General features: G+C 40.5%; 2 protein-coding genes across 2 annotated transcripts; one reads left to right on the forward strand and one right to left on the reverse strand.

The window, feature by feature from the left end:
• The first annotated feature begins 14,561 nt into the window (after positions 1-14,561).
• Positions 14,562-43,021, forward strand: SLC1A2 (solute carrier family 1 member 2). The gene is made up of 10 exons (XM_009957699.2): positions 14,562-14,694; positions 16,418-16,570; positions 17,207-17,457; positions 20,944-21,112; positions 23,426-23,552; positions 26,375-26,608; positions 30,150-30,344; positions 33,176-33,310; positions 39,231-39,462; positions 42,947-43,021. The coding sequence occupies exons 1-10, from the start codon at positions 14,565-14,567 to the stop codon at positions 43,019-43,021; spliced, it is 1,701 nt and encodes a 566-aa protein (XP_009956001.1). The 5' UTR covers positions 14,562-14,564.
• Positions 43,022-59,296: 16,275 nt separating this feature from the next.
• Positions 59,297-117,045, reverse strand: CD44 (CD44 molecule (IN blood group)). The gene is made up of 15 exons (XM_086462216.1): positions 116,915-117,045; positions 94,112-94,277; positions 90,809-90,945; positions 89,685-89,756; positions 88,772-89,011; positions 87,694-87,789; positions 79,180-79,284; positions 77,329-77,502; positions 75,380-75,541; positions 73,703-73,888; positions 70,059-70,319; positions 69,075-69,254; positions 65,677-65,799; positions 64,182-64,260; positions 59,297-60,679 (listed from the first exon to the last, which is right to left on the reverse strand). The coding sequence occupies exons 1-15, from the start codon at positions 116,979-116,981 to the stop codon at positions 60,463-60,465; spliced, it is 2,265 nt and encodes a 754-aa protein (XP_086318342.1). The 5' UTR covers positions 116,982-117,045; the 3' UTR covers positions 59,297-60,462.
• Between the last annotated feature and the right edge of the window lie 27,134 nt (positions 117,046-144,179).

A 144,179-nucleotide genomic window follows, 5' to 3' on the forward strand; every position in this document is an offset into this window, starting at 1 on the left:
AGATGTTTCTCTTTGTAGGTGGTGTCATGATTGCTGGGCAAAACCCTTCTGAAGACTGCTAGATATAAAACTCTATACCATGCCAGGAAAGCTGAAGACAGTATTGTTTCCAGTGGACTTTATCCGTACTGCAGCTGGTGGGTGAGCTTGCTGCAGCCAGCTGAAACAAACTGTACTTCTGCTCCTTGAAAGGGCAAGTGATCCTGTCAAGAAATATAATAAATATAATAATTATTGTAAGAGGAGCAATGCATTGGTTCTGGCTTGGAATTTCCCAAATGTTGCTCTCCTGCACTCCTAGAAAGTGACCTTTACCCAAGTGCTGGGCCCACCTGTGCGTGCAGCACAGCATGGCTGGAGTTTCTCTGCAGCGAGGGATGACAAGGAGTGGGGTATGGCCACCGGCTGCTGCAGAGGAGAGGAATGGGGACAGATGAAGGGGACGAGACAGAAAGATAAATCGGTCTGAGAAAATGCCGAGGGGACCTTTTCAAGAAATTGGTCCTTTGGTGTTTTCTGTGAGGCAAACGTTACAATTTTGATGACTCTGCTGCTTTCCCCCAGATGAAGGAGCTTGCTCATCACATTTGGAGATGGCCACAGTGCTTGTGTAAATGTTCTCAAGGACACTTGTGTATTTTGAAATACACTATGACCAGTGCCATATGAAGGGTGCAGTGACTGAAAGGCGTCTTGGGACGGGAGACGTTTTCTTGGGTAATGACCCCTGGCCACTCACAGAGCAGTGGGGTGGTACTTGGGCTGCACCAACAGCCTAAAGAAGCATTAAGAGCAGAAGAAACTTAGTTAAGTATTTCAAGAATGGCAAGACTGGCCTGTAATTGTGTGACAATAAATAAAACTGTGAAAAACATCTCTCCTTAAGTAATCTGGATTACAAGTCTCACAAGGAAGAATGGGGGAAATTGCTTGTGATGCGTGCTTGTAATTTCTTTTTCCGACTTAGTATTGAAGCAGTGTTAGAGTTTATGTCTGGACAACACTTGAAATCCACAACCCACAGGCTGATGAATGCCAGGACAAGTACTTTGGGAAAATAATGTACTACATGCTTGTTGTAGTCGTGTCCTGGGTATCCAGGGCTGGTTACTGTCAGAGATTTCAAACTGGGTTAAATGAGCCCTCTAGTTTGACCTGCTTCAGTCTTCGTATTAGAAGCCATTAGGGTGAGGAGCACAGAATAATTTGGAAAATTAACCTTTTTAGATTTCCGTTAACTTTGAAAAATTCAAGTTTCCGTGGTTGAATCTGGCCAAGGTTAGAAAATCTGTCCTAGTTTTCACAGAAGCTGTTGTGTCCTCATGCAGTGATAGTAGTTGTGTCATGCAGAAAACCAACTGCTGCAGCTCAGAGTAATGCATCCTGCTGTTGAGCCTCACGACTTTTGGATATAAAGATTTCTCTTCAACACATATGTGGTAACTGTGCTGCTCTGTCTTGAAGTGCAGCATCCCCCAAAGAAGACACTACCAGGCTGAATTAAAGAGGTTCAGCTGAGGCTACCTGAAGTGTTACACTACAGTCAAGTGGACAATACTAAATAAGCAGCAAAAATAAAACGTTCAAGAAAATGTCTTGCTAGGATAGAGACTTACTGAATGACAAAAATAATCTTGTTCCTGCCAGCACTGAAATTCTCTTGACTCTTTTGCACCTGCAAAACTATTGTAAACAGACCTGGGGGAGACAAAGGCAGATCCTTTGATGGGGTGGTGCGTGCCCTGGAAGCATCACGTATATTATATGTAAGGTAGAAAACAAGCCAGTCATCCATCTTCAGGCCCATAATCCTAAATATACACTTCTTTGTGAAAGCTATTTTGTATTTGTGAGCTCCCATCTTAATACTGTTGGTTTTTTGGGTGCAGTTTCCTAGCAGACATCTCTGATATGTTAGTAAGGAGGGAACAATATAAACCTAACCAGTCTGTTTATCTGAATGTTCATTCCACTGCATACAGCTACTAGAATAAATTCCTAGTCCGTGTGAATAGGAAGCTTTTCCCTCCTTTCCCAAGAATGTGGTTGCAGTGTGCTTGCTACTGTTTTTCATTTGTTTTAAAGGTACAGTATGAAAAAAAGGCTCCAAACCGTAATTACGGAGGCACATGAGACAATGAAGAATATGCTTTACACTGAGTGAAAATTTTTGCTGCCTTTTAGGATTTCCTCTGTAAGAAGCTTTTTTTGCTTCCAGCAGATGGCATACACTCATCAAAGCTTGCTGAAGGTGATCACAAGTACTGCTCCAAGGAGCATGCTGAGCTGTACAACTAAAATAGCATATCACGAGTGATTCTGTTACACTACACTTGATTTCTATAAACTCTTCAACATACTACACAAAGTTAGTATGTCTTCAAAACTGTTCCTTTGCTTTTTCAGGGCCCAGCCCAAGTAATTTGTGTTGAGGCTATTTTCAAGGAACATGAGCAGAGTTTGGCAAAGCAATTTTGTCAGAGCAATAGTTGTGATTAAAGCAACCTGAATGCCTGGCTATAATAAAAGCATATTGGCATAAAAAGAGAAGCACGGACTCTGGAAATAAAACAAGCAAGAGAAAAGAATGACTAGAAGTTTTTTGAACAGGATGCATTTTAAGATAGATATGTCATATGGTGAGAGAAAAAGCTTAAAATGTGTTTTTGTTTTTCAGCTTGTAAGATAACATTGTACTGGTGAACAAACATAGTCTGTTCAGGATGTTATGCTACAAGACCTCTGCGCTTTCTTATGGGTTTCTGGCACTCAGAGACTGCAGTGGTAAATGAGCTTTGTAGTTGTTTAAAATTTCATTGTAAGTCAGATTTTGGAGAACAGTGGAGAAATACCACTATCTACAGTCAAAGCAAAATTAACATCTGTTAGGGTACATAGGAGTGAATTGGGACTGTTAGTTACTGTACACTAATCCAAATTCTGACATTTTCTGCATAGAATTTAAACTGTTTTCTTGTACTCACTTTAGTAGTTGCTCTGTGTGCAAACAGTTTCTGGCTATCCACAATATTTTCTGGAAGAGAGCTTTCCCCCACAGGAAGCACTGAGAAATTTTTTAGAACAGAACTGGTGCTGGGTTCAGTGTTATGTGCTGGCTCATAGACAAACACCACATGGAATCGAGTGCATTTTTTAGTGACTTGGTTGCTTTTTATTAATGTTTTCTGAAGTCTAGTCGCACTTGCATCTAGTTGTGCCATTTGCAGGGTTTAGAGGAAAACGCTGAAAATGTAAAGGGACAGCTGTCTCAGACTTCAGCCACTGGAAGTTGGAGAGGAGCTCTGAGGGTTTTTTTTCCATCTTGATTTTTCTAGTTTTCCTGCTTGAATGTGTATATCAAAACTAGCACTATCCAATCACTGCTCAGAACACAAACTAAAGGGTTTATGTTGGTTGGATATATAGCTTCTAGGGCATGTTGGAAAAGAAGGATGAAACTTTGGTATGAAAGGGAACTTCTGTTTGCAGATTAAAGCAGTATCATCAGTGGTCACTGTTTTCAGTTGAAAGATACTTTGGAGCTGTATTTCTTGAAATTACCTGGAAATTTACAAGAATTGATTATAGCACAACATTAATAGGACTCCTAATGCATCTGATGGGTACTTTCATGCTGCTATCAAAGCTATAGGGAACTTTCAAAGTGGATACCAAGAACAATAGTCATTGTGGGACAGGCAAGCAGGGGTTTCCTCATTTTTTGTATTTTTTCTGCTCACTGACATATATCTTACTTTTGTTAATAAGTCATATACAGATTTGGTGAGAAAACAATTGAGCAATTAAGATTGTGTCTTTTTATCCCTAACAGTGTCTAAATGAATGCTAATCACTATGTTCGGATTTAGTTAAGACTTACTTAATTGTAGAGCTCTGGTACACCACTTCAGCCATGGGGGTTTACAAGGCCACTAGAAACTTGTTCTGTGCGAGTGATGTGGTCCAAAATCACTGGCGTAGCTGCTTTCAGTGACAAACCTGTGAGAATTTACTGCAGAAAAAAGTGTTTCAAGAGCCATCACTCAAGAAATTAATTCGTAGGAGAACTTGCATTTAATTTCCTATTGTCATGACTAAATCAATTCTTTCTATGTCAATCAGAGCTCCTTGTTCAGGCTGCCTGTCTATGAACAACTCTGAATTACACAAACACCTCCCCCCCGCCCCCCCCCCTCCCGCCCCGAGTTCTACTCCTTTACTCCTTTTTATGCCTAGCCAACATGTCTAGGAGCTGCTACGTTTCTGATCTTCTTGCATTCTCACTGGCTTAATCTTTGCTCAGTGCCTTTGAAAACTATGTTAATCCCCAATCATTTCATAGCCTTTTTTTTTGTGGTACCTGGCACACCCCAGGAAGAATGCGAGATCATGATTTTACTTGTCTCTGAGTTTCTGATTAATTCTTAATTCTATTACTTTTCATCTCAGCCTCAAAACAAAATTCTGGGGTAATGAAGCACACAAGTTCTGAGGTTGTAACAGCGCTATAAAGCCCTCTCAGAAATTTGACAGTTAAAAAAGATATTCCACGTGTGCATCATTACATAAATAAATTATCATCTTTATAGTATGTATTATACTGCATGATTTAAAATATACTTTCTCAATTTAGATTATGAATGAGGGATAGAGTACAGAAATGCACCTTTTTTTATTCCAAGCAAGAAATAAACCTGCAGCCCTCCTTCCACAAAGAACTGATGTCCCTTTAAGGTCTGAAATTTAGACTAAATCTGAATCTTTACCATGTCATAGTAGGATTTGCTTTTTTAAGTTGATTAGGCATGCAATTCAGGATCAGAAAAGCAGAGATAGTAAACAGAGAGAGACAGAGCTTTACATAAACATGTCAATGCCAAATTTAAAGACTTGTTAAAAAAGAGGTTCACGTCCAGATCCTCAACTGGTATGAATCAGAGAACCTGGCAAATAGGAAGAATTACGGAAGTTTTTTCTTTGCTAAAATGTTAGCTGTGTTGCAAATTCTGTCTTCAGCTGATCTCTACCCAGGCAGTGTTATTTTACCCTGGAGATGCTCAGGAGGAGAGGAGCATAATGTAACTCTTTGGTCACTCACCCTGGTTTGTAGACTGGTCAGTGTGTGCAGACGCAAGAAGCACCTTTGAGTCTTTCAGGTATTTCTGCAAGGAGTGGATTTCCAACCACTAAAACTTTTGTCCTAGTAAAGCACTGGGGATCTTCCTTGCCAAGGACCATGGAGGTCCATGGGACACGTGGTTTGCATGAGGTCTGGATAACTACCTTGGCTTTGTTCTTAGGAACTGCAACTTAATCTCTTTCTGTCAGGCTTTGTCATGCCACTAAATTAGAAAGTTAGCTAATTCACTAACGTGCCCACACATAGACACTCTGACACACTGTCTTGGAGGTGTTAAAAGCAGGTTTTCATATGACTAGGTAAGAGATGCTTGAAGGCACTGCTTTGTGGGGTCCTGCAGCCAGCATGTCCTTGGCTGCCTGGTGGGAGGATACCTGAAAAGCTTCCCGTGGCTCCCTACTGCCAGACCCACCACCCGGTGCACAGGGAGTTGGTGTTACACATTTCCTTTTTGCAACTCACAGCAGAAATTTCCATCTCTCTTCCTTTTGAACACCCAGGTGTTATCCTGATTGCTTTCTCCCCTGCCTACCTAACACTCCCAAAGCGTTTCTAGCTATGCAGTTACATACCTGTTGGTGTAAAATTCAATTATCTTCTTTCTAACAAAACCAATGTGATTCAAGGTGATCTCTTGGCATCATGTGGTTTGTGGTGCAAGGTTCCATGAAAGGTGAACTTTAGTTCACAACTTCTCCATAGGGACTCATTTTCTTTACCATATAATATGCCATAAAATGTTATGTAAAATCTAAGTTGCAAGTTAATAGGAAAGGTCTTGCACAAGAGGCGGCTTTATCCATGCACTGCAGCTTAAGGAGAATATTCAAAGCCATGTACGGGGACGTGCACAGGATGTGTAATTGTGAGTAAAAAGAATTCACGCCTGCCTGGCAGTTCCATCAACTTTACTTCTCTTTCCTATTGTTCAGATGTATTGCTGCAGCCCAGTTAGTATACAAGTCAATACATTAGTCAATCAGACATAAAGAACCCTAGGAAAAAAAAAGTTCTCTCTGCTCCACGGTGATAAGTATTCATGGAAAGACCTGGATAGATATGTAAAAAAGGACCATGTACTTGTAAAATAATTGTGTCATGTTATACTTCATTTTCCATTAATCCTGCTTTCAGGTCACCTCTAGACTACCCTTTCTCCACTGTACAATTAAGCTTCCTGAGCCAAATTCAAAAGCTGGAGAAAGGAAGCATTTAGTGAGCAGAAACCTACCAATTCTACTAGGGTTTTAAAAATGCAAACAAATGGAGCCTAAGTTCAAAGATTACAAACTCAGGTAGATCACGAGTAGTTGTTTTCCTAAATGACCTCATGGAACAATATTTTTAAAAAATCAGGAGAGATACATGTTGTAACTGCTAAGTCAGAGACAGGAGCGGGTTCACGCAGACCACTCTTCCCTGCAGGTTCAGCAAGGACGCTGCTGCTGGTCAGCTATTTATATACAGATTTATAGCACCATAGAACCATTTAGGTTGGAAAAGACCCTTAAAATCATTGAGTCCAACCATAAAGCCAACACTGCCAACTCCACCACTAAACCATGTCCTCGAGCACCACGTCTACACGTCTTTTAGACACCTAGGAACGGGGACTCAACCCCTTCCCTGGGCAGCCTGTTCCAGTGTTTGATAATCCTCTTGGTAAAGAGATTTTTCCTAATGTCCAATCTAAACCTCCCCTGGTGCAACTTGAGGTGCTTTCCTCTCATCCTTATCCTTTGTTACTTGGGAGAAGAGACCGACCTCCACCTCACAACAACCTCCTCTCAGGTAGTTGCAGAGAGCAATAAGGTCTCCCCTCAACCTCCTCTTCTCCAGGCTGAACAACCCCAGTTCCCTCAGCCACTCCCTGTAAGACCTGTTCTCCAGGCCCTTCATCAGCTTCGTTGCCCTTCTCTGGACATGCTCCAGCACCTCAATGTCCTCGCAGTGAGGGGCCCAAAACTGCACACACCATTCGAGGTGCAGCCTCACCAATGCCGAGTACAGGGGCACAATCACCTCCCTGCTTCTGCTGGCCACACCATTGCTGATAAAGGCCAGGATGCTGTTGGCCTTCTTGGCCACCTGGGCACACTGCCGGCTCGTGTTCAACTGGCTGTCAGCCAGCACCCCCAGCTCCTTTTCTGCCGGGCACCTTTCCAGCCACTCATCCCCCAACCTGTAGCGCTGCACGGGGTTGCTGTGACCCAAGGGCAGGACCTGGCACTTGGCCTTCTTGAACCTCATACAATCGGCCTTGGCCCATCAATCCAGCCTGGCCAGATCCCTCTGCAGAGCCTGCCCACCCTCAAGCAGAACCAACTTGGTGTCATCTGCAAACTTACTGAGGGAGCACTCGAGCCCCTCGTCCAGATCATTGATACAGATGTTCAACAGAACTGGCCCCAGCACTAAGCCCTGGGGAACGCCACTTGTGACCATGTCACTCCAGTCACTGCCACTCTGGGCCTGGCCATCCAGCCAGCTTTTACCCAGTGAAGAGTGTGCCCATCCAAGCCATCAGCAGCCAGTTTCTCCAGCAGAACGCTGTGGGAAATAGTGTCAAAGGCTTTGCTAAAGTCCAGGGAAACGACACCCACAGCCTTTCCCTCACCCACCAAGCGGGTCACCTTGTCACAGAAGGAAATCGGGTTAGTCAAGCAGGACCTGCCTTTCCTAAACCCACACTGACTGGGCCTAATCACCTGGGTGTCTTAATATGATTAAACTCACTCATATGATTATGTTAAACTCACAGAATATGTACTAAATGCTCACTGAGAGGAAACAACATGGTTGTAAAATTATCCAGCGAGAAAAGTTTTTCTGCCACTGCAAAAAGGCAAGCCATGCTTCAGGGTGTTGCTTGTAATACCATTCCCTAGGCCAAATCAGGCTCCATGGTAAATCTCCATTCAGAATTCATTAATGTCTTACAAATAATAAGAAAAAAACCTACATAATGTTGTTAAAATTCAATAGAAGGGCTTAGTGGCAGCCAGAGGCTTAAAATAAACCCCTTGTTAATGCAGACTAAAGCTTATGTTACTGTTGTTTGTAGTAGCTTTTTGTGTTTGGGGTTTTTTTTTTTTTTTTTTTGTGAAGAGGCTGAGACAGGAAGAGAATATTTCATTGATGTAAGATATAACGTTTAACGACTGGGCATCATATAGCAGCAGCAATGTATACAATAAAAGTATGTTAGCTGTTTCCCCTGCGTGGCCTGTCATATTGAGGCTGTATACAATAAGCTTTATCAGCTCCACTGTGCTTTGAAAAATATGTCTAACCTAAGAAAATAAAACCCCACACTACAGGAGATGCCATGGCACAGTGGAACAATGTAGTCCCAAGACTGTCTCCCAAAAGAAGCTCAGCAACTGTTGTCTTCATATAACTAATTTAAGCAGCAGACAACTGTATTTAAACTCAAACTAGAAGTTTCTTGGTAAGCTGATGTTTAAGCCCTAGTTTCACAAGAGCGGTTGCAGGCAGTCCAGACTCCTCACATCCAGCCAGTGAAAGCCCTCTTGTCCTGGTGATGTTCCCTAAGTTTTTCTGGTCAGTCATCTTTTATCTAGCAACCAGAGCAGACGCTTTCCTACATATGTGATAGGAGCAAGCTCATTGTGTGGGATGGAACAGACCCTCTACCTGTCATGAACACAGCACATGATCCTGAATTATCAGTGCTCTCTGTCTCTCCAGGGAAAGGGGAAGAGATGCAACCCTGATCCAAGCCTTGCTGCTAACAATTATCCTTCAGGGCAGATTAAGCTCTCATTTACTCCCATACAATTCCACCGATTGCTAGGATGAGCTGTCAGTGGGGATTCACCAAGATTACTATGCACCAAACTTCATGATACCATTTTTGCCACTACTTTTCAGATGTGTCTGCATTTATCCACCTGTATTTGGGGGGGGATGGGGGTGGCAAGAAGACATTTGTAGGTTGTTCACTTCTTATTTTGAGGTCAAGAAAGCTAGTTCAACTTTCTACCCCTCCTCCACCTCCCCCCTTTTTTTTTTCTCTCCTTAAGAAGGCCAGTCTTCCTAGGAACAACTGAACAAGCACTGACATTTACGCCTGCTGTTTACTCGTCACTTCAGAAGAGAGTGGTGTTTGGTTTGACAGCAAACATCTAGCTCAAGAGATGTTCTTAGACCCTGAACTGAAAGTTAAGCCAATCTGTTAAGGTTGTTTCCTCAAAAATAACTCTTGCTACCTAAATTGAAGTAATTATTGGTGCTTTATTCCTGGTATTCCAGGAAGAAAATGCCTTTTCCCTAAATCCTTCCTAAATATTTTGCTGAAAGCCTAAGTCTCTACTATATAACCTGTAACAGACTTCCAAGAGCTATTTTGCCAGGTTCCAAACGTAGGATTATCCTCATTCCATTGTCCTACTCTAAAGTAGCCACTTGCTATGCTAACAAGAACCTCTCCACCACACAGCTCACCATCCCCCAAGACCAAAGCCCAAATTAATCTGCAGGCAGTGCTAACCGACACAGATTTGTAGACTGAGAATTACCTGCTTGATTAACTGACACAGCTGTGACATACCTTTTACAGATTAAACATGGTCTCTGCTAATTTACCTTGTCCACAGCATCTGTTTTCACTAGCCTTTTTATGATCTTGGCCTACATTTTTCATTTAAATGCAAGACTATTTTTCGCTCTAGTTTCTAATGCCAAGCTGGGTAAGTGTTTGGGAGATGCAGAGTTCTTTTCCCCATAACTGACTGGAAATAAAAGGGCATTGTCTCTCAAGCACTGTGTAAATTATTAACCCTTAACTTTTGTGAGGAAAGGAGTTACATTTTGTAACCAAGGAAAAGAAGCAAACACTTTTTCCAGCCTTTTAGAAACTTCCGTGAGAATGGGAGAAAGAAGCAGTTGAAAAGAAATAGGACAGCAGACTTTCCCAGAGGGAGGTAAAAATAAAACCTAGGAAAAATGCTTAGAGGAAATAATAATAAAAAATCCCAGGGACCTTAGTGTTTTAATAAATTGTTTTCCTGCATTTTGACACCATTATGTGTAGCAACCAGCAAGAGAAACAGACTACAGCTTAAAAATTGCAGATAAATAGATTATCTCATACAGCACTGTATATCTCACATGCAAAAATAAATGTAAATATCTAGATAATCTAAAGTAAAATACTTACAGACAGATTTTTTTCTTGTACCTTGTCCATACTGTGGAGGTGAGGGACAGTGGAAAGAGCAAGTAGCTAACTTCTTGATTATTCATGCAAGAGGTTGCTTTTTTGCTTAAAAGGCAGTAAAATGGCATTTTAATTCTGCAATTTAATACGCATTTCTATTAATGCACTTACATACTGCCTTGGCAGAGTAGAGCATATTTGAAGTTGGTGACAGATTGTGTTCACTTTGAGACACTCTTGTACTATGCCAAGGCGAATAAAAATCAGATTTCCTGGGCTCAAAGGAGTTCCTCTCCTTTCCTAGGGATAAGTGCTGCCTCAAAAGAGAGAAACATAGTTGACACTGGACTAGGCGGATCGTACTTAATCATTCAAAAACCACCACATATGTCTAGCTCTTGGTATGTGCTGTTTCACGTGATGTGCTGTTTCATGTGACTACACATTTTCCAATATTTGGTTCATTTTTTTATAAGTCCTGTCAATGTTTTCAAGCACCTGCAGCTAGCAGAAAATATTATCTCCTTTGAAGGTCTCAGTTCTTACTGTTCTCTGTGGGCCTACTTGGGAGCTTAGCTGTTTAGCTGCTTGTCACTATGACATACAAAAATAATGAGCAGAATTAATTTATATTATCATGTTCTGGCTTCACTGAAGTTAGATGAAAGAGGTTTTGGTCTGATGGGTTTCAGATGAGCATTCAGAATGCTTCATTTGTTTGAATAGCCATAGAAGCTCAGCACAGTGCAACAGTGATTTATCACTAAGTGATTATCATTTGCATGATAAGTGATAATCATTTGCATAATCAGTGAAGGTAATCATTTGCATGTTTGAAAGATCACAGCTGCTAAAATGCATTCTGCACCATTTTGTGATACGTGTGTACAGAGGTACTTTTAACATAGAGATTCTATGAGCAGGGTTCAGTTGTGTTGGAGGGGCTCATGTTGTTGACACACTTCTGGCTTTGTGTTTGAGTCCCAGCACTGCCTGTGAGTTGGGGTACAGTCAAGCTCCACTGTGTCATGCATTACTTGTTTCCTTCAGCAAGAAAATCTGAAGCACGAGAAAGCCTTATACATATTTAAGCCCCTTCCCTGCTTGCTTTAACATGGCACTGTGGCCATCACGTTATGGAGAAAGCTGTGCATGTGAGCGTGCGCTAATGTCAGTGACAGACAGAGGAGCAAGACTGATCCAGGGGGATCTGGTCCGTAAGGGCCGAGATTCTACCCTCACTTGTGCATCTTCCCTTGACTTCAGTAGGAACTTCTTGCAGTTATGTCATTATGTGACTGCGGGTTTCAGGTGCAAAAGCTTCTGCATGCTTCTGGAGCTAAATATCATTTATAGGATGCAGAGAGAGGCACAAAAACAGCACATGGAGGATGATTCAGTCCGTAAGACAAAAGGTCATTTCCATGGTTCAGAGGTCAAATGGATTTTCATCTTCTAGTAGTTGGATGGAAAATTTCTGGTGCAAAATATTGATTTCTGTGATGTGCTACACAGGAAGCTTCTCTTATCCTTCGCAGAAGTTTTTTATTTCTCTATTGCTTCCTTCCCCCCCCACGACATACTCAAAAGCCTGGGACAATACTTTGTCTCTGGTCTGGTAACAAAAATCTCATTGCTACGAGCAGTGCTAACAGTGCAAATGCTTAGATTATTATCCTTTGTGGTACCATCTTCCATGTGATCATATTCATCTGTCAATGCTTTTTGTAACAGATCTGCATGGTTAGCATATTTTAGTATTGGATCTTTTTCTTTAAAAAAACCCCATACCAATCAGAATTTCAGTCAGTGCTGAAGGCTCACTTACAATTTTGAAGAGCTGGAGAGTGCAAACACCATATTCTGCACTTGAGGAAGCACACAATATGGTGTTAAGTTCCTGGAAGTTTAGCAATGTCCTTAAAAAGCTTTGCACCTTCTCTTCTCAGAGGGCATTTGGATATCTACATTTCATATGGCTGAACTTCTTCAGAAGATGGTTGCTATCATGTAAAAGCTCTGTGTCATTTGACCACCTTGAGCAGGGCTGGCTTTGGTTCACTTGGGGTGTAATCCTAAAGTAGTCACTGCAGCTGCGGGAGCAGGTCCACCATCACCTCCCTGCATGAACCTTTGTACGCTGACCGGACTTGGAGTGGACGGGGTAACTGGCTGGCAAACACCATGCTATCACTTAGAAATGGATGGAAATAGAAATAAGGCTTGAATACAAGAGTGGACCAGAAGGCTGCTTCTGCATGGGAGGACTTATTTCAGCAGTGGTGTCAGGGGAATGATATGCTTCCGTTGTCTGCAAATTAGAGAAAAGGGCCACAGCTGAGAACACAGATATCTGTGAGGTGGCTTTCCTTTGGATGACTTGGAGCCATAGGCATGGCATCAGGTGGGAAAGGGTCCAGGAAACCAGACTAAATGTAGTCCAGAGCAAAATCCTAGAAAGACACATAACTTCGTCAAGTGCTTCTGTTTACCGAACCATTCCAGTTCTGCCTAATTATTTGCTAGTGGAAGAGCCTCTAAGGTTTTCTTTTGAATTACTTTCAGCTGACTGTATTTCAAAGTTTCAGAGAAATATATATTCAACCTGTAGTGAATAATAGATCTGGACAAGTTATACATCCGTGTTCAGAGTGCAAGTGAAACTAGGTGTAATCCCTGGTTGCAAAGTTTGGATCCCAAGTTCCTTGATTCTGTGGCACTTCCACCAGTAATGCCATGGCTTTGTGGCTCTTGTGCATGAAAACTGCAGGCGCTGTCCCATCTTTCTCATGAGTCCTCAAATAACTGCTATACCCATTATCCCCTGGCTAATCCTTATGTAACTCCGATACTTGTATTCATGAGTCTTCAAGAAGTAGGCATGCCTCATAAGCTGTCAGAATGTGTACTGATATTCTTGTTTGTTATTCCACCATCAGCAGTACATCTCGTTCCAACCACTGTTGTAAAATATTTTGAAAGGTATAAAATAAAAATTACAACACTTGTGTCCTCTCATGCATTTTCTGCTGGTGCTACTTTTTAAACAACCAAATGTATTGGGAAAAAATGCACTTTGAAAGGGAAAATCATGGAAATATTTGCATCAAAATGGCTGAATTCTTATTACAAGTCTAATCATAACTTTCTGTTGAGAAACTATGAAGACAACAAGCTATACTATATATATAGCAAAACCCAGTTTTGATTACTTGGAAGATTTGGGTTTCTTTTTCTAAAATCTTGTGTTGATCTGGCATAAGACTAGATCGCAAAATATATATTTTCTTGATAATAAAAAATTTGTTCTTTACCCATTTCTCATATTTAAGTATGAGAACTTTTTTTAAGTATTTAACTTTTAGGGAAGCTGTATGCTTTATTTGTAGTAGTATTTTTTTCAAGAACATTTTAATATTTTGTATTTAGAAAGGGAGTCTATTCCTAATGATTTCTGAGGCACTGAGAAAGTTAGAGGCGTAGCTTTCAAAGTCCTGCACTCATGTGCATATCACTTACTCAAATGTAAACCAGAGTTAGTCAAAAACTTTTTCCTCTAAACACTGACAATTCAATGAAACCAAAGGTTTTCTTGGGGAATGCATAGCTTTCTGACTAATTTTCAGTGGCGGTTGTTCAAGTCTCATTAGAAATAAGTTGAAAAAGATTCTTTTGACCTCAACATTCTGGTTATATTACAATAAAATGTTAATGTTGAAATGAAACATTTGGGGAAGATTAAGCAAAATAGTCTGGAATGCTTTATTTTGCAAATAAATTCTTGTTTTAAAACTCTTTTCCTGAATTGGAATTAAATAAGGTATTAACATCTGCATTTTCCTGCTAATAGAAACTTCGTTCTTCAGCCATCTCTCCTGTTTAAGTAGACACCCATCATCTTTGGGGAAACTGAGTTTTCCAGCTCAAGACCAATAGTTTAGCCCGTGAAACAGTTGGGATAATGTGTCCAGTGAATTAATTCTGTTTACATCTCCACTGTTTGAGAGATAATCACAAAAAATAACCTTAAAGGCTGCAGCTTTAGAAGGAGAAACCATTACCATTTCAGAGGCTTCTTCAGAGCAGTAAATATACAGTGTTTGTGAAACGTGGGAAGCAGTGGAATATGCATCAGATTCCCCAGTTATATATGATAGAAGTAATCCAGACTTTCCTCTCACTCTTGGCATCTTGTGCTATAACTTTTACTTGATTTTCATTTTCTATTCTAGTGCCAACAATATGCCTAAGCAAGTAGAAGTGCGGATGCATGAAAGTCATTTAAGTCCAGTGGAGCAGAGATCCAGGAACACATGTGTACAGTTCTGCCAGTCACTCCACAGGAATCTGCTCCTGACCCTTACTGTGTTCGGTAAGCTACATCTGCGAGTCTGGCTGTCCCGCATGTGTCTCTGTGTGTTCAGACAGCACTGCAGACCTGGCTGTGGTCACCAGCTGAACAGCCAGAAAGTAAATAGGGTGCCCACAGGCATTGTCGCTCTAGTTTAGGTGTGCAGGGTATTACTGACATGACATGTGGCAAATCCACACATTCTGTGTCTGGTCTTGAATGGAGTACAATCTAAGTCCCAAGGCCAGTCAGATCGATGTCATTCAGTAGGACTAAACGCGCTACACATTTTTTCTCTCAGTTATTTGAAAAAAGACAAAAACTCTTCAAAATTTCCTTTCCTTCATCTTTCATCTAGCAGTTCATGCTCAGCTGCTTTTAAAGTTTGTCTACCTCTCTGTAGCTGCAAGCCAGCACTCCGTGATCTCATCCTGAGTCTTGCCTCTGGCTTTAGCAGCTTCCAAATATGGAACAGTTTGACATTTTATTGTGGTTCGCTGGCTTTTTGCCTGTTTCTTTTTCACTGAATGCCTAACAGCCAAATGTAGCAAATTCATAGACATACTCTGTTTTGTTATTGTTTGAAAGACCAGCTGCAGATGGTCTTGAGCTGCAAATTTCACATCCATTTTTTTCAGCCTTCATACCACTGAAGTGTTTAGACGGTATTTGCTTTGAATCATCTTTAGAAGGTGCCTGATGCAGTTCCAGAAAAAGTTTTAAATACACATGTCTCTTCCACTGTATCAAACTGGTATTTCAGAGAGTCATAGTTGCTGCAAATCACAGCTCAGGCTTTGCTGTCACTTGAGGCTTGAGATCAGGAAAATAAAGGCATCCTGGATGTAAACATAAAATAGCCATTTACAAAGACCATGTTATGAAAGTAAGCGTGGCCTTTTTTCCCATGGACTGTGCTTTAACAGCCTCAATCCTGAGAGAAGCATTTAGGTGTTATGACTGTACGAATCTAAATAAGCGAAGAAGGGATTGTCTGTGACTGGATAATGTTAGCACAAAAGAAGAGAAGGATGCAGACCATCAAAGGGAAGGAGTAGTAAATGAGTACTAAGAATCCAGTTTTCTTCAATGATATGGGCAGTATTCCAGATCAGGCACTCCCTTCCAAAACCCCCCAAATGAAACTTGAATCTGTTTTCATCACAAGACTATTCTGGCTTTCCTGCAGGGTTTTTCTTAGGCTGCGAAATAGCTACTCATGTTGACCTTGTTTTCAAGTGGTACCATTCTTATGTTGAGAGCCAGATGTCGTACTCAGAAGAGCTGGGTTCTAACCCTGGCTCTTCTGCAAGTTCTGTGTGGCCTCACCTAAATCACTTCACCTCTTGGGGCCTCAATTTTGCCAGCTGTAGAAAGGTGGTATGAATTATATTTGACTATCCCTCAACGTATTGCAAGGCCTACACAGTATTAGTAAACCTCAATAAGATTGCAGTTTGCAGCAACTTTCTGTATTTGCAGAAGCAGAATAGTGCATTAGGTGTAAGCTCAGCTGACAGAATATTCTACATCAGGACCGCTTCTCTTTAATCATGAGATAAACGGTAAGCGTGTTACAGCCTCATATTACCTACAAGGTTAAGCCTTCCAAAATCTGTCCCTGCACCAAAAATCAGCTGGCTTGTGTGACAGTTTTTCTTCTAGGCTGTTCTTCTGGGTAATCAACACCCATTCAAGTATATTTATGTTACCTGCCTGCTCTCTCTTCTTCTTCATCTTCCAGGTGTCATCCTGGGTGCACTATGTGGGGGTCTTCTTCGTCTAGCAACACCTATTGACCCTGACATCATTATGTTAATAGCCTTCCCAGGAGATATACTAATGAGGATGCTAAAAATGCTGATCCTCCCTTTAATTATCTCCAGTTTAATCACAGGTAAGATCTATTAGCCATAAATACTTTAAGATGCTTGCTACGGGTATCACCTGGTTTGCTTTTTGTGATGTTGGAAGAGTAATAGTGTGATCCTGTCAGGGATTTTGCAGTTGCACTGTGCACTTCAGAGTTCATTTCTGATTGCCTTCATTGGCTTTAAGATATAGATGCTCCAGTGAATTTATTTGCAACTACCTGCACACATGCTGCCTTCCTGAACACCAGCAATTTCTTGATATGCTGTTTCACCTAATTGCTGGCTTGGACCTTGCAAATAAGATGGCATGACGCTAGCAAGCCTAGCCTTCTTAAAGCTGTGGTGTCAGCTTGACCACAACCAGTTTGCAGCAATCAAGGGCGAAAGATGATATTTCTCTATTTTTCAGTGCCTCCTCTGTGATTAGACTGAGTCTTAAATGATTCTCTTCAGATTAGTAGCAGCAGACATTGTTCACATAAGAACTGGAGGGAGAAGCTTCAGTAATCTATCTAGTGGTGAGAATTTCACAGACAAAAGTAGGCACCTGTAGGCAGTCATTAAACTTTGCAAATTATAAAGGATTTTATTTGATGATTATTGAATTGGATATTGAGTCTCAATGTATTCCTATGTTTCTTACAATAAAACATCTGCAGGGCTGTCTGGTTTAGATGCTAAAGCAAGTGGCCGATTGGGTACAAGAGCTATGGTCTACTACATGTCCACCACTATTATCGCTGCTGTGCTGGGCGTGATCTTGGTTTTAGCCATCCATCCAGGGAATCCGAAACTCAAGAAGCAGCTTGGTCAGGGGAAGAAGAATGATGAAGTATCTAGCCTGGATGCTTTCTTGGATCTGATCCGAAACCTGTTCCCTGAAAATCTAGTCCAAGCATGCTTTCAGCAGGTAAATCCTTTTGCTCCTTGGGAGTATTTTTTACATCTTTTACTTACCAGGGATGTCTGTAGAGTTAATGTTATCAAATGACAGAAATGATAATGCAAAGAGAAATACAGGTCTTAATTCTTGAGCAGGTAAATGAAAGAACATTATTTATAGCTGCCTTGTTTTATGTTGCAGTTACTATTTAAATTTGTAGATTATTTTTTAAAAATGATTTTTAGTTTGTTACTAAGTAAACTTAAATTTTTCCCTCACTTTTTATACAATATATAGTCATGAATGCTGGCTTGGGTCTGAACAGCTGATAAGTTGTGAATCTTTCACCCAAGTTGAATTTGATCTTGGTTGTTAGTTACAGAGCTGCTGGTTTTGCAATGCCTTTTTTGTAATGTGTGAATGATCTTCATTCCATTTGGTTGCCAGTGGAAATGTACCCCAAAACCCAACCTGTCATAACTTCTATTGCTGTATTAACAGTCCAGACTAGGTGGGGATAATATGGTCAAGTGGCTGACCCTCCTACAGGTGGCACCATCAGGCCAGGTTTGAAGCATGCTGGGAAAGAAGCATGCTTCCACCACGTGTTGCTTGCTCTGTAGGTAGATAATTTTGTCTAAAAATTTATTCACCAATTGTTCTCCAATTTTGATTAAGCATTCACGAATGCTTAATCAAAACAGCTTCACTTCAAGGGGTAAAATAAATGAAAAATGCATGCTTCCTAATTTCTGCTTAAGCATATTTCCTGTATGTAAGCTGCTTTGTCCTACAACTAAATTGTTTGGCAATAACGCAGACTTTTTTTCTGTGTATGGAACAGGTTTTGTTGCCAGACCTGTTCTTAAGCGTTCCTGTGTGAAATGGCATGATAGCTGGAGCTGTGGTTATGGCCAAAAAATAAATTGAAAAGAAGAGAGAAAAGAGGCCATGGGGGTGTGGGAGACTGGAGGGCAAACTAAGCTGCCAAAACGGCTTGGATTGCTTCACTTCTTCCGTAGACTTCCACATAAAAACATATAGTCCTTGGGGGTTTAAAGAGAGAACATTCTCAATATTTCCAAATCATCATGGGATGAAACTGTGGGTGGCTAAACATCACATGTAATGTGAAGTCTCTTTTTGCAAAATTGAGTGAGGTTAGAGCAGGTTTTTCTTCCTTTCCCTCATTTGAACTGTGGAAGAGAGGAGTATTATATTTCTGATTGGTTGAAAGTGGTCAAATATCTCAACAAAGGGACAACAAGTGGGAGAAAGAAGAATTAAGCTACTCGTGTCAGATAGTTTTCTTGGAACCTTAATATTGCTTTTTCAGAGTGTGTAATATCAATGTTCAGGTCACTTCACTAGTTATGGATCACAAGGTCCATTGGCTGGGGTTTAAACTTAGTCAAAAAAGCTACTGAGCTTTTTGGCTTTCCAGTGTTTAATTTTATCAGATTCCAAACTAATCGCCGGGGAAAGCCTCTGCCACAAAACCATCTTCTATTTGCAAAGTCATGCTCCTTTCCAGATGGAACTTGTGCCTTCTATTAGCCCTTAGCTCCTCCAAGTTAGGCTTTACTTATCTCTCTCTCCTTTTTTAGGAGGAAAATTAACTGCTTTTAGTGGTGTTAACATGTACTTTCTCTTCCTACATTTATACAGATTCTCTGTATGAGCATTCAGTGTTTCCAGGTTGCCTTAGGAGGAAGCAATTTTTTGCAGAAATCCTGCAAATAATGATTTTGAAGGGTGTGCAGCAGTGGTACTGTGTAGCCGTGGTCTGGGGGGGGGGAGTTTTACACACCTTCCCTTGCAATCAGGTGGAAAACAGTGAAGGGATTCACTTGTGATTTTGAGACAGTTCATTTGCAAACTGAACTCTGAACCATCATGGGATTTCAATATCTCTTGAATTTTTGTATGGTCCACAAACAAGTCTTAACTTGTAACAGAAATTGCTATTCCTGCAGAGACTTAAAATCTTAAGTGCCATTGAAAGAGAATGGGACTATCAGCTATAGATATGACTGATGTCTAAATGACTTTCTGACCTCAGACGTTGTTGTCAGAATCTAAACTTGACGTTAGGCTCAGCATTTTTAGTGACTGTGGCCTTGTGCAAAGAAGGACTGAGGACCTTTGACTTAAGTGACTGTAGTGGAATTTATGAGCGTGTAGAGTCTAATGTTTTAAGTTTAATTTCTGTGACTCTGTTCTTGCGTTCTGAATATCTCACATAAAAAAATATTGTGTTGACAACATCCCTCAGATAAAATTTAACTCTGAAAAAAATGTAAACGTGCAGGAATATTGGGCTGTTTCAGGACAAGTGAAGAGTTTCTCATGCAAAGCTATGTAGGTTTTCTGTCTGCATCCCCCTCTCCAGATTTAGACAGCAGGTTTTGGAAGGAGAGACATAAGGTATTTTAAAGCCTTATGGTTTAAAAATATATGGATTGAATCTGGATCATCATCCATAGTACTACAGTGTCCATCTCAACAGGAAAGAGGTGCAAATGTTCTTTGAAAGACTAATGCACTGTTTCTGATGCCTTGCTCAAACACGTTTCTGGGAACAAGGAAGGCAGGGAGCAGATGGGAGACCATGGCAAACTAGTCATAGCTTCCTAACCATTTTGCCTGTCCCAGAGCCATGATGAGGCAAGAAAGTCTCAAAGGTGTGAAGTGGGAGGAAAACATCCCTTCTAAAAGCAGCAAGTCACAGATCTCTCTTTTTCCGCTCCCTCCTCCCTTTTTCCTAGCTGTAAACTCAAGCCTGTTTCTCCCCCTACCATTCCTTTCCAGCTTTCCTTTGAACCTGCCTCTCATGTGCCAGGAGGGGTCCAGATCCATTCAGATGCTGATGTCTTCTGATTTGAGGTGGTCAGGTTTGATTTAATAGCTATCTGGCAGCTTTGATAATTTTTCTCTTTCCTGTCACTCACGATATTTTCATTAGAGAGCTCAGGGGACCGTATGTATTCCATTTTGAGCTCTCATAGTCACCAAGTGTTGGAAATGTCCTAAGTTTTTGATTGAAGTTAACCATCAGACTATGCTAACTTGAGCTGGGCATCCTGAATAACAAGCCTTTACTGCAGAGTTGCTTTTGTGACTGATCTTGGAGTTGCCTGCCTTTTGGTGCTAAATAAATGGTATTGACATGTAGCATACAATCTGTGAAGCACCATTTGTGAACCAACTGGACAGAGGGACTAAGTATCTGTAAAGTGTTGCATCCTAGTGGTAAGGCACAAGTATTTGCCATACTTTTCACACTGGAGTCATGAGGAAGGCTCCCAGGACTTTGTGACACTTGGAACTATTGAAAAACAAACTTATTTTTGGAAGAGAGGGTAAGAGGTTGTGGAATGCATGTCTAATCCTTTAAAAATATAGTTCCCTGGAATTTCAAGTGAAGACTTTTTTTGTTGTTATTTCCCGATCTCCCATATGGATTACATTCAGTCTGTTTCCATTCTCATCCTCCCTTTTTCTTGCCTTCAGATCCAAACTGTCACCAAGAAGGTGCTGGTGCCACCACCCATTGAAGAACCACCTAACGTCACTGACTCTGCTTTTGCTATGATGAATGAGACAGTGCGTGAAGCACCACCAGAAGCCCAGCTGGTCATTAAGAAAGGACTTGAATTTAAGGATGGCATGAATGTCCTGGGTAGGAAAACTTTTTGCCTGTCATATTGTACATGATGTGTATGACAGAGCTTTTGGCTGTGACTGGGTAGCCAGTGTTGTCTGATCTGCTCTTCAGTGCAAGGTTAGTCTCCCCAGATAATCATTGAATGGTTTCACCTACTGGCTGCCCATTGGTCCCTGAGATTAAAATCTAATAGTCTTACTAGAAATATAACTATATAACAGAAACAGTCAAGGGAATTACTCTGGATTGGTAGCTTTGCAGGTATTAATTGGAGTACAGTGGGGAAGCATGTAGGAGGTACCTGAAACATCCTTTCATCCTAGAAGTAGCCTACCTGGACTGCGGCTAACACGTATTGGCAAAACAGTGTGGGGGAGAGCTTCAAGAGCCAGGGCTTTACCCACCCCCTGATGAGTTCGGGCTCAGTTGTTTCCAGTGGGTGTCTCGGGCACGCTGAACTAGAATTTGGCTTGAGGCAGAGCCTGAAGTGAAAGGTGGGGTGTGAACTGCACCACCAAAGAAAAATCCCAGAGAGGCTGGGAATCTCTGAGTCACAACTCCCTCCTTTCATCTTGGCTGCTGACCTTTACCAGCTGCAAATTATGAACAACGGCAGTCATGCCATTCTGTTTGGACAGGCCAGCAAGTGGGGGTGGTATGAAGGCTTTACCTGTCTCCCATCCCTTCCTGAAGCCCCTATTCGGACTGGCTTTTTTCTTTCCTGAAGCTCTGCTTATGCATTAAAATGAAACAGTATTTCTAATGTAAGAGATGCATTGCATTTAGTGCTGGACTTGTTTTCTGCAGGCTCTGTCGTGGGTAAGGAAAGAGCTAGAGGGCTGAATACAATTCCTACAGAAAGGAAATACACAGTTTAGATGGGGGATTTGCTGTGGTATTTTGGTCAATGATTCTCAAATGCTGCAGAGTTTTTTGGTCTGGTGTGGTTTGGTTTTGAATGAAGAAGTGGACATGTTGGGGAGTTGCCATCCAGCTTGCTTAAACTGTACAAGCCAGGCAAATTCTTGCAAATATGAACCAACTTGACTTTTATGACTAATGTAGCAGCTTGTTTGGAATTAACAAATAAAACCACCTACTGACATTTTCTGGTGCAGAGTCTTAATTCCAGGAAGTTACTTGGTCTTTGACCGAAAAGCTTTTCATCATTTCTCTATGCTCTGCAGCGCACAAACATGCACTTCACTTCCCTATTCAAGTGACTCAACAAAGATAGCTTGGTGCTAAAGGATTAATTAACATCCAGGAGACTGGATTAAAAAAAGTCCGGTTGCTAAAGCCAGTGTAAGGATATGGGATAGCCTGTCTTTTCCCAGAGTACTGGTAGCTGAAATTCCCTTCTCTTGAATGCTTTTGTGTCCTGACGGTTATTTCCTTAGGAATTTCCCAGCTGAGTTCACACATTTGTTAAATACTGGACTTGTATCATGACGGAAAGTTCAGCCTCAAAGAATGGCTGAAGGTTCAAACCATCTATCAGTATCAGTTAATAATCCCACTGCGGATACTGAAGATTGCTATATGGTAAAGGTTAGCACTGGAGACACAGCTCCACAGCAATACATGACGGATTCACTCGGTTGGTTTGTCACACTGACAGTCCAGTTCTCCAGACTTTCACACCTTAGCATTTAAATTTAGGAGTCAGGTGTTACTCGTGTTGAATTCTATGATTATGTATCCATGATAGCCCATTTTAGTGAGGTTAATCTGTTTGATGGGAATTCTGTGATTTAGCTTAAAGCCCGATATTCACCTTCTCCTCCCACCCCAAACCTTCATTTAACTGGAATACTCACGGCCTGCGAAAGTTATGTTCTGGGGCTGCTTTTGCCTTTCCCTGTACTCAGGACTGACTAGTCTGTAGGTTGAATCAAAAGTCAAGGGACTTTTGTAAAGCTTGATAAAAATGCTCTTGGTCTCTAGTGACTGTTGTAGCAACAAAGAAGAGTCGTGATACGGCAGCGTGTTGCCTCTCCCATTTGCCTGGGGCTATGGGGTTTCTAACAGTTGCATGGAACTGTTGGAAGATTATAGTATAGGTATTTTTTTGATGATCAGATCAATTCAGGAAAAAATAAAAAAACACAGGCTGTGAAATTGTAATTTAGTAAAATACTGAAGAATAAAAGATGCTCTGAATATGATCATGAAAGTTGAGAGTGGGTCCATATTAAAAAGTTCCAAGAGACATGTAATACCCTATAGTTCTGAAACCTGGATTAGCAGGTAGTATCTAGGTGCAAAAACTTCCTAAAAACCGTGGGTTTACTTGCTTTTTTTTTGTCTTGCATTTTTTCCCAATAGGTTTGATAGGATTCTTTATTGCTTTTGGCATTGCTATGGGGAAAATGGGAGAACAAGCCAAGATGATGGTGGATTTCTTCAACATCCTGAATGAGATTGTAATGAAGTTAGTAACTATGATCATGTGGTAAGTTTGAAGTTCTAACTTCTAGAACAAAAAAAAAAGGTTTTGAAAAACCTCATAAAACCCTAATATAGTGTATAGTGACCACAGTTTGTTAGTAAACAATGTAATTAAATAGTTCCATTTTTAAAGCCTTGACAGGTGTGTTAGAACCACAGCAGCATTATTTCTCTTTGGTGAGGACGGTTTAGGACCCAATTTGAAGTATTTCTGGAGGTATTCTGTTCTTTGTTTATTGAAGTCCAAGACATGCAGGTATCAGCAAAGGCCTTCAAATGCCACATTGATTGTGGAAGTTCATTACATAGGAGGACACCTAAGCAAGCAAGAATGCCTCACGTAAGAACATACAAATCTTCCTGGGAGGTTAGCATAATCCCAGGGTATTAGGTAGGAGGTATAATTACAAAGAAGCCTGGGGACACACTTTAGTAACTGACTTTTGTAGTGGAAATACTTTACCACCAGGTAAAATTCCAATGGCTTTCAGTGATGTGTAGTCCCTCCACCCACAGTCTCTGCAGAATCTATGTCTTACAACCTTACCACAGTGGGGTCACTGGAAAGTATCATCCTGTTTGTGAAGTATAGCCATTCATAATAACGGGGCCTGGCTTGCCTTCGATGGAGTGACTTTACCCAAGTAAGGCTGAGCCCTTATTTACATTTCTCAAGGGGATTCTCTGTTTTTCTCTTGAGATATTTCTTCGGAGGGCCTCTCCAGAGCTGTTTTTATGCAGTGCCAAGGATGGCGATATCACACAAACCAAATTTTTCAGAACGTAAAACTGCATTGCTACATTTGACATTGTGCTGCGGCATTTCCAATCTCCCCTGTGTTTGAGAGCAGAAACAACCACTCCGATACAACACGTGTATCACGGCGCATTGCTCCTGTGATTCCTTGGTGTCCCTGGAAGTGATCTCTGGAGTTCCAGGGCTGCTGTATGCCTCTTCTCTAGACAGACGCAGTTTATAGAAAAGGGAGCAGGGTGCCTGAAGCATGGGTCTGCATTATCATCCGTGTTTCAAAAGGACACTGTTATGCAATAGTGCTGCAGATAGCAACAGCGATGTGGAAATGTGTAGAAGAGAAGAAAGAACTTGAAGCAATGCCTTTGCATTCCTGTTGTGCTTCTGCTTTTCTGTAGATGGTCTTGCTGCATAAAACCAGAGTTGTCTGTATTCACAAAGCCCTACTGCTTTCAGTCATTATTGTAACCTGCTGCTCTCGACTCTATGGAGAGATGGTGACTTTACTCTTATAACACTCCAAGAGCTAGAATTTGCTCTTACTTCACTTAGCACCAGTTGGTACACTCAAGACATAATACCTCACCTACAGTATAAATTTTCTCTAGTAGTCAGTGTTGCAACGGCAGGAAATCATTCAAGTTTCAAGAAATTCACTGTAAATATTGGGGGTTTTTTCCTTATGTGCTTTTTATTTCTCTTTTCATGAAAAAGGAGACTGATGTTGGGAATTCCAGTTGTTCATCTCCATCAAGAATTTTTAAAGAATTGCTGTGGCCAGAAACAGTTTTTTTAATGTGTGTTTATAAAGACAAACGCACTCTGTTATGCAGACTTACATTTATTTTTGTTTGTGGTTTCTCTGCACGGAGATCTGTAACTGCCATGGCAATGCCAGGCTCTCAGGAGCGTGGCATTCCTACGCTGACATAAACCAAATCAGACATCTGGCTCGGACACCATGGAATTCTTTGTAAGAAATAAGTTCATTGAAACATGGCTTTTTATGATAAATGGTGTAAGAGCTGGCCCAGCATTTGAAGTGACTGAGGGCTTTCCAGGTTTGGGGCACATTGCTTGAGAGACTATGAGATGTTTCTTACAGAAAATGTGAAGCACTTTTGAAACTTTTGAAAGTTAGTTTCCTTTGTATTGTCTTTAGTTAAGCACCCAAATCACTGATCACTTTTGAAAATACACATTACCGTTTATTTTCAGAGAAGCATTTTGTTTACTGTTTCTCCACAGATTACACATATTGCTTTCTCCCAGCCAAAGTTTTATAAAACAGATAAAGTGAATGGCACTTAAAATTACATAATATACCAACATTTACCACTGCAGGCATAAATATTGTCTTCTATCCGTGCGCTTTTGGGTATTTTTCACTATAGCTGGTTATTGCATTTAAAAAATAATATCCATTCATTTCAATTTTTTTTTATTACCAAACTGTGCTACCATTATCATCCTATTTAAAAGTTCCATTTATGCCATTGAGGAATCACATGACTGAGGGGACGAACCTCTACCCTAAGTAAGAAAAGCACATAATTAATGAAGACTCCGTTAACTAAAAAGCATTGCCCAAATTGTTGAAAGAATGTAACGGAAACATTTGCAGCCTTCAAGATAAAAGCAATTCATTTCAACAAATAGCTTAACTGAAGCAAATAATGCAACTCCCTGAAAACAGATAAGCAATGGGTTGTAAAAGTTATGTATTAAGAACAAATACTACACCCCTCTTCCTAATGATACAAGCCAGTGTAACATTACAGTATCCTTGTGCGATGTTATTCCGGGATCAAAAACTATTTAGGAAATGTATGTTCCATTCAATGGGATGCAATAAAATGAAGTAGATGGGGAATTTGCTGGAGATGGCCATTATTTTTTAAAAAGATTTGAAAGCTATCCCTTGAATTTCCATCAATTCCTGATCTGCATCTCAGTGCTGAGCCTGAGAGCCCCCTACTCTTTCTCCAGTCTACACTCCATTGAGCCCAACTTTTATGACTACGCTGCAAAGACTAGTTCTAGTTCTGTCTGTGCTTGTTCTCTTTCTCCAGGTATTCCCCTTTGGGTATTGCTTGCCTCATCTGTGGAAAAATCATTGCAATCAAGGACTTAGAAGTAGTTGCTAGACAACTTGGCATGTACATGGTCACTGTGATTGTGGGTCTTCTCATCCATGGAGGGATCTTCCTGCCTCTGCTCTACTTTGTGATAACAAGGAAAAGTCCATTTTCATTCCTTGCTGGGATTTTCCAGGCATGGATCACAGCACTAGGCACAGCTTCCAGGTACACTTGAGAAATAAAAGCTTGCTTTATTTTTTAGCAGATTATTAGCTGCTGTTTAGAGATGATTCATCCTTTGTTCTGACCTTCACTGCAAAATCATTTTATGCCATTGAATAAAATCTATTTTTAATCCAGCCATGTTGAAATAAATAAAAATAATCACACACATTCAGGATTTTTTAGAGGTTGTACAGCCAACTGCAGAGAGTTGGGAGACCCACTTTTTGTTTTCTATTCTGGCATTGACCAAATGACTTGTGCAAATTGTGTTACCTGTGTACTTGTTTTGTCAACGAAGAAACAGTGATAATTCTATTTGTTTTGAATGCATGTTAAGACCAGTCTTGTTGCATTGGGGAAAAAAAATAAACAATGATAGGTTTCAAGAAGAAAGTGAAAAAAGCTCTCATTTTATACTTTCATCCATTTTGGCAGTGAGGGGGCTTCATTGAAGAGCTGAGCATTTTAGACTCATTGATAATGCACAGAACAGCCTCAACAAGCGTGTAGGCAGTTCAACTCTCAGTACTAAATTGGTGCTTTGCACTGGGGAAGTCAGTAGGTCTTGTGTTGAAAATATTTTTCTGTTAAATACTGTATTTTAAAGTGTTTTTCTCCAATAAATATTTCATTTCCAAATAAAATTCAATCTTCCATTTTAATTAAAATTAAAACAAAAAAAGCCTAGTTCAAAGCTGACCATCAGCAAACTGATCAGTCTTGATTTCAGGAATGCCTTGAGAGAACTGTAATTCATCTGCCTCTTTGGGTCAGCCCAAACCATCTGCTAAACTGCTTCTCCCCTGAGGAACAAGAGGCTCTTGGGGGGGGCCTTACTGATGTGCATAAATATCTGATGGGATGGTGCAGAGAGGATGGAGCAGGACTCTTCTCAGTGATGTCCAGTGACAGGATGAGAGACAGTGGGAACAAATTGAAACACAAGAAATTCTGTCTGAACACAAGAAAAATCTTTTTACTGTGATTTACTGTGATGGTGGTTGAATGCTGGCACAGATTGCCCAGAGAGGTTGTGCAGTCTCCATCCCTGGAGATATACAACCCATCTGGGCATGACCCTGGGCAACCTGCCCTAGCTGCCCCTGCTGTGAGCAAGGTGGTTGGAATAGGTGACCTCCAGAGGTGCCTCCCAACCTCAACAGTTCTGTGGCTCTATGCTAAACAATGCAGGATTATAGGAGGTATAGTCTGGCCAGCAGTTTTACTAAACCACAATTTCCCTAAGGCTTTTGTTCATTTAAGTGTTTGAGTTTCCCCTGAAATTTTCCATACAAAATGTAAGTTTTGTGTGCCCATACACAACATTTGTTGGGTTTTTTAGCGTCAAGTAATGTTTTCCTGCTGGAGTACCAAAGCGGAAAAAATGTAGGGGATTCTAGGTGATTCCAGCATATGGATTTACCTGGATTCTGGCTTTACCGCCTGACTGCTATCCAGATCTGAATTATTGGCTAAACAGAAGTGGACCAGTTCATAGCACCGCTGACAAGTGACCACATGGCAACAATCACTATCATACGGTCTACCCTGGTACCTCTGGAAGTTGCAAATTCTTCCTGTTCAGGGACCTATTAAAGCTCTTTGGCCAGGCTGAGGAACCATGGAAGGCATCTACGTATTGTGCTCTTCTAATAAAGACCCCTTGTCCCCATGGCCTGCCCACCTCTCCTTGCTCCTGATGGCAGAACTGGAGGGGGAACGTATTTGCGTAGTCCCTGCCTGCTGACTTGCTGAGGCTCATGGCAGCAATGGCAGGCCATGGCTGGTACACACCTTGTGCTGATGATCTGATTTGTAACAGCAAAGGTAAGGCTGGACTTGTATTTTTGAAGAAAAAGAACCCTATCTGACCAAGTTTCAATGTGTGTCAGTGAAATACATTTTCTATTTTTTTTATTTTTTTTTAATAAGGTTTAGGAATATCTTTGCTGTAGGAGGCAAAGTGATCCTGGAACTGACTTGAAAACTGGCTAGTGGTTATTGGTTAATGACTCACTAGATATTTTGTGTTCTCTGCTGTAAAATAGCTGCTGGAGCAGTTTACAAGAGAATACACTACATTGTTTTCAGAAGTATGAATTCTCTCTGATTTGGCTAAACCCACAGAATATTAAGCATTTGATTTCCTTTGATTAAAAACAGTAAAATAAATCATAAATACAAATGTATTTGGAAAGATGCTAGAACACAGATGATTGGTACCATGTATCTGGCTTATCAACATCTGTTAAAAAAAATAGCCTCTGTGAATAAAGAATGGTCCAGTCATTTGAGCACAAGGTGCGGATCTAGAAGCTCGTCTCTTCTGACTCATTTTTCCATAGATGGACAAGAGGAATCATTTAGGAAGTGACTCAGGTGTCTGCCAGTCCAGAAGGGTTCGGGTTTTCCGTAGATCCCATGACAGATAGGTCAGCCTCATGTGCTTGTTCCAGATAATCTAGGATGTTTATTATGACACTACATTTTTACAGTTAGGTGTCTCAAGCATTCCTTAATCTCTCTTTTCCATGGTTTAATTATCTGTAAAATGGGAAGAGCAAATTAGTATTTTTGTAGGGGCAATGACACCAGAATTAGTGGGATACAATAGTGAAGACCTCTGAGAAATTCTGCTAACTAAAACTGAAGAAAAGCAAATAAACAACAACAGATGTGCTCCAGCTGCTTCTGTATGAACCACCAATTAAAAGGAATTTCCCCAGGTCAGCTTTCTTTATAGAACAGCTTCTTAGGCAACAACCAACTTCATTTAGTGGTGGGCTTGAGCTCAGAGGTAATACAGGAAAATAAGGAATCAAAACATATTCCTGTGGTGGGTTTCATGCTTGTTGCAGCAAGTCCTTTGCCTAAGGCCTGCTAGGGAAAAGAAGATATTTGCATCTACAGGGAAAAAGAGTATGTTCTATTTTCAGCAGTATTCTTCTGATGAAGGTGTTCTGAACTATAGCCTGAACTATTCCCACAAAGGCAAGACACTGTGGACCTGTGTAAGGAGCTGTTCCTCTCTTCCAGCCATCTTTCACATCTTTTCCTATCCTCTAGCTGTGTTTCATACCCTTTCCTGTCCTCCAGTGTCTGGGAACTCTGTGGGTTCTATCTTTTTGCCTGGCTTTTTCATTCCTTAATGCAATGCTGATTTATCCATTCAGAGCAAATTCACAATCAAGGAAATTTATGATTTGCCCCTACACTCATAGTTTGGTCCATCAGAAAACATCTGGAATGTGTCTTTTTGAACAAAATGCAAGAAAGAATTCATAAATGAGTCTGAAAAATTCATCTACACGCTCTCAGGCTCTCATCACAACTTCAAGTCATGTTCATGTCTTGGCCTCAGTCACACCTCCAGCTAAATGTAGACTTAATTTTTACAATGGCTGAAAAAGGCTCGAATCACAGAAGAAAGTGGAAGTAGAAAATATAAACCCTGATAGCAGAATTTCTGACTTTGCTTCTTATGTGTATATATTAGGTTGTAATTATGTCTTCTCTACATTTTTGCTTTCTCTCCTTCAAGTGCTGGAACGTTACCTGTCACATTCCGGTGTCTTGAAGAAAATCTAGGCATTGATAAGCGTGTAACAAGGTTTGTTCTTCCTGTTGGAGCAACTATTAACATGGATGGAACTGCCCTTTATGAAGCTGTGGCTGCCATCTTCATAGCACAGATGAATGGAATTGAGCTGGATGGAGGCCAGATAGTTACTGTGAGGTCAGTTCAAAATACTTGTAGGCTTTGTTTCTACAGACTGTCAAATGTGAAGCTTTGGGTTGGATGTCTTCTCAGTAGCTGTGGGATTCACTGTGAAATCTATGGATTTCTAATAATGATATGCAAAGGAAGGTCATATATGTCCTGGTTCTCTGGTGACGTGCATTCTCTGTTATTTGCAGCCTTAGCACGTGCTGGTGGTGTTTTACACAGTTTTGCAGTTGACAATTCAATGTAAAATACAGCATTCTCTGTCCAATGCAATGTCTTTTTTAGTACAGAGGGATGCTACGAGTGATATATGGGGCATTAACATTCTAGAATGTTATGTTTATACACATGGGAAGAAAAAAGTGTACCTAAAAAAAATGTATCCATGTATTTATGTGTGACTGTGACTTTGTGACTTTGGTGAACAGCAAACAAAATTGACTGAGAATAGCCCAGCCTGAGATGGAGATTGCCTGCAGCATGGTCTTGATACTCCCAGACTTTTTTATCTCTAACCTAGCAAATATTAGCTCTAGTCTTTTCTTATCAAATTGTCATATCTAGGACTAAGCTGGATATCTGGAAGGACAAAGGAAAGTACCCATTAAAAATAGATAAGAGTGATTGAAGACTGTCTACTGTAATGGAGTTTTAAGACCTATTAGGTAGGGTGACTAATAAAAAACAATGGCGAAGTTATGACTGCTGCAGCTGAAGTTCATTTACAATGGAAAACTTGATGAAGACACCAGGCCTGACATTTTGAGTGGTCAAAATGGAAACCACAAATGAAGGCTGCCAAGTTTGCCTTCTTCCTGTAGTTTTCACCCACCCACCATTCTTTTATTAAACCCATTTTTAACACTAAAGATATTCCTGCAAAGGGATGTCTATATTTCTTGCCCAGCTACACTAGTTCCACATTTTCCATTTCTTTACTTCCTCCCCCATCCCCTGAAATAGCAAAGCCAACGTTTGTAAAAGGTTCAGGCCTGCTTCTAATGAAGGCAGTTGCTAGACTTCCATGATGCATATTTGTTGCTAAGACTGCAAAGCAGTCATTTCAGAGATGCCACATATTAAACTCAGTTGGGACCAGGGAAATTCAAGTCAGGAATCAGCTGTTGTCTAAGGAATTTGGTAGGCTTGAACCCATGTTACTCCTATTCTTCTCCTCTGGGGAACTGACCCATTAGCTCTTCCTGATCTCACCATTTCAGGGCTGGTGTAGCCAGCTTTGTGACTCACATTCATTAAGCAGGTGGCAACTTCGGGCTATCTGTTAGAAAACCATTGGTTCTCCTCTTCACGCAGCATAGCATTTTTGCTACAACGATATGACAAGAACCATCTCTTGAGGTGGCAATACAAATGAATGAAAGGTTATTAAGTTGTGTCTGTCAACTTAATCCAGTTTGTGGTACCTAATACTAGGTTTAGATTAAATTTAGCATATTGAAATGACGCAGCCATAAACTCACAAAGACCCAGCCCTAGTTACTTCATACTGGTCATGTAGAGCCTCTGATTTCCTGTCTTTGGGTGAGGGTGATCTTGGAAATGGTAGCAAAACCGGACTCTGTTTAGACCTGAACATTTGTTCCCCTCCAGACCTGTGAGTGCTGCTGTGGGAAGGCTGGCAGGAGTATTTCCTCACAGAATGTGGAAGCAATCCCTTACCAGTCAAGGCTGGAAGTGCCTGAGGAGCTGGCACCATACGCAGAGCCTGATGGTAGAGCAGAGCATCCTGCCTGCATACCTGCTGGACCTATCTGGGTGTTCGGTAGGCCAGGTTGCACTCTAACCCAGACACCTGACAAACACGCTGCGACCTGGATTGTCTGGGTCAGACCCAGCCGTCTGCCAGCTCTAAACATCCTCACAGATTAGCTCTGTGGCTAACAGATGAGAATTTCCCCCACAGAGACCTTTGGTTGTTGGAGGCACTTTCAGATTTGTCGGGTACACCCACAGAAGTACAACCATGTTACTCATCTCTGTGTTTAAAAAGAGATAAGTTTTTCATTCCTTTTTCCTTGTTCCTTTTGCCTTTCCCTCCCTCTCCCTCTCTTTCCCTTCCCTGTTTTTCTCCCCTTGACTTGTTCTCTGACAAATTTATTTTCCGTTCTTCATAGGATTGCCCAAGGATGTTGATGATTGTTATGGTCTGTGTTGTATTTTTACAAACATTTGGAGCACAGACATTCACTGTACTGGTCTTCATCAAAAAATAAGAGAGGCAAAAACAGAGACAGGTTTGGATTTATGAAACAATCAGATGAATTTTACTTTTTTGTCTAGTGTGATTTGTATCTAGGCTTGTTTCACCACTGGCTTGTACTGTGGGAGTTTTGGATACCAAGATTTTTACTCTTCTGTGCTTGATAATAACCACTTTCTTTCAGCCATTATCTCACAATTCAGTCTTTAAATAAACAGAAATGAAACACCCTAAAAATTCAACCTGTAGCCACCAAACTTCAGGAAGTCTGAATGATCAGATCTCAGGATTCAAAACCTGGATGTGTTGGCAGCGCTCAGAAAACAACACCAGGCCAAAGATTTGAATGCCATAACCAACTTACAGAGCTTAGATCTCTCAGACAACTCTCTTACACCTTTCATGGAAAAAAAACTATAGATCTGGCCACCCCTAATAAATATTTTTGGAGAAACACAAGCGTGAAAACTGTGGCCTGTGCTTACCATGTTTTATCATATAGTCATTCATTTTCTGGGAAGAACTCATTAAAAGTAAGGCCTTCCTAATCATCACGTGAGTATGCATGAAAATGTACATTCATCTTCCTGCTACCTCCATTTGATTTTTGTTTTTGCAGTTTGACCGCCACCCTTGCAAGTGTTGGAGCTGCCAGTATTCCCAGCGCGGGACTTGTCACTATGCTGCTGATCCTTACTGCAGTGGGTCTCCCTACCCAGGACATCAGTTTGCTTGTTGCTGTTGACTGGCTTTTGTAAGTTGTGCTGACTCCACTGCTCAGTGCAGAAACAATAGTGAAGAAATGCTTGTCTGTAGTGCTTTTCAGCTGTTGATCTTAAAGAACTGTAAGACTGTCCTCTACAGATGAAGCAAAGGTGGAAATAGGCCATTTGATGAAATAGGAGACACTGAAAGCAGCTTCTCAGCTGGTACAAATTGTCATAGAGCTACTGAAGTCAGTTTCTATGAGCCAAGGATCTTCTCGTAGGATCCTGGCGCTCATGCTTGTATATTTTCTTCTTTTTAATGATGCCTCTCCATCACAGACATACATCAAGAGCAGTTTTCTGATATTTGCTTTCATATTTATGCTTCTTATAGCTCTGGTCTAAAATTAAGGACAAATGCTGAAAATGCGGGTTCCATCAGGATGCTTTCAGCAAGTTACAGGATGATTTGGGCATTTGTAGCATCAAATGTTTTATGCTTGTAGTGGGGAAGGTCTATTTCTTTTTGTATGTAAGAAAGTAAAATCCTGTTAAGAAAGAAACTATTCTAGAGCAGGATATAAATCAAAGACAAGTAAGAAAGCAAAGCAAAAGAGAGAAAGTTATTCCCTAGTTTGATTTTACTGGAACCCTCAAACTGGAAGGACTGACTTTCATTTTCAAGGACTTGAGATCAAAGTCTGTCAGTGCCATTGCAGGTCCTCCAACAAGAAACAGCTGACCCACAGATACTTTTCCAAGGCTTTTGTTCTTCAGCATTTGAATACAAAAGCTGTAAATATAGACAGAGCATATGCCAAGCCACATCCTTTCTCATGTTGTCATTTCACAATGTGGATACTCTTCTGTCACCTGCACAGAGCTGACGGGGACTCAGTAGTCCCCTAAGTTGTAATGGCCTCTAGAGGCTTTTATGTTGCCCTATACTGCTGCAGCACAGTATATTCTGATCAACAGTCATCTCTCCCCTCATATTCTTTTACATAGTAAAGACGTGTGTTTCTGTTGTGCCAGCTGTGGTGCCCAGAAGAGGAGATACAAGTACCACTCCATACTACTTGTGGATTTCCTCCTGCACTAGCACCCGTGGCTGCCTGCTTGTGGTAGCTTTCAGTCCCCGATACTAGTATGCAAGAAGGAATAGCAGAGTTGAGAATGCAAAGATAAAATAGAAAATTAGTTTTCTGTCATCATCTATTGGCTTATTGAGAAGAATTCAAGAACTTGGTCAATCCTCTGGCATGTATTTTGGATCTACTGCTATACTCTTATCTGTTATTACCTATTTTGTCACTAAGAGTTGTGAAGAATAGCACACAGCTCCAATTTCTGCTTCAGAGAAAAATGAAAGAGGAATTTACAGCTTGGGAAGGCAAAGGTAAAAGATGACTATATAACTGAATGTCATGATATCGTGACTCAGAATGGTGAAATGAGACAGGGTTCAGCAGTCAATACAGCTGGCATAGGGAAAAATGTGATATTCTGTAGGTTTATTATATTCATGAGGTCATAGTTGAAAACAGGAAAGCAGCATAGGAGTATGCAGTTGGGAGGAGGTGAGCAAAAGGGAGGTGCATAATCATTTTAAATATATGGTTTTGCTGCCTTTCAAAGTAAGGCGAATAGGTAGGTTTCTGCAGCTGGTAGGAGGATGTGCAAAAGGAGCCTGTGGTTTGTTTGTTTTTTAGGGAAATGTCATTTAAAAATATTCCTGTGGACTGAGAAGCTCTGCCCATTCTAGCAAACCTCAGAGCTGTAAGTTTACCAGCAGCTCTGACCCACAAGTAGGTGTCACATTGCAGGCTCAGCGTCAGCAGTGTTGTTACTGCTGGCTCACCCAAGCCTGCTTAGGAAACAAAACATCTGCACTGTGGAGCTGTAGCAGTGATTAACGTAAGTATAGGAGGGATAGTACTTCTGAAAGAAATATTTCAAGGAATCTTTCCAAAATAAATGCCAGGCAAAAGAACTGTTCAGCCTGAGTTTGGATCCTTCTGGCCTAAAAATCAGTGGTGCAACTGCAGCGTGATTCAGAACTGAAAGGTAGAGGGAAAAGGGAAAAGAGATAAAAAAGATGAAAAGCTCCTCGTCATGCCACTAGCGCTGCAAAGTTAAGACAAAGTTTGCTGGTGGAAGTATTGTGCTAATTAACGTTATGTTCAACAGCTACTGGCTTTATTTTCCATCTTCCTGTGGTTATGTTGTGGGAGCCACAATGATCTAATGAGATATGGAAAACAATGCTGCTGACATTGCTGATGTTAAGAAAAGGCACACAAGCCAACTTTCGAGCAAGCTTTTGGGCACACAAACCAGACCTAAAGAATATGTGAAATGAAAGGTCATAAAAAGATATTTTCTTTACTTACAAACATTGTCTTCTTCCATTTCTTTAGACCGTCAAATGACATTACAGCAGTATTTCTAACAGAATGTAGAAGAGAAGGCTAATAGAATATTGAAGACCCAATTCCAGCCACTTTTCTGGAACCAGTGTGTAAATGCAACCAGCCATGTAGAAATGTTTGGAATAGCTCTTTTATAACATTTCAATTCCAGATAATGAAAGCTTTTCAAAAATGTCCTGCTCTATGAGTTTTTCAATATTTCTGATGAAAGAAAATACCAGAACATTTTACTATACTACCATTATCTGAAACTGTGGTCTTACCAAAACCAGTTTTGCATGATTTGGTCATGGTGTAACACAAAACTGACTTTTGATTGTCCTTAAACTTCGCGTTCTCTCTTTTGACTTAGAGCCAAAAGATTTCTGTATCAATTTCTTCTCAAGCCTCTCCAATATCTAGAGATTAGGTTGCTCAACCTTTCCCCCTCCCACACATACGTACACAGTATGGGCCCTTTCACCAGACAAGTTTCCCAAGATTTCACAACTCTCATAGTTTCTCAGTTTAAAATTAAGCACAACACAGCAGTGACATTTAATATGACAGTACTTATGTGCCAACAGCTGGAATAAAACCAGCTTCTTTTGCTCTAGCCCGGAGCTGGCTACTTTCCAGATGTAAGACTGACAAGCTTAGCAAGTATCGTAGCACAACCTCAAATACAGTGGTATTTTGCAGTAAGGAGAGAGGAATTAGAGAAAATGGGCTTGGACGGCTGATCCAGTGATTAAACCTTCATTCAGTAACTCAGAAAAAGGTTGAGTTCTGACTCTGTTCCTTGGCTTAGATCTAAATTCAGAATATTCAGACCCAGTTGATATCTGGATGTTACGAACAGGGCCTTATGTAAATTGAATTAAACGATAGGAAACAGGAGCTCTTTCCTATAATTACAAAGAAGTAAGGCAAGTTAAACTTCTCACCTGGTTTTGACTTAGCAGGTGTGCTAAGATTTTAATCTCCCTTCTAAAATCTAGTAAGTTTGATATACCGGGTTTTCAAGCTTCAGGGAACAGAAGTAACTTTTTTGCATGCTAGCATGCTGTATAGATACTATGACATTAATAACAAGGGGGCTTGATTCGGTTCTTCTCATTTCTGTTCCTTTCATCTACATTGTTAATCTTCCAGTTCTTCTGAATTATGCCAGTTTGAGGAAATTAGGCAATAACCCTTATCAGGATTTAAAGAATTACTTCCCAGTTATTCTAAAGCCCATTCTTACCAGATGCTGAGTTGGCTTTTCAGAGAGAACTTTGACTTTTAGTCCCCTTATCCCTCTCAGAAGCTGTTATGGACAAGGCAGAAGTGGCTGTGTTGGGGCAGTCATTTACTAGACTGGAACTTTCCTAGACTGATTTTGTTTACATCCTTCCAGCATAGCTGGAATTGATTGGTTGGTTCCAAAAGAGGTCAGTGGCACTTTGCAGTTGATTCCTGGTGGCTGAGACTGTCCTTTCTGTTGTAAGGAGCTTGTTCACTTCGGTTCATGCAGTACGGCATGTTCTGCATCAGTGCGTGGTTTGTGTCGCTGCACACATGCATATGGGCTGGAGCCTCTCCTCACATTTGAAGAATTTGAATTGTGCCTCAATTATATTTATATATTCTCTCCACCTTGTTTTTTTGGCATCCTATACTATCCCTCCATCGTCTGGCGTTAATGAATCCTTTCAAAATTTAATGCTACTCATACAAAAAAAATTAAGTAGGTGATCTTTTTGTGGAGCTATGTTGCCAGGTTCAGTGTATTTGATAGTCTTAATTAAAAACTATACTTGGAAAGTTGTATTTTCCTATTCTGCCATTCTGACCAGGTTTAAAACATGCTTCACAGGCACAGGATGAGAACTGTATAAAGCACCACTGGAAGGATGCTTTTCTCCTATGGGTTGTTGTTTGGTTTTTGTGTTTCAGGGGGATTATTTGGAAGGGTGGAGGGGTTTTTTCCTTCTAGGTATTCTTTTTATGACAAAGAAAAAATTAAGTGCTTCACTAAGATATTACACCACGAACCCCGAATATCTAAGCGTGATAGTATAGAGCGGGAGAGGAGAAACTTGAAAGGGAATGTGGTTCCACAGCTGAGAAAGGCAAATTTTCAGATTTAGAGCAAAGATGTCAAAAAGGGCTCAGAAGTTTACATGGCCATGAACAGGCACATGTAATGAATGTTTATCAGTTTGGGATTTATATATCTAGGGGTTTTATCTCAGTGTCCTACAGGAAAAGGAGGTGTTACACAAATCTAGTACTAGAAATACTAGAAAAGGTGTTTTCAAATTAATCACTGTCATGGAAAATGAGGTCTTACATGCTGGCTTTTCTGTCACTTGGCAAATGTCCACACTGTTCAACCTGCCCATTTTGTGTAAGTGAGTCTTCATGGATATACCTCTGAGAATTAATCCATGTAATTTCTTCTCTGACCTATTTGACAAAGCTAGACTCAGTTGCTGCAGCCGTCAGTCAGAAGGTTTTTAGAAGTCTTATGTTTAGTTCAGATATGAAGAGGCAGATTGGATTGTAAATTATTTCAGCATGTGTAATGCAGCCTACCTGCAATGGGAAAGACGGCAGGAGCCCGTAGTCCTGCAGTACTCTGTAAGACCATCTCCCACCTTTGCAGAATTTTGGGCAGGTTTGGGGCAGAATTCTGAAACTGGGGAAAATCCACAACTGTGAGTTTACTGCTGACAGATAGAGCCACAGTCTAAAAACAAGACAGGAGAAAGGTGACGTGTCTGTCCAATGGCATCCTGGCCAGGAAGGGCCAACAAACACGTTCTTCGTAATGAAGCATGTGAGCCTCTGCTGGCACCCTGCTACAAGGAGGGGCACTCATTACTGAAATACTATCAATCAGGCTCATCATTTTGTAGGCCATGACCTATATTAGGTTGGCTGAGATGCCAGCCACTAGTTGTGTGAATGGGCATGCTGCCATGCTAACAGATGACCGTATGTAAAGATGGTGCCAGGAGAGGAACTTCGATGGCCTGAGCCTTATGGAGATATTTCAGGCTTCCCCCTGCCCCCATAGTTTGCTCACTGAGAAGAAAGGGAGAGGCCATTTGTGAATCCATCCCAGAAACGAGACCACCACATCAGATCCAAAATCGTTTTCTCTGGCTGCATTAAGTTCAGTGCTCTGATAAATTCAGATTAAACAAAGGGGAATGATGTGAGCCTGGCACCCTGATGTTGAAACCTCCAGCTCCAGAAGCAGTGCTGGGGAGATGTCAGTCAGGCACAGCTCTGCAGTTTGGCTGTGTCTCTAGCGTGAGTTCTTTGCCAAAATCTGTGAGTATGAGCAGCTGGGACATGGGAGTTTGTACATCATTCCTGTCTGAACAAGTCACCTGGGAAAGCAAGCTTTTTCAGTTTCCCTTGGAAGCTCCAACCTTTCCGTTCTAAAGATGCCTTAAACTTTCTGAAATAAATGCAGTAACTGTAACATCAACAGGGCTGCCATGCCCTACTATTTCTTCCTCTCATGCCATTCAGCCTCTGCCTTTTGCTTCTTTTGTAGGGACCGAATGAGAACGTCAGTCAATGTAGTGGGGGATTCTTTTGGTGCTGGCATTGTCTACCACCTTTCCAAGGCAGAACTTGACACCATTGATTCCCATCATAAAGGGCACGAAGACATTGAAATGACCAAGACTCAGTCAATCTATGACGACATGAAAAATCATAGGGAAAACAACTCAAACCAATGTGTTTTTGCAGCTCACAACTCAGTCATAGTAGATGAGTGCAAGGTACCTTTCACATTTATGGATATTGAGACATGTATATAGCCCTGCATGCTTTATTTTATCTTTTTTTTTTAACTTGCATGTATTTTTCAAATCGTTCTGCAAATAACAATGTGACAACAAGGTCCATGAACCCCAGATATTTTGAATGAGTTTGAGCAGTTCGAAAGATGGGTTTTTTTCTTGAAAGTTGTCGTTTGAGGGGAAAAAATCATGTACATTGTTTACATATCAAAAGGCAAGATGCAGCGTATTATGGAATATGCCAAGATGCAGAGAATGTGGCATCACCTCCTGTGGACATTTACTTAATTTTCTATGGCAACAGAGAACTTAACTGCCAACTCTGATGAAGGATAGCTGCAATTCAGATGCAGGTGTTGTCATTTGCTGACTGCCTTCCATGATATGCTGTTCAGAGATGGACATGTTGAATGCACTTTATCACCAGAATGCTCCTGCACTCATACAGCATGCTTATGCTTTGCTTCCGTCATCGTTCCCGAGTCATTAAGACACAACCATTGTATTCTCTCTATTCCTTGCTGTTACTAACATGGACTATTAATAGTAATAATGTCTTGATCAGAGCAAAGTGAGCTTAAGAGACACCACCAGCTGAATGAGAAAACAGCTGGGGAGGTTACTGGTTAAAAGTTTCCTAAGCACCCACCACCAGGACAGGGCAGTTTAAAATCAAGAGAGAGTTTTTGAAAAGGAAGAGAAAGAGAGTGAAACAAGATGGAACTTTTCATTTCATAGTCTTTTTTTACTTATTAATACTCTGATCTGATCCTGTACACCGTCTGTGGCACAGTGGATTTGCCAGTGAGGCCACCTTAGCCATTGACCCAAAAAGATTCTATTGCGTCTTCCAGTTGCCACAACTGAGCCAGTATCTAACTGTGAATGCCTACGCTAAGCCTATTAGCAGATCACCATGCATATATAGGAAAGATAAGTCCTATTCTACCACTTCAACCTCTCACCAGCCTGGCTGGAAATGTTCTTTAGAGTATAATTTTTTTCTAATGCTTACTTCTAGATAATGTCAGGCCAAACCTGAATTATCAGGGGAAAAAGTAGTACTGAATTTAGGAAAGAAAAAACTTTCATCTAATCCTCAGTTTTTCCCTGAATCTTTCAAGTTTTTAATAAAATTATTTTTTTAAATGAAAACAAACGTTTTGTTCTGATATGGCTCTCCCTTTCCTCTTCTGACCCACTCTTTTTCGTTGAGAAAAATTAAAGAAAAAAAAATTTGAAATGGAAAGAGAATAGATGCTTATGCAAAATTAAAATTTGTCATTAATTTATATTTCTCAAAAAAGGAAAGAACAGAGAAGAGATAAAAATTTTAAGGAAAAAAGAAACCCCCTGAAAAGAAAGATCTTATTTGATATAAGGCATTTTTCATTACAAGTAAGTGTGCACGCACACTCTCACTTTTTTGGTTAACTTCTTTCGGAACTTTTGTAAAACTGTTTTCAGTGAAGTAAGCTATGCTAATTTCAGTGGGTTTAAGAGAAATTCAGCTCCCATATATTGGTCTGCATCAGGTTCACAGAGCTGAATACTGATAATTTTAACTCCTTCCGGTCTCTCGGATTTTCAGAGATCAAAGTCAAGCTAGAAAGCAGCAGCCTGTTGATGCAATACTTGCTGCACTTTCTTCTCTCCTTCAGTTTTTCTTACCGTTTCCCTCAGTTGAGGCATTAGCTGACCCTGAAAACGTGGATTAGTGATGTGGTGGGTCAAAGTACGCACACTCTTTCGTTAAAATTTGGGACCAGTGATTTATGAGCTGGAAGTGTTTATCCTAGTTCATTGTTTCAGGTCTGCTCTGCTTGCAATCTCATTTTGCACTTTTAAACTCATGAAAAGAGCCAGAGGTTGCCAGATGGAGCACAGGACGGACTTTGAGCAGGTTGCTTGTCCATGTGTCTGCCTGCAAGCTGCCAAAAGGATGTGATGTTACGCTCTGCTTTACAAGCTATGAGTAGATCCTGACATTCGCAAAGCGTTTGGATCATGTTGAAGCGGTCTGCAGTTCCCAAGTGTTAGAATAGCAACAGCAACAAGGTGTAGGATTAGGGGCTTTGAAACAGCCAGCTGTGAAATCTGAAGAGACATCCTGTCAAATGCACTCGTGGGTTGAAAATCTCATTGCCGCTCTGGTCAGCATATAGAAAAGCTAATCTACTAGTCTGTCCATCTGTTTACTTTCTGTAATATATTCCATGTATAACGCTAATAGTTTCTAATTTTGCATGGTCAATGTATATTTTTAATAAGTAGTTTACCTTTATAGGGGGGTAGAGTGGTTGTTATTGCATGATATTTTTGTATTTTTTTATTATCATGTTTCACATGACTCTGTGATTTTAATTTCTGAATCAGCTGTTCATTCCTGTATTTGCATGTTTCCCCTCTTCAATTACCTAAGAAAACGCTTGACTTTGTTTCAAAAATCAGTGCATTTTGTCATGTTTCCATGTCCCAATGCTTCCATGCATCCGGTTTATCCAGCATGGGGAATTTCAGCTCTGTCTTTAAGTTTTCATTTGAAGCTGAAGATGTTAACTTACAAGGTAAGTTAGGAAAGAGTGAGCCATCCATTTAGAATTAAGTGAAAGGTTCTCTCACAATTATAAAGATCTAGATCACACTTGTAAAGTTGAATTAACTTTCTACCTTTTTAAATTTTTTAAGTCATTTAGCTGGAGCTATCTTTTTGCAGCAGGGTTATCTATAGTGATTTGTGGGAGGTAGAGTACAGGCCAGTGTGTACTGTGGGTTGGTACATACTACAGGTCATCCACTATACTTAAAACCCAAAAATTCTAGCACACACCATTACAGGCAAGAGTGATGTTTTGCTGTACTTTGTGTGAGGCGAACATAGCATTACTATGAATTTTTGGTCTGACTAGAGTCAAAATCTTTCACTACATTGTTAGTAATAGTGGTGTGACGAACAATACTTGCACAGCCTACCTTCTCCATTTTTTTTTTAAAGGTGGTGTGATTGCAGGTGAGTTTGTATAGATGCATATGTATGAGTATTCTGGCCTTGTGTATTTTTCATATCCTTACATCAGCTGTCCTGCTTAGCTAAGGAATTCCACTGAAAAAATGAGACTTTCTGCATCAAAAAAAAATCATAATCTGAAATAATCCAGAGAAATCTATAGGAGATAGAAAGGAGTAGAATCTGAAATATTTATTTAAAAAAAAATGTACAGCAAAGGCTAAGAAAATTGAAACTTTTTTTCTACTGCTGATGTTTTCTAGTCAGTATAATAAATGAACAGGAGTCTCACTATTTGGGAGTGTTGTGAATTCTGAATAAATACATTTTGCACGTATCATAAGACATGGCGTATGTAATTCCTGTAAATATCCTGATCTTCCATATAAAACTCATAACTTTTCTTGTCAAAGTGCCTTGGCCTTTAAGTCGGTTGTTGATGATAATTACTTGCAGGTAACACTGGCAACCAATGGCAAATCTGCAGACTTCAGTGTTGTTGAAGAAGAGCCTTGGAAACGTGAAAACTAAGGGAAGAGATTCCTAACGCCATCTTTAATAAGCCCTGAAGCTATCTTCTGGCAAAAGATACCATGATTAAAGAAGATTTCTCTTTTATCTATTTAACATCTACAATTTCTGCTTACTTAATTTCTCAACTGAAACTTAGCAAAGAGCTCATCAAGTCGTTGTAGTGTCTTTGCCAAGCGATGATCCATAACCATCTGTCTCCCTTGTGTCACTGCTCAAATGATGCAGCTGGAGAATACTCCATGCAGTGCAATGTGCTCCCACCCGCCTCCCCTTTCATTCAAGACACAGAGAATGTGCATGCTGCAAAATGGGAAGATCAAAGTGTCAGTACGGTTCACTACAGGGACTCAGGGTCACAAATACAGGAGAAACATAACACCACGTAAACCTTCAAGTGTTTTGATGACTCTTGTGGCATACCTGGTCTATTTAGCACTGTATGGCTAAAATGTCTTTTGAAAATGTCCATAAAGATTTCTATTTGTTTTAATAATAACAAGCACTGTATTTTTGTGCCTAGCTGTACTTTAAACTGAACTTAGATCCCAGGGCAAGTTGATGTACAGAAGTCAATAAATGATCCCAGACATTTTGTTAGCTCAGTGCAACTAATACTTGGCATTAAGACCTTAGATTTCTTTGTGCATATGATGTGTTTTTACCAGCTGTCCCAGGGCAGGTGCAGCCTTCATTTTATGATGGAGCTGCACTGCGTTGTGACCACAATGCATCACATAACGCAAGGCAGTACTGTTGCAGGGGTGGTAGTTCCTTCACTAAATCTGTGCCTGACGTACAAAATACAGGGCTCAGTTATGCCATTCTTAATCAAAGTAGGTAGCACCTTACTATTCACCCTGCTCCACTGATGTCGGAGGGATTCCTCATGTGGATGGGACTACTCAAGTAAGGTGGTACCAAGACTGATCACAGATGTCACAATTGGGTACTTGATAATGAGCTATAAACAAATTCTGAATCCATTACTCTAAGAAATTGAGAGTGTTTGAATGTGATCATCAGTTGCATTTGGTATGAAGTGAAAGCCATCGTTCAAGTGTATGTCATATTTCGGAGAATGGCTAAATCCTGAATTCATTGCCAAATCAAATTCCATATAAGGTTAATAGAATTTGGCTGGGGTTAGGATTGAATGAAGAATAAACCAGAATTTCAGGAAGTAGACCAGTGCATTGAATATACAGCTCACTCTCTTTTGCAGAGTAACAATTCATGTAACTCTCTAATGTCAGAGAAATGTTTCTTAGAGCACATGGCATCTGAATTAACAAGATTGTGTTTTGTTGAGATAGTATAGCTGACTCACCCTGTCAGAAGAAATTATGGTCACAGTAATCACCCTGTGAAGTGTTTTTAAAGGTGCTTGTTAATATTCAGCAATTTTATGATACTGGTGAATGCCATTATGCTATTAGCAATGTTCTGTAGCAAAGCTGAGCCACGTGGCCTTGGAAGGCTCTACCCACAGAACAAGCTTTGTGCAATTTTTGGGGAGAGCTCTCAGAGGTTCTCACAGTGAATCAGAATATGAGTATGTGGTGAACTTAAAAATGGCAGAAAACAGAGTTGAAACATTCACAGAAACAGGCCACTTAGTGTCTGTGCTCAGACCTGTCATGGGTTTAAACAGGAATAATGTGTTTGACAGTAGAGTGGTATTTTGGCTCTGTAAAAGCTATTCAAATATAAATATGATCTGCTTTTGCTCATCTGCATTCATATATGTATCTCCAAAAATGCACACAGACCTGAGCCAGCCAAGGCTACTTGTGTGATTAATGATGTGCAAGGTTAAGTCCATCATCAGAGTACCCCTCATTTAAACATTTGCTGTTATGGAATATTTTTCTTGCTGTTATATTTTTGTCCTCACTTCCATGCCATGGCTGCAATCCTAAGCAAAATGGCCTATTTAATCTAAGAAGTATTGAACTGCTGTGAATTCTGTAGACCTCTAACACATATTAGAGGTGAAGACCTTTTCCAGAGGCCTCCTGAAGCATTTTTTTATGAGGGAAGGAATTGTAGAATATTCAGAGAAGTGGTAGGCAGGTTGTCTTCTCTTTTCTTCAGTCTTTGGTATTGGCATATCCAGAGTTAACCTATAGCTAGCTGCTGCTTCTCCGAATTTGCATTCAAAGACATTTTTACCACTGGGTTATGTGCTGGAAACATGCCTGGGACAGTGTGTAGGTACTCTAAAGTGTTCCCTACTCTGAGGGTGCTGGCTCACATCAAGTGAAATTTGCTGTGACTCGGGTGGTAAATATACCCAAGAATAACACACAGCCTTTACCCCAGTTTGTATCCAGCATTCTCGAGCTGTTTCACGGCACAGCTCCCCTGTTAATAGATGACTTTCCATCCTCTTCACTGCAGCAGTTTCTTAGGAGCAGCTACCCCAATTGCTTGCCTTGAAGCAGCTTTAGCAAACTGGTCCATGCGCTTTTTAGCTCCCCTTTGAAACTGTTTAGCAGTTGGAAACAAATTTGAATGCCAGCGACACGTGACTGGGCAGCTCCACAAAATTACATATTGAGAAACACTTAGAATATGCTTACACTTACCCACTTGGGACATATTGTACTTTGAAGAGTGCTTCTTTGGATAGAGACTAAGGAAGGAAGGAATGAGATGCTAGAGACACCCCACCCACATAAGGGAGAATAAATTTGGGTCTTTCAATAGTATTAGAATAGCAGACTGTGATTTTAAAATAGTAATTCTGTAGATACAGTAACTCAGGGATGTTTTGAAATATAGTTGCAATAGTATTTCTTACAGTATTCCACATCCCTTAAATGTGGATGTGGAAGAAGGAGAAATGTTGGTTTTGGTATACTCCTCTGCTTTTAGGCTGACTGAATATTTAATATAGTGTTGCTCCAGCACAGCACTGTATTTAACCATCAAAAAGCTTTCCATTTCTCTGGGAAAACGTAACTCACTCTTGGCTTGCATGTCTTGATTTACTCATTCCACATGAGGCTGGGTTGCTACTTAACTAAATAAACAGAAAATAACACAGGGACCGGCCGCTTCAGCTAATACAAGGTTCACATTCCGACAGGCAGTGCTGGGCACTGGCCAGTCTATTTTTAGTTTCACTAGGAGTGTTGGTGAATTAATGTGTGCCTGGCAAATCTTTTGTATTTGTTCACAGTGCTGGGGTGGCAAAGTCAAAGGAAAAGCACAGCGGAAAGTGATTTGTTTTCTGGAGAGTTCCTCAACAAATTAACATTTCTTTCCACATTCATCTCATTTGCTGCTCTGTCCATTCCCCCCGCCCTTGTCTCTGCAAACGTGACATCCTTTGCCCTTTGAATTGCTGACAGCACACTGGCAAATGGAAGAGTCTAGACCAGGCAAAGACTCAGTTAATTGCATGCTTAATTAAGTACACGCTTATGCATTTGCTTTATGCATTTACTGCTGAACCTAGGTCAGCATTCTCGTAATATCTGTTCATTGAAAATAAAGCACACTGTATGTTAAAACTACAGCAGAGGTGGAGCACTTTGCTACTGGATTTAGTTCTTCATTGCTTGCCTTAGAAGAGAAAGGCTTCATGAGCATTGCAAAAACTGTGTGTGAGTCTTGTACATGAAGGTGCTTCAAATAGCTAGGGGATAAGTCATTTGAGCCATGTTATGGGATGTGCTCCTTGCAGTTGAATCGGTGAGAAACTCAGCATGTCTTTGTGTTGCTGTAGTGAAAGCTGTGCCTGCGATGCTCTGACCGCACGAAAGCCCCACTGAAATCTACGGGAGTCCTGGGCTTCCAGGAAAGCTCAAGTCCCTTCCTGTCTCCATTGAGTTGTAAGACATTTCACAATCCCATCCTAGGGAATAGTCTTTGTCTGCCATTTATAATGATGTCAGTTGTCACATCCAAAATTTTTCTGCCAAGAGGCTTCTTTTTTGCCTCATTGTTTCTGTGCTGCAAGTCTAGCAATGAATTTAAAACTCAGCACAAAAATAAGGTTCACGATCATTACATTTTTTTTCCATAATACAGCTGGTCTCCATTTCTTTCTCGAGGCACGTGGCATTCTGAACTTTGTGCCACTTTAAAATATATGAGTAATATAGATTTCTGATTTGTTTTCCATTGCTCCCAGGGACATCAATTTCCCAGCAGTAGATACTCAGGAGAGCAGGCTGTTCATCTGAGAAGCTGCAGCAACAGTGTTTGAACAAATATATTCTGGGAGCTGCCTGTATATTGTTTGCTTCCTCGCCTTCTCTTGTGTTGTTGCAGCCTTGTTGTAGCAACACAGCAGCAATCGCACAAATCCCCAAAACCATAGGCAGTATTAAACCTCACCTCTGACATTCACTTCTGTAATCATCTTTGAAAAGGCTCTGAGCTGTATTACCAGGCTCAGAAGAATCCTCTTGTGGCAATGTAAAGGTGTAACCATTTCTTATTTTATTACGTTCCATTCATCTGTTTTTGTGGCTGCATTTGAATTAATTTACAGAAGAATAAATAAGGGCAGTTTATAAAAATGTACTGTAATATTATTCTATTATGAGCCAGAAGACTATCCTTGATTTTGTTACTGTGATTTCCAAGGCCATGATTAAGATTTTTTTCGTATTAGTTATTATGATAGGTGTATAAGTCCATTGTGACAATCCACCTCAGCTGTAATTCACCATGTAGGACTATGTAGCAGCTCCTGTTCCCAGCAGAAGGCATTCTCAAGAAAATGAGTTATTGTCCCAATCATATTGATGATTTTGAAGGAAAAATATTTACCCAACTTCCGTTGTCCAAATACTGATATACAGAGTGTAGCTTTGAGCACTGCAAAAATCTCCAAACCAGGAATTGCAATAGTGAAGTGTCAAAGGCACTGTCCAGCTGTGCGCACACGGCTCAGTGCCGCCATGGTATTTTTGAAAGTGTTACGTTCTCACTCACTGTTTGCCTGGATCGATGCCTTTAGCGCATATTCCTTCCAAAGTCATTGATCCTTCTTCCCACACAGACACCAAGGCTGTCTCTCCATGGTCCTCAGCCCAAGTACAGGTGCTGAGGTGCTGCGCGCCTTGGGCAGGCCAAGCCCCCGGCAGCAGTGCCTGGGCACAGCATGTACAGTGGTGCCTCCCTCGCTCTTCGCTCCTGGTCATGTTTGACGTTAGATTGAAGCTGGTGTGTGAATGAGTCAAACTGCTGCTGATGCCCAGGCGCTGGTAGTTCTGTTACTTCTTGTATGAGTGGTCTCCCTGGCACAAGGCTCTGAGGAAGCACACTTCACATGTGCCCACCACCCCAGAGACATCTTCTGCTCAGGGGAAACCTGGTGACTTCCCACTGTCGAGACAATACAAATCCTAATGGATAAGGTGGTTGTGCAGCTACAACCATGAGCCTTATGGAAAACCCAGTCTCCAGACATTGAAAATACCTAGAGCACGTGACTGAGCCTCTGAGTAGGTCTCTACTAGTCCAGAAGGGAAATAACCAGCAGGCTAATGCAGGATTCGGGGAGGCAAGAAGACTTGTGAGATTTCTGACTTTGCCCAACCTTTGATCCCCTTTCACTTCTAACTATGTCCTGCTGCAAAGCTAATGCTGATCAATGTCAGTGTCCCATCCTTCTAGCCTGATTTTTTCAAAATTCAGGAGTCCTGCAGTTGTTTTTAATGATTCTCTGTGGCGCACACCGTTACATGAAGGGAAGCGTCATAGGCAGTACCCCACAACCTGGATTGTCTGGTACCTGTATATTGCTTTGTACATAAATAATATAGTCTGCAGGGATTTTTGTATCGTTCTTTTCTATTTTTTTTTTTTACAGCTTTTCAAAGACTGTGTTTACAAATGGATTTTTGCAGTCAGTGTTGTAGATTATAGCATTTCCATGTTGGTGTTTTGTATGGGCTTGTGAGTTGTTGTGTACTACAGGTTGTCCTTCCTTCTTAACGCCAATTGCATACACTTCCGTCCGACGTGTCATAGAATGATAATGATATCCTGCTCCTTTCTTAAATATGTCCCATTTCCCGTGATCTGGTGTGAACTCTAGAATGCATGAGAAAAGCTGCATATGTATTTATGTTGTTAAATATTATATGCTCAACACTGATTTAGTTAATAATACAGGTTTTAGAGATTTGTACTTGCTCTCTGGAAACTACAGTGTAGACTGAACTATATTACCTAGTATCTGTAATTTACAGACACACTAATATTTTCTTATAATGTTTTCTATGTCACCATGTAAGGTAGGGGGATAATCCTCTAAAGGTGATCTCTACCTTCGAACAAAACCAGTTTTCTTACAACATTTAGGATCGGTGAAATATTTTTGTGTTATGCTTGGTGATGAATTATAAACAAAGCACAAAATGCAAGAAGCAAATAGGAATTTCAAGATGTCCTTAAATGCTGCAGTTCATTATGGAACAAATTTATAATAATCTGAACAATCTTCTAGATTGACTGTCTCAGGCAATCGTCCCTCATTGTTGTCATTTTTCACGGTGTTACCTTTGCCAAATCCTGCAGTTCTTTCTTTGGATCTGATCATGTGTGAGTGACTGACTCAGAATGCAGTGTACAGAAAACTGCAGATCCGGGTAGGCAGAAAGTCCATTATCAGGTACCCAGTCCACTTTGCTACAACACAGTGTGTGTGAGTTCAGCCGGTGGAAAGAGCTCGTGATTTGGCCACCAACCTTTGCCTTCATGAAAAGGGACCAACAGAACCACCATGGGTAGCATCCGTACAAATACCTCCTGCTTTCCTACGTATTTTAAAGAGAACAGCCACTATGTTTTTTGACCAGGAGAAGCGAGAGTTGATTCTCTGTTATGGTCATCTGTTCCCATTAGGCAAATACCTGTTGGCATTAAGGCTGTGGCTATAATAGTTTCTATTTAGTTAACAAGGAACTGTTTTTAGAGGAATAAAAATAAATTAGTATAAGTATTCATAACAATTATATCAAAAAAAGTCTTTTATGGCCCACTAGCTCTTTGACTGTGATTGAAAACAGAGAAAACATTGAATAGCAAGTACTACTGTCCCAGTGTGAATGATGCTGGGTTCTCTTCAACTGTTCAGAAATCTATGGGGCCATGTTATTCTGCTTTTGTTTTGGAGACTAAATTTCTAGTAAATTTACATGTAGGAAGTGTGTTGATATACCCTTGTATCTTAATCTCTTTCTTGTATTTTAAATCAGGTGTACCAGGTATTATCTTAATAGGAACAACAGGTAGAATAGCACTGAGTTACTAATAGCTGTAAAACCTTACTGATACCAGTTTTGACGTGTTGTTGAAGCATGATGTCCAGTGCCTCTCCGCACTTAGTGTAGATAATGTAGCTATCAACATGTAATTTCAGTGAAATGGTGTATACAATATGCGTAGCAGTGCTTTAATTTAATTTAACTGGTTTCTATGTATTGAGCCATAGTAGAATATTAGACTGTCCTTTAAAATTTTGTTCTACTTTCTGTTTTTTCTTTTGTATCTGGGTTTGATTCCTTCTGACCATTCAAATGATTAGGTTCCACGGCTTAGTAACTGCTTTATCTGTCTGTGATGGAGTATCCTGTTCTGATAACATTCAGACTCATGTATGCAGCCAACCTCTTGTAAATATGTTATTTTTAGTTTTCAGGTACCTAACCAGTGTGGTATGTTAGTACCTGCATGCTTGTAGTTCCCTCGCAGTGAGTGAAATTATCCCAGCATAGATTTACTGCCTTGTGAATGCAATCATCATGACAGTAAGAATTAATGTTCACCTAGAACGATTCGTTTCTGTTCTGTTTTCTTCTTGTTTGCTTGAAACGTTGGGACTCTCTAGCACCAGAACTTTAGTAAATTACTGTTTAAATTGGCACAAGTGAGGGGAAATCCATCTAACTGCTTTCCCACTGGATGCCCTGGCTGCTCTTGACTCTTTGTGCACTGTGCAGCATCCAGCCCTTAGTCACCACACAGCATCACAGAATCCCTCTGAGTCACTTCCAGTTCCTCCTTGGCCCCAGGTGCAGGCAAAGCAAGTGCAGTCACAGGGTGTGCAACTGCGGGCACAGGGGCTGCTGGCTCTCCCCAGAGCACCGGAGAAGTCAAAGCAGGAACCTCTGCTTCATCCCCTTGGAGGGAACAGTCTCTGAGAAAGATGAATACACTCATGGGCAAAGGTGCACTGTTTCTTTTGTTGTTAAAAAAAGGATATTAGTAGGAAATTAAATGCAAAGCTAAATGCTTCTCAAGCTACTGTGTTTGTTGTACAAGCCTGCTATTTACAAAAAGTATGTCCGATCATAAAACAGGCATATGAACTCTATAGTCAGTGGCAAAAATCTTCTGAAACCAGGGCTACAGTTCAGATCTGTGAGAAAATAAGACCTTTCTGGGGCAAAACCTGAAGGTGGTTCTGAAAGAGCTTGGGACAGCAAGAAGAAGCTGGTTCATTCCTAGATACCCTGGGCCTGGATCTCATAAATATAATCATCTCCACAGCAGAAAGACATCCGTATAAATTCCCCCCAGCAGGAAGAGATCAAAATAGGGCTCCGGAGCACAGAAGTGCCCTGCTTGGTGAGCCCCAGCACGATGCCCTGGTGTGAATCGCACACTGCGGGACTGTGTGCTGCCTGTTCCTCATCTCTTGCCCCCTCCCAAAAGTGAACAGGGTCGAGCTGGAGTGTTTGGAGATGTTCCATGTAGGAAGGGTAAAAAGGAAGAGGGATAAGGCTGGTCATTTCCTTACACTCAAGACGTTCCCCAGATTTTGAAATGACGTACTGTACTGTATCTGTAGCCCAGTTTGTTTAAAAACTAATGAATGCAGATGATAAAATTTCTCCCAACTCCAGGCTCTGTTCTTGTATATTGTAGTTTGGATGCCTCGTAGACTGAGCCTCTTTTTGTAGATTAGATCCTATCCTCCTTACAACAGTCGATAGTTATTTACTTTTAATGCTTTCTTACGGTGTGAACTGATTTCTGTAACTTTCATGTACAAAACAAAACTAGACACTCTTTCTGCACTGGAAATAGTCATGAATATAATATTTCACTAAGTGTTGTACCTCTTATGTACATATCATCAATAAATGTTGATTCATAATTTCCATGGCTGATTTCCTGATTGGGCCTCATCGACAACCGTTGTTAATAAATGCATGCTGCTGACCTGAAATTCCCTGCTGAAGCGTGCTGTGCTCAGGATTCCCCACCACTCCAGTGTTTTGTGTGTGCACACTGCATATGTTCAATTCCCTCCACAAATGGTGGTTATTCTTCTGTTACACATCATGCCAAGAAGTTTGAAATGAAAGGCTCGGCGCTGTTTGTTGCTTTTTTCAAAGCAATGTTTCTGCGAGAATGACCTGAAAAAAAGAATCAATTATACGAAGTTGTCCCTTTTCAAAACAGATACCCCACAGGCTGATTCTCTAAGCCCTTGCAAGCCCCTTCGGTGCCCCTCTTTCCCCAGATCCTCAGCCTTAGAGGAAAAGATTATTTCAGGAGTGTCTTTGTATCTGGAATGTGTCCCTCTCTACAGGAAAGCATCTGCTATAAGGTGCTGTAAAAGACAGTGAGTCATGAATTATTATTGATCCATATCAAAATATATTTCTATATCCACTGTCAGGCATGAAAGAAAAACCAAGAGAACACTTCAGGGCTGCTAAACCTTTAACAGTCTTCTGCTTTGTGTTCCATAGTACATATAAGTGGGACAAGGACACGAAATGAACAGGTGGCCCCAACTTGCTTTAGGAGGAGAACAGCAGCAAGCACTTATGCTGCACCAGCACCCAGCAGGGTTCAGTGCTGCCGAAGCTCCCCTGGGCTGTGCAGAGCCCTGTGCAGGTGCATGAAGCTGAGCCAGCCCGAGCAGGCGGCTGGTGGCTGTCTCGCCTGGACAGCACGCGACGGAAGCTCTCCCCTGCTGCAGCGGATGCAGGAAGGAAACGAGGCGGCAGGCAAGATCAGCTCTTGCTGCAAAGGCAGGCAGGTTCTGCGTCGATGAGCAAAACGTGTCTGCGTAGACAGAAAAATTACAAAGCTGACTGCCGCCCGCCAAAACTCGCAGAGCTGAGGGCTGGAGGAATGAAGCCTCTCACTGTTTTATGGTGGTTCTGTAGCACAAGGACAAGTATTTAGAAAAGCAGCCTAGGGGCTGTCTTTCACAGTGTTGTGCTGTTCATTCTCACGTGTGACTGAACTAAAAACATGTTTGCCTTTCCCGTAGTCGTTTGTAAGGCTGATCTACCTCCATTTGTGTGTTTCCTCACTGGGGTGCCCAAAGGTGTTCTGTGAATGGCTCTGCCGTGGTCCACAGACACTGCTTCAGAAATGCTGCTGTGGAGATGCACAAGCGAGAAAAGACAGCTGAATCCTGACTCTGTGGAGGGGAAAGAGGAGGCACCGTGCTAGGAAATGCACCCAAAATTCAATCCGGTGTTTCACCAAAGTATTGCCTAAGTTTCCAGGACCAAATAAGCTTTGTTAGCGTACTTTTTAGGAACGATTTGTGAAGTCACTACTCCATACAATCGAGGATTGCTCTAAAAACAGCTCCCTGAGGAAGACCTGCACCTTTGCAGTGAATCAGCAGCAGGCTGACCCCCTGAGCTGCTGAACCCTGAGCTGCTGAACCCTGAGCTGCTGACCTGCTTCCTCCCATTTTTGTCAGGCATGTAACAGGCTTTGTACCTGTCCTCTGTGCAGGGCAGGGAAGTCACCCTTCCTGAACAAAGGGTAAGTCTGGATTTTAAGTCGGTAGCTGAACAAACAAGCATCCTTTCCTAGAACTCATTTCAGACTTTCTCTTGATGAACAAAAGGACCATTAACTAGAAAATGAACCACAAAAGAGCTGCAGGGAAGTATCCTATAACTATAAACTCGTCTCCGCTGGTGAAGCTGCTGACCTACTGCTGAAAAACAAAACATGCTTAATTGAGTGGATGACTGTAAAACAGTTTTACAGTAAAACAAACCTCAGGTACAGATTGACCTCATGTACTTGGACACTAGGGTACAGATTGACAGGCAGCGTTTAGAGATACGTTGCCAGTGCTCGAACAAAGCCCAAACAGTGAATCGTTTGTAGATCTGAGCAGTAAAATTAACCAGCAGACTTTCTCTAGAGTTCTGCTGTGAGGCTTGTGTCATTGACAGCTGTAGTCGAGCACCCGTAGGAAGACTTTTCTCTCCCTTGTGCTGTTGGCAGCTGAGGTCACTGTGTCTTGGATACAGGGTGCAGCTATGGTGGGCTCATCTTAGAAAAATTCAGCCTACAGGCTCAGGTTGAAAGCTGCTGCAAACTGGCTGTCTGAGCTAGCTATGGTCAGGGTGCTGCTAGCGATCTGCGGCAGCAGCCCTGAACCAGATGCTTGTTATTGAAAAGATTAGGCTGATAAAAAGTGGTGAATATGAACTCAGACTTACCATCCAATCACAGGGCAAAACATACCTGTTTATTACTGTTTGTTCTGGACAAAATCAAAGTGTGGTGTCTCGAATCATGTGAGGAAAATGTGGTCACTGAAAATGATCTAAGCTTTTTATTTCAGGTTAAGCCAGGAAAAAAAAAAAAAGCCTTTCGAGTATGTGGTGCTAGAAGCTAGATGTGCACCAATGACTGCAAGTAAATTTAGATTTAAAGCTAAAACTCTGCTGTAACCAAACCATTTATACACTGCAACACGGGACTAGCATGTGGGTGTTAAAGCTGACCCCACCCTAACGCAATTGCCTGAGGCAAGGTCGGCAGATTCTGGGCACAAAACCTACAGCCTCTGGAGGAGGTGGAAAACACCTTATCGCATCCTCCTCTGTCCTGGGTTGCTCTGGGAGCTTGAAGATCTCAGCAGACCTGGAACCTGTTTGATGTGCAGAGACGCCACGAGCCGTACACTGATTTCCTACCACCAGCCTACACACCCCCAACTTCAGCTGTGCCTTTGGCATTGCTCACAAAGCAGCCTCTTGCCTCAGCTTCAACACCAGGAGAAAGCTGCTGTTGAGCTAAAGCGTGACTTACGTGGGTGTTTCAGAGTCAGACTTTTCCCTAATACTCTAATAAAATGCTTGAAGGTTTTCTGACAGATGCACTTAGATTTATGTCAGATCCTATTTGACTTGACAAATCCTAATTTACTGTAAATTTACACTGACATTTTTTCCAATGGGAAATAAATTACTTGTAAGACTTTCATTTTAGCACAAAGGCAAAGCTTTGTACCAAAAAAATACATAGTAATATTATGTATTAGGCATGGAGAATCTTCAAAAACAAAAAAAACCCAAAGTAATTTTCCACAGCTAGATCTTTATCTGGGATATTAAAACTAGCTAAAACTATGTCTATTTCTGAAAAGAAAAAATAGTCCTCTTCTCATTTGACAGTCTTTGTGGACTTGTTTTGATCCGAAACTCCACCATTTAATATTTTTTTTTTCTGAAAGAAAACACAGAACTAATGATATTCATATCAGCATTCAATGCACAGATTTGCGTGGCAGAGAATGTATGAAAATGGGTTTCATCCATCCACTTGTTCATCCAAAACCCTTTCGCCTGTAGAGTAAGAAGTTTTAATAAAAAGTTTGAGACTACTTGAAGCTGTTTCTCAGGCAAAACCCTTCTAATGCTTGCTGGGACCATCCAGACAAAACTGAATGGTAGCTGTGTTTAAAGCATTTGTAAAGCTTTCACTATCTCTGCTTCACCTGCACTTTAACGATCATCAGGTCCCTTGAGGTCAAGAGGGCTGGTTTGATGATAGGTTTGATGCTTCAATTTCAACTTTTCAAAAAACTGTGTAGCAGCACTTTTGACCCATGTCAAGCTTCATGTAAGTCTGGTACTTTAAAAACAGGAAGATGAGCAAAAAGAGAAATGTTCTTGAAATCTTGCTGTTGGCAACCTCACCCCAAATGGGTGAGACAGTGAAGACAAAAAGTACAGTCTACGAGCTGCACAAAAGACAGCGTTACTTCTCTTTCCTAAATTTGCACTTTGCCTCTCATGTCTCATCGTCGCAGCCGCCTGCTCTCAGCGTGGTGTCGGTAGATGATACATGCGGCACAGCATGGTAAGAACAAGAAATAAGCCACCAGGGGAAAATTACTCAAAAACAGTTTGCAAATGAGGTGGCGAATGTAGAGGGTGACTTGGAATGAGCAGTTCACAGGAAAAGGACAGTTCTTTTTTCCTTCTCGGTGCTGTGAAACATTCAAGTGCCAAAGTCCTGGGGGTGTTGAAGGGACTTTCCCAGTAGTAGCACAGAAATTTCACTCACCCTTTACTTCGTCTCTCAGCGACTGCATCCTCCCTCCAACCCTAATCCCCTGGAGCTCCCACCACGAAAACACCTTTGCACAGTTCTTGCCCCCTGTTAGGACGGAGGGTTTTGTCACCCACTCCCACACAGCTAGAACTGCACCCCAAGGAACAGCCCATCCCAGCGCTTCTCCTGCCACCTTTTTGTCCTTTTCCCCTCCACAGAGGAAAACTAGTCAGTACCTGTGGTTACCCAAAGGCTTTGTATTTGACTAATCAAATCTCTTGCAACCAGAGAAGTCAGAACCTTGAATTGTTTAATAAGGCTAAGAAACAATTACTGGCTAATGGCCTAAGATAGCATAAACAAATCCATTAACTGCTGGCTTACAAAATATCCTGGCATCTGTGCATGCCAGTTGTCAGAGGATTTACTTTCTTTCCTTCATCTACAGAAAGAGTAATTCGGACCAGCCTTAGGGCTGGATGATATATTGACCTCTGTCCCTGCCCAGCAGTTTCTATGTGCTAAAGAGAGACTTGGTAACTGCCTCTTCATAATATTCCAGGCAACATGCTTCAAACTGCTTAGCACAGAGGCTGTGGTTGTTGTTGACAAAGGACACAAAAGACATCCCTATTACATGAAAAACACTGTGCAGAAATACAATTTTGGAACTGATGTGGTGGAAAGGGTTTGAAACATCCACACAGATAAACATGGCAGCTGCATATAGTTTCTCTGCTTCCATCAAACATTCCTCCTAAGATCTTCAAGAAAATACAAACAATCCCCCCAGACTGTTTGATGAAAATACTACATTTTCATAAAACATACAATCCCTCTCTTAAATATGCTTACTGCTTTAGACAGTGCTTCCATGAGAGAGGTGGTCTGGCTGCATTTATTTAGAACTGTTCAAGATAAAGGAATAACACCCGTTGATCACGGGGTCTGTTCTGGGTCCAGCCTGGTCTCCTCAGCACTTTTAGGAGAGACCCTCATTCTTCCCAGGCACCAAAGGCAGACCAAGACCCAACTTGCCTGTCAGCACCCCAAAGGAAGGGCTGGATCTCGCTGGGTGCTGCTATCTCCCAAATGCCACCGGTCCACTGAGCCAGGAATAGTGGTCAAGATCTTACTGGGTTGATCTTAAACTGGACAAAGCTGTCTGCTTCTGGGGGGAAGCTGAGTCAATTGCTAACTTCCAGAGCATCTGTGGGAGCCCAGCAGAGATGACAGGGTCACACAGCATTCAGCTGAGCCTGGCTTAGACTTTGCAAGCAGAAAAAATGACTCCTGGCTCACCAGCACTAAACACAGCTATCCTGCAGAATGCTTCTCTCCCACTGATAATGCTGGTCTTACTTTTTATCCTTATTGTAGAATCAAATTTATTTCTGGAAGCTTACTTTGCAGTTCAGTGTGTTTTTAGCAATACTACTTCTAGTTACAATTTAGAGGTATTTTCTTTCATTCTGATTAATCTGTTAAATAAATACACAAATATATCAAGTGCTTTCTATAAAAAATACATACACACAACAAATGACCCCTCAAATAATAAAACCAAGATTAATAAAAATATATACTATTTTACACATATGAAATGGCCATCTAGTTTTGAAACTATAACGAAACTTAATTACACATGAATCACATTACATAATCTAAAAAGAATCAGCACATATAAAATAATGGCATTGCCTCCGTAAAGACAACTTGAGCATCTCCATGTTCAACAACATAAAACGAAGCCAACGAGTGCTGTCTGTGCATTTATAGCTACTGAACATGAGATAAATTAGGAAGGAGTTTGTGGATTTCTCCACTAAACATCTGAATAGGGAGATGAATAGCATACCACAGCCTTTTTCTTCTTTTTAGAGAAAAATTTAGCCTTCAAGACAATGAAGTATCTCCTTTTGATTGAGACTTATATTCAATTAGGATTTAAAGACAGCAATAATTCTTATTCTGGATCTCCATACCTAGTGAAATGAGTACATAACAACAGTTTAAACACAGCCTTCAACAGATCATTTTGGTTTATAACGATGAATAGAAGAACTTGCTTAGAAACCTTACAGGAATTAAACAAAAATCAATGCGCAGAGTCAACAGACTTCCCAATACACAGCTCAGTATTAAAACACAGGAAAGGACTGAGAAGTTTGACAGGGGACCACGAGTACTGACAGTGTAAATCACCTTGACCCCAAACAAGCTCCAGCTTATTTGAACACCTCTAGACCATGACCTGTGTGACCGTCCGGAGACGAAATATGCTGACCTACATAAAGTCAGAAAACATCCTGCCTATCCTTTAAAATCACGCCTTGTCTTGGGACCTTTTGCCCAGGCGTAAACTGCGCCTGAGGAGATCTGCCTGCAGATACCAGGGCACTGAGCAACTCAATGAAACCTGTGGGAAACTGCCGGCGGGCTGAGACTAAGAAACACAATTGGCAGTCTTGAGCTTTATGTCCCAGCCAGGATCAGTGCTGGCTGGTGCTACCACTCAGCCCGCTGATTGAATACTCATCCTCCGCACTGCTTCAGGAGGAGAACATAAAACAGCATGCTTCAGCAGAACAGTTTCGACGACATGTGTGGTGGTCAGCAAAGGGGACACATGAAGACCCCACTGCAGGACATTCCCCGTCCCATGACTGACACAGACCACAGATGGTTTTTACTTGCATTTTCTTGAGGCAGCCCAGTTAGAGGTTATTATCCTCCCTCCATTCCAATACACTTTCTTAAAGATGGCACAGACCACTGGTAGCAAATAATTTTCTTTCTGACAATTCATATCAATATAATGCACAGCATCAGAGCTTAATACAAATACTTTACATGACAGACACATGAGGACAAAACAAAGCATGTAACAATGCAGCTGCAGCTACTTTACTCTATTACATGGCTGGGAGAGTTTCCTTTAATTTTCTTTGATCTTTTCTGTAGAATGTGAACTTCTGGTGCCAATTAGCAAGCAATGTTTCTTTTGGTATTTTTAAAAAGCAGAGGGAAAAACGTGGCTGAACTAGAATTCAGAGGAAGTGAGCCAGATCATAGAAAGGCAGCTTTTAAAATTTTTAATTTTAATTTTTTTAATTTTAAAATTTAAAAACCAGCAAACTGGTGTAACATAATAGTTACAGGGAAACAAGTTCTACTAGGCTCGGCATTTTTGAAGTAAAGTGGAGCAGAAGAAGACAGAGACCTATTCTTCAGGAACAAAATACTGTGATTTTCCCTAATGATCTCCAATTGCTTGATTTGTACATGTGTGACAGAGCTGCGGTCATTTGGTTTCATTCTTTATCCTAACTAACAGACTCATTAAAAACATGTACAAACTGTGACCAGTGAAGGAGGGAGGGGGGAGAACAGCGAACACCTCAAAAACTGACGGATAACTGTTCAGATTGTGAGGGTGGTAAAGTACAGAAGTTTATTGTGTATCTGCTTAGGTTTTCATCTCTTTATCCCCCCTCCCAAGAAGACTTGCTGTACGCCCATAGACATTTAAAAATAAAAGAGAAATAAAATTTGTCCTTCTGGGTTTCTCTCATTGCAGACCAAGCCATAAATCATTATAAAATGTCACTTTCTGTTTATACTGGCAGACTCTGAATGCACCTACTGCTCTTCCTGGCTGGAAGGCATTTCTGAAGGATTCTGCTGTTTTAGACACTGTATAGGAGTCCTATTTGGTTTACACTTGATCTTTGCACTTGACATTTGTTCCTCACTGACTCTTGTACCATGGCATGTTTAGTACCTTAAATGCCTGTAAGATGGAGTGGCTGGATGCTTCTGCGGCTCCGCAACGCGAAGACCTTCCATCTGGGGAATAGTGACGTAAACTTGTATCCCTCTTGACACCCAAGACAGAAGGAGCATCCCCAGTGTAGAACTGGGAACTGAAAACATTATGCAACTCTTGGGGGCTAATTATAGAAAGCCAGTGTCAATTTTGTAACTCAGATACCATTTTAAAGTGATTAAAAATGAGTAAAACTTATGTTTAATTATGTTCAAAAGACATCAGTAGCTCAGTGTATCTGTGAATTCCTGTCCAAGTTCCACATGATTTTGATTTCCTTAGCTCTGATCTACTTGGCAGCTCGGTACCATTACACTCCACTCTTCATGTCAAGCTCCTGATGACTTTGTGTTTCATTAATGGTCAGGAATTCGTCACATGCTCCTGTTTGGTCATTTGACTGTTCTTTATGAACCAAGTGCACCATTTCTTGTGATTTGCTGGCATCTCCATTTAAACCACTTGTCTTCCTGTCCTCCACTGCCCCTTTGCCATTGTTAATCACTAGCTTTTTCTTCTGCCCACACCTAGAAAGAAATATAAAGAAAATAAGTACTATAAATGGAGACTAAGAGAAATAAGAAAAAAAAATTGAAAGTCGCTATGTTGGAAAAGGTGCTTGGAAATGAAACCTGTGTCTGCCAGTGCAGAATTACACAATGCAAAGTGTAAAGTTTCTCCACATTGCATATCTTATTTTTGAAAGCATCCACCATTAAATGCATAAAATTTGGCAGGGCCTCACTTTTCCATTTGTACCTATAATTACTACAGATAGGAATAACATTCACTGCTGAAAGGTAGAAATTTTTTTTCTGAAATTTGGATATATCCACATTTATGAACTTTGTATATATTCCACTACAAGGACAGGGTCATTCTAAGTCCAGACTTGGGACCACACCTTTGAAAATGCTCAAGTTCTTGAGATAGGAGAAAATTCGGATCAAGCTCTCACCTCATTCTACAAGAGAACTTTTTCCTTCTTTACATTGGCATGTCAGACCTAGAAGATCACCACTAGCAAGGAAATACAGAAAACTACTTTTGCTATCACCAACAGCATAGCTCCTTGTGATATTAAGGTAGGAAACAACTCTGGTGCTTTTAAAGTTACGCTTACTGCAGTGCTACCCGATCAACGCTGTGTGTAGCTCTGAATAAACACACACACACGTACACTCATTTAAAAGGCCACCAGTCCAAAACTGATGCACGCTGGTAAATGTGGGCCGGGTATTCAGGGCAGTAAAAAAGTCCTAGTTACATAGCTGCCAGATTTGCCCAGACTGTTAGGATGGTTCTCTGGCTACACAGTGCTGAACATCCTGCTTGTCCTCCAACAGCCTTGTGTAAACTCAATGTAAAATGCACAGCTCTCGCAAGAGCGACAATGTCTCTGTGAACTTATACTTTAAAGGGCTTTCTTCTTCAATGAAGCATATTTTGCCTGAACAACTGATTTGGCAGTTCACTTATACTATTATCCTTCTGAAATAACTACTTTTTTCATGCTTACTGACCAATAGATGGGAGTTACTTTATCTGAAGTAGCTCAGTTCACTATGCTAATGTTATACACACCCTTGGGAATGATCCCTGCTCTGCAGCTGTGAAATGCCGAAGGAGGCCAGCAAGGAGCTGTGGAGCCCCCCAGACTCTTGAAAGAGCAGCTCAGAGAGTCTCTCCTGACATGATGGTCAGGCTGGGCAGCATCTTCCGTTGGACCCTGGAAGGAGATCCTCACACTTTTCACAGCAGGCACCAGACAGAGGCAGTCTTCTTTGCAATGAGAGGACTAACTAACTAACCAACTAGGACCACACTGAACCTTGGCCATTTTGGTGCTTGGTTAAGAAAACTTACAACAGCACCAATTTTCTTTTTTTTTTTTTTTTTTTCTCTAAAAAAAAAAGGAAATCCTATAGCCAAGCACCAAGCAATTTGCTATTTACTGAGAATGCCCAGTTGCTTGTTTGAAATGCTTGACATCTCTGCCACACTAACATCTACACTTCATTCAGCTTTTCCAGATGGCCCAAATGAGACTGAAACTGGAGATGCTGCAGTTAACATTCATTTAGAAAACAGTGTAACTGACAGCATTACACAAGTAAAAATACAGACTGTTCTCATTTTTTAAATAAATTAATGCTTGAAATGTTCTCAATGTACTGCTCAGCTACCACTGAAATGCTCAATTCTCTTTTCTCAGCTTTCCAGTTTTCTCCTGGCACTGCTGCAGTGGTAGTTCCGGGTTAGTTGGCATTCACGTGCTGTGTGCTGACTGCACAGCAATCACCTGTCTATGAATTTTCAGCATATTAGCACTTATCAGAACAGATGAAGAAAGGAGTCTTGACTTATTCGTGTTATCATTTGGATCCTGCTAAAGTGAAAGAAAAAATCTCAATTGTTTCAAGCATACCAGAGTACACCCCTGCTTCAAAAAGTTTTCCTCACAGCAACTAATACGTATTACCAGGGTCTAATCCACGCGTTCGTGCACATACGTGCACCCACCTGGACTTTCTCTTTGTGACTGACTCCCAGCTGCATGGAAGCTCTAAGTAAATTGTATGTTTTCCATTAACAGTATGTGGGGCATAATTTACAGCTCTGAGATGGTTTCATTTCTTGTCAGATGCAAGCTATAATTAGCCACAATGGCCCTGTTTGTCTGTTCCTATGGTGACTCTGGGTTATGAGGGAGGAAACAATGCCAGTCTCTACTTTTAAAGGCATGACAGCGTAACATGTAAATCAACAAGTCATGCCGTTCAGGCTGTGTAACTCCAGAATCACCTCACAGAAAGAAAGCTGAAGAGTTTTCTGTCTCACCGTATGTCTGATTGACAGATTTCTTATTTCAGCAGGTCTCTAACAATGCTGTCAGAAGCACTCTTACTGTGGGAGCAGTCTCAGGGCAAATATGCCAGGTGGCATCTCGCTACTGACTTCAGCAAAACTGTATCAGATCACTCTCTCTGACCATTCGGCATTTAGTTTGCCCTGTTTTGTCTCATAGAAGCCTTCCGCATTATGGGCAGGGACTGCCTGGCTGATCCCTTGCCAGGGTGGCAGTGCTTTACTCTAGCACCCGTGCCATACTTCGAAGAACCCTGACATGACTTCACAGAAGCATTAACATGTGCTTTCCTGCAAACAGCAGACTAGGAATAAATTTGCTCACTGCTTCCTGAACAAAAATCTCCACACATTATATAGTTACTCTAATTAAAAAAAAAAAAAAAAAAATTAAATTCAACATTCAAGTAGAAAATAGTTACTCTGTTAAAAGGTTCAGCTTCAATTTTCAAGTAGCAAAAAGCTGTTTAAGGCAATTGAAAAGTATCTTCAGAACAGTCCTCAGCAAAAAGAAGAAGTTAAGAACATTATAGCCTATCCTTTAGGCTAGAGTTTCTTCAAATTTCCTGGCTAATTTTGCACAAGTCACTGCAACTTTCTATTTCTCAGCCTCTTCATCTCTTAAGTGGGGTAAATAAAGCTATTGAGTGCTCTGATAGCAACGTTAGAATATACCCCTGTGTCTGCCAGCTGATACTGCCTTTTGATTGGAAGGAACAAATTGATCCTGTGACAGCAGTTGTCTGATATAGTGTCCTTCACACTGCATGAACAGCACTGCTAATGGTGGAGGATTATACTCAGCTCATCCTGTGGTTGCTACTGCCCGTGTCCATCTCATGTAGCTTTCCCTCTCAGTGGACAGGGTTTTCTTATTAATAAGTAATAGGCAGAGAACAGTTAATTCTCTGTGGGCAATATATAATCAGTTTCCACCTGCAAGGAAAGATCAAATGGTTTGTACAGCTACCGACTTCACGTGGCTCCACACACACGCAAAGGCTGGCGTGTGAGCTGGGCCCCACTCCCTGAGTCACAGAGCTTCGCGGAGGAAGCTCTTTCCTGTGTTACGCTACTCTGCTCTTTCACGAAGCTTTGAAACCTCTCAATGAAGAAAATAGCAAGGCAGTGTGTTTTGAAGAGGTACCAGGGCCACCTTACCTTCTCCAGCTGTTCACAGCGATGCACACTGCCAGAATCAACGCGAGTGCCACAAGCGCGGCAACGATGATCAGCCATTCTGTGGGGAGAGCCGAGGGACGGGAGGGAGGGGAGGGGAGAGCGTTAGCATGGCTCAGGAAGGCTGGATGTTTTGCAGAACTGCAAGAACATGAGCTCTTTTACACTCTTTAAACTGTCAGACTTTCCTCCTAGCTTGCACAAACTCTTGTTTTACCAAGTGCTTCTGTGCAACCCAAATATGCTTTCGTCACTCAGCTGTCCACAGGCCAACTGAGATGGAACACACCGTCACTGTTAGCACTACAAACACCGTACTTTAGTGGGCATAGAGGAAGAGGAGACGTATCACCGGTTTGCAAAAGCAAAGGCTTAGCAATGACACACTTGCAACCCCAGGCACAAAAGCAGGATGACTTTCAGGTGGAGTGAAATGTTCATTTTTTCATTTAAAAATCTTATTTTAGGGGTATTTTGGGGGCAAACGCTAAGAACAAAATGAACTACAAACCTAGAAGGGATCCTAAGAGGTCTTATCGGCTACATTTCACTCTGGTGAAGCAGAGTCAATAAGAAGATGGCTGACGAATATTCCGTTACTCTTAACATTTTCAGTAAAGGAGATTTCACCACTTTCCCAGTAGCCTATCCTTTATGCTGTTCTGCCACTATAGACAGAGATCCTCTCCTAAGAGCTAACTCCTCTATTTTGTCTCCTTTGTTTAACAAGTCTCCTATGTTCCATTTGAAACAAATCACTTCTTCTAATTAGTTAATCATTATTACTCCACGGTGGAAAACTGATTATTTTTGTACAATACTCTTTTCATATCTCCCTTCAGTTTTCTCTGGAAGTGATGAGTTCTTCAAAAGGTGCTTCAAAGGTTACCTTTCCAAAATTTTCTTTGTGCTCTTCTCCGTTTTTTTAATATGTGATTAATGCAATGCCTTGAACTGAACTCAGAGCTCAAGCTCTGGACTTGCTAGGCCTGAATACAGTGGGATAATTATTTTCTCTGTTTTAAAAATTACTTTACTGTTAATATGTCCCAGAATATATTTGCATTCTTTTGCAATCGTATCATGGTGCTGGCTTCTTTTTATTCCACTTTAACTGGCAAGCCCTATTCTTCAACACTCGGCTCAGCCATGGTTTTCACTGAACATTCTTGTGGATACAACACTTTGCATATGTCTTTACTGAATTTTACCTGATTTCATATCAGTTTATAAAAGTTATTTGGATCTTAATCCCATTCTCCAAATGCATGATTTCTCTCATCTTGATATTGCTGGAAAAGTAGCTGAGTTACAATATGTTCCATTTTTCAGACTACTAGTGAAAATGCTGAATATTATCTGATTCAGAACAAAGCCTGAACAACTGTCCTTGACCTACATTCTAATCTCTTATTTCAGTTCATATCAATACAATTCCATGCTTAAATTGTTAAAACACTTGACTTCAAAAACCTACCTGGCACCTGAGCGAACCTTGGTTGTGAAACTATTTTTGTTGTCGTGGTCTCTCCAGGGAAAGTGGTGGATTCATAATGTCCCTTGCGTGGTCCTTGGTTACCATATATACTGAAGGTAGATCCTAAAGAACAAAGCTATCCGTTAGGTCAAATATGTTTAATGAATATTTAACAGCAAGGTACAAAAACTATGACTTTTACAATTAAAAAACCATATTCTAGGAAGTTCATGCTGAGGTCATTAAAAAGTATTTATGCTGAAAACTATTACATAGACTGTAATCGCCATACTCCTCTGAACTATGGCTAGTTTTAATATTTTGAATAACAAAACTCATGGTCTTCCAGTTTTTGTTTCATTTTTGATCATGCTGTATTTTCATGAATCAAAATGCAATTATAATCGCCTAGAATTTTTCTGGAGAAAACATAAAGACGTGCAAATGTCGGTAACTTTTTGAAGAGGTTTTTGTCATACAAGTCAAATACCTTGTCTGTTCCATAGGGAAAAGAGAGTGAGAAGGGGCGGGGTGGGGGGTGGGGGCGAGAGAGAGAAGAACTGTACTTTTTTATTTAAACCTAAAATGACCAATATGGACAAATTTTGAAACTTTCAATTTTATTCCTACACAGGATAAAACTGCATTTCTAAAACTCTAATGCTTTCATAAAATAGAAGGATGTACATTTGATAGCTACATATAGAGCGGGACTTTAAAAATTCAAAATTTTTTTTCCCAATAGAAAAAGTGTTCTCTGTACACTTAGAGGTCGATCCCCTTTTCAGTAAGGTGTGTAATTTGGTTCTAAGATGGTACTAGACCTTAAATCAAAATGCACGCTTCCAGTCTCAAGTGCCTGCTATGCTCCGGCCATGCTGCCTGAACATGTATGCGTAAACATTCCTGGCCTACGCTGTTGCCATAGGGGTATCCCAAGTCTACAATTATCACCAGACTATAGATATAGTGATTTCATTTGGGACTATTACTTCAGTATCACTACAAAAAAGATATTAACAGATCTCCACCTCTCTGAATTCTTCCAGATGCTAACTGAGCAAATTAAGCACTTACTCTAACCAGCTGTAAAGTTCTTTTTCTTTTCATTGCAACTCTCTCCTAGCCAGCAGTTCTGAGCTCATTTCCTAACAGCAGCTGGCAAATACAAAATGGAGAAGCACATCTTTTCCCTCTGTTAAGCTTATCCAGCAAATAGTTCATGAATCTTCCAGATGTTTTGCTTATTTTTATTAACAGGAAACTTACTGAGCGGTGAGTTGTTTTATGCAATCTCATCAAAAAAGAAAAGAGCACTCATTCAGCAACTAAGGGTGGTCCTGATCGAGGCTCCAAGCAAGGTGAACATACTTACTTGTCTACCCACATCTCAGGAGACCTTTTCTTTAAGGTGCTTTATGTCATCCTTGAGAAATGCCAGAGCTTTTCCACCGCAAAGCCCCTTAAAAAGGCACCGAGGCATTTATTGAAATTTGTGTGCTTAGAGAACTGCTACACCTGCCCCTCCCCTCCCCTGAGCGCTGCCAAGAAGCAGCAGGATACAGCCATGTCCCCTGCCTCTGGGGAGGCACTTGCAAGTGGCAGGAAGGATCCTCAAATCTCACTATGTTTCGTTTGGACGATACACTTGGTGTTTTTCTTTCTGACAGTTATTTTTGCGTTCCTTCAACGGACTGATTTGTCATTCCACAGACACTTGGACAACAGATCAGTCATTAGTGTGGTGTCAGACCACAGCTTAAACATTGCTGGAGAGAAAAAACAAGTGAAAGAAAGTAGTATAGTACATCAAGCCATTAATTTGTTCGGAGAAAGCCTTTAACTATAGTCTGCCAATACTTAAACGAATATTTTCCATTACATGACAGCTATATGGGGCTACATCACAAGTGAAGGAACCCTTCAGTAAGTAAACTTCTAAATTATAATGGTACTGGCCTAGTAATTCCCTTGTATTGTGTTTTTAAAAAGCCTCAAGAGTAGAAAAATGAAAAAAGAAAGAGTTTTGGGAATATGGCCTTATGAGCCTTTGCCAGGGCACCAACAATGCAAAGATTCAATGCAGACATTCGCCTTGAAAATTATCTTCAAACCAGTTCTTATAGGTTTCATGTGCTCAAAACAAAGGTAGCAAACATTTTTTTGTTGTGTGTAATGTCTACACATAAAATTAAGTAGGCAGCATTAATCAATTAAGTGAATAGGGCAGTGAAAGTCAAGAGATGGTTTTGTTGAAGTAGGAAACCATTATTAAAAATAGAATTATCTTTCCAATAAAATTCTATCAATAAGATATTTTGCATTTATATTGCTGTGTCTATATCAAAATACTATCACTCAGGCAATTTTGATAGGGTTGATTTTACTGGGTTTGTATAAAACTCTGAAAAAATAAGTAGGCTAAATTCTACCTGACAATGTATGCATTAACCAATTAATTAATGAGTAACAGAATTATCTTTTGTTTGCTGTATAAATCTGTAAAAATATAGGTACATAATCTTATGTGCAAAGACGGTCCACAGACCACTGGCCAAAATTTACCATGGGATGGTTCCACTAACTTTCAAGAAAGTGCATGAAAATAGTTTTCGGATTAGTGAGAGAAGCAGCATTTGGAAAAAACCTTTTTGTTGGGAGGATTATTTGTATGGAAACTGCATTTTGGAATAAGGAAAAGTCCCTTCATTTCCCATACTATTAGCATGTGACCACACACACAAAAAAAGAAAGGCTGTATGTAGTGCAACAAGTAAACCCTGCTACTGTTAACTTCACTAACACTGTCAGAGGAATAACCCTTTAAAAATCAAGTTGTTGTTCACAAGTGAAATGTCAGTCATAGCCCAGTAACACAGCTATAATTAATCACTGGCAAGATACCAACAGCAAATACACCTAGAAAAGAAGATTTCACAGAAAACTACCTTTTTTTGATACATATTCAACTAATATAGAGGGAATATGGGTGGGGGGAAAAATGACAGACAGTTAAGTGTGACGTGGCTATCATTTGTGCCCAGCAAAAAAGGCAGAAAACTATCACACACGTATGGGCGTGAGGAGAACGTTTACAGCTGTTCATTTTAATAGGTGTGTTCCCACATACAGATAACAGAATATAAGAAAATGTTATTTGTGAAAAAACAACTTTTAGCCTTTTAGAAAATGTCCTCTGCTTTGCACAGGAAGAGATGCCCATTAACGACACTTTATAAGCAGGTTATAAACAATAAGAAAAAAAAACAAAAAGGAAATAATAATATGAAAATAATTTACAATTATGGTTAGTACACACGTTTTTGGATGATCGCCATTGTCCAAAATCATAACTGACTGCTGGATAAATGAAAATGCTCACAACTTGTAGTTCTTACTAGTAGGAAGAGGGGTCTGCAACTGGTTTAGACGATCTTCAATGTCTGGAAAAACACCGGGTATCCAATTGACATGAGAATCCTCTGTGGTGCTTGCTCGCTCACTTCCCTTTCCAGGTGGAGTGCCAGGTGCCAGCGGCTCCTTGGTCGCTTCGTCTCCGTTAACAACATCCATGGACTCTGGGACCGTCATGGCGATGGCACCATCGGCTTTAAAAGTGAGCACATTATTTCCCTCTCTCCTGTACTATGGCAAGCCAGAATCCACGTCCATCTTCCTCACTCAAGGCACAGAAGGAGAGGAGGCACGAAGGCCCCCCCTTCTTCTCCCACACTGTCACCGGCTTCTGAGAGACCCTTACGCACCACGTACATGCTCACCACGTTGGACGGAGACAGTCGCCACGTGTGTGCACCCCAGTGACAGAGGGAGAGTGAAGACCTTCAGGAGAAGAGACCACAGCAGCAGCAACAACCCGGCCCTGTGGCTCAGGAGTGAGTGGCCACACTGCAGCCAGGTCTGTGGCAGTCTTGCCTGGCAATCCACCACTCCCCAGTGATGGTGCTGCTGCTGAGTCCAGGAGCAAGCCACCTGATTCACCCGCCAGAGCACCTCCACCACACCCATCACCGTACAAAAGCATATCAAGCCTCATCCCAATGACGTGCAAGAAAGGAAGATGGGGCTGGGGATTCAGAATCACCAAAGCGTGTGCCTCGCGGAACAGTCAGGAGGCCGCCCAGAAACATGCTTCAGCAAAGGACAGAAACCGCCAAGTGCACCAGCAAGGAGTCCCTTATGCCAGGTCTGGAAGGTCACTCTATCAACAGCACAGATCCCACCACAGATCTTTGCTCTGCAAGTCCACACCAAGAATGTAGCCCCCCACGATGAGAAAGAACAGGGAAAGGACTCGATATCAGAAGAAATAATGCCTCATTTCACACTGGGCATGAGAAATGAGTATGATCCATTATTCTTACTGGTACCCATCAGAGGAGGGTCATCACCAGCTTTGTCCGTACTGGCTGTGGTCCTGTGGAAGACCTCGTCCCCGGGGGTGTCTGTGGGATGCGTGACACCTTCAGTGCCCCATCCGGATTCATCATCTGAAGGCAGAGGTGGCTGAGTTGGGTCTTTGTGCTGGGCACCATCGGGAGAGGCAGCAGCTGTTACCACGATGCGAGGTGCCCACGCTTCCTGCGTTGTATCTTCTGGTTTCAGAATATCAGTGGAGGCTGTGACTGTTGTGATGATGGCTAAGTTAACTACAAATATGTTTACAAACCCCCACCTTACATATTTTTCCATCTTTATTTTAATTAACAAGCTCTACCTTTTTCTTTTTTAGCCTATGTAGAATACACAGTGAAAAAAAAAAAAAAAAAAAACAAGGAAACAAGATCTTCTGTATATGTCACATTATTTTCGGTTTGTCTGTTCCTTCTCTAATATTCTATTGATCACTTTAATAGTTGCTTAATCATTTCCTAAATTTCAGTGTGGATTAAAGCACATAAAGACTTTCCAAAGAGTAGGTAGCAGCCACTTAGACCTGACTAATTTGAGGTGGACAATACCACCATGTTAAAAAAATGCGTTTTTAAGTTTGTTTAGGCTTCTCTCTTTTCCCCTGAGGTGATCATAAGAATGTGTGCTGCTCTCCCAAGAGGAGAATTTATAATTCATCCAAATGGAAAATTAAGGAATTAAATTATTTAGTGAACATCCTTCACACACCATTTTGACAGTGCCAAGACTCTGAAGCAAAAGACGAACAATATCACAAAAACACGGTAAGAAATGGGCATAGCTTAACAAAGTACAGTTTCAGAATTTCCAAGTGCTCCAAAATATTAACTGAATAATGAAGGTTAATATTCATTCAAAATCACACCACTGAAAGATAGCATCACTAAGCAAAATGAGAAATCAAAAGATGCATTTCCAAACAACAGTAGCCTAAAGTACTAGTTTTGAAAATACCTAGTAATTGCTATTTGGGAGGGAAAAGAATATTATTTTCAGAATAAAATTAGTATAAAAATTCCTGTCATTACACAGTGAGAAGATTAGAATGACCTGATCGAAAACATTTGAATAAATTGCAAAATCATACTTTGGTTTTCATATTTGCAATTGATCTGTCAAAGCACATAAAGCTTAACAGGCTGATGACAATGAGCCCTGAAGCTTTAAAGGATCTCTTCCATATTTACAAGACAGGAGCAGGGAGTAGAGAAAACAACTGTATTTTAACCCACACAATCTTTTGTTTTCATCGCTCTTTGGCAAATCCTAAGTGTTGTGGATTAAATAATCCTGACAAAAATGGCTTTTGAAATAGAAAAGGGAAAGCACGAATGCCAATTTTTCCTAAGAATTTTTTTTTTTTAGAAAATGCAAGACAGATGCAAAAAGTTCCAAACCACTACGACATCGTAAGAATCCATTATTAAACAATAAAAATATTGAAATAAAAAAGCAATGTTTTGACCAGGAGTAATTTTAACGGGATAACATGGAGGGCTTAGGAATCAAAGTTAGAACCTTGCAGAACCCCATGAACAAACTGCAGCAAGCTATTTCAAAGATTAAAGAACTAAGAGAATCTGCAGCAAAGCCAAGACAAGGAACGATCAGGCATGAAAATCTGCTTTTAAGTCTATGATTCATTTACATCTACTGCTGCCCCCACTAAGCAGTTGCTTTATCAGTATCCCCTTCTACTAAAACTAAACGTGAGAAGAGTTGGGGGACATCAGAAACAGGGGACGAGGGAAGAAATACCCTTAACAGACAGTAATTCTTGTTGCGATGTTCACACGCAAGCTCACACCAAGAATGTAGCCCCCCACGATGAGAAAGACAGGGAAAGGACTCGATATCAGAAGAAATAATGCCTCATTTCACACTGGGCATGAGAAATGAGTATGATCCATTATTCTTACTGGTACCCATCAGAGGAGGGTCATCACCAGCTTTGTCCATACTGGCTGTGGTCCTGTGGAAGACCTCGTCCCCGGGGGCGGCTGTGGGATGTGTGACAACTTCAGTGCCCCATCCGGATTCATCATCTGAAGGCAGAGGTGGCTGAGTTGGGTCTTTGTGGTGGGTACCATTGGGAGAGACAGCAGCTGTTACCACGGTGATTTAATCAGACATGAATTCCATCTGTGTGCTGCCATGCCCCTCCCATTCCCACCACATCCAAGTCTTCTCTTCACTTTAAACCACTGCTACCCTTTTCTCCCCACAAGAGGGGAAAAGGAGGGAGACCTTCTGTTATCCTGTGCATCATCACTGCTCTCCATGGACTGATCAGATATTTTAATCTGCTATTCTCATCCACTTTTCTACTTACTCCAAAAGATTCTCAAGGACAGTGGACACAGGGAAAGGTCATAGAGACAGCAGTCAGGAGAACTCCCTGACCTGCACCTCAGGCTGACCATGGACCCTCAGCTTCAGGGACGCTGCCAAGTGCTAGTATGGCATGTTTTCAATTACAGATATCAGCACTGACAGTAGAGAACCCTTTCTACAGGCAGTGATCCTCCTTTTTCGCTCAAGACTTGTGAGTAGTGACAAGTTACAGAAAATGCTCATGATTTGTTGTTCTTACTAGTAGGAAGAGGCGTCTGCAATTGCTTTAGACGATCTTCAATGTCTGGAAAAACACCGGGTATCCAATTGACATGAGAATCCTCTGTGGTGCTTGCTCGCTCACTTCCCCTTCCAGGTGGAGTGCCAGGTGCCAGCGGCTCCTTGGTCGCTTCGTCTCCGTTAACATCATCCATGGACTCTGGGACTGTCATGGCGATGGCACCATCGGCTTTAAAAGTGAGCGCTGACAAAACCACCACCCACATTATTTCCCTCTCTCCTGTACTATGGCAAGCCAGAATCCACGTCCATCTTCCTCACTCAAGGCACAGAAGGAGAGGAGGCACGAAGGCCCCCCCTTCTTCTCCCACACTGTCACCGGCTTCTGAGAGACCCTTACGCACCACGTACATGCTCACCACGTTGGACGGAGACAGTCGCCACGTGTGTGCACCCCAGTGACAGAGGGAGAGTGAAGACCTTCAGGAGAAGAGACCACAGCAGCAGCAACAACCCGGCCCTGTGGCTCAGGAGTGAGTGGCCACACTGCAGCCAGGTCTGTGGCAGTCTTGCCTGGCAATCCACCACTCCCCAGTGATGGTGCTGCTGCTGAGTCCAGGAGCAAGCCACCTGATTCACCCGCCAGAGCACCTCCACCACACCCATCACCGTACAAAAGCATATCAAGCCTCATCCCAATGACGTGCAAGAAAGGAAGATGGGGCTGGGGATTCAGAATCACCAAAGCGTGTGCCTCGCGGAACAGTCAGGAGGCCGCCCAGAAACATGCTTCAGCAAAGGACAGAAACCGCCAAGTGCACCAGCAAGGAGTCCCTTATGCCAGGTCTGGAAGGTCACTCTATCAACAGCACAGATCCCACCACAGATCTTTGCTCTGCAAGTCCACACCAAGAATGTAGCCCCCCACGATGAGAAAGACAGGGAAAGGACTCGATATCAGAAGAAATAATGCCTCATTTCACACTGGGCATGAGAAATGAGTATGATCCATTATTCTTACTGGTACCCATCAGAGGAGGGTCATCACCAGCTTTGTCCGTACTGGCTGTGGTCCTGTGGAAGACCTCGTCCCCGGGGGTGTCTGTGGGATGCGTGACACCTTCAGTGCCCCATCCGGATTCATCATCTGAAGGCAGAGGTGGCTGAGTTGGGTCTTTGTGCTGGGCACCATCGGGAGAGGCAGCAGCTGTTACCACGGTGATTTAATCAGACATGAATTCCATCTGTGTGCTGCCATGCCCCTCCCATTCCCACCACATCCAAGTCTTCTCTTCACTTTAAACCACTGCTACCCTTTTCTCCCTACAAGAGGGGAAAAGGAGGGAGACCTTCTGTTATCCTGTGCATCATCACTGCTCTCCATGGACTGATCAGATATTTTAATCTGCTATTCTCATCCACTTTTCTACTTACTCCAAAAGATTCTCAAGGACAGTGGACACAGGGAAAGGTCATAGAGACAGCAGTCAGGAGAACTCCCTGACCTGCACCTCAGGCTGACCATGGACCCTCAGCTTCAGGGACACTGCCAAGTGCTAGTATGGCATGTTTTCAATTACAGATATCAGCACTGACAGTAGAGAACCCTTTCTACAGGCAGTGATCCTCCTTTTTCGCTCAAGACTTGAGTAGTGACAAGTTACAGAAAATGCTCATAATTTGTTTTTCTGTTCATGGTGGTCATACGTTTAGTTTTCCTCCCAGAATCACCTTCAAATTTTGGTGTTACTGAAGGATTTTACCTTTTAGAATTACTTTGTGGTGTGGTGTTTACTGAACCCACCACTCACTCTGTTCTTCCGTTCCTTATATGCAGAGTAGACTTTATTATTTTTATTCTAATCAGATCATAAAGAATAAAAGGAAAGAGGCTTTTCTATTTATTTTCATTGTCAACAGCTTTCTAGCTTTGTAACCCAAGCTGTCCTGCTTTTTTCAGAACGGCTGCCTAATGCTGTATAATGGCAGGAGCAATGAGACAGAAGAGATTCCATCATAAGAACACGCAGCAACCACAAAAGAAATTTAACCCATTGTCACAAATCAAAAATACGCTCTGAGCATTGTCTGTCTGAGAAATGATTAAAGTTACCTTTCCTGTTATTTCAGGAATAAGTCATGGGTTTCTCATATCATGTTTTTAGAACACTATTTTGATGGTTTGTGTTATATGAGACTGCATCATGATGGTGTGTCATGCCAGTTTTGTAAATTCCTTTCTCTCACCATTCTATGAACCAGAGGGACAAATGTTTTGATAAAATCTATGAGAAGACCCCTCTTCCCCCAGATAAATATTAATGAAAATTAAAAGCATTAACCTGTTGATGTACAAATATACATAAGTAGGAATTTAACTTTACGGTAAAGACAGTTTGGCAACACCAAGTAATATAACTTGTGTGATAAGCTGGATGAAATTCCACAGTCATGCTTCACTAAGGAACAGAAAGCACTAGAAGTGGTGATGGTAAGTAAGAAATAAATGTTTTATACAGAGCTAAAATTAAGAACTTCTGTGTCACCACCATCCAGGCAGAGCGCAGAGAAACTTAATTACTCTAATATTTATCATTGTCTTAAAGACATCAGTAAGTTACTCCTTTCTGCAAGTTCATACAGTATCTTTCCAAGACAGAAGAGATGAAACACACATAATTGACATCATTGCTAGTACCTGTAGTGGAAGACTCTTTTTCATGATTATTCTCTCTGGAAGGAATAATTCTATCCATTATAGCAGGTTGTGTGGCATAATCCTGTCCCTTGTCCCAACTTGGATAAAACAATGGGTCTTGCGCTGAGTCATTCTGTTTGGCCCCATGGTTGGAGGCCATAGCTGTTATGATGATGGTGAAACAATTATGAACTCAGTATATAAAGATCCATTTCTCATATTATTCTCTTCTTCGGTTCTTGTCTCTATGACAGGCGTTGCTCACATGTCTACTACATTTAATGGCAAAGAGAAGTAAAGCAAATTTGCTTCTCATTCTGGTTTATGTTTAGAAAAGCTGCCTACTGTCACCAATAGGACTGACTCCTTCCTCAAACTGAGAATATGCTTTTCAGAATCAAGATACTTCATTTTTCAAAAGTATTCCCCCAAATTACGCTGTTAACTTTGTATTGGTTGAATATCAAACCAATACCCACTGCTGCAGAATTAAAACAGCAAAGGCAGAAATAAGTTCAAGAATATGACCCATCAGTAAGATTTTATTCACAGACTTCGAGTGTATTGACTATTCAATTTTTCCCCCTCAAAATTTCATTGTTTTATTAGCTGCAGCATCTGCAGAAAAAGAGGCAAGGCTGACAGAGGGGAAGGCTAACTCATGCTGCAGACCTGTGAATGGTGCATACAATAAATAAGACAACATTCAACTGGAGAATATTTGATATTGCAGTTATTTGGAAAAACATTATTTTGTCCCTATCAACCAACCTGTAGCTTTTATTAGACAGTAACAGCAAAAGAGAACCCAAATCTTATAAGTAGCATAACACCTTAACCCCCGCAACCCATTCAAAAAAACCCAAGAAAATAGCCACAGCATGTTAAAATTTTAATTGCAATGAGGTCAAATGGTATTGCTATAGTAGTACAGTATAGTGCAGTGCAGTGCAGTACAGTATTCATATATATATCAGTAATACATTGTACTGCGTCACCAGATTTTTAAAGGATGTTGCTGAAACACCTGGGGCTGATACCTTACAGGCTTAGGGACTGCAGAAGCAGTGAGCTACTCAAAACTTTTGCTAATAAGATTACACTTCGTTGAAGGAATAGCTCCACATTACCCAGCATCTCACATAATGTTTATGACATGCTTGTCTTCAGTGGCCTGTGTTTGATAATCTGCAAGAGCAGCTGATGACTGTGTTAAATTCACTGTTGGCATTGCTTAGTACAGCACACTGGTCATTAAGCAGTAAACTCAGTACACTCACAGAAACACAAACTGGTATATGTCAGTTTTCAGGTACTAGCTTTATAGTATAATATGATCTTTTATGTTTCAATTGCTTTGACTGATGGAAGAGAGAAGCCTCTCATTTATTCTACACTATGCTTTGTTTTCTTCCCTTCATTACCAGTACCATCTTGTCATAGTTCGAAAGTAGGGTAAGTAGATATTTTAGATAAAAACTTCTAGATATAATTGCTATATTAACAAAAACTGAAAAAAAAACCCTCAGGTCCAATAACGACTTGTAACAGAGGAGTGAACACAGCTCTCAAATATGTGAAAAGTACAACAGAGATTATTATTTTTCCCTTTAAACTTTCACTGTGTCCTACAGATATAACCCTGGTAGATAGCCTGTTAAAACCTTGTGGCTGTACGACACAGAACACAAAACTTAAGAGACAGTTATGGGACTAATCTACTATAGTTCTTGACATGCAATCCAAAAGCAGAGAAAACAAACCTCCAGGAACAGGTCTGAAGAATAGAATAATTAAAACCAAACCAAACCCAAACCCATCAGAATTGCTCAGGTTTATCCACAGAACTTCTGTTATGGCCTCAGAATGCAAAATTGTTAGTAAAAAATTCTAAAACTAAACCTTTAGTAAACCCTGATAATTTACTACAATGTGACCTGTAATATTACCTGTATGAGAAGACTCCTTTCCAATATCACTTTCACCTACAACAGTAAATTCCTGTTGTTCAGTACTCCCAGTGGTATTTGCAGGAGTTTGTTCTTGACTGATCCATCCAGAATGAACACTGTGTAATAGTGGATGTGGTGTTGGTCCTTGATGTTTTTCATTTTCGCTTGTAACTAGTGCTGATAAGATGATGATTGAATCAATAATGATCAAAAGACCCAGCACCAGTCACATTATTCTCATCTTCATGGTCTACACAACATGAGTGCTTGGCTTTTGTGTTTTGGCTTTTTCTTCCCATTGTTGCATTTGATGTGAAATGAAAGATGAAAGAAAAGTCCTTTGGAAACCCTACCACACAAAAGCATCACCAGGATCGGAAGAAGATTTAAGTGCGCTAGAAAGTATCCCAATGACCAATGGCAGAGAAAAGCTATAGGAGAAGCAAAGGAAGAACTTACATAAACAACAGCTTGCATCTCTACTTCATATCTATTAACACTAACTTAACTGTTGAGTCTGTGTATTCTAGGTTTTTGAAAGTGAAAAGGATTATGAACTTTCTTCTTTGAGTTAGTATCTCAATTACACAATTACAAGGCTGGCTCCAAGGAAATTGCCATTTCTTCTGGTACTGGATGAATAAAATAAATAGGTTCAGATATTCAAAGTTGAAAAGCATACTTGTTTTGAATGCAGTAATAATTAAAGCTCTTACTGATAAAATACATTCATCGCTCACTCTTTGATTTGCTGTTGGTCATATAGCAGAAGACGCAGTCAGAGATCACCACAAGGACCACCACAAAGCTTAGAAAAGATACACCAGGAAAAAAAAAAGAATACCTATAACACTAAGATGAGTGTTAGAACTCAGTTTGAAATATATTTGCTTTAGATGTCAAATATTTCCATGAGTGATATATTAATGCTAAAGCAAAAGTCCTTAATCAGAGCATGCAAAGAATGAGCTGGACCTGTTTCACAGACCGTAAGTCACCAGCTAGAGAAACCTACACTATTTCCCAGAAAGAGCAAAACTGGAGGAATATTTATCTTCACATTCAGGCAATGAAATGTTCCTAAAGGGGGCACTCATGCAAATGTAAATAATTGTTTTTGTAATTAAATCCAATGCATATAAATTATTTTGTAAAAAAAAAAGTTTAAATGAACTAACATATGAATACAATTGATCTAACAATACTTCAGAACTAAAAGGAAGTTATCACAAAAATTATTTCTGGGTGATTTTTTCAAAAAAATTTAACCTGGAAACTATTGAGGTACACAGCAAAAATAGCTGGAGAATGAACTCTGTAAGCCTTTGCCTGCAAATATTTTTAGGCTTGAGGAACACGAGCAAACTTTCAGAATCTCAGTTGGCTACCTGCACCAACAGTGGTAGCAAAATGTTCACATTCATCTGGAGGTAGTATATTATCCTTTGTATCATAGTTTCCTGTATTTGAATCACTAGCTCCTTTTTTTGTCTTTTGTCTTCAGATTTCACAATAGAAATTTTGAAGTGGGGAAAAAAGGGAATTTTTTTCCTCACCAAGGTGGGCCACCAAACGTTACAATCTGCTTAGTTCTATTACACTACTGGCAAGTTTAAAAATCCCACCGATGTGAGGAAAAGTAGCAAGTAGTGAAGATTAGATGCAAAAGATAGACTTGGAATGACAGATTAATGTTATAGACGCCACCTCTAAGGGCTCTAGTAAAATAATATAATGGCATTATACTGAACTGAGGCTACTGGAAAGGCAATTATACCATAACAGTGTTATACTTCACCAAATTATGTCACAAATCTGAACATTATCTGAAATGCTTAACCGCTTTACCCCTGCCAGTAGAGACACGATACTGCTCCTCTTCTTTTGTATAGGCGGGGTTCCAACGATCTTGTGTGGAGATTTCCAGAAGTGTTTCACGTTGCGAGTCCACAGCTGTTAGGACAACGAAGGATTCAACGCTGACCATGCTCTACGCCTACCACTGCTGTTAGCGTGTGCCATAAAGGTGATGGAAAATGGAAATTCATTGACAGCTTAACTGTAGTCTCTCTACTCTTGTCAAATCCCCTTATATCAAACCAGTTGGTTTTTTCTTTGCTTTGGACAGACACAAAGTTTCCCAAGAAGAATGAGGAAAAGAAGCAACAGAAGAATAATGTACAGCAGAAGCAGTGCAGAACCATTACAGCAGTTATAGACATTTAAACTCAAGTTTGAAGAATAATGCTGGACCTCAAGAATATAGCAGATGTCTGAATACATGTGAAACATGCTTGCTAAGTACTCAAGAAGTACTCAGATTCATGTTAGAATATCCACCACTGAGCCCAAAAGCTACAGGCAGCAAAAAACCGAAAGCATCTTGACAGCCACTAGGAAGCCAATATTAGTCAAGAAAGTTATAGTATCATTGAACAGCTAAAATAAAACTTCCACAAGAGTCTATGATCAGAAACTGTATATATTTTCACCCACGGAGCATGCAGACACCACTAGGCACACAGAAGGAAGGTGGAATGCAATATGCCATGTGGAATAAATTACCAATGCAGAGTCTCAAATATAAATTAATGAACATCACAAACACCCAAAACTTAGGCAAAAGAATAAAAAATCCCAAAGCAAGATGATTTGCTCATTTTGTATTTCCTTCCAAAAACAAAGACCACTACTGAAAAAAAACAAATACTCCACTATCTTCAGAAAAAAAAACAACTTATAAACAGCAATTTATAAACACTACTAGGTAAATAAGTGCACAGACAAAAGACACGTTAAGACATGCTCAAATTATTATCTTTGTACAAATAAGAGTATTAGAATACAGTCATTAATGGTAACATCTATACTGAAAAATAACCCCAGGGCTGGGGCCGTTCCCTGGCCATACGGCCAAGATGCAGACAGTGTGCTTCAGTGACACACAGCATTTGGCTTTGATCCTCATATGTGGTGACCTTCTGGTTTTGAGGCAAAATTATTTTAGGTATGGATGGCTATTTTTAGTTTAAAAAGTGCTAATAGATGATTACTCTGGGACTATTCGTATTAGGAAAATAAGGCTATGTATTAAAATTCATGAGTTGTGGTATTGGATCAAGCCTAAACATCTGAGGTCACAAAACAAATGAAGTTATGTTAGAAGAGCTCATGGAAAGAGTGTGGAACGTAGCAAATATGAGACTGTTTTGTTGACATATCCCAATGAAAAGGGCACATGGCGTTTGGCCTCCCCAAATTGTGCCTGAACATCTTCTTCCACAGACAGGAAGTCTGCTATTGTATAGATGTAGATCATAAATAACACAAACTGGAATTATTTCAGTACTGTTTTCCCAAAAAAGGAAAAAATAGAAAAAAAAGATAAACTTTTTTTTTCTTGGAAAATCTTGAGTGAATGCATGCATTGAAATAGGCATGAAACCGAGAAGTTCATTTTAAGTAGTGATAGAAGACATATGCATTCTAACGATATGGATCTTATATGATATTTCCAATTCATGAAAGAGACATTCCTGAAGGAGTTGATGACAAGAGAATCCTATATTCACACAATGTAGGTGTGGCCAAGGAGGAGGAACATCGGGTGGGACAGGAAAAAGAAGGAAGAAACCATCTGAAGAGAAAAGCAGTTCCTTACTAGTACTTGGAGCATACTCGTCCTGGGCCACACTCCAGTCCCAGCCTGGAAACACTGTTGGGTAAATCGTCTCCTCTGAAGAGTCTTCGTCATCTGAACCATTGCCACTTGAGGTCACATCTGCTGTGATGATGTTAAATCTGCCATCAAGCCCTAACCCACAAGGTCTTTTGCTGACAGCAGTTACGTTTTCCCGTCTCCCTTACAAGCAGCCTGCCATCACAGGGGAGAGTGTACAGCACTGCGCTCCCCACGGTCCGTATCTCCTCCCGGTTCTTCCACCCCCAAGGGATCCACCACTCTGCCACAGCCCTGCTGAAGCTGCCCCAACGTGGCTCTTGGCTAATTCCAATGCCTTAGGCATGCTGCCAGCACTACCATACTCTGTCCTCCTCTAGCAGAGTGAGCATAGTGTACTGGCTTGGAAACATTTTCTTCCTTTCTCCCACAAGTCCTTCTCATTGGAACAGTCTACTTCCAAATTGCCTCCAAACAGGACAAGAGAAAAACCCAGGTACATCCTTTATAGAATGACTGACATACTCATCCCTCTCAGACACGCAGAGTGCCTCCGCAGTACATGAACAATGTGGACAACTGCTCTATCGCTACCAAATGTACAGACAGTGATAAGAGAGCCCAGTACTTTGATTTTCCCGCTTCAAACACACAGTAATGAAAAGCAGTCACATATAGCACATATTCAATCCCCCTCCACCTAATGCTTCTGAAGCTTGCTGCCCTGGTGCTCTGGTTATTCAGCCCCTAATCGAAGCGCCCCTTTAGCACAACATTCTTTACCCTTGGTTGCTTGCGTGGGTTCTTGTGTCTTCTCTCCAGGATTTGACCACCACCAGTGGTTTGAGAATGGATTCCACTGAGCTTGGGTGGTGCCTTTCTCCAGGCGGTCATGATGAGGCCCTGAAGCTGTTAGGACACGGTTCATTCAACCAAGATCTTGTTATTATCTCTTGAGAAGCACTCTTCTTCCAGCAAAGTCAAGTCCACCAGCACTGGCACTCTGAGCATGCTCATGCCACTGAGTGGATGTGAGTTCAAGGCGAATGTATGAACCCATGGTATCATTACATTCTTCGAACACTTAGCCAGATGCAAGCACTAGTGGCAGTCCCAAGGAAGAATGTGGTCCCTTGAGAGGAGCTGTCAAAAAGCCCTGTGGGTCTTTGCTAGCCCTTCGCATTCAACAAGGTTAATGAGCTCCTCACAGGCTTTGCCAGCAGGAGAGAGCAGATAGCCTTAGAGAGAATCCAGAATGAGGAACATCCACCAAGAAAGCATAAAATCACATACAAAGGGTGAAAGAAGTATCCACAACTGGCAAAAAGAACACCCAGAGACAAGCATATCCATCAGTTTAGCCTTCTCTTCTACTGACAATCCCATGAAGCCAACGCTGACAAGAAACTGGGCTCAGAACTATGTCCATTCCACTCGAAAGACACATGCACTCCCCTTGGCCTTACGCTATCAGGAAAATCCACATCAGAAACACTTTCCAGTTAGGCGTCAGCATAGCATGGAGAGAGAGAGGCACAGCTTTACTCTTATCATGTTACCAATGCACAATGTTTTCTCAGAACATAACATCTCAAATAGTAATGTTCCACAGCTTTGTGACAGGTATTTAAGGATGGAAAGACATTGTGCTTCAGAAAAATTACAGGAATCTACAGGCTTTTCATCCACTGTGCTAGGCAAGCCAAATAGGTATTGGCATGCAAACAGAAATAATTGTGCCACTTGTAGAGAGGCTGGAAACTCCCTCCAAAGAGGAATTATTCCTTGAGGCACAACATGCTATGAGGGAAGCCCAGAAATTAGATATAAATGGAGACAAGACATCAGTTCTAGAAGCAATGGAAGATGGAGCTTCTAAGGATATAGACCTCACAAGATCTAAATGGGTTTTTCCTGTGGCACAGGAGACATCTTTGAAACAAGAGCTGATTGGGAAAGCATCTTATATTCACACAATGTAGGTGTGGCCAAGGAGGAGGAACATCGGGTAGGACAGGAAAAAGAAGGAAGAAACCATCTGAAGAGAAAAGCAGTTCCTTACTAGTACTTGGAGCATACTCGTCCTGGGCCACACTCCAGTCCCAGCCTGGAAACACTGTTGGGTAAATCGTCTCCTCTGAAGAGTCTTCGTCATCTGAACCATTGCCACTTGAGGTCACATCTGCTGTGATGATGTTAAATCTGCCATCAAGCCCTAACCCACAAGGTCTTTTGCTGACAGCAGTTATGTTTTCCCGTCTCCCTTACAAGCAGCCTGCCATCACAGGGGAGAGTGTACAGCACTGCGCTCCCCACAGTCCGTATCTCCTCCCGGTTCTTCCACCCCCAAGGGATCCACCACTCTGCCACAGCCCTGCTGAAGCTGCCCCAACGTGGCTCTTGGCTAATTCCAATGCCTTAGGCATGCTGCCAGCACTACCATACTCTGTCCTCCTCTAGCAGAGTGAGCATAGTGTACTGGCTTGGAAACATTTTCTTCCTTTCTCCCACAAGTCCTTCTCATTGGAACAGTCTACTACCAAATTGCCTCCAAACAGGACAAGAGAAAAACCCAGGCACATCCTTTATAGAATGACTGACATACTCATCCCTCTCAGACACGCAGAGTGCCTCCGCAGTACATGAACAATGTGGATAACTGCTCTTTCGCTACCGGTGGTGCCATTACATTCCTCCAACAGCAAAAATATCCAATGCTTTTTTTTGTAACAAAGTTTGAAACATTCTACTAAGGTATAAGATTGTATTACCAGCTCTGAATGTCCAGTAAAGACAATGAATTCTGCATAGCATTTAGGACAGATCAAAATAAGTGCTGTATGTGAAATATGTCCCAATATTTTGACAAAAAGCATTCAAAGCTAATAGAAGCATGCACTCCATAGAAATAGAAATCCCTCAAGCAAGCCAGTTGATAGTTTAACCTTTTTCTCTGCTAAGTTATTCATCAAGAAACTGAGAAGCAGTTTGTAAGAAGAGCTGCACTTCAAGTGATACACAAAAGAAAGCAAAATCTACTTCAAAATTTTTTTCTGGAAATATTTTTATTCTAGCAATTCCAAGCAATATTTTTATCAGCATTTAGACCATCTTACTTCTATACCTTGAATATGAAGAAAAGATACCATGCATTCTTTTTCATTCAGAAAAAAATCTTTAAATAATTACTTTAGAAAAATACCTTGAAGACTAACATCAAAGATGCTAATTTTGATCAATTTTTGTTCAGTAGGTGAAAGCATCAGAAAATGCGAGACCTAGGAATCAAAGTTCTAATGATTGAACAGGATATACTGCTGTTCTTCAGTCTGCAGTAGTTATGTTTTGCTTATCTGTAAACCGCAAAGTGTACAAATGTATGGACTTAAATGCAGAACTGCACATTTTATCATCATTTAGACCACCTTACTTCTGCATCTTTAATATGAAGAAAAGCTATTTTGGCAGCAAAACCTAACAGATTTTGCCTCTCTGAAATGCTGTCCTTGACTGAATAAATACTGTCTCTTCTCACAGTCACTAATTGCTCCCTAAACTTAGTACTGCTTTTACTATTCTGACACTGGTGTCAGAAACGTGAAACCTGGACATTCAAAATCTGATCTCTGAGCGACAGACCATCAAAACTCATGTGGTCTCCGATTTGGCGCTTTGGGACAGAACTGTGAACAGAACGATAATACCAAAAAAACCTGGTGAACAAGAAAATAACTGAGTAACTAAGTAATTTCTGTCTGACTTGCTGTAATCACAGCAAAATTCTCACCTCTACCTGCTTTCCACAACAAGCCTTAGGAGCTCATTTTCTTGATGAATTCCTGGCTTCCTTCCACACACAAAACACTTTACTGTCAGATCAGCCAAAGTATGGAAATAAGACTTTTTTCATGAATGAGGTTTTTTTCCCAGGGAATGCTCCAAACCAAATAAAAGGAACATCCACCAGAGCATAAAAATATCTAAAAAATATAGAGATGAACAAAATCAATCACAGTTACTGTTTGAGTAACTAGCTCTGACAACTTGGAGAAGTATCTCATCAATCATCAGCAGAATTTTACATCGTCTTATCCATGGCACATCTACAGATGAATAATAACTTGTTAATAACAAATGGAAAAACTTGTTTCAGCTAGGAGAGAAAGCCAATGGCAAAGTGCTGGCAGTGTATTAATAATCTGGACCATGAACTTGATGGAGAACATCACCAATAAAGTCCAAAGCCAGAGCAAAAATGAAAGGGGATCCTCTGAAGAACAAGGAGCTGTGGCAATTGCTCATTTCAAACCCACAGCAGTGTTTTGATCAAGCTAGACAACTTTTCACCAAACCTTAAGTTTGCAAATGGTGTGTAGTATAGATGGAGAGCCACCAGTTTTGTTTCTCACTTTCAGACACTATAGAATCAGATAGATATTTTTAGCCATCTATCTGCAGATACATGCTGAACAGTTTTCTTGACTTGTTTCTTCATTTTCTACTTTCCTGCCTGTGGGTTTTTCTCTGAAAAATTAAATTGTGGCCAGAATATTCCAAAGAGCCTGCAATGTTGCACAATGTAAATAGCAGACATTAGGGCATGGCTTTATCGTCTTTTTTGTTTGTTCTCCACGCAACTTTCTCCTATGCTACTGAATATCTGATGACTTCTCATGGAGATGTATAGCTTATACTTAACTTCTGAAAGGAGTCCTAAGTTATTCATTCATTTGTAATGCTGTAAAATTAAATTAAATGAGTCTGTTTGGCCCTAAATTGATGTTGCTGAGTAATAGCTAAAGCTATCAGAAAAGCCTAGGTGCAGCATCATAGAATCACAGATTGGTTTGGGTTGGAAGGGACCTTAAGGATCACCCAGTTCCAACCCCCTGCCATGGGCAGGGACACCTTCCACCAGACCAGGTTGCTCCAAGCCTCATCCAGCCTGGCCTTGAGCACTGCCAGGGAGGGGGGAGGCAACAGCTTCCAATAATCTTTTTTTCCAGAGAATCAATCTATCAACCCTGACCAATAAGCAGTCATGCCAACGCTACCACTTCTGTGATACACAAATATCAGTATTGACATCTTTTATTACATAGCACTAAAGTTATTTTGATCTTTTAAAATCTTAAATTCCTCTAGTTCTCTCTCTGTAAAATAGCCATGCCCACGACAGAGAACTGTTAGCAACAGGAAGGGACTATACATATTTAGGATCAATACATTTGATAATCAAGTAGTCAAAGGAAAAACAAAAGCTTTCCTGCTTAGAGACAATGCACACGTTTGTGCAGTGGGTACAGAAACATCTGTACATGGAAGCACTAAGTCACACACACATACAAAAGCAAAGAAATATGAAGGAAAAACCACCACCAGAATCAACCAGACAAACTCCCCGCTGTTACCAGGTGGGATTCCTCCCTCCCTGCCCCTTACAGGCCAGATTTCAGAAAACAAGCACCAGAAAATTCTCTGCTTGCTTTCAAGGTCTGTGAGAAAATCAACCTGGTATTTCTTTTTTCCTTCTATATATTTATGAGGTGTTACTAACCTTCACGTCCTCTGAGACAAGATGCTTGGTTAAATGATCTCTGTCTTTTACTAAAGCTTTTGCTAACTGTGTAAGACACACAATCATTCTTACTCCATCCTGTGATTTCTAAATACAGTAATGAGGGCACCATCCCTGTAAGTCACATAGACCATTTGACTATCTATCAGCAATCAACAATCAAGCAAATTCCTCACTATCGTGAGCTTCCATGGCGAGAAAAAAAAGAGTCACCAGGAAGAAAATTTCATTTCTATGAGTTCAATCTTTACTACAACATACCTCTGTAGATCTCCTCTACATAATTAAAATGTTCTCCCTTTAGGTTCACTCTGTTTACTGGTGCAAAGATGTTTATCACTCTAAACTTAAGAACTATAGTGAATATTTGTACAGTTCCAGTTTAAAACATGTAAGATGACTTTAAAAGTTTTTTATTTGCTGTGGCTGCTGTGCCCTACATATTTGATAAAAACATCACAAGCAGTTTTTCCCACTCAGGACAGCCATTTAAGGACAAAGCAGAGAAAATGGCTACTGTTCTTTTGAGCCCTCAAAGTCTGTGGAGCCACCACAGGTCCCAGTTTTTTCTCATGCACATTGCCAACAAGGACGGAATTCGTTTTTGCAGTGCACCAGTGGCTTGGCAACAGGAACTGCCACTTAAAGCACTGCTTTGGTGAGCAAGGCTGTGGTTTTGATGTGGATTACTCACATTCACAACCATAAATGCATTAGAATCACAGACACTTTCATCACAAATTGACAAAAATGTCCTTTTCTACCTCAGAAATAAATTGACTTCAAGGGATAATTTGTTGTGCTAATTTGTGATGCCTCATAGAGTAAGTAGGTGTGATAAAATACAGTGGGAAACACAAAACAATCTTTCTGAACTCATGTATAAGAAATGAAATAAACATAGAATAAATGTTTTTGCTCCTCTTGTCCCAGAGAGTGAAGCTAATTTCTGACTGAACCAGTCTGGAAAGTACTGTCTTTCAATGCCCTTCCAAAATGGGAGGTGATGTTTACTTCACCACTTACCAGAATGACCTGCTGGAAGAAGAAAGCAGTTTTAATGCAATCTATATTTGATGTTGCTATTATAACACATAAATCTTACTAGTACTTGCAGGATACTGTCCACCATCTTTTCCAGGGGAATCATCAGCTGCCGTCACCGAAGAGAAGTCAGGTGATACAGGAGAAACTACATCATCTGTATGGTGATAGATGAATAATTATATCTCTCTATATATAATTACATATTTTTTATAATTTTTTTAATTTCCGTATTTATTGAGGCTAATGATGCAAACTACTGGTGTCCTTCACTGGTAAGTTATCAGTGATCTGATAAAAAGCCTGTACTCAGAGGTCACATGGTAAACCTTACTATACCCAGAAGATGAATTATATTTGTATCCCTTAGGTTCACTGGGAGCTAGTCTGTCAGACCTCCAATAATTTCAGCCACACAAGCAGCATAAAAGATGAAATAAAACACACAGGTTTCCACAAGAAAGCAAGATACAGACAAGGCACTCTAATTCACTAATTTGCCGCCCTGCGGAATGCCCTAGAAAAAGAGTATGGTGTTTGTACTTGGCAGGGCTTCAAGAAAAAAGAATTTGGCTTTGCCACCTAAAGGAAGGAGATATTAATGACATTTTAATTTGACATTTTTATCTCTCTGTGCATTCTGTAATATGCTGTAGTAAGATGTCCTAAAAAAAACCCCTGTACAAAGAGAAATCACTTGTACTGTAAACTCCTCCTTGTTCTTATTACTTAATGTCAATTCATCCTTTTAGAGAAGATAAGAATATGTTATCCTTATCTCAATACACCCATACCCTCAGCCTCACTAACTTTTCTGTGCTCTTTTGAGCCTTTAATGAAATAAATATTTTAGTAAGAACATCAGCAAATTCTTAGAACCATCTTCTCAGTATCCTGGGAAGCTTTATGTGGAAACTATGCTGATGTACTATGCTGCTTGTACTCCTGCGCAATCAAAAATATCCTTAGAAATTCAGAGTGCTTCTGTTTTCTTTCAAAGACACACATTCTCCTTTTGCTTCTCCAGGACACAAATTACAGACGGTGCTTCTCATTCCCTCATGATAGCCTATAACCAGCAATGTAATCCTTCACTCAGTTATCTTAAAGGGGATATAGTGGCAACCTAGTGTCCTTACCAGAATCTTGTCTAGGATTTTCTTTTTCACCCCCTCCAGAAGAATGATCTGGCAGCTGTGAGACTGGAGTAGCACTTCCATAATATGAGGGGCTGGATCTCCTGATGGAGGTATCCATGGGAGTTGTGTCATGTGCTGATCCACTACCTACACTTTCATCATCCGCACTGGAGGTTGAGGACTCTCCACTATGACGTGTGCCATCTGCATTATACCTTGAACCATCCGCATTGTCAATGACTGTTGGAAAGAGGAAATTAAGCAACCAATAATACCAAGGAGCTACATAGCTGTATTTCAGTAGTGCTAAACAGTTTAAGTCCTATAACAAAAAAATAAACAGTTGTGGATTAATATCGGTTCATCAATTTTTGCTCTCCTATCTAATCTGTCTGGATCATACATCACTATGTCTAACGTATATATACTAACGTATATATTAGTCAAACACGTAGGGCCTACTCTGCATCAAATATTTTGATATTTTGCTCATACAGTTTGATTTTGAGCCTAAAGTCTTGGCCTTTGTAAAGTCAATCAGAATTTTAGAATTGGGACAAAAAATTTATTATGAGAGTTTCCTTCCACTTCCAGCTGCTTTTCTAACCAGCAGCTCAAATGAGATGTAGAAAGATCTTAAGCAAAGTCCTGTATGTCAAAGAAACATTAGCAGCTCTGAGGTGCTAAAAAGTGTCAAATACCTACGGAAAAAATAGGTAGCACCTTGAGAAAAATCAAGGTCCCTAGGATTTAGGGGAAGATAAGTGACTAATTGCTTTAATTGCTGTTGAACATCTCTTGGCTCCTTTTTCTTATGTTTGGCTTGATTTTTAATATCAGCAATTGTTTATGTAAAAAAGATAACCAAGTCCTAAAAATGAAACGTGGCAGGTCTTCCTAATCAGTATAGTACCTATTTCATCCTGATTATTGAGGAAAGAAGCATCTAGTCTTTCAACTGGCTCACATGCTTTGTCCCTTGTTTCTGTAAAAGAAGGAAAACCGAAAATGTTAATTTGAGAAAACTGAGAACAAAGTCACGTGGATACTCATATTGTACATAATCACAAAATGTCAGCTTCAGATGTAAACAATTGAAAAACAAATTCCCAAATCAAATGCTATTCACTGATCTACCTACGTTCCCTTTTTGCTCCCTTCCAGGTGGGGCACTTCAAGATTGCTCTGTCAGCTAATGAGGAGATTCTCCATTTCCGGAACCATTCCAGAAAATAGTTGCCATCAACGTCAGTTAAAATAGCCTTATGACTCAGTTTCAATGCAGAGCCCCATGGTCGTGGTGGCAGTGGCAGCTCTCATCCTTTTTAGCTGACCTCTGTGGAGGGCTCTGCTCAGGCATGGTGTGCCCTGGGGCTGCAGTGCCACGCTCTGGGCCAGTGTGTGAGCAATCTGCTCATGGTGCCGGAAGGGAACGAGACTCAGGAGGAGTCATAAGGCTCTGGTAGGGATGGACATCTCTGTAGCAGGAGAAGACTCATCCGTGGGTGACAGAGCTCACCTGATACTATGCCAATGCAAAGATGATTTCTAATGATCCGACAACCAAAAACAAAATCAAGAACTGTCACTGCCATTCAAATCATCAATAAATTTTGCTTACAGCTTTCTGTAAGATCTGTTTCCACTGTGAATGTAATAATCCACTGAAATTCAAGACACTTCAATTTAGTCCAGATTTTATCTTCAAATACTGTGTTCAGCATCTGCCACATGATTATCCACATTTTCCTAATAATTTAGTAAAATATTTCCAACTATTACAAAATTCAAAACCCACTATAATGAACCATTCTGAAGCTAGTCCCAAGGGCAGAATGTGGTTTAGTTCAAAACACACTAATGACAAAATGGGTCAAATTCATTGCTGGCATTATAGAAACACTTCTAGAGGCTGACAAAATGGATTTCCTCTCCACTGAATATAGACACCCTCATTCCAGTACCTTAAACAGGAGATTACCTATGTTATTGTTAGTTAATCTATATCTAAAACACATCACAAATGTATATACATACCTGTGGCATTGTAACAGTACGCATCATATCGAGCGGTTGTGTTTGCTGAAAGTTTGTAAATGCCAGTATGATTTGCTGCACAAAGGTGATAGGGATTGATCCGTGGGATAACAATACCCCCCACTACAAAACCATACCTGTGAAGAGCAGAGGGAAATACAGCATACCACGTATCAGAGCAGGTGGCATAAGATGTCAAACATGAAGAAGCTAAAAAGAAGCCATTATTTTCATCTTACATTATTTCTGCAAAGTGCACACATTTCTGCATACTTTTTGTATACTATGGGTGTTCCTTTCTCACATGTGGCTACATCAGTCTCCAGCCATTCAACACCATTTTGCATGTAATTGCAAGAGCTAAACCCATTTTAATTAAGTGAGCATCTTAGTAGCCAGGACAATCGGTTCCAGAGCAGGGCAGTGAAAGTGAGGCACTGGGAGGCAAGCACACTTCATATTCAGTGTGAGGCTGTACTGTCTGATTTTGTCTGCAAGAAGTTATGGTTTTGAAAAGACTAGCTTCTTTTTTCTTCAGGGAGTCACATTTTCATTGCTTTGAGTACAACATACTGCTCAGTGGCACTTCACGTAGAAGTGTTGGAGGCTCAATTTATAGTACCTGAGCAAATTTAGAGAACGCTTGTATGACACATCACTTTCTGCAACAGCTGGCAACTTCATAAAATATTCAGATACAATACTCATATGTCTACAAATTCTTACTGTATCTTTCTGTCAAACAATCTGGCTATTGTGTTCAGAGCTCACATATTTCAGTGAAGATCATGGTTAACAGAGCTCCATAATGCACAATGCGCTATTACTATTTTGCAATCCTGTAACGCCTCATTAATTCCAATGTATTTAGCTGGGAGGTGTAATAGGATGGGAACGAGAATTGGGGTTTGGTTTGCATTTTGGTTTAATTTTGAGAGGTACAATTTATCACAGGTTTGCAGGTTTTTGTCTGTGAGTCCCATTCCAGTTACATGTCTAATGTGCAGATACTTGCAATTCTGAAACTCTCTTGTAGGTGGAATTATAAACTGCTTTACTCACACTTCCACCTGAGCCTACGATGTATAATCCATTAATCACCGACTTGTGTTGCAGTCTCTTGAGTCATCTTATTCACTCACTGTTCCACAGGTATTTTGACGATTAGATGCAGTATATTTTTTCTCTCCTACTCAAGCTTGGTAACAGCCTAGATTTACTGACAGCAACTTCTAGCACAGGATCAACAAATGAAAGTAAGAGGGTGGGAGGGCTGGTCAGAAGGAAGGGAGGAAGGAATCCTATCTACATGCCTTACATGTCCAAATCTGTCCACTGCTAAACTGCGAATCAGGGAGATTGTAACATTAACGAAAAACTACATATCTCCACTGTAAAAACATTTCCCTCTACTCCTTCTTCCACTTATCTTTATATTTTAACTTCAGAAAAGACTTTCCACAGTGCAGAATACTCATAACTACTAGCACTAGAAATCTCTACCCCTGGGCGTTTAATTATGATTTGATCCTTAGTCTCTACACACTGTGTAGTGCTGGACAGTTCAGAACGCAAAGCCTGTTCATATGCCAATGCTAGAGAAAGAACACTCCTGCTATGTCATGCAGGACTCTTTCCTTGGAGTAAAGGATTGGCTCTAGTCTTTATGTGGTACTGTTTTAAATGACATTCCCACTTCTCACAGGAGAATTCTCTAAAAATTTTCTGTCCATTGTTCCCTGCACTATTGTCTACCTCTTTCACCACTGTGCAGGTAGCAACACTTGCGAAAATGAACGTGCCACACACTGCCATCAATGACAGTTATATGTATAACAACGTGTTCGTGCAGTGGCACATGTATCTTTCCATGATTATAAATTATTTTGTACGGATACTATTAATCTGAAATGAGCTCTATTCAATTCTCACGGGCTTGCAAGCCAGTTGGAAAGAACATTCACACATTCACTGTTAAAAAAGTAAAGCACCACTGACTAAATTGAAATGAAATAATTAACGTGAAACAGTTGCAAGCAGTATTGTTGCTAGTACTATTTCTCCTGATACCAGAATGAAAGTCTTAAAGTTTTGGAGAAATGTCCACTGAACTTTTCTACTCCAGTCAGTTAGAAGATGAATTGAATTTCTCCATATTTGCTGTTTATTTTAGATTGTAATAAAGTTTAAAATCTGCTGAAATTTATTTCAACTCTATAGTGGTTTACCAACATGAATCTATGCTATTTGATTTAAAAAAAAAAAAAAAAAAAAAAACCAAACCAAAAAACACCTTAAAATTTGCAGCTCCTGAGTTCAATATTTTTTCTGCATATGAATTTTTAGGATGACTTGCATAATAAGTGTATTATGTATTTTATGTATAAGCAAGATCATATGATCATCTAGTTTGACATATTTATAGACCATAGGACTGTCTGGACAGTCCCTTACTGTTTGAACAGAGGGCATCCTTGGGGAAAATATTTCATCTTGATGACATTTTGATGTGACAAAGAATCTACTACAACCCTTGTAAGTTGTCTCAGCCAATAATTATTATCATTACATATTTTGTTGAATTAGTACTCACTTAATTGTTCAAATCCAAAATTTTCTGTAACATCCAGTCTCTTGGTCTAGTTATTATTTGCTAAACTGAAGAATCTGTAATACCCACATTTGCTGCCCCATACCTCATTAATTACAGAGGATAATTAAGTCACTTGACACTGTAGATTTGGGTTTTCTAACAATTTTTATGGCTGTCTTCTGAAACTTCTCCATTCGCAGATTATAAGAATGCACTAATACTGTGGCCATTTTTTCACTGGGATGTCAAGAGTTCATCCCCTCGCAGTACCACTTGCTGCTTTTTACTGTTTCTTGACACAACAGGGTTCCCCACATTGTATATACCATCTTCAGTCATCGAACTTACATCAGGTCGTTAAAAATCATAACTACTTTTCACATCTTACAAATTAGTCAGTGATATGGTATGATCTGAACATCTTCCTAATTAGTTTATTACACTGTCAATCTTTTGTTATCTTTAGATTTTATCTGGAAGAGATTATGATTTTTTAAAGATAGTTGGTAAAAAGTATATGCAGACAAGGACTTATTACTGGACCCAGAGCAAACATACACACTCACAAGGATGTTTTGTTCATCACAGAATACTTGAGGACTGATATAGTTGTCTAATTAACAGCTATATAAAGTCAACTGTAATTATTATACTATAGCATGAATGGGTGGACTTGTCATGATACATTGTTTTTTCAAGAATTTCTTTACCTGCAAGTTTCAAATCCAAGTTCATGAGCTTTCTTCAACTGCTCTAGTGTTGACAAGGTACTATTGAGAGCTCTGCAGAGTTCGACTGCTTCAGTTCGTGTGAGACTGTAGCGACCATTTTTCTCAACATGAAAAACTCCTCCGTATCTGCAACTGACATTGAATTCTGTTGTCAAAAGAAAAGGAAAAAAGGAATTACAAATTGTTGGACTTCATGCTTCACTAAAGACCTGGAAATGATTTATTTTCCAGTATAGTGCTTTCAGGGTAAACCAGCAACAAGCAGCAGCTACCAACTCGTTCAGAAAGAGCGCTAGCACTTTCAGTCACCTTCTTCACACTTCACTTCGCTGGGCTGAGACACAAGCCAAACCTTCAGTCTTTCCAAGAACACCAGTACAACATGCTTTTTTGAGGTATCTAGCGCTTTTAACATACCCTTAACAATAACATCCAGCAGTTGTAAATATAAAGTCTTGAAAGCCACATTACTGCAAAACCAACTGAACATTCAAATGTATTTGAAAATAAAATATTTCGTTTATAACAGAATGTTTTAAAGCTGAAATGGTGTACAGTCAGAGCCTTTGTGATCATACAGTTCCTTAATTATCTCATTGTGGTCCATTCACAGTGAATCCTTCACATATATATGTCAATCCCCAGTTTCAGAACTAGCTTGAGCAACATGTTCCTGTTATAAGCTAGACAAAAGCAGAACACTTGCATTGGCCTGGTGTTGCATGACCTACCTGAGACAAAACCTGAGTGAGCTGCACAGATATTCTAAACGAGAACAATGTTATGCTGTTAAATACCCCCTGAAAGATTAACTTTAAGCTGTTCTGACTCAGCCTGCTTGAGCAAATAGAGAAGAACCAAATACACATTATGTAAGAGTTCACAGGAATGAGCTTCTGGCTCCCTGTTCATTCATCTTGACAGTACCGCCCTCCCTTTGAACGGCTTCCTCTTGCTGCGTTCAGGCTCACACACAAACATCTTACTGCCAACCAATGTCAGAGCTTCTGTATGTACTGCAGTAAGACTGTTCAACATTAAAGGATGTCTTAGATGGAATTTAATTTAATAATACTGTAAGGTTTGCACATGAAAGTGCAAACTTTAAATGGCAAGCAGTATGAGAATAAAATAAAGAATAAAATAAAATAAAATAAATTTAGGTGCTATAGTTACATTCTGCAATTTGTTTTCTGGCCTTTAGCCAGGCAACCCTGAAGAAGCAGTACATGCAAAGCCTACAGGAGGGGAGTGCCTCATACAATTCATATAGACACTGAGCAAAAGGCACAAGGGCTAGAGGCTCTGAGGAGATCACACTTCATTCATCTTTATGTCGGAAAGATACTGCCTGCACAATGCAACAGGTACGGTGGGGAAAAGGTATAATCCAAGGCAAGTCTGTGACTGAGGAAAATGAGAGGAAAAATAAACATTTCTTCGTAATATTTTTTAACAGGAACGGCTAAGAAAGACTTAATAATAACAATAATGATAATACTATTAATAATAATCATGTGCGTGGAGAAAAAGGAGAAAGATCAAGATGCTTGAAAGCAATGTGAATTAACTTCACCCCTGCCTCACCTTTCCCTCAAAAGAAAAAAGTGGTTGCAACTCCAGACTCAAACGGCAACTGCAAAGCACATTTAGTTGGAGCAGCCTATTATTCCCAGTGAAGAGGGGCATTTTTATCGTAATTTTATTGGGAGTTCCATGTGCAAGAAAGGGAAAAATAGACCAGGCTTTTCCAAATATTAAAAGGGAGTGTCTGTACCATCTATTTGAAATAAAAGATGCCATATAATAACTGTTTTCCTAAAAGACCTGAAATGCAATTCATGCACATTTGCATAGACATGTGCTATGTGAGTAACAAGCAACTTTCCTAATGTTGTTTTTGCTTGATGGTCTATTTTCTTCTGTAACATAGGTGATAGTAATGACGGTAGTAATCAAGGCGTGCGCTTTTCCTTCTGTTACTTTTGTTCACTGGTACACTGAGGTTGTTCTATCTACAGTACATCTACTCAGTGTGAACTGCACGGAAGGTTCCTTTCCACAGGTAACTGGAAACAATCAAGCAGAATAAAACACCAGATTATATCCAGACTGTGCGGTGTATGAGAAGTCAACTATAATTCACAGCATAGGTGGGAGTCCAATAGCATTGATGACTGCTTGTCCAAAGGAGCTCAAAAGCTGTGCATCCAATCTTAAACACTTTCACCACAGGCAACATAATTCATCATTATTGTTACTTGGATTGCCTTTCCACAAAACGAACGTAAAAAATATCTCTTCTCCCACCTGCCTCCTCAATTATTTAGGCTGACAAAAACATTTAATGTAGATGAAAGCTACATACACTGCATAGCTGTTTAACAGTCTTGATGATTACAGTTCCTAGTATTTTTATTATCATATGTTATAAAAAAATACCAAGATGACATAATTTTTAGTTTTGTAAAATTTGTACAAAACTAACACATCTTCTCAAAATGCCTTTATTTTGACAAAGCTGTCTTCTTCCAGGGAAAAACAGTTCTATTAAAATTTCTCTGATGGCACCCATGTCATGAGAGGTTCTGAAGGCAAGAATGAGGAACCTGTGTGGAAGAGCACAGTAACAAATGCGTTTTTCTTTCCCGGAGGACTTAATCTTTTGCAATAGGGCTGAGTTTCACAGTCTGAGGAGAAGCTAGTGGACTAATATGGAATGACAGTCTCAGCAAGTTCCCACATGTGATTCTGAAACAGTCACAGTGCTTCCACAAGTGCCAGACGCGCTGGTCCTGGGGACAGCTGATGGACCAGAGACCTTCTGTGGCCACACCCCTCACCGAGCAGCACTGCACACTCAAAAGCCATTGCCACATGTACGCAGTGTCACACATGCAGTCAACAGACGTTCAGGTTGCAGATCCCAACAGATGCTGGCTTATGACAACACAACGAATAGCTGCTCTGCACAGAGGGATGTGGCCCACAACTACTGCTATGGGATGGAGCTGCTCTCACAGCTGCCACGTGGGTGACTTCTACTTTGGCCCTGAATGCTCCATATTCAAAGCCTGACATTATTTTGGAAGTTGTCCAGTCAGCAGCTGTATTAAACATAAGTGACCTAGACAGGAAAAAGGCTTCTCTTTAGTTTTCCCTTCTTGATTCTCTCTTCCCTGTAGAACAAAGCAGGCCTAAATTTGGTGGTAATTAAACACACTCTGTGAAGCCCAAGACTTAAATTAAATTTGGAGATCAGATCACAAAGATCTATTTGACTACTTAAAAGTAACAAGCACAGTGATTTTGAACTAGATTTGTTTGGAACATCAACATCTTTTCCAATAACTTGAGGCTGATTTCTGAAGAACTTTCGCTATGAAAGCAGATACCGCATCCACTTGCTTTGGGTTGCATTGGAACCTCACAGCTCATCCCAAGTTCACTGAAATATTAAGCAAAGTTCACTTTTGTTTAGAGTGAATTTGATTCAGCTGTCACCAAACTTCAGCCCATTCATGGTTTTAAAACAGTACAATATATCCTCCAGTACCACCCAGAGATCCAGTCATAGTCAGAATCCCACTTATTAGGCAGCCAATTCATTAAACACTAACTGTTGAAAAGAAATAGTCTTATTTACACAAATAGGCTTAATAGAACTACCTGTGGGCTACAGTTACGCACCTGTGCATTTTTCCATGGAAATGCTCAGTCTGGTTCTGCAGCATATGTACTGTACCCCAGGACACTTCTGGAAGCATCAGGCTCATTGCACATGGGCTGACCAACCGTACTGCACCTGCACGCAGAAGCACCAAAGCTCCCAGGAAGCGTAGGAGATCAGGTGGGTGTCCAGGAAACCCCAGGCAAAAATGTGGCAATCCAATTCTCAAAACTGGTTTTAAGGCCATCCAATTAGTTGACACCTTGCCCTAAAGTAATGTTGAAGCAGCATGCTCTGTTTTTATTTCGATGTTATCTTCTACACCTACTCTTAAAAATGTTTGTAACATTGCTGTGGTATAGACACCTTGTTGGTGAAGCGGTAGAAAAAGGACTACAGCAGTACCTAAAACTCACATGACATTTCACAGTCTAAGTAAATTGCATAAACCCAGCATCTCTGTGAAGACAGCAATTACCACATATTAAAAACAGCAAAATACAGATGCCGAGCACACTGCCCAAAGCTGTCAGGAAACCCAGAATTTTTACTTTATGGTCTCTTATTCTGATGTCCAGACAATGAGGACCCTTAATTGAATTAATGAAAATATTTCTAGTTGTATCAATATAAAACTTATCAAAAATAAAAGATGGTGTCTAAATGAAATTAACTCCTTCAATTCTTTTTTTCCATGCTGACGCTTATAGACTTGTTTTGAGTCAAGGAAGAAACATGATTGCCAAATCCAAATCTAAACACATGTTCCACCTTTTCCCATAGTGCAGGAAGGTCAAATCCATTAACTTTATGTTGATGCTACTTAGCTGGATTTAACACAGTTATGCAAAAGATGGATTTTTTTCATTTCTTTCAAGAGACAAGGCAATGCTCACACTGTGTGCCAAACTGTTACTGATCCCTTCAACCCTTTTGAAGTTTCAAAGAAGCTGATTCAGAGTGGACTCAGAGTGGACTCACAAAGAGCGTCCAAACCTTCCCTTCTGCCCCCTTTTACAGCTGGCAGGCTCTGGGGGCTGACAGGCCATGATCTTTCCCTGACATCCACATGATTTACTACAGCTGTAAGACAAAATTATTTAATAACAGCTCTTAAAAAAGGCAAAAAGCACTAGACATGCCTGAATTGTCATCATCATTAATCTCACCCAGACCACGAGACCTGGGTGACTCAACCCAAAGCCACGGAATGCCCCTAAGCCTGCTCTGAGTTTTATGAGGACGGAGAACATTAACTTTCACACAGGTCACTTCTCCCTGTCTTTCCTGGGAGTTCTGGTGCTCTGCCTCAAGCAGCTGCACCCAAACCCTTCTCTGCCATTCACATATCTAAACCAGGCTTAATTAACACTTCTCAGCCAAAATCACTAACTCCAGTTCCACAGACATTTGCTAGGTAGAGCCCCCTGGTGTGATAGAATTGGCTGAGGCAGACTGAATCCCTTTGTCCTTTCATGAAAGTGTGAGTTACACCCTGATCATTAATACTAGAGGCTTGTTAGAAGCTGTCATAGTAAGAAGCCAGGTGCAATCTGCATTTCCACCATGGTTCTGCAACAATTACACATAATGAGTAACACTGACTCATGCAAACTCTTCCCATTGGAGTCGATTTTCCATAGATTTTTGGTCCACGATATGGATGTTTCATGCACTGCTCCCTGCTTTTCTTTGTTTTCAAGACAATACCTAGAGGTTTCATTCTCAAGGCGGACGCTGTCTTATATTAAAAAAAAAAAAAAAAAAAAAGTTATTTTAACAACTGCAGAGATGCAAAAAAGCAAACGAAATGGAAGGTTTGCAAAACCCCTGCCCCTCTTTAAACAAAAACCTAGGTCAAAGAAAAACAAATACTTAGACACAAGGTTGTTAACAGACTTCTTGGTAAAACCACAGTCTGCATTCCATGACAACCAGGAAATGTTAGTGTGATGTTTTCATGGGGATTTTCCTTTTCGGTTTGTGGTTCAAGATGATTGATAGGTTGCCAGGATGTGATAAATTGGGGCTGAATATAGGGACAGAACCAGGGGGTTGATGGTGCAGGTAGTTTTCATTCTCGGTTTGCTTTAATAGAATACAGTTTTTACATTTATTGTAAGAACTTTGTTCTAAATTTATTACACAGACTTCAAGCTCTAGTCAGATATACACGGGTAAACATTTCCTTATAATCACAGATTATTTCATCTTGTACTGACACCTTTGAACAGGAACAACCATCACTTTAGCACTGATACCTACATTCTGAGTATTAGCACTGGCTTTAATGCGGGCTATTAACGAAGTAAAGTGGCATATTGGAAACAGATTAACATCTGTTTAAAAGAGACTCCTAGTAACTACGGTTGTTCCTTTCCAGGCAAACCTAGAAATTGGGCCATGTGAGTCCTAAGATCCAAGGAGGTCTGGACAGTCTCAGCTCTCGGTTCAGACCAGCTGATGTTTGTTTTTTTAAATGTTTCTCAGGAAAACTACTTCATGGCTAAATAAGAATGAATATTTGAGAAAATGCCCTCTGAATACAAAATTTCATATGGGATGGATTCATGAAACATTTCAGGATTCAAGACATTTTGTCAACAGATACACTGAGAGAGTCCAATTACCACCATTCTGACATCTGGGAGAACCTGAATGTACAAAAATATCATTCGGTGATTAGCCAATACATTACAATACACATGGGCCTGGATGGCATTATTATTTGCTGGGTACTTCACTATTTCTTTAGAGGCTATTAGCAAAAGCATTCACTGGAGCAATTTGCAGCCCAAACAACTGCAATAGGATACAGAAGTTTTCACCTTTATGTCAGAAGCTGGACTAAAGCCCAGGTCAGTAGTGATGAAAATCACCAGGTGGCTGTTTGCTAGGCTATGTAAAATGATTCATTAATCCCAGCCGCAGTCACTAATAGACACGTGTTGACATCATTAAAACACACCTAGATCCGAATCCCTCAGGGCTTGATGGGGAAAGGAAAATTGTGCTGGGAAAATCAGACGCTAAACTGGGATGACAGCACACTTATCAAAATTTGGATATGCGTATGGATCTGCAGGATCCATATGAGTTAAGCAAGCATGTGTCTGAGGCTGCAGTCCTTTACCATCACAACAACAAAGCGCCAAGGATCAAGCAACATGTCCAGTCATTCATCGTAGCCGGGTGGTGTTTTTCTGTTTGCCCACTTAGGTTATTCCTGCTCTGCTAGCCACCATTCTCTACAGAAAATAGAGAAACAAACCTGGAAATAAGGCACCTACACCATAAGTGAGGCAGTGAGGCTTCTGCAAACAGTGAGAGTGAAACTAAGTCTTTACAGATTCTTGGGAGCTGTCAGATGAAATACTTTCCTTGGGGTATTGCCAAGCTGTGAAACATAAAATGATTTACAGGAAATGCATTTCCAGATTCAGTGGGATTAAACCATGTTTTCCGTTTTCAAAGTATCCCTTGTGGATACTCAAATAAAGCAAAACAAGTGTTTTGGTTTTCAGTCTGAAATTGCCTTTCGTTTTTAAACTTAATTAATTAGTTTGCACAAAATAAAACAATTTAAGAAATCTAAGTCTAAATATTTACATGGTTGCAATACAATTAGATAGTTCAAGGAACCCAGTACAAAATTTACCTGTAGAATTTTTTAAAATTTCTTATTTTCACTTCAGTTTGGCATAGGAAAATGTTCTAAGTCTTGAAAATTTTCATGGGAGAGAAGAAAACCCACAGCCATATCCCTAATAGACTGCTGATATTCAGGGGGTAAGAATTTGTCTGCACACCTGGCTTTTTAAAGACAGTAACGTCCAGGAAAACACTTTAAAGGGAATTTACCTGCATGTTGCAAGGAGTGCCTCCTATAAATAGAGACAACATATTCCTAGTAGTTGGGTGTAGTGACAAGAAAGTGAACATGTCTCTCCAGAGATCCAAAGGTGTAAAATCAGACCTTTTTTTTGCAGTTGTGCAAAATGGGATGGCACTACTAATGAATCAAGCATTCATAGAGTCACTCAAAATGCAAGTAATTACAAGAAATATGTTTCATTCCTTAGCAGTTGCTGCAAGAAGAAAAGTCTGCTCATGCATCTTCCAAACACAGTTCATCTGCCTGGCAACTGTTGCTCTGGTAAACATCCTGAGTGAGCCTATACAGTGTCATCACTTACAATAAACTTCCTCACTGCTGACATTAATCTCATTCTTTTTGCAACAGTTTCACCCAACAGTGAGCTGAGAGTTTTCAGACTCCACTAGAACACAGTACAGCTGCGCAAGCACCTCAGTGGAAAAATTGCAGGCAGTGAAATCATAGTCCTGGAATTAGGCAATTATCAGATATGCTCCCCTCAGGATGATGAAATCATGATCATCATTGTCGATACCAGGAAAGCTTCAGGCTGTACAATGAGCAGTCTAACCCCAAGGGCTGAGTAACAGGGACTGCGAAGCGAATCAGTTGGAATCAGTTCCATGCCATCCAGATGAAGAAACATACATGAAGCAAAGCTGGTGAACAATAGTTAAGAGTCTGAGTTTCATTACTTGACTGACATCAAATCGGTTAGTTACTTGGGATAGAAGCAGGTGAGCCACAGAGCTGCTCAGCAGAGAGATCACCAGCCTGTTGGTGCTCAAAGGGCTTTACGCCTGTTCCCTGCTCTGTCGTTTACTCCGACATAACCTGAACAAGCCAACTCATCTCCCTTTTCCTCAGCTTGCAACTAATCCCCATAATAAAGAAATTTTAGATTTACAGATAAAGACTGCTGTAAGAGCAAAGAACTATTACACTATTATTCTATTGTGTTCTTACAGCTTTTACATTCAGCCTCCATCTAAGCTTTGACAAGTCCCAGGAAGTCTGATTTAAATTCTGTCGTTTTTAGATAAGAAAGCAATACAAAATCAGACCTACGATTAACAAGTCCAATTAAATGACAGATTCTGAATTTCAATTATTTGCAGCATGCTACTCAATAAGAATACCAGGTGTGATTTGAGACTATTTTTCATGTGGTATTGAATTTTTTTTTTAACTTTTGATAAACAATTTCCAAACTAAAAAACTATGCTTTTTGGATTTCCTCTGCTTCTCTGAGTTATACAGGAGGACGTCTAATAAATATTCGCAACGTTTTTACTTCATTTGTACAAGAAGTTCATTACGGGAATGTAAGCAACGATCAAAACTGAAAAAGAGAAAAAAAGACATTGAATAAGAAGTAGAACATCTATTGATTTGAACAAGTTTACTTCACAAGAAAAAAAAAAAAAAAAAAACAACAGAAAAAGGCACCCCAAGAATCTTTTTAAAAGCTCTGAAAGCCAGCCAGTTAAAACAAAGATAACATTAGTCTGTGTCCTAGGTTACAGTGTAAAATGTGCCCAAAAAAAAGTATTCTATTACCATCTTCAGGAGCTGTTGAGACCAGGTGGGGCGGTGCTCCCTGCCTCCCCCCTCTGGACTATCTTCTGTTAATGGGCACAACAATGCCTTGTCGCCTGACCCATCGATAACTCGCTTCTGGACTATCTCCTGTTAATGGCCCATCAAGGAACTGCCTCACGACTCCCCATCCCATTGTGAGATGCTCCGCCCGGGGGGAAGGAGCCAAGCAGTCCATGCTAAATAAAAACTGAGATCTCGAACACCCTAGCAGCCTTCTTCCACTGGATTCCCAGAGGAGTTTTTCCCCCCACTGGAGTTCCAGAGGACAAGAGCTACCTACCTACCACTGGACCTTCGGAGGAAGACCAGACCCTTTTACAAGATCGCTGCTTCCACAGAACTACACCCATCGCTTCAGGAGGACTGCAGCCACCATCTAATCGGACTGCTACTGCCACCCTAACAGGGTGTCAGGTTGTATTTCTGACTCTGCCAGTGTAAACCAGTGGGTTGGGGTTTTTTTCTGCCTTGTGTTATATATATATATATATATATATATATATATATATATATATATATATTAGTAAAGAACTGTTATTCCTATTCCCCATATCTTTGCCTGAAGGCCCGTTAATTTCAAAATTATAATAATTTGGAGGGAAGGGGGTTGCATTTTCCATTTCAAGGGAGGCTCCTGCCTTCCTCAGCAGACACCTGTCTTTCAAACCAAGACAGTCAGGCAGACAGACTAAACGGAAGCCGGCTGCTTAGAATATGCCTCGTAATGTAAGAGATGTCAAAGGACAAATGATCAATGCAGATTTCCTCGTAGCAGATAATGGCAGGAGAGAACAGCACAAACAGAAGGCATATCAGTACTTTTTCTAAACCCAGCTTCCCCACAACGCAGATGAACTCATTCCCAGTTTCTTTCACAACCCTCACCATTTTTTTTCAAATGTGTGGAGAAATAAAGGTGAAACCCAACCTTTTTGTAGAAGTTTCTTCTATGAAGGTACAAACTTGTACAAGGAGGTACCTTACAGAGCAGTACAAAGTAGCGCAATATTAAACACTTAAATCAGTGGTCATAGTTGTTAATTGCATATTGATTAAAATATTGTCTGATAATCCATTGAATCTGGCCTGCTAGAAATCAAGCTGGAGAACTGAAACGTCCAATGTAATGCATAACTTAATGACTCATACTAAATTTAGAATTATCGGATTAAGAATATATCTGTAACCTTCATTTGTAACTCTGCAGTTTTAAACACGGATAAAACACTACTTTTGAACACTTCTGGTTTTCACAAAAAAAAGCAGAATAAGTTATAGTATTATCTGCACTCTGAAGGTCTAAGAGTTCTAAGTCCTAACAAATTACTGGATGAATGATAATAAAATAAAATAAAATAAAATAAAATAAAATAAAATAAAATAAATGAAGAAAGTTACTTATTGGAGTCAGTGATTAGCAAAAAGCAGCTGACTCACTTTGTGATGTTAGACTGAAACCCAGCTTTCTTTCCACCGTGGGATTTTGAGTAACTTCTGCTAGCAGTGCTGTCTGGTCATTGTTATCCACAAGACCTTACCAATGGGGTGATCTGAAGAGATTGGAAACGCTGGATATGAAAAAGAAAGTAAAGAAACATGCTTGGAAGAAAACATTCTCTGAAGAACAGATCATGGAAGAAGTCTGAAGAGCTTAATTCACAGGCAATAAGGAGAGACGAAAGTTGCATATCCAGCTGTGTGTACAAGCCACAGCAGTTTCAGAGATGGGGAGTGAGTTGATTTCAATGTGCTCCTCTCTGTAAAACCCCAAGAAGTCCCCAGCCACAAGTACATTTTCAACAGAGAGATGGCAACTATGGTGCTTTCAAGGAGCACTGGGAAGCATACTACACACTACTGGAAAAAATAAATTGCATGAAATCCACATTTCATTTTTACTTGCTGAAGACCTTGAAATTTTATCTGGAAATATTAGGACAGACTAAGAGTGAAAAAACACCAAACTTAGATTTTCATTGTCAGAAAGACTTGGCTTGGGATCTGAAGTAAGTATGGTTCAAACAAAAAGCTACCTTTGGAAATTATCGCTTTGTATAAAACACATAATGACTAACACAATCGACTTCATTAGATCCCACCTAGAATCCCTAGAAACCAATGGGAAGGGTCTTATGCTAACTTCATTCAGTGCAAGCTTCTTACAATGGAAGAGAACACTGTCACATCAACTGCTCCCTCTGTGTTCTCCCTGACACCAGAAGGATCCCATAGCCTGGAACCAGAATTCCTAGGCCAGTGGGCAACTTCTATTGGAAGTTTTGGTGGCAAAATGCTTACATTTTCTGGACTCTGTGTCACTCTATCCGTCCATACACTACAGTTTCAAGAATCTTAAGATTTACAGTGAAAACATTGACCAGCAAGAAACTTTTCTAAGATGCATGCAAGTTATTTGTATCCCAAGCTAGGTGTTCCGTTAAGTTCCCTTCATAATTCTTACGTTTGGATCTTTTAGAATTTGTTTAGTAAAAAGGTATGTTTAATAACTGGAGTTTGCAATTAACATTAGTATGTACACAATGTCACAAATGTGGTAAGAATAATTATATGCCTTGTGTTTAACATATTTTTTCCATGCCCTACTCTTTGCCTGTACTCATCCTCAAACAGTGAAGCATCACTGCCTCCCAAAAGTGCTGAAATCATTGTGAAGCCAGTGATTTTGCTGTGATACTCATTGATTCTAGTAATCTTCTATTTTAATGAGATGTTGTTGGATTTTACAAAAAGATCCAGAATGAAATCAATGTTTGAATGGCAAATGACACAGTGGCAGACCTCAATTCAGGTACTGTGAGTTTCATGACACTGGAAAGCATCATGAAGTCAGATTCACTCTGAGCAAACAGCAAATCAGGAATAAGCCACCTTAATAAATAAAAAATCCTAGATAGGTACAAATTTATTATTAACAAAGCACCACAAGATCCACCCACAAGGAAATTACTTATATTCTTGGAGCAAAATTCATTGAGTTGTCTGTCAAGTGCAGCAGGCAAAGCAAAAAACTGTATCTTGTGTGACCCATTATTACCATGTCACAATGAGCATTATACAGTACAAAAGATGAATTAAGCTTGTATCAGAGCTAGAAAGGAAAGCAAGACAGTGAAGGACTCTGAAATGAGAAGAAAGAAGATCTCATCACGTACTTGCGAAAAACAAAAGGGGGAAGTTCTTCAAACAAAGCAGAGATCTCTCTTAGGATCAGCAGAAGTAACTGTGACACAGTGTGGAAACACTTTTCTGGATGACCTGCTACCAGCCCTTGTGTATAGATCCCATTCATCTTCCTTACGCAGTCTGAGACACACCTTACTGTATCGATTCCTGAAACACTGCTAGTTCAGCTGACTCTTAAAAGTATTTGCTCTGGAAGGATGGGAGATACTGGGATATCTCCCAATGGAGCAATCAATTCAAGATACGAAAGCAGTTAATTTAAAAAGCAAAAGACAGACTTAAGTTAGGACTTGAACTATGACTGACTATCACTGTGGATACATTTGTATCATGCCAGGATTGGAAAAAAGGTGCACATTGCCTTGCAATCGCTGTGAGTCAACAGTAATACGATTGTGACTGGTGGTGATAAGTGGCATGACATGAGCACTTGAGCACTGTGCGTGTGAGTAATAAAGTCAGATAAAGTATTTGACTGATACTTGCCAATAAATTCAGTGCAGGTCTGCAAACAATGGGTTGTAAGGGTGTTTCAAAAATTCGGAAAGTACTTAGCTCTTACTCATAGAGAATATTTTCTCACATGCATTGTACAGCTGAAGCAAGGTTTGCAGAGCCAGGCCCAATGACAGATTACCAAACAGTTAGCAACTGAAGAGTTTCCTGTTTTTAAGATAACAGCTTTCCAGAGAATGCTCTGATCCTCTGTTCAGCAGAAGGTTTGCCTAAGCACTTTTTTCTTATGAATAATAATAAAGTTTGTTTCAGCTAAGATAGGCCTGTATGTGAAATCACAGCTGCTTTCTGAAACCCAAACGAAAGAGGCACTAATCTTGTTGATGGAACACCAGGCCGGGACTTGGGAGAAAACGTTCTATTTACAGCTACTTTGCTGGGTGATTTATTTTGCTTTCTCTCTGCTTCCCTACCTGTGAGCTGGGGATAACATCAGTGACTTACAAAGGGCTACAAACTCCACCCTCACCCCCCCACCCCCACCCCCCCCAGTTATTATCATCCACTATCAGCATACTTGTCAGTTCACTTCCTCCTCACTAGCTGGGATCATCTTTACTCTGTAAAGTAACACTATACCTAGACTTGAAATTTTAAGTTCCACAGTAATTCAAACACATTCAGCCTGATTCCAGCTGTGCTGAACATGTGGATGAAACACACCAGATAAGAGGGGGTTACCCCTCTAATGTTGTAATATTTATGTGAACTCCATGTAATGCAAGAAAAAGAAACATTACACAGAACAAACTTTCATCACTGTTTCTGAAGTGACACGTTGAGGAAGTGTAAGATGGTAAATCTCTTTCAAGAATTCAAGTTCTTCTTCTACAGCAGTTGGATGAACCCAGCAGGTGACAAGCAGAAGGAACATGTCTCAAGACATATGTTGATGTCATGAAGTTCAAATGTTTAAGGTGCTGTAGGTTGAGGACAGACCACTGCATTTTGTTACGAATGGCCACCCTGAGCTTTGAAGACGTGGCTGTATATCATCAAGTAGATGTTCTCAATGAACACTCTTGTAGGTTATTAAGGGGTATAACCCTTGTTAGGCCCAGCACTTCCAATGCTGTGGCTATGCTATATTTTTAAAATGGGATTATGACAACATAGAAGCAACTGAAGAATCTAACATTGCCTATATTTTATTTTGAAGGGTAACCTAGGCAGGTAGAGAAAGGTTTTTGAACTTTTCCTCCTTTGCTCAGCAAAGGAAATTAATTAAAGAACTCATTCATCTGCAAATGCAAGATTTCGCATAGAAATTCCACTGATCTTCAAGGGCACTGCTGCAACATTTTACCAGCCTTGCATTGTTCTGTATGTAATATATTGTGCACTCTACACTAATTTAATAGGGCTGACCTCCACTGGAATGTGTATAAATAATAGGAGTCGTTAGGAAATACAAAAGAAGAAAAAAAGATCTCCAGCTCCAGAAAGAAACACAAGCTACTTGTTATATGAACTACTTGGATAAAAATATGCTCTCAGCAAAACATTAACAGAAAACAAATTTGGATTCAGTCATCAGTCTTAATAATCTCCAAATCACAGGATATGCCTCCTCCTGGCAAACTGGGCAGACAGGCTTTTCCCTAATCCACATGAACCCACAAAGACAGAAAATGCTGTCTAGCACTTACGCCTAGAGATGCTCTGAAAAAACTTAACAGCTGTGTTGGTCTTACCCTTCCATGATGCTGTAAGATTGCCTCTGCTTCACTGTTTTAAAAGCCAGTTAATGCTGTGCTCTGTTCAGCATGACCATGAATGATACCACTACTAGATAAAAGTGTGAGACTTGGCAGGTCAAGGAGATGTTGACAAAATAAAGCAAAACTTCTGCGATCTTCTCCCACCCAACAAGCAGCCAGGAAATACAGCCATAAGAAAAAGAATGAACAGGACTGATCTAATAGAAAAGTCGGGAGACACAAAAATCATCACACACACTCTGAGAAAAGCTCTGCAACATTTCACACCACTAAGTGAGCAAATGGATCCAGGGTTTTCTGAGGCAAGCCGCAAAAGCAGGAAAGAAACTTCTCTGTAGGCAGTCACTGCGGGAAGGTGTCTCACACGCTCATGCCTGCCTGTAACTGCTTTTAATAGGAAAAACGTGAATTGGATAGCTGCCTGCCTAAACCATCAGCTGTGCCCATTCAGTGATGAACTGGAACCACCAAGTGTCTGTTCTCTGGAGGCTACACAATGATTTTGTTATATTCTGGAAAAGACAAGTTTAGAGCTCAACTTGAGATTTCAAGAAAAGCATTTTTATTTTCTGTGCTAAAAGAGTTTTTGCTCCTTCCAGGAGGGCAAAGTGACTCTTGCTAGTGCAATGTAAGAGTGGCATTTTGTTAATACCACTCTTCTGAAGTCACTGGCTACTCCTGCCCTATTAGCCTGATGTTGAACACAATGACAGTAAGCCATACTCCCAGCACAGTAGGCTGAAATCAAACGAAAGTCATAAAAAATACGAATAAAATAATTTTCTTGTCATTTGAATCTCCTCTGAGGCCTGTCTCTTGGAAGAAGGACTTGGTCCCTACAGTGCATTTTGCCTGAGAATGACTAAGCTGCGGAGCAGTTTTACCAGATCAAATGGACATAACCTGTCACAGACAGAGGCTGACAAAAGTCTATCAGATTTATTGGACTGCTTTGGCCAGATGGCCCAAAGAGACAAAGATGGATTAGCAGGGAAAACAGTAAACAGGTGCAAGAAACAGAAAAAGTTTTTCAAAGAAGATGTGGTCATTTGAAAGATATACCTGGGTGCCACCTGGATACACACAGTTGCTGCACAGTGACACTTAAATTTCTCTGGACTTGCAACATGCTGGCCACATGGCCTTCTGGCATTGTGACCAGGTGGCCCACCTTTGGGTTAGAGACAGTGGGTCTCTTCTTGGCACCTCCTCCGTTTTGCTGGGTCATTTTACATCTCTCAACACTTGGCTTTCCCAGAGTATCAAGCCTTTATGTACAAAACCCTCCAAGACCTCAAGAAGGTAGCCAATAAAGTTATCACTAGGAAGTACTGCTTCAAACAGGAGAAAAACTTGACTAAATTTGAGACATCATTCTTCAGTTAATTATTAAATCAATTTTAAAGTTCTCAAACCTAAAGAAGTGTTAAAGTTGGCAGTAGGACAAAAGACTCAAGTCAGTTCTCATTTGCTAAACAGCTTCAAACATCCCTAGTCATAAAAAGGTAAGTCTTGAATAAGAACTTTTTAAGAAAACTACACTTTGCATTTGCTGTTGTCTGACAGGAACCAAGTGCTATTGAACTGAAAACAGCTCCCAGTCTTCAGTGCGCATACAGATAGCACACACAAGTGAACAGGATAAAACTGTCAGGGACACAAAGAAAAGTTTTATCTGATTTTTATAGCACTGCTACTGGAGAAATTGATTTGAACAGAATACGTATAGTTTCACTTGCCAGAGTGAATGATGGAAAAGGGAAAGGACATGTAAATTAATGGAGGACACCTAAGCAAGGAGGAAGAGGAGGAAGAACAGGGAAGTGAAAGTAAAACATTAAGATGAGTTCAGGCCTCACCCTCAGCATCCTCCTTATTAATGAATCATGATTCTTTATAATTGGCAAATACTACTTTCCCTTGAACCTGCCCAGTTAACTACTCCTTATGGCTTGTGCAGAAGCACTCAGTGCACTGTGATGGTGTTGGGGAGACCTGGCTGCCCCAGCAGCGATGTACTGTGTCACTGCCTCAATCTTCTTATTCTGCAACAGGGATCCATCTTACCTGTGGGATGCGCATTGGCCAACTGCCAAGAGTAGGCAAACAACTAATCCCTGCCGTCACAATCACCACTGCGGCACTGTTGAGCTATTGCATCTACACGCTGTGAAGAGCAGCTGCCAGCTTGTGTGGTCTGTTCTGAGTGGGCATGTGGGCTCTGCCTGCTGCCTGGAAGCGGCTGCAGCCACGCGGCTCTGGCAAGTGAGATACCCGTCCCTTGCTAATAAGCCTCCCTGGTGGCCAGATCTCTCAGGGAGGCTGCCAGCATGAGGTTGGTGCTTGACTTTCAGACCCCGGTTTGGACAGCAGCTTGCCCCCCACACAGGGCTCACTCACGTCTGCCCATAGGGTCCCAGGTGGCCATAGATCATATGCTGAGCTGCAGTTAACTTTTCACTTCTGTACGGGAACGCTGCAAGAAACTATTCATTACATCCACCCACATGTACCACACCCTGCTTCTTTACAGACATCTATCCATTAACAAAAATAACAATAAAAAAGCCCCCTAGGGAAATACACTTCTGAGAACCTGTTTTGCTAACATGCTGCCACAGTGAGACATATATAATCAACAAAATCTTTATCACAGCAGATGTTTTTACTATTACACGTTCTGCCAAGGGCAGCTTCTTACGTTCGAAAGCAGGTATTTAGTAAAACAGACATTAACTGTGTAGCTGATGATCGCTGGCTAATGCCCTTTTCCTAGGCAGCTGTCAGCCTGCACCGTGGCAACTTCCTACACAAGCATCTCACATTGCTTTTGGAACAGTATCATTAGCAGAAACAGAGACGGAAGTTTTGCCACAGCTGCTGCATGTCTGATTTTTTTTCTGTTTTGTTGGTTTTTTTTTTTTGCAGAGACACAATGCAGTCCCTTAGAGCTTCCAGCTACTAGGCCTAGCTCAGTCATTAACAGAAGGAAAGGAAAAGTGAAGCAATCTATTTTTCGGACTGCAGATGTAAGTAAAATTCAGATCTTCCCTGTGATTTTTATTTTGAACTGGCATAGTTGCTTGATCTTCCATGTTAATAATTGCTAAAATTGTACATTATTTTTCAACTCCTTTCAGTCTTCTTTTTTTTTTTTTTTTTTCTGTTTCACAGTGTGAGGGTTGAAGGTTATTGTACTGAAATAAGATTGCTGCCTAATATAATGCAGTCAGTGTTGTCATGTAGAGGAACTGGAAAGTCCCAAAGCCAGTGTGTACAAGACAGAGTTCAATTATGTTCTTAATTGTAGGCACAGACTCCAAAAATGACTGCAGGTTTCGTTAGGCAGGAAACAGTCACAGAGGTTTGAACTTTAAATCACAATTAGCTGAGCTTTTCAGTCTAAAAACTCTCCAAGAAAAACCCCTCTTTCTCTCAGTTGCCATCTCACATGACTGCCCGCAAACTCGCTCATATGATGAGCTGCTCTGTCGTCTCTTGGGTGGGGTCAGCTCCAGCAGCTGCAGCAAGGGAGGAAAATCACAGCCAGCTGCTACTGATATTACTGCTGATGCCACCGCAAGGAGGCCGGTAAATTGGTGGGCGAGGCAACTGATAAACATTAAGGATTGACACAATCCTCTCTGCTGCCAGTATTAGCAGCAGTCCTAATGGTCACTGATAATGACACTGTCTGATGGCTTCAAAATGATTATTTCCTCCCTGGGAGTGAGACAACTGCATGTTAACAGCTGGTGAACTTCTAGTCTAGTCTGGAAAATAACTAGCAGCTACGCCAAACTGGCTCCACGCTGGCAGCTGCTGATAACCCACGGACAACAGTCCAAACCACCAGATACATCACAAAGAAATCCTTACAGGTAAAGGCAAAGACCAAAATAGACTGTGGATGTGGGTTCTGCTTGGTAGCAACCATGATGTATCGGAGACGTGTTGGTGACAAACCCAACTTCTGTCTTGCTCATCTGGCCTTCGGCTGGAAGTTTGAACTTCTCCAGTCTAAGAATTAAATTTAGTGCTGAAAAATGAAATTTGATCAAGCATGCTCTCAGTTACCAGCTGATGTTAAAATATCATGTGTTCCCGTACAATGCTGTATTGTTTTCAAAGTAGGCAAGATTACTGGGGTGTGTCGTGTTTATGATTATTGTCTCTGTGAAGTTACAGTTCACAGGTGACTGTGTACATTTAGCCTTGGTGCTGGAAAAAGCAATTTTAGAGGAGAGTTTGGCAGAACACCTTCCCTTGCTCCCTCACATAGGGTTCTCTTAAAAAAAAAATAAAATCAATGTTTTGTAAATAACAGAATATATGTTATATGAAGATGAGAATTATCATCCTCTACCTTGATCGCATTTTCAAACACTTATCCATTAGTCCAGGAACAGAAGTGTGAGGCAAGAAGACCAGAAGCCAAATGGAGAAGCCTTCTTACAGCATCTCTCAAATTCTGAAAAACTTTCAAGTTCTGGGGCTGACTTACTCTCTCCTTGGATAAGAAGCTCTACATCATTTTTCCCTGCTTCTCTACAACGTATCCCACTACCAGTCTACTACCTTCAGAAGTAAAATTCTCCTTTTATCAAACAGGAAACAGAGCTACCAGAGATCTTCTACTCCGTCTTACCCAGAAGCACAATCACCAATACCCAAACTGTCCTTTAAAGGTGTTTATCTAGACTGTCCTTATCTAATCTGACCTTAAAAACAATGTCTCTTAGCAACCTATTTTCACACCTAATTACTGCTGCTGCTAGCCACTCCCTCTGAATACCATCTCTTCTCTGGCAAGAACATTGCCATCTTGCATTGTTTGCCCTTTGCTTTTTAATTAACCTATATCCCGCAGATCTCACCAAAGCTTTTTCCTCCGCCATGTCAGCAATGCAATTTTCAGTTTTTCTAACTTTTCACATATCTACAAGCTCCACTCCTGTTATACACTAACTTGATTGCTGTTGCTATCTTTTTTTTATTCCTCATTTATTTTCCCCTGTTCCTGACAAGGGGAAGTTGCTATCCAAATTAGTGGAAATGCCTGCAGAGGTTTACACCAGGTTCTTGCTTGTATACACTTCAGATTTCTTCTCTAGCTTAAATTCTTCAAGACTTCATGCTGTCTATATAACTAATTTTAGTTGCTTCCTGCAATCCACCATTCTCCTTGCCATACAACCAAACATCCCTTTGAGAGCTACATTCTCCCTCACTATATTTTCCTGCACTCTTCCATAAGTTCTTTCATTTGAAATGACAGTTGTCCTTCAATTAAAGCATTTTTTTTACCCCTTCATGAAATTCTTGAGAACCTATCTTTTCTACTAGTAGTGAGCTCATGATTGTCTCTGCTGTTTATGCCTGTCTATCAGCATCTCAGGACATCCCACTCTGCTGGCACATCCTTGCTACAGCAGAACCTCACACATGCTCAGGTGCTAGATGAATAACTGCAACATGAATGCTGTCTTCAAGTCCTGGCCTATAAAAGTCATGGGAACGCTCTGGAAAGAAAGACACACCAGGTATGGCGGAACATTTCATTTAACCTTGGGTAGAGCTACCAGTGGTTTTAAAAGCACTTAGTTAAAAAAGTTCTTCCTGAGTTGTATGATGCTATCTTTCCTCATTAAGCCTTTCTCTGATTTCCTGTTTTCAAGGTAATGGTTCTGCATTGTGGTGAACACTAGTAACTAAAGAACCGACCAATATTTCTCCAAAGACTGCAGGACAATCCTCTGCCATGGTTTGTTTGCTCTGTTTGTGACAGTGTTTCAAGGGCAGGTATATAACCTTTCCATTAAATGATGATGGAAGTTCAAGTGAACTGTAATAAAGTCTAGTTACCTTGCAGCCTTGGGAAAATAGCCAAGATACACACTGTAAGGACTAAGAGAAAATAAACTATCACAAAGACTTTCTTCAAACTGCTTTATTTACAAATTTATCTGATGGATATGTAAGCCAAGAGGCAGGCAAGTCCCTTCCTTTGTGATGGACTGATAGCTCTAGTAGCCCTGTCTCAGAGTCTTACCCAGTACCGAGCCTCTGGCGACCTCTCCAGTGCTAACAGCTAAGCTCCTACCTCCCAGTGGTGGACCCATGCTCCCTCTTTTCATTTAATCTTTACAACCACTTCTGTTCCAGCTTCTTCCACTTTGGGGGTCAAAATTCCAGCATTCGCTTTGTGTTAATCAAGGAAAACTTTCAGAGAAATCTTTTTACAAATACGTAATGCTCACAGGGGAAAATCTCTCCCAGAATCACCATTAACAAAAATGTCAGCATCTATACCTCCTGGATCCAGACTCCTTAGACAAAAAAAATCAGCTCAATGCCATGAGTATACCTCGCTCACATGTCAGTGACAGTATGGTCACAACAGCACAGAACTCAGGATGAACAAGATTTTCAGCTGTTCTCTGTATCTCATCTTTCCTTTAGTAATCCCAGGTCCTTTCTAAGTCTGCGAAACTCTGTACTAAAAGAATCAAAATTCCAATTCAGCAGCAGATCTGAATTTTGTCTTCAAGCGAGGAGTCTGCCAGCAGCAATGGCCACTGCTTTGGGATACACAGCAAAGTCACTGCTTTAAAAAAGAAAATAAAGCCACCACCAAGTGCTGTTTGAAGTCATTACTGACTACAAAGTCATGCTGGAATGTACCACATACCAACTGAAATACAGTGTAGCTATAGTCTAATACCTTGCTAAGGCAATAAAGAACTTCCCTGTGGGGCATGCATGAAGTTAGACATACTTTTAGTAACTGTGCTGAAGACTAGATGATGGGGTTTTCTGCTAGGTCTCACTGTAAAAATGCATTACTCCCAGAGCCAGTGCAGACCCTACTTCTTTCGGACACTCTTGGCAGCTCATAAAAGGAGAAATCAGTTGAGCAGGTGGTAACCAGACAATTACAATACTTTAACAGCATACAGACTTGGACTGAGCTGAGGTTTTAAACACATCTCAGATCTACTTTATTTGCCTACTGTACCCCTGCCCTTCCTCTGAGGGCTTTATCCACATACCTCGTTTCAGCAAGAGCATTTTGGTACAATGGACAGACCTTTTTGCGAAGAAAAGCAATGAGGGTGCTTCAGATATCATAGATGTACTCGGAACCATTCATTCCAACACACCCATTCACAGCCCAGCAGTGCTGCAACCATTACAGAAGTATCTACTGCTGCTCAAACAGACGAGCTATGCTGTACACACACAGCCCTTGGGTGACAATGGCCACGAAAAATGTATTTTGTTAGTCTCCTGGAACCGATGAGTAGAAAAATAATGCAGAAGTGTAATTATTATCCCTAACCACAAAAAGCCTCGAGGCAGCTGCTGTCACAGTGAGAGTAAGTTAAAAGCATGGCCATTTCCCTCAAACAGGGTTGAGCCTGCACCATGGGAAATTTCAAAGGCATTTTATCATTTTGAACATGTAATTTTTATTTTTTTCTCTGTATTAATGTTTCATTTTTAAATACAAATATTTGAAGAAGATAACCAAGCTACAGAAGATTAACCAATAAACAATGGAATTTTGCAGTCACTTCTAACCCTCTTTGTTCCAAAATGTCATCAGTCAACCCCAAAGAAACCTTAGGAAGTCAGAAACAAGCATGCTTGGCAGAAAAGCTCTCCAAATTTCAGTCACAGATCACTGCACTTTAGCTTCTGTTCGGCAAGGCTGTGTTCCAATGCCGTACGTGAGCTGTGAGTTCAGCCCATGAAACCCAAGAATGCAGTTGTTGTATGCTGGGGGGGCAGAGGGCCACGCCCCCATCCCCCCTCTTTGCTTTCTGAAACGGAGCCGGGAGAGCAAACTATGTATGTAACTACAGCCACACTGTCGAACCAAGCCTTACCAGAGCTTTTTTAAATTCCCTCACGCACTTCTGCTCCTAGTTTAAACTTAACTTCACTGATCTACAATTCACCTTCTATAGACCTGGAACTGCCCTTTACAAGCAACACATAGCTTTCCGTGATCATACAGACCAGCACTGCTGAGGTTAGTTCTAAAGCACTGCTGACAACTCTTACAAATAATAAAACTTTATACAAAGATAGATGCGAGAAAGCTGTTAGCTATCTAGCAGAAGAGCTCTTGCTGTCTGAAGCATAAACTTAGCAACTGCCGGTGTTTTCATTCATAAAAGACTTACGTGTTTCTGACAGACAAAGTTTCAGCAAACATAATCCAAAAGTTGCCCATAAGGAGAAGCTGGCCATTGTTTTCTTGGAACTGTTTTGCAAAAAACAGTGATCCTTGCAAGTTGTGCAAAGAAGAACAGCCTCGGCGCCTGTTAAGCCTGCAGTCAATGAGTCTGAAGTTTGCTGCACTTTTTATTCTGATCCAAAGGAACTGAAGTAATGACATAACTGGGAGGGGGAGCTCCATCAGAAGTCACACCCATATTGCAACAAAAATTGCCCAGCAGTGGAAGAAAGGGGGTGGGAGGGGAGTTGGTACTGACTAAGCAGCCACACTTGAGTTTTAAAGAGGCACTAAACCTCTTCTTAAAAAAGCACAACAAAAAGTTACACTTAGTGCACTTGAAGGAAAATTTTTGTAATCCCTCGTGAGGTAGCTCAGAAAGGCACTGTTAGTTATAAGATTCACCTCCTGCATTTTAAAAATCTCCTCATTATTGCAAAACAGGTGAATACAGAGCACTAGATTCTGAACCCCAGCAGAGCATCTACAGCTGCCTGGATGTTGCCCCAAAATATTTCACTTATTTTGTCCCGTCTCACCGTTTTTTCTTTTTGCAGTTCAATTTAGAGCAAGCAAAATGCCTGCTCTGCAGTGAACCTTTCTAAGATGTTTCTGCTCGTGCCTGGAGGACAACCTCACACGGAAGGTAAGTCAAGGCGGTTCAGTCCCCAATGCCCATCCTGCCCTTGTCTCCTCTGCACAGGCTGCTCCAACAAAAGCGGTCACTGATGGCAGTGCCAGCAGTGATACTGAGGACTATGACTGATATTTTATTGTACTGATGGTATGAGGTATGGAAGGAACTACTGCTCCTATTGCTAATTCGTAAAGCAGAGAAACAGGATGAGAACATCTGATGGTCTCTGACAATCAGACAAGGTCTCAATTCCTGAGGGCCATATGTTTGCTGCAGCATGGGGTTTTCTGTGACTCTAGACGCCACATGAAACCCCTAGTGAAAACCTCAAATCCTCGGTAGACAAGCGAAAGGCATGTCTGTTGTGCACCTCAGCGATTTCTCGTGGTGTCTCCGTACACTGGCCTCTCTTCAGGGCTGCAGAATGGTGACACTGGTTTGCATGCAGTGGAAGGAGGGGCTGGCCAGCGATTACTGAAGCCAGTACATCTCACCTTTAACAACTGACACGTGGCAATGACTGACAGCCAGCAATGCCCCGATTTCAGTTTCACTCGGCAAATTTGAAATTAATAGTTCTATATCAGATTACCATTTTGTTGATCCTCCCACTTGAAAGAATTTTCTCATTAATTTTTAATCTCTGTTAACAGGAACAATGGAAAAATACAGACAGGTCTTTCCAGGTACAGGCACAAGAACGTTACACAAAGAGATTTTCAGGACTTTGCCTTTCCTTTGACTTTTGACTTAGAGATGGCTGGCTATCCCTTCCTCAATCAGCCAAATTTTTAGCAACAGGTCCTAACAGGCTTTTCCTACACGTCTAGAGTATCTGATGGGACACAGTTAAAGTGAAAATCTTTCCTGAGAACACAGAGGATCTTTTTATTAAGATGCTAGCAACTTTGAAGTTACAGATAAAACACATTTTATTTACTGAATATGCTACTTTTTCTTTTTAAACAAATGGCTTTAAAAGCAAGGGAAAAACAATCTCCTACACACCTTACTCTTTATAATGGAAAAGAAATAGTTCTGTGAATTCCTGTACATTTATAGCTATAGATATTTTGGCATTGAAATTTATGAAGTTTAGTGGGATTTAAAACGCTGGTGCACAGTTAACGTGTATTGTAAGTTTACAGAGTTTTCTTCAATTGCTAAATGACTTTTAAAATTCACCCCTACGGATAAAACAAAAGAATGGAATATGTAGTTAAAATTCAGGTAACTTTGAATCTTATTTTTTTGATTAAATACCTCTCTGTTAACGGCCTATATTCACAATTATACGGAATGAAGAAGCGAAAATAAATTTTCTTTGGCACATGTAAAAGCAGAATAAAGTCCATTTCAGGGATGTGGGCAAGAGTTACAGAGGCAAAAATCTCATTTTACCAGGAGTGGAAATTCCTAATCTCTTCGTGGCCTGAAGTTTCTAATTCTAGCCCTTCTGACATCAGATTATGAACAGGTTGTTTTCTCAATACTGAACATTATTTGATATGCATCTTAGACTTCTCAGTACTTCTACGTGTGTGTGGTGGGGGTGGGTGATATATCACGCTGGAAAGTCTCTTGCTTGTTGCTCTATAAAACTGGGCTAAGATTAGGCATGTTTAGACCAGGTGCATGGATTGCTAATACCTAATGCAAAAGGAAAAGACAGATGTACACAAGAAAAACCATTCATCATGGTAGTCATTTCATGTGACAGAAATAATGAACAGGATACTATGTCTGTCCATTTCACATGCCACCTGCCTGCTCACAGCCAGCCTAGGACACACACTTGCATTCCAACGCACTGAGCACTTCAAAGAGCTGCCGCTGACAAATAAATAAAAAAGCTGACACAAAAATATTCCCTTCTTTCCCACCCAAACATGGAATTTCTCCCCTAAAACATGTTGGCCTGAGGCAGACAGCAGCCCAAATTTAGCCTGGGTGCAGAACCTGATGCTACCCAGAAAATTTAGTCAGAGATGTACAGCTCTGGGAAAAGCTTTTTTGGGTTTGGGGGCTTCTTTTGGAGAAATACGTAACTTTTCCTTCAGCTTGGGATAATCCTAGTGCATAGGAACAGAAAAATCCTAAAGCATATGTTCAGCTGAGGAAATGAAGCAGAGCATTGCTTTAAGTTGAGCCTATCAGTTTATTCCCATTACGGATTTGTTCCCAAGACATTATCGTTAACAACACAAATCACATGGTTAAATGTTCGAGCTTGTGGAATTTGCTTACTCCTTTGGCAACAGGCAGTTACATTACTGGCACTAAAGATTTGTAAAATAATAAATGGTACCAAACAAATTAAGTTTTCAAAACAGAATGAAACAATACAACTAAAAATGATAAAACCCACCATGTAAAGAAGTGTTTTTCACTGAAGCCTTTGACACAACGGATACTGAATCTACGATGGTGCAATATAGTACAGGAACACTGAAACAGCTCATTCATGATTTTATCACATATGTGAACTGTAGCCAGCACCAACTGATTTTGATAAAGATGCTATTAGAGAGCACATGTGTTGGAGCCCTAGAAAAGCAACACACGTGGCTTACAACAATATAAAGAGGTGTTTTTGTGGCAATCCCCACAGAGGACGAAATTCTGGCCTAGCTGAAGTCAAAGGCCAAAATTCCACTGAATTCAGTGGGCCAGGCCCTCCCTACAATGTATATTTATTTGGATTTTATTATGTAGACAGACCAGAAAGTCAATGTACCTGAACTTACGATGGAAAAAACTACAACAATGGAGATTGGTTTCACTATCAAATGGGAACAATTGAAAGGAGGGAAGAATGGAACTTTGTGTCTGTCAAAATAGCTGGCATTTCTATTGTAAACCACAGAGACTTCAAAAAAAGAAAAAAGTTGAAAACCTCCTTTTTTCTATTCTCAGCAGAAAGACTTTTTTTTTGTAATTAAAAAAATCCTTCTGTGAACATATTTTGGTGGAAATTTCAAGCTTGTTATGGGGAGCTGAAGAACATAGTCTTGGTGAATATAAAAAGCACAAATTCCACTAGGTAATCCTGGTCGTGGCAGCGTACATTCTGCATAGACCACAGCTGGTCTGTGAGACTGGCTGTAAGTCACTTTTGGAGGAGGTGGGAGGATTTTATACCCATTTAACTGTAATCTCAATAAGATTTCCTCCTGTGTTCCTAGTCTGCAATGTTGTTTCCTGCATTTCAGACCGAATTTAATTGCCACGATCAACCCTGAAACCAGGTTTTGTAATGGAAATGGCTGTAAATGCTTCAGCGTGGCAAGTCCTGTACTGCATGGTCCTCGTGGGCTCGGGCACCGAGGGGAAGGCACCTGAAGAGCCTGTGCCAGCTCAAGCCAGAAAAGCTGCTCTTCTGGCTGGAGGGCAGAGCACTCCCTTGGGAAGTCAGGCACCCGGTTCTACTCCCATCAGCCTTTTGTTCCTAGATGTAATTTACAGCCTGTGTCCTGCAGAGAGTTAGGAAGATGAACAATGGCTCCTAGTTGTTTACTTTTGAAAAAGGCAGTAACCCAGATTGGCACCTACCGCCTGGATTCACCAGCCTGTTCTACTGGTTACCCCAGATCCCTAAACAACTCACAACGCAGGCAGAAGTCTGAACAGCCGGAATCACCCCAGCAGGCCATAAGAAACCCTTTGCAGCAAGGCTTCTTCTGCGTCGGGCTGCACGGCCCCATCGCACTTCATGCCCCCAGCCCAGCCGCACAGCCCTCGCTCCCTGGCTGCCCCACATGGCTTCTGGCAGAACACGGGCAGGAGATGGCGGTTCCAGTCCCCACTCCGAACCACACAGCGAGGTACCACGTCCCTGCTGGAGGTGGGGGAAGAAGCCTGCGAGCAGCTACTGCCACCAGGTGCCCGAGCAGGCAGCACGGACATGCTGGATGCATGACTGACCAACGGAGCCATGCGCAGCTGTGTAAAGGTCTGGGGTCAGGGGAGTCCAGTGGAACTGAGGAGAGAAGGGGAGACATGTTTTCTCCATAGGTGGGTTCAGTCTGCCTCTGCCCCTCCTGCCTCCTGGCTGGCCATCCCAGCACACACCATGCAACAAGAACTGGAAACCGATACAGCGGAGCGTGAGCTGCCATCTTTGTGCTAAGCTTTCTCTGTTCCCATCTTCATTTCTTTCATTTGCAGTTTAACAACAGGTAAACAAAGCTCATGCTGAGACATCTCCAGGATGCGCTGTCTTGTCTCCCTCACTCTCCTCCCCGCTGTCTGTCCATTCTCTTCCTTTTGATTTTTGACTTCTACCTCGACCTCTCTCTCATCTCCATTCATTTTTCCTTTTTCTTAGCCCCTATCCTTTCTCATCCACTCTCCCTTCTATGCAGCATGTTGGAATAATTAAATGAAACATTTAAAGTTCCAGAAGAGCAGGCGAGCTTTACAAAATGCAAACATTCACATGACTCAGGAAACACTTCATATTTGCATAAGCAAACTGTTAACTGTACCTACAGAGAAATCCTTAGGGGCTTTTATGCCTAATGTGGACCTGACTAGAGCCGTTCAAAGACAAGGGAAGTCTTCTACTGATTCTCAGGAATTTTGAGTCAAGCCAGCTGTGAACAGTGTTTGGTTTAGTCCCAGTATCTATATTGTTTTAACTCTGCATACCTTTTTTCCCCTCTGTATATACAATCTGAGAGGACAGAGGGATTGCATCAGATTTATACTCACTGATATTTTTCTATCTAAAGAAAGTATAACCTAACTTTAGTTGGATTCATGCATGGAACAACTTCTGTTCATACAAGGCCTGTTTGCGCCAGTCTTGCCATAGCCACATATAACATAGCCAGATTTAGGCTGTGCCCTAAACATAGCAGTGTGGGAATGAATAGTTAAGCCTGTCTTTTCCAGTTAGGAAGAACACTAAACCCAGACCTGGTCTGTATATAAACAGAAACTTACTGAATTTCAGCAGTCTCCCTGTTAGTCACTTTATGACCCCTGCGAAAGGCAGAAGGGAAGGAAAAGTATCCTAATTTTAGACCATAATAGGCATGTTTGTTTTCAGAGGCAAAGATAATAGCTGGTTCCAGTCTGGCTCTGGGAGGGAAGGTGCAGGTGTGCATACATCACATGATGAACAGAGTGAGGAGGCTGAGAGGCATAGCAGTGCTAGGTTTCAGACTGCTAAACTTGCTGGGTAAAATACACACCAAACAGCCTGCCCCTCATATACGGCTTTAGGTAATGCATTGCTGTAGCAGTAGCATCTTCTTCCTCAAATGGGCAGTCCTTCTGCCTTGTTACATGTGCAGACAGCAGCCGCAACTACCATCCCCCTCCCCAAAAAACATGTTGTAAACCCTGTTAGTTCTGCAGGTTAAACCTAGCCAGGAATCGGTGAACTTGGCTCTGGCCGGTGCACCAGCAGCAGCTTGCTTATGAAGATTTGCACCTTCCTGGCAGGGCATACCCAGCCAGAGCCGGGACAGCTCTTCCCGAGCCCAGCTGGAAGACAGAGAGCCCCAGGAGGCGGCTCAGGCCCAAATGGCACTAAGGGCCCCTCCATGGGTGGAGAATGCACAGGGCAGGAAAACCCCCCAGTTTGTCCCTTGGAACTCACTCAGAGCATGTAGAGGTGGCAGTGAGGAGAGCTTTTTTTTAATTTCTGAGCTCTACATAATTTATGTGGGAATTGTCGAGGAAAATAAGTGACTTCTGAGGGAAACTGTTTTCTTGATATAAATAAGCAAAAGAAGGTAATTCTGGGTGACTCTGCAGGCAGGAGTTTTATGTGAGGCTGGGATGGAAGCACAGAAAATAGATTTCATAAAATTAGTGAGACAGAAACTCTGGTTTTGCACATTTCCATGTTTCTGAATTTCTGGTAGATAGATAAGGGAGGAGCTGAATGCTGTTACGGCACAAAATTTGCACTATGCTGATGATTTATATAAATAGACTAATCATCAGATGACACAGTATCACATGATCATCATTGCTAACCAACCCCACATCACTTTTTGCTTCCTGTATACTACTTTTTCAATCATTTGTGATTCATTGGTAAAGAAAACATTTGTTCAGGAATTTACCAGATTCTTCTGAACAATGCATGTCTGAAATATTTGCAATGTGTTCACAGACTTTTAATTTGCAGAAATGTACAACTGGCAATAAATGAAGTATTATGAGCTATTTGTTCACCTCTAAAACATTACTTATATATGCTAAACGTTTTATTGAAATGTTGGAAGGATTAAGCAGGTCATGTCTGAACAGCGTTTTGAACAAGTCAGATCTGGAAAGCTATTAAGACTCCTGGAGATGTTAAAGTTTCAGCCAGCTTGCACTGAATTTACAAGAAATTATCTGTGTCTGAGTCACCTGAGATTTCGAAGATATGATAAGAGAGCAAATTCAGTGATATATAAATGGATATGAGAACTAGTAAGAAAGTCTGCAGTTTATCTGCTGTCCATTGTACCTGGAAGTCCCATCAGCAAAAAGCCCCTCTTCCTATCTTTTGCAAGATAGGTTAAGATAAAGATATTTATACACATAATGGTTTAGCTGGGATTCATATTCCACCCAGTTTGCTTTCTAAAACCAGCCCTTCTTTAATTGTTACAAGAATTTAATGAAATTTTTCCTTAGGGGAATGGGTAGGAGAGGCAGAGACAACAGAAAGAAGGAATAAAACTGTCCTGTTATTCTGACAGATCTGGTACTACCACAAACTCTGCACACCACTATCTAGCACGCAGGAACTGCCAGCCAGAACCGCAAAAAGAGCATCATACCAAATATCTTTTGAGAGCCTTTGGGCAAAATGGAATGTGCCGAGTGCACTCCTGCAAAGCTTCTTTCCCTTACACAGGAGGAAAGCCACCGTTTGTTATTAGCTACCCCAGGAAGAAGGACAGATCTACATCAACATCAATCCTTACAAATGTACTGCTCCCTAAGTGATGAATTATACAAGGCCTATCTCAAGGGCCACAGATGCGAGATAGACAGGCTATGAATGTTCAACTGCCTGGTTCAAATAAAGATAGGATACTAAAGCTTATCTCAACTATTTAAGGATTCCTTTTTAACTTCTCCCTCCCACATTCAAACTCAGCTCTTCCATCCCAGCCTAGCTAGTTCTTCCTCTCTTCTTAATCACACATTTACAGATACCTGAAATCCAGTTCACATGGCTCAGTCTTTGCTGAACTTAGCAATTCCAGAATACTTTGCACCCTTTCTAGCTTAGCCCATTAGAGAACTAATTGAAGCACTCATAGAAAACTGAGAAATAAAAAGGTAAAAATACACCACACATTGCTAGTCACATGCAGCCAGAAACTCTTACTGAATGTCTGAAGAGGTTCGGTTTGCATCTCTCAAGAGATTACTCATTTCCTTCCAAAATATGGGTGCATCATGTAGAAGGCACAGCAGATCCTTTGCACAATGTCAAGTATGAGAACTTCAGAGAATAGAAATATCATGCTTTTCTAACAGCAAATAAAGGTTACACTCTTAATTATTCAGATTGTGATTATCTGAATTAGAATGCAGCCAAGACTGTAAGAATAAACACACACCTATGAGTGAGTAAGACCAGGGTATTTGATCGTACTTTTTTTTGCCTGGGATGCAGAAGGCAAGGACTCAAGTCCTTTACCTGTTATGACCACTTCAACCACAGCTGCTCTACCAGGAGTATGCGCTAGCTAGCGGACAGTTTAGTCCCCTTGAGCTGGGTGTCTCTCAAGCATTCATGTTGAAGTTGCTCCATTTTGCTTAGACAGGTAGGGAAATACTAGGCCAGAGAGAGAAACTGAACCTATGGTTGGATGGCCTGCTTTGACACTTGTGTGGGAGAACCGAGGTGCTCCTCTTTCCTCAGGGAGTAGGCAGTTTAGCACGTATTCGCACATCTGCATAGCAAGGAAAGCTCCAGCCTGCTGTCAGCTGAGCCTGCTAGAGTGCCGAAAACATTGTAGCCCCAGTTGCATGGCATTGCATATGAGCTAATTAGCCTTGCAGATAAACCTAGCTAGCTAGGACCAGCTGCTTTCTGGTAGTGATCTACCACTTTCAGGAACTCGTGCCTCCGCATAGTTTGGCAGTACATCATGTGGAAGCACCAGCTGGGTACATCTCTTTGCCTTCTTCTACTGTATGCTGAAGTCACGTCCCTAGACTCTCAAGGTGAGCTTACCTAAAGAACACAGCACATTGTGGGATTTAGTCATAAGTCACCAGTAACGCTGCTTGAGGCCTTTCAGATAAGAAAGGGGATATCTCCCACTGTAGTCTGGGACAGGTTGTCCTTTCCCCACCTCCCTTCTTTCTTTTCTTTTGCAAGGCTCTGGAGGATTTCAGATTTTGCTGGTATGCATTTAGGCTGAAGCAATAGCCTATTCAGTAACAGATTTCGGCCTGCCAAATAAGAAGTTCTTTGCCAAGCAGGAAGTCTGGCCAAGCAGAACTAGGAAAAATTCCTCCTGAGACTCATCTGGAGTGAGTGATAAAATTCAGACAGGAAAAGAATTAAGCTGAACATTAAGAAGGTGCTGCTATGATACCAGCTACATAGTGGAATAGCTCATCCTTGCTGAATGATGGATGAGTAGACATTTTTAACTGAGTCTGTGATTCACTTAAGAGGATCCCACATCTCAAGTGCTATACTTGAAGCATCTGAACAGTCACTGAAACCAGCACTAGAAATTAATTACATCATGGTGGGATTTGCCACTCCTCAGAGACTTTACTGCAGACAAGGGGTGCTTTCAGTCACGCAGCTTCCAGGCTGAAACTCAGCTAGTAGCTTCCTCGGTTTTTGGAACACAGGTTAATTACTTCATGTGAAAGAACTTCTGTATTTTAACCTGTCTCATCTCTACCCATATTACTGACCATCTCACAGACATCCTGGATTTTATATTCCTCAGGAATCCATTTTATCATCTCTGATGGATGAGAGATTATCAGTAGATAGCCAATTACTAGGTGAAAAATGAGGAACAGTCTGAGTATGAATTTATGAGAAGCATTCTTAATGGTCTCTTACTTTGTGCTCCAAGAGAAACACCAACTTATCTACACCTTCCTCCACTCAGTGCCTTTGTCACGTAAAGACAGCACCATGTTCTGGGCTGTGCAATGCTATTAGAGCCTCACAGGATCAAGATCTCAGAATAATTTCTACTATCTCACAGATCCAGTAATTGCTTTTAACATAAACAAGAGAAAATATATGGTTTGATGCCTGACTGAATTGAGAATTCATGTCCTGGATATTGCAAAGAAAAATATCTATAAAAACCCAGTTCTCCTAAAGAGACGCATAGTGATCTCCTAGGTCAAGTAGACTCTCATTGCCATGCTATTATACATTCTTCATTTTTTTCCACACTGAGCTATTACTTTTCAAATAAATGCAAATCGCTTTTTAGAATGGTAGGCGGTGCTAAGGAATATTGGAAATAATAACTGTGCAGCTCCGACTTGTTTCAGAAGTTCTTACGAGTCAAGTGGTACAGAGGGAAAGAAATCATAGAGTAAAGGGACACAGAATTTGAAACACGGGCTAAACACATTCTTTTCTTGTTGGCATTATTTTAATGCAGTCAAAGAAGCATTTCTGAGTTGAAGCTCAGAAACATGACATATATAATGACCTCTTCTATAAATATGGTAGCAATGTAACAAGTATAAGATCTGTCAGGAGATACGTTCTTTGTCACTGAAAATATCAACTCTCGAGAGACAGAGATCTCAAGCAAAACATACTTATAGATTGTCCTTCAGATGACTCTTTACAATGCTCATTCATGTGCATGATTTTAGTCATACAACACTGACTATATAAGCAACATTAAAATACCTTCATATTTCTGAGAGCCAAGAGACAAGTTACAGAAAGCTGGGGAAAAAGAGAGGAGTTCCAGCAGAGGTTCACATGATGATAGCTCCTTTTCCTTTCTGGGGCAGAGTTGAGTTGACATGGATACAGAGTGACCCAGCAACACTGGCCTCAGCCATTCTTTCCTACAGGCAGAGACTCAAATTCACCAGAAGCTTTGGTCCCAGCTGAGCTTTCCCCATTGCTAAGCAGTCCCAGAATGAAGCTATGCAAGGATCATGAGCCACAGTTTGATCCTCTGTACATTTATTTTTTGGCCCTTTGTCCTGAATGTAAAAACTCCAAGATGGAGTTGTCCTCTTAGAGGTAGAAAAGTAATTTCTTGAGTAAAGATTCCTTTTCCATATCAGTGTAAAAATACCTTTTCCCAAGACAAACACACTTTTTGACAGTTTGAACCCTTTCAGCATTTCAAGATCTGAGTACTAGCTATGAGCCATTCTGCAAGTTTGTGTGGAAAGCAGTTTGAATTCAAATGCTCAGCCCGTCTTCAGAAGAATTATGATCAATGTACAACCCAAATGGCACTCAGATGGATCTCTCAATGACCTCAAACTTAACAGTACAACAAAAGAGAATAAGATACAAAATAAAAATCTTAGAAATTTGGTCTGTTCCATGCTTGAAGTATTAAAATCAAGGAGCTTGATTTCCCCATTTCAGTTGTAAAGTTTAGCTTTGGTTAGCAATTAAAACTTATCCCTAAGGCTGAATGCTTACAAATGTAGGACTATTTCCAGTAAACCAATATGCCTCACTGGGCCAAACACTATGTTGATTTTTCTCCCTATATGTGCCCTAAAACCCAACAGATTTTAGAGGGGAAAGGAAATGCCAAAGTCTCAAGAACTTCTATAAACCTCAGCTTGCCTTTGTTAAATCAAAGACACACCAGAATTTGCATCTCCGATTGCTGTGAGGTGGAAAGACACGCAAACAGCAAAAAAAAGGTGAGCCTGGAGAGAGTTCGGAAACCTGCTTTAAGTCGTAATCTCAAACCAGACAGAAGCTTGAGAAAGGACATGAGCCACGATAGAGAACTCATTTCCACCCAGCAGTTAAGACCACATTGGCTCAATTGGTAATCATTTGCAGTCACCATCTACTCACCCTCATTCCAGGGAAACAGAAATTCACTTCTTAAATTTATTTTTTAATTCAGCATCAAACACATTTGTTTAATTATTTTGAAAAGCTTTTGAAATGGAATTAGAAGCCATCTGTGGGGTTTATAAACAAACTCCAGTTTCCAAATGAACAAACACATTTTTCTCAACATCCATCTTATTCCAATCATTTCTCTCCTCTGCATGTGGCTACACGACAAGCGAAGGAAAGACATAAATAATGATGCCAAGTATTTGGCAATGAACTCTCTCTATTATAGTCAAGAAATTGCACATCAGATGAGAAGCTGCAGAACTTAATTACAAGGAAACACAGTTTGTTACACTGGGGGTTTTTGTTGGGGTTGGTGGGGGGTTTTTTTGGTTTGTTTTATTAGTTACAATTTATTTTAAACTTGCAGAAATCCTCAACATCCTCTTAAGGGAAATAAAGGTCTCAGCTATGCATGTAGATTATAGAAACTCCCAAACTGTCACTCAAGGATTGCTCAGTTTAAATATTCTGCTGTATTTCTGTACAGTTGCTCTCCTATTTGGATTCCCATTCAACTACTAATGGTGTTAGCTTTTGTGGAAGGAGAGGAACTACAGCAGAAAGGTAAGTTCTGATTTGGTTGTGAATGTCCATCACATTAGGTTCTCTTAAGTATGCTTTTAAAAAGAAAGAAAAAAATATAGTTGTGGTATCAGGCTTCTTTGGATCTATTTTCATTTTGACATACAAATGAAGGCTGAAACAGTAGCACGCAGCCACCCAAAGACACTCATATACATATTTATAATATTATATATGTGTGTGTGTGTAAACCGAGAAACTTTATGAATCATCCATCACATACATAAAAGAACAAAACTACAAAAATATGTGAAAAGGGAATTCCTGAAGGATTTTAGTAGAATTCAGCTATAGCAGTAACCTGGATCAAGAAACCACTTCTCAGCATCTCTCCGCAATAACTTCATTCTGACTTTTGTGATTTCCTTGAGATTCTTAATCCTGACCAGGTTTAAATAAGGCTGATGCTGAAACTGATCGGCTCTTTAAAGACAAGAGAAATTCCAGTGCAAAGTCACTATTGCTACTACTGACCACATCTGAATAGAGAACAACCCAGTTTGCTCTCTCTTTGGTGGGAGAGTAGGAATTTACTCTTGCAGATCCTGCTTTACATAGGTAGCTACCTATATAACTACTTTTGATCTTAGATAGCTACATTCAAGGGTCGTTCAGTGCTGTGATGCTCTGTGAATGGAAATACTTCCTTAGAAAACAGAAATCTACCTGAATCTCAGAGGAATGTGATTATTTTCGGAATAGCCCTGTTCCTCTCAACATTTCCTGCCATAGCCATAGGGAATGCTCTTTACAGGTCCCATGTAGAGATACTTGACCTGGCTTGACACACCTAATTATTAGGTATTCAGGTGCTTTACTGGTTCTGATCTAAAAAAGTACGTTTCTCAGAAATTTTGTCACTGATGCTGTCCGGTTTCAGTGGGACTGTTCTTGGGCTTAAATTCATGAGTTTACATATTTTGCCGAATGAGAAAGCTTGTGTTGCCAGCTGATCACCAATTACCACATAGACACAGTTATACACCAACTTCCTTCTGTTTCTGTTACTTATAACCAGGGAAAATGAATCTGAAACTGCTGGCATTGTACTCGCTTACCACTACACTGCTTTAAATCCCCCAAAACCGGCTACTTAGGACACGAGGCAATGGCAAAACAAGTTTGCTGTGTTTTTTCCTGAACTCTGTAATCTAAATTCTGCCCCCTCAAATCAAATTGAAATTATGAATTAAAACAAGATTTCTTTGCTGTTTTGCAGGATCATCTTCCATTTTTTTCCAAATAAGTCTAGGAAAGACATGAATGTTTATTTTACAGGGAACACCAAGCAAAGAAACATCAATCCTACATGTTTAAGACATGAAAAAATGAAAGCTTTTAACATATTTAACGTGTACTGCAATTGCTTTGTATAATCCTAAATTATCCTTAGGGGACCTGCAGTATGTTTTGAAATATAGTTATTTGACCAAATCATTGAAATACTCTTTGATTCCTGACATCTCATAAATGGAATGAAAAGTTCATGCTTTCGGCTCATTTCAGATCTGTATAGCTTAAAAGTGTAGTCAAGTAATTATAACAATAAAGTCTTTATTTCTGCCAATGACTCACAATAGAGTAAAGTGAGTTTTCCTCTGTAACACCATGTTATTGCATTTTCCTGCAGTCAGAAACTGAGTCTTTGGCAGTATGGGAGGCATGGAGAACACCCTGCTTTTCTTAGGAAATACCAGAAACAAAGGGATGGGGAGCTGAGCTGGGAGGGAGGAAAGTAACCTTGCTATTAAAGGAAACAGAAAAAGAAATGATAAATAAGGAAAGTCAACTTAAAATGTGATTTCAGGTGAACATTTCAAAAGATAAGATTTACCTGCTGGCCTACTGGGAAGTAAGAGAGTTGAATCTTGTGAAAGGGATTCGGATGTCTCACTAGAGTCTACAATGCCACAGTAATGATACTAACTACAACAGAAGCACGTGTTGTGCACAGGTTTGTGCAGTGTTTCCTCTTAACAACTCACTGAAGAAACTTCTGACATCTCATTATTTAAATACTTGAACTTCCCCTTTCTACAGTCCCCAAAGGGCCCCGTTTCCCCCTGCTACGAGTAATGTCACCTCTTCCATCACAAAAAGTACCCAACATTCTTAGCTAAATTTTAGAAGTAGGTGTTTCACATTTTTTCATACTTTAATCAAAACTCTTGTTAAACCAATTTTCTCTGGTAGGATGTTAGGTAAAATACTGAGTCCATTTAAGTTCTCTTTGAAAGATTCTTTAAAACTGTAACGAGAAGGTCTGTTTGACAGTGAGCTACCTGTGTTCTGTGGTCTCTCTGGTTTCAGCATGTGCTAATTCTCAGGATACCTGTAATGACTGACAGCACATGGTTAAAGGTGCTGGATACAGAGACATGTTCTATCACCTTCCCTCTTGAATACAAGTTCCTGTGTTCCTGTACAGTCATCAGTGGCTCATGATGCTGGCTCATCAAGTGCCTGTTTCATACTCCAAGCAGCTTCAATTATTCCCAGCTGCTGTTGAGAACTACTGATGACTTCACCTTTTGTTCAAACAGAAGTGCTCAAGACAAAAAGATATTCCCAAAGAGAAAGAAAATTGTGTACCTGCTAAAAAACCTCTGAAACACAACTCTTCATTACCTTTCATAATAACACCTGGTACAAGAAGTGTTCACCTGTACATCCCTTATTCATCAAAGAAGCAATTTCTTTTTGCTCTGTTTTATTCCTTAGACTAATAAGAATTAAGTCAAAAGGGAACAAAAAAGAAGCTGAATTAACACGTTAATTCAGAGAAACTTTCTGCCCAGTGTGCTCCCCTTTTATTTTCTTGATCAAATAAAAATTAAAATTGAGAATGTTCTTACACACCCTCAGTTTTCTTTAGATATACATAAGAGTATATCTAAAGTATATCTTTACAACTCCTGTCTCCTGTAAATACCACTGCGTACTGTGAGACGAGATTGGATCCCTAGTTTATCACCATGTTCAAAATCACTTTTTAGAAAGACAATTTTTTCCCCACTATACTTTCTCACTGCACTGTAGTGCATACACATTTACCATATTTGTGTAGAACACAAGGGCAGAGAGGGAGTTCCTCTGGTGATATTTTTCCCCCACGAGCTCAGCAGACTAAGAAGTGTGCTCCCACAGCAGCAAGCACTGTCAGTTTTTCCACCACTAATGAGATCACAACTAGAATTAAAGAATTTCCTCTTCCATTGTGTATGATGTTCTTTACCTTCTTTTGATTTCTTCCCTAATCCTTCTGGCCTAAAACACAAAGCCTGAGCACAAACTATCTATTTCCCTCAGCACTTTAAACAAAGTGGTTATCATCCCTCCCAGCTCTCAGGTTAGAACTCTGTATTTTAAAGAACTTTGCACTTCAGGCTTCAAAATTGAATTGGTTGCATGTTTATAACAATATAATTTTACATTTATGTTCTCATTTATGCACATTCAGATCTTAATGGAAGAAATTACTAGATTAGGCAAGAAAGTGAAGCAGTGCTACTTAGTGCAGAAATGTTTGTGTTGAGTCTAACAGTTTCTCCTTCAAAGGGCCAGACTGGATATTCCTCTGTGCAAAGCAACCAAAATCATTCCTCCAAAATGTATTTTCTCATTTGAAGAGATGAAGTTAAAATATTTATTCATCACTTCTCTCTTACTATGTTGGTCAGAAAAAGTATTTATATCCTACTGCAATTAGAAATAACCAGATAGATCAGTGTTGCAAAAATCCACCACATTTCTCTCTTAGGACAGCACTTTTGAAGAGGAGCACGTAAATGACTTTGTGCTCTGTACTGATGTGGTCCCATTGGCCTGAGAGGGACTGCACATAATGATCAGAATTTTACGGCATGTGAGAAAAAATTTCTGACAATGAGGCTTGTTCTCCTACACAATCAGGGAATGACAATAATAACAGAGCCCAGTGTGGTAACACAGAATACTGAAAATGTTCTTCTTTGCCAGGACCAACAGACTAATTTTGATGTTTAAGCTTCATTGCTTCAGACATATGCAGATGTGTACATTTCAAGAATCAGCTTAAACAGATACACTGCTTTGCTGAGAGGATTTGAAGATGCACTGGAGTGCTCGAAGGAATTTTGCATGGTTTGTGCATCATTACCTCTACGGTAATAAAAATATTTGTACAGGGACAGAGAAGATCAGCAGTTTATAAACAGACAATGCTATCCACATAAACACTAATGCAGGACCACTTTGACAAGCGTCATGCCCTTCTCCTGCCAGCCTACATAAAGTAAAGCCCTCAATTTTTTCAGTGACCAAGAATGCGGCCATTATTCAGAAAAAAGTCTTGGGAACAACACTGGTACTTTCACAGTAAGATGTCTTTGGAATTAGCTAGCATTTTTGCTAAATAACAAGAGTCAGTAAGGATTCAAATACTCAGTATGTTGTCCACTGATGCCCTTGACAACCTTTCTCATGTTAATCTCATGAAGAACAACAAAGCTCACAAAAACTTGCTTAAGTCCAGAACAAGCAGGTTTCACATGGAAATCTGATGCTTGCACCAATTCCATCACCTTTTGTGATCTCAGAAGTGAAGTTGTTGCCACCCGGAACAACTCCTTTTCAATATATACATCCACCTGGGCTCTTGAATCCTAGAACTGAAGTTTCATATGGTTTTAGTCACGAGATACTGAAATTACCCAGAAGGGCAGGAGCAGCAGAATTACTGCCTCAAAGTAGCTCTCAGAGTCCATATGACCATATTTTTGCTTTTCTATTACTTTTGTTTAGCACTCTTGCATTCAGCTAAACAATACCTGTGCGTAAGACTGACACATTCATTTTCTCAGAAAATTATTAAAGTTACAAGTTTGATCAGTTGCAGTAATTGCATCATCTTTGCTTTCAGTAAAGGTGAACTGAAGTGATTTTAAAGAACATCTTAACAATAATAAACCAAGAGATAATGCATAAGGTTTTATTTAGTCATTCTAGCATCAGATCTTAAAGGACTATAGGAACTACCTATTTGAACTTAAAAGTAGTATGGATGAAAATACTCTTTACTTACATGCTTGATTTCAGAGTTTCTATCTTTCTTCTTCAGACTAATTTATGCTACCTTATTTGTTTTCACATCACTTGCTGCGAACTGGATGCATAATGTATTGCTCCTCAGTCTTGATAGAACGATGAAGATTTTCTGTCCATTATTAATTATATCTGTTGGTCTGGGAAAACATACTATATTAGCTTACACAATTTGTTCAGCTTTAATTGTCACTGAATTAAATATTGGGGCAAGGGAACAATTTTTCATAAGACCAAGTCAATTAACAGCATCTGCTCTGCTTGTCATCTCACATGACAGAAAGAAAACTTTTTTATAAAAGCAATTACACAGCCTCTTCTGATGCTTACAAAGAAAACACTGTAGAACTGACTAAAAATGAAATTGGCTTAAATACAGTAAACGCAAGAATGAATCCAGGGTTTTTTCACACTTCACTAAGTAAAACGCAAAAAGCAAATAAGAACAAGCAACTTTGAACTGGCTCTGTCTTTGTTACTCCCTCCCTGCAACTATTTAAATAAATCTGTAAGACCCCCCGGAGCCCTTCCCTTCTTCAAGCTAAACAGTCCCAGCTCACTCAGCCCTTCCTCATGGGAGAGATGCTCCAATCTCTTAATTATTTTTGTGGTCCTTCATTGTTCTCTCTCCAGTCTGTCCATCTCTCATACTGAGGAGCCCAGAACTGGACACACCACTCCAGGCGTGGCCTCACTAGTGCCGAGCAGAAGCAAAGGATCCCCTCCCTCAACCTGCTGGCAATGCTCTGCATGATGCAGCCCAGGGCATTGTTCGCCTTCTTTGCAGCAAGGGCATGTTGCCAGCTCACATTCAACTTGGTGCCTGCCAGACCCTCCCAGGTCCTTTCCTGTCATGCTGCTTTCCAGCTGGGTGGCCCCCATCATGTAAATATTTTACACCTAACTTTGGAACATCTACACAGCCTTTTTAGTCATTATTTTTATAATAGCGTTATCATGGGCTTTTCCATCACACTGGATATTTATTGCACAAGTTTTGGAAGAATACAGCTGGTAGCTTCACAGCAATGAAGTGACGTAGACTCCTTGTATTGGAGGTTCAGAATGTCTAGCATGGTGTCTGATGTACACAGCTAAATCATATTTCACTACTGCAGTTATAAAGCACAGCAGCTGGTGAGTGTAAGCTTGACAATGCCTTCTAGCAGGCAAAATAACTTTCAAATCGAGATTCCAAGCATTTTGTCAGGACTCTTGAATGCAGCCATGAATATGACTCTGAAAATAATGTTTTTCCCATTTTGTAGTTAGGATAGAGGGATCCTCTCATTGACCAAGTCCACCCAGCAGCTTCAGTTTTTCTTTTCTGTTGTAATTCCAGAGAAATACTATGTGGTATAAAGGTCAGATTAATCCCATGTGGACTTTCAAACAGTGCCTCAAGCATCTGCAACCACTAGTAGCAGACGGTCTTTAAAAGCTACCAAGATTTTGGTCTTGCTTCTACATGAGGGAAAAACAATTTTAAATGTTCAGGACTAATAATTTAAAGTTGTGGACTCACTCCTAAAGATAAGACTTAACTGTCTTATCTTTAAGAGAGTTAACATTGAGCAAGACATTGAGCAAAATGAAACAGCTGAATCAGTTTGGAACAATGTCCTGGTTGAAATAGGATGGGAAAAAATTAAAATATTTACATTTGGAAGGAAGAAACAGAAGACAAATGTCACTGTGTAAATTCTTGGTTTAGAAGATCCTATTATGAGATCAATAGCAGCAAAAAACAGAAAAGAGAAGAATAGTTCAGACATAGGACATCAGTAATACCATGTGTGTCCAAGGACCTCGTTCCCAGTTAGTTATCAATCACAAAAAAAGAAACTAACATTGCTGTTTTCTCTTTGTGGGACTCAGTTTCCTGCTTAGTAAACTGTTCTCTGCTCACAGTTGTGAAATACTACACGCAGCTGTACTGAAATACAAAGCACAGGCCAACCATTTGAACTAGACTGCTGTGTATAACTGATCCCTCTGACCATTTTTTTACTGCATCATGTTTTACATAAACTTTATTAGAAATGACTTTACGTTCTCCTACTCATTAAAGAGGAATATATTAAGAGAGTCAAGAAAAGACTCCTCTAGAAACTTTTTACGGTTAGTTTCTTTCTGATCTCTCAATTAGTCAAATTTTGTTTCTTTTTCTGGTGTACTCCTGAACATGCACGATTTCAGTTAGAACATCCATGTATACAATAAACATGCATGTGCTGCATCTACGTGTGAAACCTCTTCTGTTCGTTTTCTCCATTGTGTTCCAAACTTTTGCTGAGGTTTTTACAGATTCCAACTCCATAATGCTTTTATGCTGTTCCTGCTGTTGTCAAAACTCATTACCAGCTGCTAATACAAGAAGAGCTGGACAGACCCAGCTCTCTCCCAGAAAACTCAGTGCGTACCCATGGAAGACATAGCAGATTCTTTCACTCTAAGAGCTAATGGAAAAAGATTAGCAAAGATTGTATTTAAATTTTATCAAAGGGATTGCAAAATCAGTTTGAAAACCAACACTGGCATTTTATTAAAACATGGTGATATTCTAGATTAAAAACGTTTTCAAACTATACTTGACTTTTTTATGCTCCCAGGCTCTCAGCAAGTTCTCCATGAAATTGTTCTTAAATACTGTTTATAGGAAAGTAATGCAGATCAGCTTTTTCCTGCCAGCTATTAAAGTGAGCCACTTCATTCATATAACTCATCTATTCAACTGCACAGAGATTATTTAACTAACTGATTTTTACATTTCAGCTCCCCTCCCTTTCCTTCCCCTTTTCTTATTTATTCTCTTCAATTGTTCAATCCACTAAAAATTTCTTGCAAGAAATGTCAAATTTAATATGTTAGGCATTTCAGGAGCTAATTCAGATGTTTTGTTTTACACTGTGTATTTATGTTTAATATAATCTCACAAAGAACTCTCTTATCTTGAACAAAGAGCTCTCAGATTTTGGACTTCTCATTTGTTCAGCTGAAGACTTCTGTGGTTTGTAAGCCTGGACAGAAAGAACCAAGCAAAAGGAAGTTAAATTATGTAAAGGCCATTTGCTTCCACTATAAAGAAAGCCAAGCTAGGGAGGAAAAAAACCCATGAGGTTTCCTCTGAAGAATCTACCTTGCCATAGCAACCAAAGGCCTTATTTTCTCCCAGATTTCCATGTAGAAATGCAGTAGATATGTAGTGATCAGAACTGCATCACTGCAGTTTCTCCTATCCTGAGAACTAAATAATTTTTCCATGGAGCACTTGTAGGGGTACAAAGATACAGCTGAGATTTAAATAATGGCAGACAATGATTCAAATGAAGACAGAGAATGCTCCAACATTCTCTCAGTAGTTTTTCTGTTTCCACTTCACAAATGCATGAAAGAGCTGTTCATTGTATCAGCTGCTCTGCCAAAGCAGAAAGTAATATATGGGTTTGATCTTCAGTGGCTTGGGACCACAATACTTCTGCCAAATCTCCCCTTCACCACATCCCTGGCCTCCCATGTGCTACCCACAAAGACACTAAATCTTTAAACTGTATCTTCCTGTTTAGTTCAGGGACAGAGAAGTACTGCCCAAGTTTTTCCTAGTTAGAAACAACTAGTGAAAAGTGTTCCTTACCAGGTCTGATAAAATGGGATTAGATTATTAAGAAGCTGACACAGGAAAAATAAAGCTTTATGCTGCACTTTAATTTCTACAGTACAATCTATGTTACCGTCTGTAACCACCAGCTGGTTTAGCCTCACACTTAAATTGCCCTCTATTAGCTAGATTTTAACAGCTATGCTTGGGCACTTTGGCAACTACAAATTTTTTATCCAAAAATAAAATAAACTATATAGCCTAAAGAATGACTGTCCCGAAGAGGAACACACCGTAATGTTCTAGCAACGGATCAGAAGTTCTTTAACACAGTCGCATTAAAACCGAAAAATTTTCCCCTCTGTCCGAAAGCCCACCCAGAAACAAGAGGGTTAAGTGCTGACAGCATGTAATAACTGTTTACCAAATCTGTTAGACTAGTGAGGAAACGGCCAAAATTCAGATATGCTTTGGATTCCAGTTCATAGTATTCCAAATAGTGATCAATAGTACCCAAAAATGTTCTTTTAAAAACTACTACAACTACCAAAAGCAAAGTTTGCATGCAAAACTCCTTCAAATAAATGATATTAAAATTTGGGTATAGATCAAAATTAGAAGTTGTCTGAAAGCTCTCCTTTAACAGCTACACAGGAACATAGTCTGTTAACTATACAACCTGCTCTAGCTGAGCCTACTCGAGCAAGAAGGTTGAACTAGATGATCTCAGGAGGTTTCTTCCAACGTCAGCCGGGTTTCTAAAAGGACTGAAAGTGCAAAGGCTTGTAGGACACCAGAGCAAGCCCAAATGGGACTGTTCCCGGCTGTCCTACGTCAAACGACCTGGAGAACGGGTGCTGCCTGCGGAGCACTCCAAAGGTACACAGAAATAATCAGTGATCAGATAGCATTTAACCAAGGCAAGTTTAAACCTGGATCTAGAAACAGGTTCACGTGACATAAGCAAGCCAGAAAGGATACAGGTAAATTCTATTAAAAATATATAGAAAAAATTCTATCGACTCTTCACCTGAACCTAAGCAAGTGACTGAAGGCCAATTTTAAAACACAACTTTTTACTTGTACTACAAAGAATTAAAGCAATTGCTTTTAAAACAAAATCAACAAACATTTTCTTGTCTGAATGCAGCAGCTGTAAGTATGATTAAACCCTCCTGCTATGCAGATTCACACAGAGAATTTAGGCACTATTTATAAATATAAACCCACTGAAATTCCCATTGTAGCAACTTATATGTTCACAAGAAGAACATTTAACTTACTTTTGCATCCCTCTCACTCAATAAAGTCCAACTGCTTGCTCTCAAGGAAATCAACTTTCATAAATATTAAAAGCAACTGAGTTGAGAAGGTTTGCAAGAAAAAGAACTGAATTTTTTAATGAAGAGTAATATCAAATGGACAGACTGGAAATTTTGCTTACTGCATCAAATCTTCTCCACTTAGAAAAATCTGAGAATCAGACGCATACATCTGCAAGCACTTAATTTCCCATTCCTTAGTTTGTTGCCACACCTCTATAGAATCTGGTCCTATCACTAGTCTACTTACTAGAACGCTAATCAGAGACACAAAATACGGAAACAGTGGGTTTTGTTGCTGTCTAAACGGCTCCTTTCACTTCTGCCACCCAAGTTTGTTCATCACCAGACCCCTAGGAATACCCTTGCCTAGGACTTTGTATCTACCAAAGCAAAGCAACACGTGAAACAGTATGTTCTGGGCTTTACAAGTTGACCTGGATATGTTCCTTCCAGACATGAACTATATAATTTTAGCTGATATTATGCATGCTTCCTATGGGAAAGTTTCCCATGGTCAGAAAGTTGATGGCTTAGATTTATCATCCAAAACCTCTAAAATGGCCATATTTTGTGAATTATCTCCAGCATTTACCAGAGAAATTTCAGTAGCTAAATGAAAAATGATTGAATTTTCAACACAGCTTTTCTGTTTTCAAATATATAAACTTAATTACCGCTCCTGTATGAAATTTGTTACACTGAAACCTGAGGATTCTCAGGTCTTTCACAGAGAACAGGCATGTTTTGTGGCAATTCATAATCTTTATGAAATGATCAAAAAGTGAAACTGCAAAACTTCTCTCAAGACACATTCTTTTGTTACTTTTGCAGAAGTACAACCCCTTGCGACAGTGAAGCTACTTCCTCTTTTTCTTTTTTTTTCCCACTAACCTGAAGTTTAAACACTGGGCTGAAGACATCAGCTGTGAATTGGAACAATCTTTCCTTGTACTAGGATATGCTAAGTGAAGTAATCGGAGCAGGTGAGCCTGAATACTGTGGTCTGTATTCCCTCCTGTTTATCTATCCTGCTTATTTCAAGCCTCCTCACAACCACCCTAGAGTGTTTCCCTTTGATTATATTTTCCTACATTGGAGGAATTAGACAGTACCATGCAACTCTACCACTTTCTCCCTTTCTGTCACACACAATCATCTCCCCTGTTCAGCATCCCCCACAGCAAAACTCAACTGTGGCTAATAACGCACATCCCCTTTCTGGCAATGCAATGCACTGACAATCTGGAATCTCCTGCAATTTGCTTTTTCTTAAGTGAACTGCAGGGCAATAACAAACAGAAGTTACTTTCTTAGAGCAACAGCGTATATATTTTAATATTTGCTACATGATGCATCTTTGTATACGCTCTTTACACATCAAAATTCCAGGCAGACTTGGCCACTCCAGATAGATCATTAAGTCAGACACTAAGACTGGCAAACTGTCTCCAAGTGATAATGTACATACCTATGCCGGGCAAGATAAGTACATCAAAGACCTCCACAAAGGTCTGTGGAGGTAAGTGTTTACAGTAGAATTTCTGCATAATTGAACCACTCAGAGCAGCTATGTTGGTGTAGAAAAGCCATTTCATCTTCTGTGCAATTTATGCTTGAGTGCCACACAGTGACTTCCTGTAGGATTAAAACAGTATTTCCTGTTGGGAGACCGCGGAGAAGGAGGTGAACAACAGTAGAGTCCTATAAAATTAAATACCTAGTTGATGTCTGAGGATGGATGGGTTTTGTTCATAATTTAAATAAGCTCAGCGAGATGACATTTTCACCTCCCCTTTCTCAAACTTTCACCTGTGCAGTTCCTCAGACACAGCAAGCCAGCAGCTCTCTGAGCAGGCAGTATTTTGGTGGTTTATACAGACTATGTTAACCCTTTAATCTTACCTCCTAAATAAAGTAACATGAAAGGGGTTTTTTTACCTGCAAGATCTTCCATAGAAGTGGAAGAAGAGCAGTTTTTTCTCCTTGGACACTACTGGAAATGCTACTTAATCCACTCAACTTGTGATTAAGTTCACTGCTGTGTTCAGAATGATAAGTCTTGGAAATGTTTACTGAGAAGTGTGTTTACGTGGAAGAGCTAAGCAGTTTCTGCACTGTAGATTAAGGGAACTGGAGAGAGGAACCAGGGACTAACTGTTCACAAAGATTGAATACACATTTTCCAAGCTCACTCAAAGAAATTCCCTGTTCAAACAGTCACCTAGTCAACAAAAGTGACTTTTTGTGTTATTCTGATCTCTATCTTAAAAGTCCTGTGAATGCTAAGGACTATTTCTAATGGAGAGCTCCTCCAGAGCCTTCTTGCTTTCATTTTCAGACTCCATACAGTCACAGCACCTCTGTCTGTTTGATCTTGTATGCTTTGGTTTAAGATGTCATCTCTTGGTAGTGGTTATCTTCCTTGTTCATGTGCAGAGAGCAATATCACCTTTTCCACCTGCCTTTCTAAGCCAAAGAATGCAAATTCCTCTGAGTGTCTCCATTCCCTTAAGCATCCTACTTGCCCTCCTTTGCACCTCCCCCAGCTTCAATCAGTTGTTTGCATACCTATCACCTCTACTTGAAATGCTTTGACTGTCAGCTCTCAGGATATCTGCCATTACCCATGGATGTACATCTTCTTGGCAACTGATAGTTGTCCATTCTCTCATCCAAATTCAACTCCTTTCTAAGCTGCCTACCCCTGTGATAACCCCAATTCAGAATAGTTTTGTGATTAGTCTCTCTATCAAGTGCTTTTCTCTGCTGTACTGCTGAATTTAGTCTCATTTCTACCACTCCAGTCCTCAACGCATTCAGATCTCCCTGTGTGATGATCCACTTCTACCATGTGATGACAATGACCTTTGTCATCATCAGTCCAACCCTTTACTCCCAAGGTGTTTCTTTACCTCTCTTCTCCTTTACCAATGCCTCCTCCGCTTCACAGTTCTTCCGCTCTTTCGCTTCTTAATCAAAAATTTCTAATGTGGCCCTATATATTTAATTCAAATAAATAAGATTTTCCCCACTGCCAAATAATTCCCTGATTTTCTGGAGAAAGAGAGAGAAGATTTGAGCAGCACAACCTTCTGTTTGCAAAATCATTGTTTGAATGCATCTTTGTTTCAATCTTTGAGTAATCCTATCCTTCAAATTTGCTCTGAAGTCTTCCTTCTCCTTCAAGCTGAACTAATGCACCTACAGATATGCAGATACATCCCTTCCTCTGTAAGTGTTGATAAAACATTTGATTTTCTTCAACATTAATCTGAGCAATGTAGAATACATAGATGCAACTTGGCCCTGCAAATTTTTGCATGCTAGCTAATTTGGAAACCTGGGAAAGAGGTTAACACTGATACAGGTTTTGAATCATAACAGGTAAATGTCTTTGCTCCTGATCACACCCTCACTGCATTGAACATTTTTCCTTCTAAACTTTTCAGTTGATATGGCTAAAGGACCTCTTGAAATGTTATTTTTTATGTTCTTAATAAGGTCTGTCTGAACTTGGTTTCTGTTGATTCTTACTGCAGCCATATACTTCACGTCCAAGACATGGGGTATTTTTGGTAAGCAGACCATTTTCCATTCATTCCTGGCACTCTACTTACGGTAGTATCAGTCTGGAGGTACCTATCATCTATTTAGGGACAGACTGCCTTGAATAACTTTTCCCTTATATGAGATAGGAATTCCTGATAGTTCCACAACATTCCAACTCAGCAAGTATCAGTACATGCAAGTTACATGCAAGCTTCTCAGTTTTCCTGCTCAAGTAACTTGACTTTATACACGAATATTTGTTTTTCTCTCTTGAAACTGAAGGCCTTATTCACAGATCCACTTTTGATTATCCTTCCTCTAATTCATAGTGGATCAAGTTGCCATCATTCACGTCACAAGTACTTTCTGTGGCCAATTCTTCTATATCATCTTTGTAGCATCTTTTATTATGTATCCAAACCAAGCTAAATAACATCAGCCCTTTATAATTCAGGGAACAATCCATGAAGAAACATGCTAACTATCAAATCTGGGAGTGTCTAAGGCTTATCATCGTAAGTGGCATTTCTTTTCTAACTCTTGAGTTCTTGCAGTCATGCAAGTCCCAAAAGTATTTCCCAACACCATTAGAAATCTGAAAACATCTATACAGGTTTCACTATTGTCCTATGATAACTTATTTTACTATTCTTTACTATTTCTACCTATTCTCCTTAAGCCATGCTACCTCTCCCTTGTTTGTTCTTCTTTGTTTGTTTATGTCAACACACTCATACCTTGAGTGTGTTGCATTATCCATCTGCCTTAGCACCAGCTAACACGTAGTGGTTTTGTATATGGCATACCTCTCAGTACCTACATGATAGTCATGATTCTTATTCCATTATCTTCCTCTTATACCCAGCCTGTCTAGTTTCATTTCCCCTGCTATCTCAGCTTCCTCCTTGGTGTTACCAGGCTGCGGTATTAGTACATAAATATTTGGTTTCTCACCGACCACACCCAGTCTCTGAGATGAGGTGTAGTTCCTTCGGTACCTATCCTGTTCCCTATTTTCATTTACAGGATTCCCTTTGCTATCTTTCTGTCCACTGGTCATGCTCCTTTGCGATTTGTGGTATATTACTGATCTGATTTACGCTCTTGGAGAACAAATACTAAGCCAGGAAATCATACAAGTCTCATCCCACCTTCTTCCCTTGTTCCTTAGTTTAAAATTCCTATCTCTCATTATCATTGCAGAAATTTCTCCAAGTAATTGGATAGAAGATTTATCTGCAGTAGGTCACCCATTAGGTCTTTACCTTTTCTACATGGCCTATCATAGCACCGATTGTAACCAGTAGTGTAACAGCCAGCAACACAACATAGCGGCTTCACACAGGTGCTGAGGTTACTATGGCAGAG

The sequence above is a fragment of the Leptosomus discolor genome, chromosome 3 (assembly GCF_034619465.1).
Source record: "Leptosomus discolor isolate bLepDis1 chromosome 3, bLepDis1.hap2, whole genome shotgun sequence".
Taxonomy (NCBI): Eukaryota; Metazoa; Chordata; class Aves; order Leptosomiformes; family Leptosomidae; genus Leptosomus; species Leptosomus discolor.

What these genes read in the sequence shown, in the direction of transcription:
- SLC1A2 (XM_009957699.2), top strand. Translation starts at nt 14,565, where the DNA reads ATGCCTAAGCAAGTAGAAGTGCGGATGCATGAAAGTCATTTAAGTCCA. An exon ending in TCCAAGCATGCTTTCAGCAG is followed by an intron (nt 17,458 to 20,943) that starts GTAAATCCTTTT and finishes TCTTGCCTTCAG; the next exon opens with ATCCAAACTGTCACCAAGAA. An exon ending in TCATAGTAGATGAGTGCAAG is followed by an intron (nt 39,463 to 42,946) that starts GTACCTTTCACA and finishes AATTACTTGCAG; the next exon opens with GTAACACTGGCAACCAATGG.
- CD44 (XM_086462216.1), bottom strand. Translation starts at nt 116,981, where the DNA reads ATGGCCAGCTTCTCCTTATGGGCAACTTTTGGATTATGTTTGCTGAAA. An exon ending in AAAAGAGTCTTCCACTACAG is followed by an intron (nt 73,889 to 75,379) that starts GTACTAGCAATG and finishes CCGTGGTAACAG; the next exon opens with CTGCTGCCTCTCCCGATGGT. An exon ending in AAGGTTCGCTCAGGTGCCAG is followed by an intron (nt 64,261 to 65,676) that starts GTAGGTTTTTGA and finishes CTCTCCCCACAG; the next exon opens with AATGGCTGATCATCGTTGCC.